Source organism: Bidens hawaiensis, unplaced genomic scaffold, assembly GCF_021521415.1.
Source record: "Bidens hawaiensis isolate Kalapana, Puna unplaced genomic scaffold, B.hawaiensis_p1.1 tig00009070_1, whole genome shotgun sequence".
NCBI classification, from domain to species: Eukaryota; Viridiplantae; Streptophyta; class Magnoliopsida; order Asterales; family Asteraceae; genus Bidens; species Bidens hawaiensis.
Genome location: NW_027491665.1, coordinates 31,928 through 140,872, shown reverse-complemented (window position 1 = coordinate 140,872; position 108,945 = coordinate 31,928). Strand labels below are relative to the sequence as shown.

The 108,945-nt window shown below is 36.3% G+C and overlaps 2 protein-coding genes and 3 pseudogenes across 3 annotated transcripts; 4 read left to right on the top strand and 1 right to left on the bottom strand.

Annotated features, from left to right (window-relative positions):
* Positions 1-16,509: 16,509 nt before the first annotated feature.
* LOC143531027 (uncharacterized) lies at positions 16,510-18,413 on the bottom strand (annotated as a pseudogene).
* A 12,127-nt stretch (positions 18,414-30,540) lies between these two features.
* Positions 30,541-32,152, top strand: LOC143530974 (palmitoyl-monogalactosyldiacylglycerol delta-7 desaturase, chloroplastic-like; annotated as a pseudogene). Its single transcript, XR_013134946.1, has 5 exons — positions 30,541-31,005; positions 31,083-31,219; positions 31,521-31,673; positions 31,776-31,882; positions 31,948-32,152. The product of XR_013134946.1 is annotated as a palmitoyl-monogalactosyldiacylglycerol delta-7 desaturase, chloroplastic-like (transcript).
* A 12,433-nt stretch (positions 32,153-44,585) lies between these two features.
* LOC143530975 (palmitoyl-monogalactosyldiacylglycerol delta-7 desaturase, chloroplastic-like) lies at positions 44,586-47,499 on the top strand. The gene is made up of 5 exons (XM_077026378.1): positions 44,586-44,879; positions 44,961-45,101; positions 46,188-46,328; positions 46,436-46,542; positions 47,277-47,499. The coding sequence occupies exons 1-5, from the start codon at positions 44,592-44,594 to the stop codon at positions 47,479-47,481; spliced, it is 882 nt and encodes a 293-aa protein (XP_076882493.1). The 5' UTR covers positions 44,586-44,591; the 3' UTR covers positions 47,482-47,499.
* A 4,774-nt stretch (positions 47,500-52,273) lies between these two features.
* Positions 52,274-53,524, top strand: LOC143531026 (palmitoyl-monogalactosyldiacylglycerol delta-7 desaturase, chloroplastic pseudogene; annotated as a pseudogene).
* Positions 53,525-68,493: 14,969 nt separating this feature from the next.
* LOC143530973 (dynamin-related protein 5A-like) lies at positions 68,494-72,278 on the top strand. The gene is made up of 8 exons (XM_077026377.1): positions 68,494-68,859; positions 69,808-69,999; positions 70,073-70,279; positions 70,357-70,785; positions 70,872-71,099; positions 71,178-71,373; positions 71,463-72,009; positions 72,092-72,278. Exons 1-8 carry the CDS (start codon positions 68,494-68,496, stop codon positions 72,276-72,278), a joined length of 2,352 nt encoding a protein of 783 aa, XP_076882492.1.
* The last annotated feature ends 36,667 nt before the right edge of the window (positions 72,279-108,945 follow it).

Genomic DNA, 108,945 nt, shown 5'->3' with positions numbered 1-108,945 from the left:
TGCTATGACTATCAGCCAATGTGATTTTCAAAAGATTGGGTTTTGCAATTTTAAAGGGATAGCGACACTACTTTTCAGTTTTATAAAAAATCTTATATCCACATTATATTATTTTTTAGCGGCCAACAGACAGAGAATTACCCAAGTAATTCATACAGATGACCTAATGGTAAAAGGCCATTGCTATATGGCCCAACCCAGTCGTACGAAGCTCTTAAGTGCTTCTAAGTTATCTCTAGTCTCGGGGAAAACCCGCCCATTCGGGCCCACTGGTGATAAATCCCTGACCCCTTAGGATTAACAAGGGATCCCAAAGATCCAGATCTTCCTTTATTGAGTCACTTATACCCTCCCAAAATGTTATTAGTGAGAATTAGGTTCTTCATTGAGAAACGCATATTTCCTACCACTACAATATATTGAAAATTACATTTAATGTACATTATTGATTTGTTGCAAAATATTTATATTTTGAATTTAATGTGCATCTTTTAGATTTATGTCAACAGAAAGTTTTTGTGTTTCAACTTTTGTTTTAATTACTTTATTGTGAATACGACATGTATATAATTATCGTATTTAATTTGTTAGTTGTTAAAAGGTAAAAAGGTAAGAAAATAAACGTGTTTGAAAATTCAATGAATATCCATCAAATACCGATAGTATTGGACCGGATATCAAACACACCTCAATAATCAAACATGGCATTTGAGAATAATCAAGCATGGGGTTTGAGAATAACATTATACATTGTTTTCAGAATTATTTAATGAATTGGTAAGTATTCTTAAAACTTTTGTACTATACTTATTTACATAATTTCTTTATATTTTATATTAGTTCACACTTTTACATGCACTATGATTTAGTGGTGAGCGAAACAGTTATTGGTATCGATTTGATATCGGTGCTAAGTTTTGAGTTTTTGATACCGGTATGTTACGGGTATTTTTCAAATTTTGCCTTTAATACCAGTACCAAACCGAAAATTTCGGTACCGTTACCAAAAATTTTAGAAAATCGGTATCAATACCGCTCATCCTTAATTTGACAGTGATGGGTAATCATTCCTACTATATATCAAAATGACAACATCCAAAGCAAGTAAGCTCATTCTTCATACAACAATATACTTTTTCCTGTCATCATCTGATTATCCATATCTTCTCATCGGATTACCTTATTAGTGATTCTCGTGTTAGAGAATGGTCAAACGGAGACCCCTAACAACGTTTGGCCCAAAGATTTAATTTGTGAAAGCACAATTGTTGGACCCAGATTACTAGTTGAATTTGTCTTTCTTCAATATATATTGAATCATACTATGATAGGCCTCCCTCCTCCTACATAACCGTTTCTGAAAACGACTTTGACTTTCGAGCCCATGACTGGTGCTTAGGCCTCATGCTTGTTTCTCATGTATGTTAATGCCGCATGGACAATTGGTTACAACATTTTTTTTTTTTGATGTCCCATATGAGCATATGAGGTAATTCGAGTCTTTTTTATCCGAACTCTTAGTTGATATCATATCTCGTTACATACTATTTGTGTTGTCCTTGACTCTCAATAATGCACATAACACTTTTTTTTTTCCCCTCATATATTAGAAGCAATGTTTTTAAAACCGGACCGGTTCGGCTGGTCCGACCGGTTGGACCGGGATTCGGTCACCCGACCGGTCCGGTTCGATACAGTTCACTCGCTTCTCAAAAAACCGGCCGGTCCGATGTTAAACCGGACCGGTTCAACCGGTTATTAAGGAAGTTTTATATATTTTTCATTTAACATTTTTATCCATACTTTTTGAGTTCGGCCGGTCCGACCGGTTGAACCGGTGAACCGGTAACTCGATCGGTTCAATGTCCGATCCGGTTATGAAAACATTGATTAGAAGTTAAGATTAAGGCTCTTACTTTTGTAAGTTAACCAACACCATTTTTGTGACACCCGGTAAATTTCTTAATCCTATAAACTAAGTAATCAACCTAATAATTAGGTGATTGTAAATATCGAGCGCGCCATGTTAGTCAGCGCGTGCATTTGTTATGTGCGCCCTGCGCGAGCGCGCCATGTTAGTCAGCGCGTGCATTTGTTATGTGCGCCCTGCGCGAGCGCGCCATGTTAGTCAGCGCGTGCATTTGTTATGTGCGCCCTGCGCGAGCGCGCCATGTTAGTCAGCGCGTGCAGTTGTTATGTGCAACCTGCGCGAGCGCACCATGTTAAGAACCAGCGTGAGCGTATGTTATATGCGCCATGCGTGAATGTTTTGGCTTTATGTTTTCATGTAACTTAACGTTATGTTGTCTATGGGTTGACCATCCCGCATAATGCTAAGGCGGGTGCATCCTACATCGTTTATGCGCGTGCGGAAGGAAACAAACCTCCCCGCATGGCGGGAACGTTGAGAACTAGTTTGTCTGAAGCTCCAAGATGGAATTGACTTCAACATGACTGATCACTATGTTGAAATACCAAGACCACCTGGAGAATCTACAAATGAAACTCAAATGTCCCTAACTGCGAGAAGGTTACGTATCTACCCGCAGCAAAGAAATGTCCTACACGCAGAAAGCTATGCGCACAAAGTTATACGCGCAGAACACTTAGTCTATTCTCCAGTTATAAGGAGATTACTCCCGCCCGAAAGGAAACAGTAGCGTGTTTCAGAAATTTTCCACTTTTTTACTGAACACTGACAAAAGTTCCTGAAAAAAAGCACACTGTAACATGAAAAGTCAACTGTCAGCCACCCTATTCTCACCAACCCCAGACCTGCATGTCCTGTCCAAATCAAATCAAGATCTTTTATCCACTCCTCCACTTTTAAGTAAACAATAAACAATAATAATTTCCATACTTTATCATCATTACACCTAGATATGAAAAGATTTCAATCCCCTAAAGCAAGGGATTGTGTTCCCTTGAGTTTGCCTATAAATTTGTAACCTAAATTATCACCCAAAACACACTTCAAAGAACTACAAACTTGCACTAATCCTCTCCCAAGCATCCGTTGTTTTCATTTCCGATCCTGTTACTAGGTAAGCCGAGAATATAACCCTGAGATCTACTTTCCAACCCTTATGTTCTCCCGTTTATTGATCTTAATACATATACTTCTTGTTATTTAATCGTATTCTAGACCTTCGATTCCGAGGCCAACACCAAGAAAACCCGAATCTCGATTAATCCCTTAACAAGAACCTCAGGTGAGTCTCACAGCCCCTATTCTCGCTGTTTTCACTGTTTTTAAACTGTTTTCGGGGCGAGGGACACGTACTTAAATTACGATTTATCATGTTATACTTACAAGTTATGCAAACGATTGTGTTTAAATTATGTTTCATGATGAGCAATGCAAACGGTTATCTATGGTTTACGATGTATGTGCGCCAGAATTCGAGTAAGTGATCACTTTACCATTGGAACTCTAAGGGTAGGGACTGCTGGTTTGATCCACCCACTCGTAGGGGTCGCACCTCTTTGCATGGACGAGTGCCTAGTATGGTCATGGGGCAGTACTATGGGTTTGAGCCCGCTCGTAGGGGTCGCGCCTCTTTGCATGGACGAGCGCCTTGTTTTCCGGCACAACGTCCGCGCGTAACCCGCGGGACGGAATTATTGATTAGCTCGTAGTGGCAGCGCCACTTTGCATGGACGAGCACATTTTCCTGAAACGTTCGCGCGTAACCCGCGGGACGGTATTACTTATTTTAGCTCGTAGTGGCAGCGCCACTTTGCATAGACGAGTACAGTTCCCAGAAATGTTCGCGCGTAAACCGCGGAACGATTTTATCAGAATATGTTGATAGAACTATGTTTTACCAAGCATGTGTTTTAATGATGCTACCAGAATTATGTTTCAGAATGATTATGATGCAATACGATTTATCAAGTTGCAAAAACTTGTGAACTCACTCAGTTTATACTGATTCAAATGTTTTTACGTGTCTTTCAGGAGATAATTAGGTAGCGCATGGAGTCACACTTAGAGCACCTCACGCTGAACATCTAAACTAGCTTTTTGGAAGATTTTAGTTCTATCCCTTCGATGCGCGTGGTTGTTCCCGCCGCGCAAGGGGATATGGCTTGGAAATCTTCAACAGTTTTATACTTGGATGTTTTTATGTAATTTTTAAACAATGTAATGTATTGTATTAAACATTTCATGCGCAATGAAAATCTTTGAATGTTTGCAATGGCCCGTGCTTAATTATCAATCCCCACCCGCGCGCGCCCGGCTGTTTCCGCCGCTCAGGGCCGGGTGTGACAGATTGGTATCAGAGCACTGGTTATAGCGAACTAGGAAAAGAAGTTTTAACCTAGACTATAACCGTTGGGGAATCGCATGAAATATTTTTCAAAGAGAATATTTTCAAAAGAAACTATACACACTTAGGAACACGGGTCACACTGTCTAGTAAATAATGATAACATTATGTGCTCAGAGTACATGCGCTAAGTTTGATATATTTCCATTCTCTTTTAAAGCGAGAATGCCTCCAACTAAAGCCAAAGGAATTACCATGACACCCGAGGAACTCGCGGAAATAATCGCGCAGGCGATTGCGACACATGAGGCCAGCAAGGCCGAATCAAGTCAGGGTCGTCAGAATGAGACCCCAGAACCCGAATCAGGAGCCTTGGACAAAGGATGCTCCTACAAGACATTCATGGCCTGTAGGCCTTGGCCATACAAGGGAACCGAAGGGGCCATTGGGCTCTACAACTGGATTGACAAGATGGAGACAGTTCTCTCCATTAGCAGATGTAGTGAGAACCAGAAGGTCCTTTACGCGACCTGCATGTTCCAAGAAGCAGCTTCGTCTTGGTGGAAGCTTCAAACGAAAACCTTGGGGCGAGAAGTTGCTCTCCACAAGACCTGGGAGGAACTGAAGGAAATGTTGATGAGAAAGTTCTGCTCTCGCGCAGAAATCCAGAGTCTGCAACAGGAATTCTGGAACCACACAATGGTAGGAACGGATATCGACGCCTACAACAACCGGTTCAATGAGCTTTGCCAGTTGGTGCCAGACATGGCAAACACGGAGGAAAAGAAGATCGAGAGGTATATTTTTGGGTTACCTCCTGTTGTTAGGGTTCCGCTCAACGCCGCAGCGCCTCCAACCTTTGATGAGGCGGTAGCGCGGGCCATCACCCTTACAAGGGATACGGTCCGTGCGGGTATGTTAACTACGCGCGGAACCGAGCAGCGAACCTCTGATCCCAAGAGGAAATGGAACTCTCACCACCGAGGGTCCGACTCCAAGCAGCCACCGTTCAAGAAGCAGGAAAGCGCAAGGGTTTACGCGATTCAGGCCGCGGAGCCACCACGAAAAGGATACAGCGGGCCTCGCCCATGGTGCAACAAATGCAAGTACCACCACGAGGGTGAATGCGCAAGAATCGAATGTGCCAAATGTGGCAGACCAGGGCACAAAACGATGAATTGCCGTGTCAGAGAAGCTGGAGCCAGTGACAACTGCTACGCATGCGGAAAGCCAGGGCATTTTAGTCGGGATTGCCCGCAAAAGGGGAACCAAGCTCGCGGGAGAGCTTTTGTGATCGGCGCAGGCGAAGCTAAAGAAGAGCCGAATGTGGTAACCGGTACGTTTTTGCTTAACGGACATTTTGCATCTGTCTTATTTGATACTGGCGCTGACCTAAGTTTTATATCTGCTGAGTTTAAAAACTCTCTAGGCTTAGCAACCAGTAGGCTAGACACGCCTTATACTATAGAACTAGCCAATGGTAGGCAGTTATGCGCGAACGAAAGAACTGAAGAATGTGTAATAGTCATGGGAGGTCACGGGTTCAATATTAACTTGTTACCAATAGACTTGGGAAGTTTTGACATTGTGGTAGGTATGGATTGGTTAGTCGAGAACCACGCGGAGGTTATTTGCCATGAGAAGCAGGTTCGGATCCCACTGTTGAACGGAGAAACCTTGGTAATTCAAGGGGAAAGAAGGGGAGTTGCGACGAAACTGATTTCGTGCCTAAAGGCGCGCAAGTGCCTAAGGAAAGGGTGCTACGCCTTCCTGGCGCATGTCGTAGAGAAGAAAGGAGATGAGCGAAGAATTGAAGACTTACCAGTAGTGCGCGAATTTCCAGAAGTTTTTCCTGAAGATTTGCCCGGATTGCCGCAGCCGCGACAAGTCGAATTTCGTATTGATTTAGTCCCAGGAGCTGCGCCAGTAGCTCGAGCGCCTTATCGACTAGCTCCATCTGAGATGCAAGAGCTATCCAATCAGTTACAGGAACTATTGGATAAGGGTTTCATACGCCCAAGCTTTTCACCTTGGGGAGCTCCAGTACTGTTTGTTAAGAAGAAGGATGGTTCGTTCAGAATGTGTATTGACTACAGGGAGCTGAACAAGCTGACAGTCAAGAATCGGTACCCCTTACCGAGGATTGACGACTTATTTGACCAGTTGCAGGGATCCAGTTATTATTCGAAGATAGATCTACGGTCAGGATACCACCAACTTAGGGTCCATGAGGAAGATGTACCGAAAACAGCCTTCCGAACTAGATACGGCCATTATGAGTTCTTAGTGATGCCTTTCGGGCTAACTAATGCGCCGGCTGTATTCATGGATCTGATGAACCGCGTGTGCAAACCATACTTGGACAAGTTTGTGATTGTGTTTATAGATGATATTCTGATTTACTCTCGGACCAAGGCCGAGCATGAGCAACACCTGAGATTGATTTTGGAATTGTTGAGGAAAGAAAAGTTGTATGCGAAGTTTTCCAAATGTGAGTTTTGGCTTAGAGAAGTTCATTTTCTCGGTCACGTTGTAAACGAGAAAGGAATACACGTTGATCCTTCTAAAGTCAAGGCCATCGAAAACTGGGAAGCGCCAAAAACCCCAACTGAGGTGAGGCAATTCCTAGGGCTAGCTGGCTACTATCGACGCTTCATTGAGAACTTCTCCAAAATAGCTCTACCTCTGACCACGCTAACTCAGAAAGACAAGAAGTTTGTTTGGGGCGAAAATCAGGAAACAGCATTTCAAATGTTGAAACAGAAGTTATGTAGTGCGCCAATTTTGTCTCTGCCCGAGGGGACGGATGACATCGTCGTTTACTGCGACGCTTCACATCAAGGACTCGGATGTGTCCTTATGCAGCGAGACAAAGTCATAGCGTATGCCTCGCGCCAACTCAAGACCAATGAAAAGAACTACACAACACATGATCTGGAACTTGGAGCGGTTGTCTTCGCGCTAAAGATTTGGCGCCATTACCTCTATGGTACAAAGTGTATAATCTTTACGGATCACAAGAGCCTTCAACATATACTTGATCAAAAGGATTTAAACATGAGGCAACGAAGATGGGTTGAATTGTTGAACGATTACGATTGTGAAATTAAGTACCACCCTGGAAGGGCGAATGTGGTAGCAGACGCGCTAAGTAGGAAGGAGCGAATAAAAACGCTACGAGTCAAGGCTCTAAGGTTGACCATTCACGCAGATCTCTCTATCCGCATCCGAGACGCTCAGCAAGAAGCCTTGAAACCAGAGTTTGTTAAAAACGAATGCCTTGGGGGTATGGTTAAGAATTTGGAACTGAAAGAGAACGGCAATCTATATTTCGCTAACCGCATATGGGTCCCTCTCAAGAGAGGATTGCGCGAACAGGTATTGAACGAAGCTCACAAGACGCGGTATTCCGTACATCCTGGCGCAGACAAGATGTACCAAGATGTTAAAACGCTGTATTGGTGGCCCAATCTTAAAGGCGCCATCGCGACGTATGTCAGTAAGTGCCTGACGTGTTCAAAGGTAAAGGCTGAATATCAGAAGCCGTCGGGGTTACTTCAGCAGCCAGAAATTCCCATGTGGAAGTGGGAACAAATCTCTATGGACTTCATCACCAAACTGCCAAGGACACCTGGGGGTTATGACACGATCTGGGTTATTGTAGATCGGCTAACTAAGTCAGCGCACTTCCTGCCGATCAAGGAAACCGATAAGATGGAAAAGTTAGCCAGATTGTATATTCGAGAAGTAGTTTCAAAACATGGAGTCCCAGTGTCCATCATTTCTGATAGAGATAGTCGGTTCACATCAAGGTTTTGGAGATCGTTACAAGGAGCTCTAGGTACTCGCCTTGATATGAGTACAGCTTATCATCCTCAAACGGATGGGCAAAGCGAGCGAACAATCCAGACATTGGAAGATATGCTACGCGCGTGCGCAATCGATTTCGAAGGTAGCTGGGATACTCATCTCCCATTGGTTGAATTTTCTTACAACAACAGCTATCACACAAGCATTAAGGCTGCGCCGTTCGAAGCTTTGTATGGGCGCAAGTGTAGATCCCCACTGTGCTGGGCTGAAGTGGGTGACAAGCAAATGACTGGTCCAGAATTGATCCAAGAAACAACAGACAAGATTTTTCAGATAAGGGATCGCCTTAAGACAGCGCGCGATAGACAGAAGAGCCACGCAGATGTGCGAAGGAAACCATTGGAATTTCAAGTAGGGGATAAAGTACTTTTGAAAGTCTCTCCATGGAAAGGAGTCCCCCGTTTCGGCAAGCGAGGAAAGTTGAATCCACGCTACATTGGACCATTTGAGATCCTGGAAAGGATCGGTCCGGTTGCTTATAAACTCCGTTTACCCGCCGAACTCAGTGGAGTTCATGATACGTTTCATGTGTCCAACCTCAAAAAGTGCCTATCTGACGAAACGTTGATTTTGCCGTTGGAAGAGATTCACATCGACAAACAGCTGCACTTCGTAGAACCTATAGCAGTAACCGATTGGAAAGAACAAAAGTTGCGCAGAAGCAGAATCAAGTTACTAAAGGTTCAATGGAACTCGAGGCGTGGGCCTGAATTCACTTGGGAAAAAGAAGACCAGATGCGCAGGAAATACCCACACCTCTTTCAGAACATGGCTTCTGCCAGCAACGTCTCCTAAATTTCGGGACGAAATTCGTTTAACGAGGGGAGAATGTGACACCCGGTAAATTTCTTAATCCTATAAACTAAGTAATCAACCTAATAATTAGGTGATTGTAAATATCGAGCGCGCCATGTTAGTCAGCGCGTGCATTTGTTATGTGCGCCCTGCGCGAGCGCGCCATGTTAGTCAGCGCGTGCATTTGTTATGTGCGCCCTGCGCGAGCGCGCCATGTTAGTCAGCGCGTGCATTTGTTATGTGCGCCCTGCGCGAGCGCGCCATGTTAGTCAGCGCGTGCAGTTGTTATGTGCAACCTGCGCGAGCGCACCATGTTAAGAACCAGCGTGAGCGTATGTTATATGCGCCATGCGTGAATGTTTTGGCTTTATGTTTTCATGTAACTTAACGTTATGTTGTCTATGGGTTGACCATCCCGCATAATGCTAAGGCGGGTGCATCCTACATCGTTTATGCGCGTGCGGAAGGAAACAAACCTCCCCGCATGGCGGGAACGTTGAGAACTAGTTTGTCTGAAGCTCCAAGATGGAATTGACTTCAACATGACTGATCACTATGTTGAAATACCAAGACCACCTGGAGAATCTACAAATGAAACTCAAATGTCCCTAACTGCGAGAAGGTTACGTATCTACCCGCAGCAAAGAAATGTCCTACACGCAGAAAGCTATGCGCACAAAGTTATACGCGCAGAACACTTAGTCTATTCTCCAGTTATAAGGAGATTACTCCCGCCCGAAAGGAAACAGTAGCGTGTTTCAGAGATTTTCCACTTTTTTACTGAACACTGACAAAAGTTCCTGAAAAAAAGCACACTGTAACATGAAAAGTCAACTGTCAGCCACCCTATTCTCACCAACCCCAGACCTGCATGTCCTGTCCAAATCAAATCAAGATCTTTTATCCACTCCTCCACTTTTAAGTAAACAATAAACAATAATAATTTCCATACTTTATCATCATTACACCTAGATATGAAAAGATTTCAATCCCCTAAAGCAAGGGATTGTGTTCCCTTGAGTTTGCCTATAAATTTGTAACCTAAATTATCACCCAAAACACACTTCAAAGAACTACAAACTTGCACTAATCCTCTCCCAAGCATCCGTTGTTTTCATTTCCGATCCTGTTACTAGGTAAGCCGAGAATATAACCCTGAGATCTACTTTCCAACCCTTATGTTCTCCCGTTTATTGATCTTAATACATATACTTCTTGTTATTTAATCGTATTCTAGACCTTCGATTCCGAGGCCAACACCAAGAAAACCCGAATCTCGATTAATCCCTTAACAAGAACCTCAGGTGAGTCTCACAGCCCCTATTCTCGCTGTTTTCACTGTTTTTAAACTGTTTTCGGGGCGAGGGACACGTACTTAAATTACGATTTATCATGTTATACTTACAAGTTATGCAAACGATTGTGTTTAAATTATGTTTCATGATGAGCAATGCAAACGGTTATCTATGGTTTACGATGTATGTGCGCCAGAATTCGAGTAAGTGATCACTTTACCATTGGAACTCTAAGGGTAGGGACTGCTGGTTTGATCCACCCACTCGTAGGGGTCGCACCTCTTTGCATGGACGAGTGCCTAGTATGGTCATGGGGCAGTACTATGGGTTTGAGCCCGCTCGTAGGGGTCGCGCCTCTTTGCATGGACGAGCGCCTTGTTTTCCGGCACAACGTCCGCGCGTAACCCGCGGGACGGAATTATTGATTAGCTCGTAGTGGCAGCGCCACTTTGCATGGACGAGCACATTTTCCTGAAACGTTCGCGCGTAACCCGCGGGACGGTATTACTTATTTTAGCTCGTAGTGGCAGCGCCACTTTGCATAGACGAGTACAGTTCCCAGAAATGTTCGCGCGTAAACCGCGGAACGATTTTATCAGAATATGTTGATAGAACTATGTTTTACCAAGCATGTGTTTTAATGATGCTACCAGAATTATGTTTCAGAATGATTATGATGCAATACGATTTATCAAGTTGCAAAAACTTGTGAACTCACTCAGTTTATACTGATTCAAATGTTTTTACGTGTCTTTCAGGAGATAATTAGGTAGCGCATGGAGTCACACTTAGAGCACCTCACGCTGAACATCTAAACTAGCTTTTTGGAAGATTTTAGTTCTATCCCTTCGATGCGCGTGGTTGTTCCCGCCGCGCAAGGGGATATGGCTTGGAAATCTTCAACAGTTTTATACTTGGATGTTTTTATGTAATTTTTAAACAATGTAATGTATTGTATTAAACATTTCATGCGCAATGAAAATCTTTGAATGTTTGCAATGGCCCGTGCTTAATTATCAATCCCCACCCGCGCGCGCCCGGCTGTTTCCGCCGCTCAGGGCCGGGTGTGACAATTTTTCATCAAAGGCCCATCTATGAAGTTAAAGGTTGGAAATTCCATGATTTAAAAAATAAAAATAAAACATTTATAGCTCAGAACACCCTATCAACAAAAAAATATAATTGATACTTTTTTAACAAATGGCTTTGATTTTATTCTTTATTATATCTTAAACTAGATGTTATCCCCCGTATTATGGGGGTTGTTTTACATTATTCGCTTTTAATATTTATATATGTATATTTGGATTTTAATTTTATTTACTGTAAGAAAGTTAATAATTAATATACTTGAGGTTTGATGATAAAATAGTTTCACAAATAAATTATCTATAATATATATAAACGAAAACCCTAAAATCCTACGTGTCGCGATGTGGTCGCTCCCCCCTTTTATGGATGCCACCAGATTACTTAATTTTTAAATGGAGACCTCTCATTGATTTAACCTAAAGTCATGGGTATGGGTCTTACCAAAACCAGATAGCTTTTAAACGGATTATAACATCTCATTAAATTAAAAATTAATCTTACCAATTATTTGATATAAAAATCCTATAAAATAGGGATATACTAAAATTTAATATCCAATTTAAAAAGAAAAAGATATTATTTATAATTAATAAACAATTTTATAATAAAAAACATAAGCATGTCATGGGTCACCAAATCCATATAGCTTTTAAACAGGTTATAATATATCATTTATATGAAATCCTTCATCATCAAACCCTAAGTATATTATTAACTTTCTTACAATAAAGAAAATTAAAATCCAAAAAATAAATATTAAAAAACAAAAAATGTAAAACAACCATTCTCTCAAGCCATCAGATTGCTTTATTTGTAAATGAAGGCTTCTCACGCATTTGACCCGAATTCACGGGTAAAGGTCTCACCAAACTCAGATAGCTCTTAAACGGGTTATAACATCTCATTATATTAAAAATTAGTCTCATAAAATATTTGATATGAAAATCCTATAAAATAGAGATATACTAAAAATTAATATCCTATTTTATTTAAAAAAAATATATTATTTGTAACTAAGAAACAATTTTATAATAAATAAAATAAACAGGTAATGGCTATCACCAAACCCAGATAGCTTTTAAACCGGATTATAACATATAATTTATTTGTGAAACCATTTTATCATCAAATCTCAAGTATATTAATTATTAACTTTCTAACAATAAATAAAATTAAAATTCAAATATATGTATATATATTAAAAACGAATAATGTAAAAAAACCCCACTAATATGGGGGATAAAATCTAGTATGTTATAATCCGGTTTAAAAGTTATCTGGGTTTGGTGATACCCATTACCCGTTTATTTTCTTTATTATAAAATTGTTTCTTAATTATAAATAATATCTTTTTTAAATAAAATAGGATATTAATTTTTAGTATATTCCTATTTTATAGGATTTTCATATCAAATATTTTATGAGATTAATTTTTAATATAATGAGATGTTATAACCCGTTTAAGAACTATCTGGGTTTGGTGAGACCTTTACCCATGAATTCAGATCAAATCGGTGAGAAACCTTTATTTACAAATAAAGCAATCTGACGGCTTGAGAGAATTGTTGTTTTACATTTTTCATTTTTAATATTTATTTTTTGGATTTTAATTTTCTTTATTGTAAGAAAGTTAATAATATACTTAGAGTTTGATGATGAAAGGGTTTCATAAATAAATGATATGTTATAACCCGTTTAAAAGCTATCTGGATTTTGTGACTCATGACCCGCTTATGTTTTGTATTATAAAATTGTTTATTAATTATAAATAATATCTATTTCTTTTTAAATTGGATATTAAATTTTAGTATATATCTATTTTATAGGATTTTCATATCAAATAATTGGTAAGATTAATTTTTAATTTAATGAGATGTTATAACCCATTTAAGAGCTATCTGGTTTTGGTAAGACTCATACCCATGAATTTGGGTTAAATCAATGAGAGACATCTATTTAAAAATCAAGCAATCTGGTGGCTTTCATAAAAGGGGAAGCGAGCACATCGCGACATGTAGGATTTTAAGGGTTTCGTTTATATATATTATAGATAGTTTATAACATATTTAAAATAAAACCAACCATCAAAATTAAATTTTGCAATTACTAATAGGAGAAAAGAAATAGAGCCAAAACTTGTTCTTTTAAGCAAATATAAATATGCATAGAGGCGTTGGCGCTTTTACTATATATTATATATTAAAGTTGAAGCTTGGTGCCGTAGCCCGCAAGTGAACTGATTGGTTCAATTGGCGACATCGGGTTATATATTTATTTTGTTTTTAAGATATTTGTTTATTTCTTATTTGTACTTTTAGATTTTGTTTTTGTTGTTTGTTTTTATATAAAACAATTTTCTTGAGCATTTTGTTTTTTATTTAGTGTTGGCACCATCGATTACGATCAAATTCGCGCAAATCTCCTCCGCAACTTATGGTTTCTTTTGCCACGTTTATTGTTTTGTTTTACATTTAGTGTCGACATTATTAATTTTGACCAAATTCGTGTCGTTTGCCATCGCAACTCGCAGTTTCTTTTTGATACGTTTTTTGTTTTGCATTTTGAAATATCTTAGGTGCTGAAGAATTTAGTTTTTGGTTTACTTTCAGAGTCATAAGACGATATCAAAAGAACTCGCGTTAGTTCATCACTCCAATGAGTGTTTTCTTTAAACAATTAATTTTTTGTATTTGATCACTAAAGCACTTGCTTTTGTGGGTTTTGTTCAAGAGCCGTAACCCGGTATCAATCGAATTAATATCGACTTGTAACTGCAGCTATACGAGTGTTAATACCACCAGCCTAGCGTAACACGCCGGCACGCCACGTAGTTTATTGTAAAACCAATTTTAGATAAAGAACCTTAAAAAATCCATAATACACGTGTAGGGGTGGGCGACTTATTGTTCTTTTTTCTTTTTCTTTTTAGGGGAAGCTTCATGTACAAAATTATTTTAACATGAGAATGTAGGAAACAATATCAATATATAAAAAATGAGAACGCATGAAACAATACCAACTACAATATCAATCTACATAACCAATGTTTTATAATAACATAGAAAAAACCCTAATAATAACAATAAAATAATAAAAATTAGTAACAAAACAATAACAACAAATACTTATAACATAATAAGAAAAACCTAATAATAACGACAAAATGTAAATCAACAAATAGTTATAATGTCTTGTAATCGGAAATCAGCATATGTGAACAAAAAATAACAGCAAACACTTACAAAAACAAACATAATAATAACAGCAAATTGGTTCTCACTGTTTTTGTGTTAAGAATGATTTGTATTTGATCCTGAAACTACATTATTACTCTACTTAAAATTAAGTTTAAGTATACATAATTATACTTTCAACAAATTGGATACGTGATTCCATGATGTTTGAAGTATTTTATTCAAAAATTAATTTTGTTTTCACTGTAGCCTTGTTTATATATCCAATTCTGTAGCCAATATTGCAGGGCGTGTAGGGATCACATTGTTGTATGATTGTATAAATAATTCATGTTGACGACTTGACGTTATCTTGAATCTTAGTACTCACACTTCAATTATTGGAGGCTACAAAACAATTAAACAAAATGTGATTTAAGATAATAAAATGTGTGCTATGAAAAATTTTGTAGATGCGCTAATCATGTACATTATTCTCGACCTCGTGCAATAACATTACACTCATACAAGTATAATTATATTATATACTTTAAAATTGCGAGTAATTAGATACATTAATTAGGTCTTTAGATGTGTACAAAGAATTTGTGGAATCATGTTTGGTATAATGAATAGTAGGTGCGCCTAAGAATCAATTATAAAACTGTTCTTGTTAGAGGAGAATGTGCACCAATGGGTATTAGAGTATTCTCAACGGCTTCTTCATCTCCATCTTCAAAATTTAACAAAAATCCACAATTTCTTACATTTATCCTTCATTTTCTAAAAACCTCCCCCAACCCATTCTTCATTTTTTTTATCTTAGAATGATTTCTTTATATTCGTTGAAACCAACCAAACGATTTACAATGAAGTGGCAGGTAAGCGGGCAACAAGTTGCGCCGCAACCCCCTTTTGGATAGCAAACCCAATCCTACTAAAAACAAAGTTTTGATTCTTATGAGCCGATAAATTGCTATGCATGACTTTTTGAACTCTGTTTAGAAGGTCCACGGCATTTAGAGCTAAGTAACCAAAAGTGTCAAAGGCAAAGGGAATAAACACGTGTTGATTCTCCAAATAAGCTTTCTCGTGTTTAACAACCTTACCCGAGGCCGCCTTTAATGCTGTCTGAGAGGCAACAAACCCATTGTCCTTTAGCCCAACAAGAGGGGAGACTCCTGTGAGATCCACACAAGCGTGTTTCCCCCAAACCCTACCCATCCAAAAACAAGAATATCTGCCGGTCGTAACGTAGATCTTCCTTCAAGAGGATCCGTAAGAAAGTTTACGGGAGCCTCCTTTTTAGCTGAAATTCCGGCCCGTTTAAGAACATCGCATAGAACATCCCTCACCAAATCATGTCTGTATTTAAACCCAGGTAACGAATTGCGTGCTCGCCAAAAGAATCCAAACAGACATTGTGGCAAACTGGTCATGGCTCATCTACCGGGAACAAAGGAATCATTAACCGATACTTAAGGATGGTCCGGTACTACTAACTATTATTTCTTTCTCCTTCCATTTATAATCTTAACTACTAACTATTTTGTCTTATTATCATTTTCATTTTAAATTGATTTCTAGTATATTTTCATAGAAGTTTAACTTTCTAATTATTATTTCCGGGTTAATCGGAATCGCTTATTTAGGTCGGGTTTACCCAACACATGAAATTCAATTCGTTTTGAAGGCTTTTGGTTTGTATATGAAATCTTGTATGCAATATTAAATTTAGAAGTCACATGCGGCATGTACATATTTAATTGAATACATTATAAATTACCCATATATCACAATGTTAACAAATTTGTATGTTGTGAATACATAACAAAGAAAAATAGCCTAAAATATGAAACTCACAAGATACAAAACATAAGTTTCATATCAAATAAACGTAACTATAATTATGTCAAATAACTAGCTAACAACATAATTATATCAATACTCTAACGAGCTAATTGCTTGCCAAAAGCCAAAACACAGTCATAAAATATAATGTGGCCTCGCTTATTGTTGAGAATAGAGTAGCCATTGATGTTCAATTAGATCTTCTTGAAGTTGATGATGTGCCGAGCTATCTCTAATATGAAGATGTCGCTCGATGAATTCCGTAAACTCAGTTGTGTGATCACGCGACAATTCGAGGAGATCATCAAGTTGATCATACTCGAAGTTAAGATTGTCACCATCATCACGCTCATATTCAATAATCATGTTATGTAAAATAACACACGCTTTCATTATAGTTGTTAGTTCACTCACTTTGAACATCCGGGAAGGTCCTCTAATTATTGCAAATCTTTGTTGAAGTACACACCGAATGCTCGCTCGACATCTTTTCTTGTCGATTCTTGTGCTTTTGCAAAATATTTATTTTTATTCCCTCTTGGTGATGGAATCGTCTTCACAAAAGTGCGCCACTTAGGATAAATACCACCCGCAAGGTAATATCCCATTGTATAATCGTGACCGTTGATTGTGTAATTGACTGAAGGAGCACGCCCTTGCACAAGTTCCGAGAAGTTGATGATGTGCCGAGCTATCTCTAATATGAAGATGGCGCTCGATGAATTCCGTAAACTTAGTTGTGTGATCACGCGACAATTCGGGGAGATCATCAAGTTGATCATACTCGAAGTTAAGATTGTCACCATCATCACGCTCATATTCAATAATCATGTTATGTAAAATAACACACGCTTTCATTATAGTTGTTAGTTCACTCACTTTGAACATCCGGGAAGGTCCTCTAATTATTGCAAATCTTTGTTGAAGTACACACCGAATGCTCGCTCGACATCTTTTCTTGCCGATTCTTGTGCTTTTGCAAAATATTTATTTTTATTCCCTCTTGGTGATGGAATCGTCTTCACAAAAGTGCGCCACTTAGGATAAATACCACCCGCAAGGTAATATCCCATTGTATAATCGTGACCGTTGATTGTGTAATTGACTGAAGGAGCACGCCCTTGCACAAGTTCCGAGAAAATAAATGACCTCTCTAAGACATTAATGTCATTATGTGAACCGGGCATACCAAAAAATGCATGCCATATCCAGAGATCATATGAAGCAACCGCCTTTAAAATAATAGTAGGCTCACGAATATGGCCAGAGTACATACCTTTCCAGGCCGAGGGGCAATTTTTCCACTTCCAATGCATGCAGTCGATGCTTCCAATCATCCCGGGGAATCCTCGTTGTTCACCAACAGCTAGTAATCGACTAATATCATCGGCGTTTGGTGACCGCAGAAATTCAGTTGAGAAAACACTTACTACTGTTTCACAAAATTTTTATAGGCTCTCCATTGCGGTGCTTTCACCAATGCATATATATTCATCCATAAAATCTCCAGCAACCCCATACGCCATCATTCTTAATGCTGTGGTTATCTTTTGTATAGCAGAGAACCCAAGTCTTCCGGCATTGTCTCTTTTTTGGACGAAGTACGGCTCATTAGACTCTACCTCATTTACAATACGGAGAAATAGAGGGCGCCTCATCCGAAATCTCCTTTGAAATAGATTTGAGGGATATATCGGATCTTTTGCAAAATAATCAAGAAATAGGCGTTCATGTCCTTGAACGCGATCACGTTGAATAAACTTACGACGTTGGCGATTATGACGATAACTTGATGACTGTCCATCGATATCCTCATTAAGTTCAACATCGCTCTCATCTTCAGAGGACAAGTATGTCAACAATTTGCGAAAGAATGTAGGAGCCATATGCTGCAAATGAAGTAGAGTATGTTAGCATATCAAAGATGAATTGCATTAAATTCACTAAGTCCTAATATTTTCTCAATTACCCACATGTCCATCAAATTCACTAAGTCCTAATATTTTCTCAATTACACCCTCTGCAATAAATCTATCTACTAACAAAAGATCTCCCAGCACCATCTTATGTTGGCTCATGTCCATCAAATTCACTAAGTCCTAATGGTTTTAAAAACTGGCCCGGAATAGACCTCCGGGCCAAACCGGAAACCTGCCTTTTCATCGTTTTAGTCACTATGCATTAAACTGTTCGATTTGAACCACTCGTTATGAAGTGAGCAAGTCTAGAAATAGGATTGAGAAAAGGTTTGAAGTTTTTCCTTAGTGATTTTAACCTTTTCTTTTGTAGTTTCTATAATTTTTAAAAAGTTAATATTTATTATGATGTAATCTCTGTCGAAAAATGGTTAACCCGTTGAGCACCAGGTATGTTTCTTATAACTGCGCGCACGTGTGTTTATCTTGATTACTGTTTTATAATCTAACATGTTTACTTTTACAAGTGGTCCTTCTGGTGATCTTTATATCCACCTTTATGTTAAAGAAGTTAAAGGGATCTAGAGAGATGGAGTTAATCTGCTTTCATGTTTCAGTTTGTTATCTTGATGCTATATTGGGGGCAGTGGCCAAAGTGAAGACAGCTGAAGGGTTGACTGGTTATGAATGGTTTTTTACTGGTTCTGTTCGGTTTGCTTTTGCCAGTCTAGAAATGGTTTCAGTTGAGAGGTTTACAAACCGGGCCTGAGCCTGCAGTTTCAATCGGGTTGAAACTGGTCTCAAAGAGTACTGATTCGGTTCTTTTTTTGCACCTCTTGCAACTTGCACATGTTTAATACATAATATTTTTTTATACAAAATCCAATTTATAAAACAGATAAAGATAATGCTTTTTTGTTATTACTATTATTAATTATTATTTAATATTATATAATCACTTTCCAAACACAAATCCAAATAAAAAGTTCAAAAATTATATTTGCATTCTTTAGTATCTCTGTAACATTAGAGGTGACTGGTCGGTTGACCCACTTACTTCTATTGTGACGCGTTAATGTCTATACGTTAATATCTTTTACTTTCTTATGCTGTTTTAGTATTTTATATTAATACAGAGAAATTTGTTCAAGAGGACGTGTAACTTGCAGCTATGCGAAAAGGAGAATCTGTGTGGGGTGCTTAGATATAACAACGACAATCATATATATACATAATAGGGGTGCTTTGATATAACAATGATGTTCAAACTGTGATGTGTTATGCATGATTTTATTAGCTACATATATGCGCTCTACATTAACAAAATGGATCTGTTATGCTTTTGCAGGTATATTTTCATGGAAGTTCCCATTCTTAACACAATCAGTTCAGTAATTTTCTAAATCTTTACACAATTTAACCTAATTTTCTATATCTTTACACAACTTAACCTAGTGAAATAGAAATTAAAAGATTACCTTGTGAAGAAACGATTAAAGTGAATCAAATTGAAGGGTTTTGCAGCGATGCGACTTCTTTGCACCTCGTGTGTGTTGCTGGTTCGCGGTGGTTAAGTGTGGCAGGTCCAGTACCAAACTCCGACAGTGGAGTAGGTTATTTTGGGAAGACTTGTGGTGGTGGAATCAAACAGAAGATGGTTTTATGATTAGCGTAGGATTGGAGGGTGAAGATGGTACTAGGAAATGGAGTGCCGTGTGAATGCTCTAAATTTGGAGACACTCTCATAACATTTCTCTAGAATTTAGAGAATCGATTGAAGTGATTATTCCGATCATTTCTCTTAATTTTAGAGATGAAGATGGATATGGGAAATGCTCTTATTCATTTACCGGTTAGGCCCGGCTTCGAAAATAAAAAAAAAATAAAAAAATTTTGAGCCGAAGGCGAAAAAATATTTTGGGTCTTTAAGTAAAAAAATTATTTTGTTAGATTTAAACAATTTAACTTTTAAATGGGTTTACTTGGTTATAATTTGGGTTGTGCAAAAACCTTTTATATAAAAATAAGCTAAAACATGTTTCAAATGAGACTAGAACCCACAACCTTTTGGTTAGGAGTCATACCCTTTTGCCACTAGACCAGGCTAATTGTTATGTAGTTGAGTTTAAAAAGTTAATCTATACATATCGTTTTTCATAAAAATACATTTAATTTAAAAAAAAAATTCGGGCCTAACGGGGTGTCGGGCCTGAGGCCGTCGACCACCCAGCCGCCTATAGGCCAGCCCTGTTACAGGTCAATCCCTCACCGTCATCTTATTTCTACCATCATATACTCACAAACCACAAAATCACCGACGCCACACACACAATCACCGGCGCCCCATTTTTGTGTTTTTTGTTTTTTATAATATGAAATAAATAAACAATTAAATGTAACAACACACAACGTTGAAATTGAAGAGAACTAATAATATGAGGCGGTGGTTGCATGAACGTGTGGCTGAAATTGAAGGAAACAATGAATAGTGTTTTCTGTGAGAGGAATAAGTTTTGGTTTTTAATATATATATATATAATTAAAATTAAAAATATAGCATATCTGAAAAATCAGAAAAATAAAATACGATAATTCAAACTAAAAAAATTAAAATACGAAAATTTAAACTAAATGATCTTTCGGCCAGCTATATTGCTCGATGATGATGTGTCGTGTCTTCCTTTTAGGAATGCTTGATGATGTTATCGTATCTTTCTCTTCGGCTTGCTCGATGATGTTGTCGTGTTTTTCTCTTCGGCTTGCTCGATAAGATATTTGCAAAAATTGTGTGCTATTATCATTAGAAAAAATGTCGATATCTAAATCGTTCGATGGTATGAATATTTCGTGATCATCGTTTGAGAAATTAGTCATTGAGCATTTGGGTGAATAAAAATTGTGAAGGTTTGAGTGAATAAAAATGATAGAATATTTAAGTGAATAAAATGGTGAAGAGTTAGTTGTATTTATATGTAGTAATAAAAATAATTAATTAATTACACATTTATGTTTTTAAAACATATATTCTTCATTTTGACTTGAATTGTAATTTGACAATCTACCCACATAAGACAGGGTATGTTTGATTTATGGTTTGGAACCATGCATGAAGCTTACTCTTTTATGTACCCTTTCCCCTTTTAAAACAATTTACAAAATGCTATATATTATTTCACATCTTATTTGTTTTGACAAATAAACCCTTTAAGGTGACACATAATCTAGAAAAATCAATTGACTAAGAATCAAAAACTTCTTTAAGAAATCATGTGGACAATTAACAATTCTCACCAAAACGATACGCCAATTATAATGCACAATAAATTAAATACGAATTACAAATCTATCTTCCTACTATATAGGGAAGTTAGCCGGTTAGGGATGATACTTTCGCATTAGATAAGAGAAAAAAAAGGTCGGGAAATATGACATGTCGACGGTTTAAAAGAAAGAAAGAAGACACGAAATGTAGAAATTAGTGATAGAATCCGCTATTGAAACATAAAAGCAAAGTAACCTAACCAGTGAAAATAAACCAACATGTGACATCCAACTACAATGATGTTACCGATATATTTGAAGTGATTAATTTGGGATTGAAACAAAAAAAGGGGTTGAATTTTGGGAGTTATGGGTGGGATTTGTGAAGTGAAGAGGAAAAGTGCAATATTTATCACAGGTATCTAGAAACTATTTTGTTTTATAAAAATGAGATAAAATCAATCATATTAGCATGGATTAACAATGATGAAATCAGGAATTTTTATTAGTAGGGAAAAAAACAGGTCAAAACAGATACGATTTGGTCGGGTAAAAAATAAAAATACCAAATAACATAAAAAGTACAACATTTAAAATAATTTATTTTAAATGCTGATAAAAATGTATTTGACTTGCGACCAACTAATAGTTTGTTAAAATCACGGAAGCTAAAAAATTGATTTAGCCTTTTTGTTCAAATGTTAAAAACTCAAATTGATTTAACTTAATGTTCAAATGGAATACAACAATACAAGTAAAAACAGGGGCTTTTAAGTTATAAATTACTAAACGGGTGCCCGCGCGATGCAACGGTGTTTGAACACGGGCCCTGTTAATCACGTAACAATTATGAGTGTTCATGGTTCAGTTTAAAACCTTGAACCCGTTTAAACCAGTCATCGATTTGGTTTCACGGCTGGGTTTTTTACATTCGAACTGCAGCAAACAGTTTGATTCGCATTTTATAATGGAAACTGACCATATGAAATCAGACCAGACTATAAACACTAAATGCATTTTATTTTTTTTTCTTATATAATATTAGATATGTTTGTTATATATAGTTAGATGCCTGCGCGATGCAGCGGAGTATGTACGCAAACATGACATCTAATGCGTAACCGGTGTTACTGTTCCAGTAAGTGCGTGACTTCCCAACAGTACATGCGCAACTTGGCGATAGTATGCTCGTAATGCGACATTGGAAGCTTAACCGGTGATAGAGAGCACGCCATAAAACAACCGTGCGCACGCAATCATGTGTTGATGCACACGCAACTCTACATTGAACGCGTCTTGACTCGCAACCTTGAGCGCGTCTTGACCCGCAACCTGTTCTGCCTAACATTGTTCTAACACAAAATTTGTTCTCACTTGATCCCTTTCGACCTGAACCCGTCTCGACCCAAACCAGATTAACCTTTTTTGATCGACCCATTCCAACCTTAACCTAAAAGACCCATGACCCGCATGGCCGAACCCGCCCAACCCGTTTGCCGGTCCTTAATGGTAATCATGTAACACATTAAAATTTTAAAATGAAAAAACTATAGCAATACCATACTCAAATGAAAGAGAATAAAATATTCGTTTTTATGGTATAATGTTTTTAAAAATATATTAATGTCTGGAAAAGTTATAAACGTTTAAACGCCGTAAGAGTAGTAGGTTTAAAATAAGGGGTATATATGTAACTATTTTATAAATTAACAAAATGTGATTAAAGTTAAAGTACCAAACTTGTAATTATTTTTAAATAAATTAAAACCAACTTTGCTAAAAGACCAAATTATCAAAAGACAAAATTGCCTATAAAATGTCTTAATTTTATGCATTAATGTTTGTAATTAAAACAACAAGTTTGATATCTCTTAAAATTTAAAAGGTCCCTAACTCATGCTTTATATACATAGTATATAGATATGTATATAAATAAAAGTGAGATTGAAAAAGGCCTGATCCAATCATTATAAGGGCAAAATCAGATGAATTAACATTAAACGGGCTTATATGAGGCCCATTGGCCCCAAACTTCCAAGTGGATCCGATGATTCCGATCCACCCATGTGGATAATGCCATTATGGTGTATTGGTGTTTTTACAATTCAAAGTATTACGATTTCACTTACATACTTCAATTCACTATATGGACTTGTATGTTTGCTTGCTTATTTGTTTACGTGCGTTGATTTCAATTTCAAGTGGTGGTGTCGATAAGTATGATCATACGTAGGGCTGTAAACGAACCGAACGAACACGAACAGGGCCTTGTTCATGTTCATTCGTTAAGTAAATAATGTGTTCACGAACGGTTCACGAACACTTACCGAACGAGATTTTATGTTCATGTTCGTTCATTAAGGAAATTAATGTGTTCACGAACGGTTCACGAACACTTACCGAACGAGATTTTATGTTCGTGTTAGTTCATTAAGGAAATTAATGTGTTCACGAACACAAATAAAATCGGCAAAGCCTAGAGATTGAGACCGACGTATTTATCAATGTGAATGATGAAAGCCTATAAACAAATCGAATGAACACGAACAAGGGCATGTTCGTGTTCATTCATTTAACTTTAAAAGAACACAGACACTTAATCGAACAAATATTTATGTTCATGTTCGTTTATTTAAAAATGGACATTTGTGTTGGTTTGTTTAAAATCTAAACTAACATAACTGAACAAAGATAAACGAACACGTATGAACAAACGTAAATGAACATAAATATAAACGAACGTAAATGAAAACACTTACATGAACACAAATTAACAAATATAAAACCTTTAAGCAGATGACCAATCCAGATAATATTTAATAATTTTCTATTAATATTAATACATAAATATACATAAATAAATAGACATAAACGAACGTTCATGAACATAAATGAACGAACAGAACATGCGTTCATGTTCGTTTGTTTAATTAAACGAACACAAATTTTTTGTTCATGTTCGTTCGTTTATTAAATAAACAAACATAAACGAACTTCCTGCCGAACGGTTCACGATAGTTCACCGAACGTTCGGTTCGTTTACAGGCCTAATCATACGCCTCCCTTTGCACTCAGTACCATTTTGTTTCGAGTGGAAAAGGGCCTCATTATCCGAGTACGTTGGCTGTTCCCAACTGAAAATGACCTTCGTTTATTCTTTAAACTCAGGACCTTGATTCAAGCGTAAAGAACCCTTATGTTCGCTTTTCACAAGTTTCATGGAATTGTATGATTTTTATGTATTATGTCAAACTGTGTGAGCTCACTAACTATTCATATACTTGATATTATATATATATATATATACACTACAAGTACAAACATTAGAGGATGATACTTGGAGAAGACACTAGACTTAGATTATTCAAACAAACAGACAAACTGTATAGTTGTATTATTACAATTATTTGTTACAAACTTGTGTATATGATGTTTTAATCAATTTATGATAATATTGTCACTTAATAGTGTCACATGTGTTTTGAGCAGTCTGTACGTCACACTAGGGCGTTTCTGCTTATGTCGGGATGTTACAATAAAGAATTTGTAGAAATCATGTTTGATATAATGAATAGTAGGGTGCGCCTAACAATCAATTATAAAACTGTTCTTGTCAGAGGGGAAGGCCACTCATGGGTATGACCCACCCATGCAACGGTCAATCCCGCACTTCCATCTCATTTCTACCCTCATATACCCACAACTCACAGAATCACCGGTGCCACCTGCCCACAAGTACACTGAAACAATTTGTGTTTTGCTTTTGATAATCTAATATAAATAAAACAATTAAATGTAACAAGAAATAACTTTGAAATTGAAGAAAAGTAATAATATGAGGCGATGGTTGAATGAACGTGTGGCTGAAATTAAAGGAAGTGATGAATATAGTGTTTTTTATGAGAGGAATAAGTTTTGGTTTTTATTATATATATATATATATATATATATATATATATAATTAAAATAAAAAATATAACATGTCGGCCAATTATATTGCTCGATGATGATGTTGTCGTTTCTTTCTCTTCAGCTTGTTCGATGAGATATTCGCAAAAATTGTATGCTACCATCATTAGAAAAAGTGTCGTTATCAGAATCGTTCGACGGTATGAATATCCCGAGATCATCGTTTGAGAAATTAGTCATTGAACGTTTGAGTAAATAAACATGGTGAAGGTTTGAGTGAATAAAAATGATGGAAGATTTAAGTGAAAAAATGATGAAGAGTTTGTTGTAATAATAATAATAATAATTAATTAATTACACATTTATGTTTTCAAAACATATATTCTTAGTGGTAAAGGTTTGCCTTGAGTTGTAATTTGACAATCTACCCACACGAGAGGGGGTGAGTTTGCTTTGTGGTTTGGAATCTATGAAACTTACCCTTGCATGTGTCTCTTTCACTCTTAAAACAATTATAAAATGTTATATATTATTTCACACCTTATTTATTAAAAAAAAATTAGGGTGACACATAATCTAGAAAATCAATTAACTAATAATCAAAAACTTCTTTAAGAAATCATGCAGACTATTAACAATTCTCACCAAAAAAATATGCCAATTATAATACACAATAAATTAAATACGAAATACAAATCCATCTTCCTATTATACAGGGAAGTTAGCCAGTTAGGGATGATACCTCCGCATCAGAGAAGAGAAAAAAAAGTTCGGGGAATATGACATGTCAATGGTATGGAAGAAAGAAAAAAGGCACGAAATGTAGAAATTAGTGATAGGATCCGCTGCTAAAACATAAAAGCAAAGTAGCCTAACTAGTGAAAATAAGCCATTCTGAAAACCGGAAAAATAAAATACGACAATTCAAACTAAAAAAAATAGAATACGAAAATTTAAACTAAATAATCATTCGGCCAATTATATTGCTCGATGATGATGTTGTCGTGTCTTTCTCTTTGGCTTGTTTGATGAGATATTTGCAAAAATTGTATGCTACTATCATTAGAAAAGTGTCGCTAGGTATGAATCTCCCGAGATCATCGTTTGAGAAATTAGTCATTGATCATTTTAGTAAATAAAAATGGTGAAGGTTTGAGCGAATAAAAATGATGAAAGATTTAAGTAAATAAAATGGTGAAGAGTTAGTGATATTTATATGCATAATAATAATAATAAATAATTACACATTTTTGTTTTCAAAACATATATTCTTCGTGGCAAAGGTTTGTCTTGAATTGTAATTTTGCAATCTACCCGCATGGGAGGAGGTGGGTTTCTTTGTGGTTTGAAACTCATGAAGCTTACTCTTGCATGTTTACCTTCCCCCTCTTAAAACAATTACAAAATGTTATATGTTATTTCACACCTTACTTGTTAAACAAAAAAATTTAGGGTCACTCATAAGCTAGAAAATCAATTAACTAATAATCAAAAACTTCTTAAAGAAATCATGCGGATTATTAACAATTCTCACCAAAATGATATGCCAATTATAATACACAATAAATTAAATACGAATTACAAATCTATCTTTCTACTATATAGGGAAGTTAGCCAGTTAGGGATGATACCTCCGTATTAGAGAAGAGAAAAAAAAGGTCGGGGAATATGATATGTCGATGGTTTGTGAAGAAACACTAATCGACCCCAGGGCAGATTACGGATAATCTGGGGGTTAAATAGATGTTTCCCACGAGGGGTTAGATCCGGCGAAGATGGTTCTTCTGATAACCTGCAAAACAGACACCGTGAGCTCGTCACTGAGAAGGGGGGGTACCTCCTTGTGACCACCCTCCGGCGTGAGAATCAGACTAGATTGCTCTTGAATATAAGTGTATATTAAGAGAATGACTAGAGCAGATATCAGGTAATATATCAAGATATGAGATATGAGATAAGATAATACCATTCCAAGGTGTTGGAGTATTTATAGCCGAAGGTAGGTTTCCAAGCAGGTACAGCCGGCTGAATAGTGTTCCTGTTCTGCCAACTGTGGGCTACGCACATGCCATGCTGGTGGTTGGTGGGTAGGCAGCGGCTGATAGTGACCAGGCCGGCTGTGTACTATTCCTGTTCCACCAACTGCAGGCTATGCACGTCCTCCGACAGGTTGGTGAGTAGGCAGCGGCTAATAGTGACATTCAGTACAAGAGCGTGCTGCTCGTCATACTGTTGTCAGTGAGCTGTCGTATCTTTGGTCAGATCTTTTGTCCATACCTCGCCAGGTACAGTACAAAAGATCCTCCAGTATCGTACGGACTGGCTCATTTGGGCGGGAGTTTTCCCGGCTTTGGGCGGGAGTATTCCCGGCTTTGCTCATTCCTTCTTCAGGTGACATTACTGAATTATTTTGAGAGTTTAGTGCCTTGTGCGTGTAGCCTTGCTGCGCGGGTAGCCTTCCCTGATGGCTTGTATCCGCAGCTGCGGGAACAGGCGGAGTACTTCACCATTGGGAGGCTTTTCCTGCTTGAACAGCTTGCGTACTGCGCATAAGGACGTCACGTCTCTGAGCATGGTGGGTCCTGCGGATCCAGTTGGTCTCTGCGCAGACGTCCCTTTTAAGTTAAGTCTTGCGGGTTCAACCGCGCAGACGTCCGTTAAGGAGTCTTGCGGGTTCAACTGCGCAGACGTCCCTTTTCAAGGTGAGTTGCGGATCCAACCGGGCTCTGCTGGGACCTACCTCTTCAGTTTGGAAGAAAAAAATAAGACACGAAATGTAGAAATTATTGATAGGATCCACTACTAAAATATAAAAGCAAAGTAACCTAACTAGTGAAAATAAACCAACCTGTGACATCCAACTGCAATGATGTTACTGATATATTTAAAGTGATTAATTTGGGATTGTAACAAGAAAAGGGGTTGAATTTTGGGAGTTATGGGTGGGATTTGTGAAGTGAAGAGGACAAGTGCAATTTTTGTCACTGGTATCAAGAAACTATTTTGTTTTATAAATATGAGATGGAATCAACCATATTAGCACTAATAATGACGAAATCAGGAATTTTTGTGAGTGGGGAAAAGAACAGGCAGGTCAAAACATGTACGTTTAGGTCGGGTAAAAATACCAAATAACATATAAAGTACAACACTAAAAATAATTTATTTTAAAAGCTGATAAAAATGTATTTGACTTGCGGACAACTAATTGTTTGTTAAGATCACAGAAGCTAAAATTGATTTAACCTTTATGTTCAAAGCGCAAATCGATTTAACTCAATACAAGTAAACTGAAAATGGAATACAACAATACAAGTAAAACAGGGGCTTTTAAGTTATAAATTATGAGGGAAGACTCATGTACAAAATGATTTTAACATGAGAACGTAGAAAACAATACCAATCTATCAAAAATGAGAACGTATAAAACAATACCAACTATAATGCTAATCTACATAAGCAATGCTTTATAATAACAAAGAAAAAACCCTAATAATAAAAATAAAAATAATCAAAATTAGCAACAAAATAATAAGAGCAAATACTTGTCAAAGAATAAGAAAAAACATAATAATGATAATAACAAAACATAAATCAAAACGTCTCATAATCATAAACCAGTAAATACGAACAAAAAAATAAAATAACACTTATAAAAACAAATATATTATGATAATAATAACAAATTGATTCTCAATGTTTTCATATTAAGAATAATTTGTATTTGATTCTGAAATATAAATTATAATAGTGAGATTGAAAAAGGCATGATCCAATCAATATAAGGGTAAAATGAGATGAATGAACATTAACCGGGCTTATTTGAGTATGGCCCATTGGCCCCTAACTTCCAACTTCCAAGTGGATCCGATCCACCCATGTGGAATTGTGGATTATGCTATTATGGTTATTTTATTTAATTTGTTTGTACATTATAAATTTATAATCAAAGAAATTCGATAATGGGTATCCATTGTATGGAAAACTAGCGAAAAGTAACCACTAACCAACCTCATTATAGTGGCCCATTTAGAAAAACTAGTGTTTATTTCACCTAAATTAGCGGCAAGTTAAAATGTTTGGTAGTCTCTTAATGATCATTAAGAGATTATTAAAAGATTACTTTTTAACCATTAAGAAGCTATGAATTATTAAGATGTAGCTTTCTAATAGTCATTAATAGACTATCAAACCCCTAAATATATTTAAAGGGATGTGATCAATACGTGTAACAAACTTATTTGACGATGATTAACAAAATAGCTTAACACCTTAACATGCACACAATTAATAGAAAGAAATGACCATATTCTTTAGCTCATAGGTTGTTAGATTGTCAAATGATGCTGAGACTCAAGATTCCGATAACAGAGATATCATTTAACAGATCACAAATGATTAATATCGTTTCACATTTTTTGAACGACAAATTAACAATTCATAAATACTCACATAAACCCTTGACTCGTAGAATATTTAGTAGACATCTTAACACCACACCATGCTCTTATATAGAAATTGATTAGTTATTAGTTGTAAGTCAAACATGCTTTTATTTTATTTTGTTGTCCTTTGTAACATTCACCTCAAACTTCAATAATAAGTTGTGATCTTAAAGACAGGGCCGGCTCAATGAATACGGAGGCCTAAATCGAAACAAAATTTTGTGGTTATTTCATCACAATTGTTAAATAAAAAAAATTGCTTATTACAAGTTTTGAACTCATAACCTATACTTTACCCATTATAATATATCTATATATAAAGTTTTTCTTAGACTTGGAGGCCTTAATTAAATATGAGCCTAAAACACTAATTTGTTTTCGCTATATCACGAGCGAACCGTCCTCATTCTGCCCAAAGATCAAATCTGCTTACCATGACCATTTGCAACAAAAAGAATAACATCTTATCACATGTGGTCTGCAACAAAAATATTTTTGGCTTATTATGATCTTTTGCATAAATATAATCTTACCCGTCAACTACAAATCGCCACAACCTTATCACCTTCGCCACATGGCTTTCTTTATCATTACGTGCTTAGCCACATTTACAGGATACCCTCATCTTTCTCGTCACAAAATCGTCCAAAAATCAAGCAATGGCATCCACAGCCCCATCTCTTACCGCCAAATTCCTACCAAAACTTCACCAACACCCAAAACTCCAACCGTCGAAGCGGCGGGTTTTAGTTTTACATACAAAAACCACCAACGTCCGCCAGAGAACACATGCAGTGCGAATTGTGAATACCGCCACAAAAAGAAATGGGAGAATAATGTTCTCAGACGTGGTGGTGACACGGCTAAGGGAGGTGTTTAAGGGTAGAAAATGGAATGCTGTGAATATAGCGACCGCGGGAGTGGCGGCGGCCATGCCCTTGCTGTGTGTTTTGGCTCCGTTTACGTTCAACTGGAGAGCTTTATGGGTGGCAGTTGGGTTGTATGTGGTGACTGGACTTCTTGGTATTACTCTCTCGTTTCATAGAAATCTGTCACATAAAAGTTTTAAGCTTCCCAAATGGCTTGAATATGCATTTGCATATTGTGGTGTTCAGGCTCTTCAGGTAATTAATATTAATATGTTATTTCCAATGTTTAAGGAATCATTTTTTGGTTATTTTAAACTGATAGGATATTTCAGGGGAACCCGATCGATTGGGTGAGTACGCATCGGTATCATCATCTGTATTGTGATTCGGAGAGAGATCCGCATAGCCCGCTTGAAGGATTCTGGTTTAGTCACATGAGTTGTTTGATACCGACACCATTACAGAAAGGGTAAGTGTAAAGCTATATGAGTCGTATGAGTGTTCCATATGATATGATGAAAATTTCATTCGGCCACATATAAAGTGTATACTAAGTTGTATAGTTTTTACTAAAACTTACTGATATGACACTAGGCCGGTATCGTGTCAAAAGTCACATGGACATGACATTTCTATCAGTCAATGGTTTGAAAAAGTCATATGAGTCATATAACCTCATATGATCTGTATGACGTGACATGCATGCTGGGTTGCATATTTGGGGGCGGTGTATGTAAGTCATTACGTAATGCATTACGTTTTTGTTGTAGTGCGGAGAACAAAGCAATGTTGGAGATTTGGAGCAACAACCATTTTATAGATATCTTCGAACAACTTACGTTGTACACCCGATTGCTCTTGCTCTTGCTCTTGCTCTTCTTCTATATGCAATCGGGGGACTACCCTTTATCGTATGGGGAATGGTACATTTTTTGTATGCTTTTACTTCGAATTTAAAATCATAACACCATAGAAGCTAGAAGAATGCATACATGTTTTTTCAATGTATGTTTGTTTAAAAGCAGGGAGTGAGGATAGTGTGGGTGTATCACATTACATGGTTTGTGAACTCAGCTTGTCATGTATGGGGACGCCAAGCGTGGGACACCGGTGATCTTTCTCGCAATAATTGGTAAGAATTTGTGGTATTGATCATGGGTGACTGTAAAAATAACCGACGAACGTTGAATTGAACAGGTGGGTGGGGATATTGGCATTTGGAGAAGGATGGCACAACAACCATCATGCATTCGAGTACTCGGCTAGACATGGGTTAGAGTGGTGGCAGATAGATATGACATGGTATATGATCCGTCTTCTTGAGATTATTGGGTTGGCTACTGATGTCAAGCTGCCAAACCCATCTCATATTCAAAGAATGGCTTTCTCTCCAAAGACTTGATATATATGGCCTTGATATTATACTGAAAACCGAAAATCATAAGACCTGCTAATTGAATTGCACATAAGAGTATAAACTATGATCAGAAGTAGTAGAAAGGAAAACATAGGCAGTTATGTTACATAACTGTCTCGTGTATCAAACAATGGCTCGGGTCCGGATGTGATATGCGAGTCGAGTCTTAAGATATTGTTGGTTCTGAAATGAACAACTTAACTTTAGTTTAAGATCTTGTAGTATAACTTTAGCGTCTTATTTTGGTTTTTAACCATTGAAATTATCAAAGTGTGCATGACCATTTGAAAGGAAATGTTGGAAGTGTCCAAATCTGCAAAGTGTGTGACATAGAAAAAGAAATAATTAAAAAAAAAAAAGTTAGCCTTTAACTTAGGCGCACCAAAACGTGAATTTTCTTTCAAGGTAGGTCGATGAAGGGTCGACAAGCCGGGGCCATTGCGGCTTTGGGATGATCGGCATGGCTACTCCCATCAAGGTCATTTTTATTCTGTTGTACTGAGATGGGCGGTATTCCTGTCAGCACCAAACCCATTCCGTCCACCCTAATGGGATGACTAAGGTGGTGTTGGTTTGATCTTAAGGTTTGGGATGGCATGGGCTCGAATCCCTTATGGTGCATTCCTTTTTTTTTTTTGGTTTCTTGCAACTTTGTTCGTTTGAGAACTTTAATCCTCTATGTTTAATAATTTTGTTAAATCGTTCATAAATTTAAAGTAAGTAATTAATAAGACTAATAGTTAATTTTGATTTTGATTTATATTATTACTATAATGAACCGAGCTAATACCAACTGAATTTCCACAATGCCTCAGCTGCAATGGTCGGGCTTAATCGATACCAACCAATTTCCGTCGCGTTCTCACTCCAATACCCGGGTTAAAAGCAACTAATTTTTGTTATTTTATTATTAGCAAACATTTTAAATTTGTTATTTTATTATTGTTGTTAAAAAATGTGACCCGCAGATAAATGTGAAACGAGACAAATAAATGTGAGAACTTTAGTATGTGAATTACCAAATATGAGGCGCTGAACTATTTAATATGACTAAACGAAAGAATATGTTATAATAATTATATGACTAAACGAAAGAATATGTTATAATAATTTTACAATATTAAGGTATAATGTTAACTATTGTGTATGAGATTAGGGTAAAATGTTAACTCTTGTATATTGTAAACTTATTGTCGGGTCATTGATTAAACCACTTGACTTTGGTATATGTATTACTTTAAAATCATGTGCAGTCAAAACTTTTTATATTGGAACGTTTTTGGGACATGTAATATCCTAGTCAGCAATAAAAAGTTTTACAAAAAATAGTGTAGTGGTAAAACATCCTATAACCTTTTTCAATCATTACATAATTATTACATTTTTAATATTTTAATATAAATATAAATTAAAAGAGAAAAATCTTGATTCGATAACTCTCCCCTTTCCAGCATTTTGTACAAAATGCCGGTCTCCAAAACGCCTGGAGGCGATGCTTTCTGACGTTTTAGACCAAAACACCACCTAAAACCCTACCACTGCAGATGGTTTTATATACTTATGGTTACACAACTATTCAGGAACTCAGCCACTCCGAAAGACTTAGGAAAGGGCTTGGGGGATAAAAAGGACATAGGGATTTCACAAACGTAATAATGATTTTTGGTACTTTATTTAACTCATGGTAATGTTTTGTTCAAATTAGTGACGTTTTGAATTTTGATTATTATATAAGTGATACTTCACCTTTAACATGAAGTCGATGTTATAGTTATGATCGGAGCTTCAGCTTAAGACTCTTTCCTTATGAAAATATAAGCCTAAAAAAAGACATGTGAGGTAATGAGTGACGTTGGGTTCGGATATAATCTATTGGAGAGCATAACCATTAACGGTTTCTCTCCAAGGAGTTCATACAAATCTAATATTTAAAATATGTAACTCTCGTTTATATTTAGATAGTTTGAATAGGCTTGATTGGTTTTTATTCTATCTTCATTATTCCATATTTGTAGCTTGTAACCGATTTCATTTTCTTGTATTTATAACTCACTATTATTAATAACAAAATCAAGTTGGTTTGATAAACTTATTATTATTCTAACTTAACATCATCATCGTCATTAAATGCTATTTGGATCCATGCTTTCAATGCCTGAAGTTCTCAAGCCGCCCATAAACTTGATTGAACTAAATTGATGGCATCGTCTTCTCCGCTACCGGCCAAATTATATTTAAAAATTTAAATGGTTAATTATATATAGATTAGTAACAGACCTTTAAAACTCTGAATTTCCAATTACTAGCCTAGTCTCCTGACTATTCTATAAGTTATCCAAATTTGACAAAAAGAACTAGCTTTAAAGTTGAATTATTAGCTTTCCTTTCACCATTATTTGTTAACTTCACTAGAACATTCACGTTGGAGCATCTATCTCTAACTCTACGCTTATCATACTTAATTACAAGCACACGCTTTATTGTTTTTCTTCCTTTACACTCACAGAAAACTATGAATGTTTGAATATAAGCCTCTAAATATATACAGGTGCACTTCAGTTTTCAATAAATTTTCATCTATTATGGAGATTAAGAATTTTCATCTATTATGGAGATTAAACATTCAGCTGTTGGACGCAGGAATAACCCTACCTCCCGGCCGCCCACCTCACCTCCCGTAACCCCGCCTCTCTTCCGCCCGCATCACCTCCGACAGTCTCCGCCAGTCTCTCTCCCGTAACCCTACCTCCCGGCCAGTTTCTCTCCCGTAACCCTTCCTCCCGCCCGCCGCCACTATTCCCTCTCACCGGAAATCCTCCCCTCCACCTCACCTCCCGGCCCACCACCCAGCCTCACCTCCCCTCCCCTCCACCTCACCTCCCGGCCCACCACCCAGTTTCTCTCCCGTAACCCTTCCTCCCGACCGCCGCCACTATTCCCTCTCACCGGAAATCCTCCCCTCCACAGTCGCCGCCCCGACCCTGCCTCACCTCTGTCACCACCACTATTCCCTCTCTCCGCCTCACCTCAGTCACCCCAGTCCCCCACCCTGCTGCTTTGACCACGACCCTTGGCGGCATGGATTCAGAAGAATGGGAACATCCACGTAATCGGAAAGGGAAACGGAATGGTCATCAGGCTCAAGGTAATAACAAGGTTTTATCGAAGTTTTTTGTCTCAAATCTTCCCCCAAAGTGTTCTTCGCAAGACTTAAAAGATGTTATGGGTAGCTTTGGTCGTTACGAAGGTTCCTATATTGCTAGGAAGCTGGATAAATGGGGCAAGAGGTTTGCTTTCGTATCGTTTTCCGAGGTGAAAGATGTCAAACGGTTGGAAGATGAGTTATCAGACGTATGGATCGGTTCGTATAAGTTGTTTATTGCGATTGCTCGGTTTGTGGATGGTGGGAATCTACATAGACCCGATTCTGGTAATAGGAGGAAGACGGCCTCGGTCCCTGTTTATAGGCATGCAAATCCTAGTGGTCAAACAAACCCTAGTTCCGAAGGATCCGATAGGAATGGGGTTCCCTATGCATCAGTTGGTAATGGGCGTTCCTTTGTTGATTCCTTGTTAAATCGGAACAAAGTAGATGAGATTAAGGTGGATGATTCGGTGGAACGGTTTTCTCATTGGAAGGGATGTGCTCTTACGGGGAGGGTGGTGAATCTTCACACGTTAACGTCTCTGAAAAAGTTGGTTCGGAAGCATGGTTGGAGATCATTAGAGATTAAGTATCTGGGAGGGCTTTCAGTGGTGTTGGTATTCTACGTTAGTGGGGATAGGGATGCCTTTCTGAATAACAAAGACAAATGGTCAGATTGGTTTGAGTTTTTAGAACCTTGGTCTGATAGAAATGGAGTGGAGGAGGGTCTTATCGCCTGGCTCCAAGTTCATGGGGTTCCGGCTCAGTTGGTGTTAGACGAGGTTTTCGATTTGATTGGAAGCAGATTTGGCAAGGTGGTTCAACCGGCTTCCTTATCAGGTGAAGAGAACAACTTATCGTATACTCTCATCGGTGTGTTGAGTAAACAGTGCAAACGGATTGTGGACCGGGTGGACATTAATTGGAGGGGAAAAATTTTTAAAGTGTGGGTGGATGAAGATGTAGGGGAATGGATACCGGAATGTGTAGTAGAGTTTGAAGAGGATGATGGTCCCGTTTTACCGGAGGAGGATAAGTGTGATGATAATATCGTGCAGGATGAGCCCCATAATGTGCATCGTGAAGAGGGCGAAGGTTCTCAAGCTAACGAGTTTTCTGTCAAGGAACATGCTGTTAATGGGTTGGATGGTTGTGAGAACGATAATTCTAACGTGATGGTCGGTGAATTTTCGAACTCCTATGATCTTTCTAATGAGGAGGCGGTTGAGAATGGTAACGTTGATAGCACTAACGTTTCTGTGTTGAAAGGCAAGGGACATAAGAAGTTCAGACGGAAGTCTTTATTTTCTAATCGAAGTGGGGGTAGTGGTTCTAGGGAGCGTCCTAAGAAGAGACCAAGGGAGGATAAAGATATGTTTGATCTTGATAGGTTTATCGGTATTATGCACGTGCCTTCGGATGTTACTAGGGGTATCGAGACAGGTGTTGAAGGAGAGTTCTTAACACCGGATCTTAACAAAGGGATGTCTACTAATACGGAGGTGGTTCGAGACATCGAGGGAGAGTCTGAGGAGGCCTCGATGATTGGTAGAGGTATAGATCCGGTGCAACATCAAGGTCCGATTGAGGTGGAGTTGGAGAAGACCATTGAGCTGAGTAAGGCGTTAGGCGTTGAGAATTTGCAAGATTTTGTTTCTAATGTTAGAGAGGTTCTTGTTTCCGAAGGCTATCAAGATGGTGTTCAATGAATGTTTTTTCTCTGAACATCCGTGGGTTAGGGAGTTCTAGCAAAGCCGATTGGATTCGAGGTCTTCGAGTCCATCACGAGATTAGTTTTATTGTCTTACAAGAGTCGCAATTTGTTTCCTTGGATTCTGTGGATGTGGGTCGGTTTTGGGGTTATGGTGAGTACTCTTTTGATTGGGTTCCTTCATCTGGAAGGTCGGGTGGGTTATTATCGATCTGGGATTCTCAAGTCTTTCGTATGGAAAGGGTGGTCAAGAATAATAATTGGCTTCTTGTTTCGGGCACTGTGAAAGGAAAGAGTAGCTCATATCATATTCTCAATGTTTATTCTCCTCAAAATCTAGTTACTAAAAGAGCTCTTTGGGGGGAAATTCGTGATTTGATCGAGGAGGGTAATGGGAGGTGGATTGTGGCAGGAGATTTTAACTCGGTTCGGTGTGCTGAGGATAGGCGGAATTCTTTGTTTAATGTGGGTGAGGCCAATGAGTTTAACGACTTCATTGATGATTCGAATCTTCACGAGTACTCCTTGAAAGGGAGGCGTTTTACTTTTGTCGCAGGAAATAAATTAAGCCGTATTGACAGAATCTTCGTTAATTGGGATTTTTTTATGGAATGGCCGTGTGCGGAGTATATTGCTCTCGAGAGGAATAAGCCGGATCATAGTCCGTTGGTTTTGAAAATTGGTTCTTCCAAGAACTATGGTCCCAAACCGTTTAGGTTTTTCAATTCATGGCTTGGTAGAGAGGATTTTGGGACGTTGGTTAAGAAGACGCTTGTTGATGGCTCGTTTCATGGTTCTCCGGACGCGAGATTGCTGTATAAATTTAAAGCTTTGCGTGCTGCTATTACTAGATGGGCAATCGATTGTAAAGCCAAAGAAAAGGAGGAAAGGGTTTTATTGGAGCAAGAGTTGCGGGACTTGGACCAAACCTTGGAGGTCCGGGATTTGTTGGAAGAAGAGACATGGTCTTTAAGCGAAATTAAAAGACGGCTAGGCGAGTTGGATAATCATTACTACCGGGATTTGAAGCAAAAGGCTCGTTGTAATTGGGCGATTCATGGAGACGAAAATTCTCGATTTTTTCACGGTTTTATTAATAAACGTAAAGTTTCAAATTATTTTCCGGGTTTGGAAGTGAATGGGGCGTGGGAAACAAACCCGGTTCTCATTAAAAAGGAAGTTTTGCGATTCTTTGCTGGTAAGTTTAAAGAATCTATTACACTCCGGCCTCGGTTGATTGGATATGGATTTTCGGTCTTGTCTTCGGTGGAGGCGGATTTTTTGATCAGTGATTTTTCCGTGCATGAGATCAAGAAGGCGGTTTTTGATTGCGGTGGTGACAAAGCTCCTGGGCCGGATGGTTTTAATTTTAAGTTCATTCGGTTTTTTTGGGAGTTGTTCGAGAAGGATTTTGTGGATATTCTTGATCATTTTCATAAGGTTAAAAGTTTTTGCTCGGGGGTTGGTTCGTCTTTTATCACCTTAATTCCTAAGGTAAACAATCCGTTTTCTTTGGGGGATTTTAGACCGATAAGTCTCATTGGTTGTATCTTAAAGACTGTGTCGAAGGTGTTAGTGAATCGACTCAAAACGGTTATGAATAAGATTGTCTCAGAGCATCAGTCGGCTTTCTTATCCGGGAGATATATTCTTGATGGCCCTTTGGTGGCTAGTGAGGTTATTGCTTGGGCTAAAAAGAGGGAAAGAAGAATTTTTATGTTCAAGATTGACTTCGAGAAAGCCTTTAATAATGTGAATTGGGAGTTCTTGTTGTCGGTTCTTTCTCAGATGGGTTTTCCTTCGGTCTGGTGCGATTGGATTAGTGGTATCTTGTTGGCGAGCAGATCGTCTGTTCTTGTTAATGGATCTCCTACTTTCGAATTTGGATGTCATAAAGGCATTCGTCAAGGTGACCCGCTATCGCCTTTTCTTTTTATTATTATGATGGAGGCTTTTTCAGGTATGTTGAAACAAGCCTGTGATATAGGTGCGTTTCATGGTATTACTCTTCCTAACGAAGGTCCTACTTTATCCCATCTTTTTTATGCGGATGATGCTATGATTATGGGAGAGTGGTCTTCTTTTAATTTTGATAACTTGAAACGTATTCTTCGCATATTTTACTTGTGTTCGGGGCTAAAGATTAATCTCCATAAATCAGTGTTATTTGGAGTAGGTGTAGAAGATGGTGAGATCGATATCCAAGCCGGTTTCATGGGTTGTAAGCCGGGTAGAATCCCGTTTACTTATCTTGGGATTATGGTTGGAGCTAACATGAATAGGGTGGTTAATTGGGAACCGGTTGTGTCCAAGTTCAAGAAGAGGCTTTCTAAATGGAAAGTTAATTCGTTATCTATTGCTGGTCGGTTAACCCTTATTAAATCGGTGCTGGATAGTCTTCCCACTTATTATTTTTCGCTTTTTAAGGCACCCAAGAAGGTTACCAATGATTTAGAAGCTTTGATGAGAAGGTTCTTATGGGGAGGTTCGGATGAAGTGAGGAAGATGTCTTGGGTGGCTTGGGAGGTAGTCACCAAACCTATAAAAGAAGGGGGTTTAGGTATCGCTCGTTTAGAGGTTAATAATCAAGCGCTGATTACTAAATGGCTTGGGAGATTTCTAAATGATCAGCACGCGATGTGGAGAAGAGTAGTGTTGTCTATTCACGGGACCTCGCGCTGTTGGGGGCTTGCTCCGGTTAATAATGGGGTTCCCGGGGTTTGGAAGAATTGTGTCATGTTCTGGAACAAATTTAAGGTTGATGGTGTGGGTTTTAATAGAGTGATCCGGGCCACAGTCGGGAATGGTCGCCAAGTTAGGTTTTGGACGGATTTGTGGTTGGGTTCGGCGCCGGTTATGGACAAGTATCCGTCCTTATATGCGGTAGAAAAACATAAAAATGTCTTGTTAGCTGATCGGTTGGTGGTCACTGGATCTTCTCGTCGCATTGTGTGGGATTGGCTTAGAGCTCCTTGCTCCCATCAGGAGGTGAGCGAGAAGCAGGAGTTGGAAGATCTCCTTCAAGGGGTGGTGATGGTTGACCGTGAAGATTCATGGTCTTGGGCGGTTGGTAGCTGCAAAGAGTTTGAGGTTTCGGCGATTAAAAGATGGATGGTGCGGTCCGTTGTGGACGCTGGGAGTTCCAGTTTCCAATGGAGCGATTGGGTCCCGAAAAAATGTAATATTTTTATGTAGAGGGCCGTTCTGGATAGCCTTCCAACCAAGCAGGCTTTAGCTAGACGTCATTTGTATTGTGATGATCATAGTTGCGCTTTATGTGAGAGTAATGAGGAATCGCTCGAGCACTTGTTAACCGGGTGTTCCATTTCTATGGCCGTTTGGAATGCGATTGGTTCATGGTGCAACATCCCTAGACTATTTGTGTTTTCATGTCAATGATTTGGTGGAAGTGCATAAGGTTTGTGGTGCGACGGGGAATAAAAGGTTGATTATTCATGGAATTGTCATCATTACTTGTTGGAGGATTTGGCGGGCTAGGAATGAAAAGATTTTTTCGGGCAAGAGCACTAACGTGGCAGAAATGGTTGCGGATATAAAATCTTTGGGTTTTCTTTGGTACAAAAATAGATCTAAGATAGGGGTGGTGGATTGGAAAAGTTGGTGTTTATTTGATGTAACGTGATTGTTGGTTTTGGTTTTTGGATTTCAGCGTCTTTCTCCGTCTTGGTGATAGTCGTTGGTTGTGTCTTTTTTTAATGAAAGTCAATTTTCAAAAAAAAAATCTATTATGGAGATTCAAATGTAGTGATGTTTTTGTTGTTTTTCTCTAATTTTCTTTTACATTATATAAAACTAGGATTTAGGACCCGTGTTTCGCGACGAGACCGCTAAATCAAAAAAAAAAAAAGACATGCGCAAAAACATAAAACCATAAACTCGTTGTTAGTCGACGCAAAGCTAGTCTGTATCAAGTTAATGCCAAAATAAACCCGTCAATGCCACAATATAACAAATTATCATATATATAACAAAAAAAAACTGGCACGTTACAGCCGCGAACCAATATAAATATGGTTCGTATCAGCAATACCAACACAAATTCGTAAGCATAAATTAGTAAACCAAAAAAAAAATATTTTAAAGGGGAGGTATCAACGTCGAAACGCGGATATAAAACCAAGTGTAAGGCCCCGTTACCGGTAGCCCTACTTTCGTGTTGGATTTACTCATAAACGCAGTTCTAAATATCAGAGTTAATTAAAACATTCGTGGAATATAAAAGCTTTCATAAAACATTTCATAACAAAACACGTCTTGTCTTAAAACATCATTTTGTCTTTCAAAATAAACGAAACATTAAACTTAAACGTCTTGGGTCTTCCGATGCCAGCCTCTTATTCAGTGCCACGTGTCTCCTCAAGCGAGCTGCCTCATCCTACTCACCTGCGTGCATACTAAAAGTCAGCTACGCTGAGTGAGTTCTAGTTAATCATACACTATACAATACACAAAAACTTATTTTCTTTCATTCATACTTTCATACTTTCTTTTGTATTAACTTACTTTCATATCTTATGTTATAAAGAGCATTACGCCCTACCTTCCTCGAGTATTATTAGGGCTCGGTACCCTCTTCCTCGAGTATTATTAGGGCTCGGTACCCTCTTCCTCGAGTATTATTAGGGCTCGGTACCCTCCTTCATCGAGTATTATTAGGGCTCGGTACCCTCCTTCCTCGAGTATTATTAGGGCTCGATACCCTTTTTCCTCAAATATTAGTAGGGTTCGGTTCCCTAGTTCTCGAATATTAGTAGGGTTCGATTCCCTCTTCGTTACCATACAACCTCCCTTTCCTTCTTTTGTTAACTTTATCACATTCATACACATAAGCATACATATCATACTTACCTTATACTTAGCGTTACAACCTGACAGTACGTGCAATATCCGAAGATCGTTCACGTACCGTCAAGCCATCATTCATACATATCACATCATTCACATAAGGCATACACTTATCTCTTAGGATAAGCGTATTAACAAACATATCGAGTATGCACACAGCCCCGAAAACATAACACATAAATGGGGCTAGAAACTCACCTAAACACGGTTACGTTCACCGTTAATCGTAATCCCTTTCTTCAGTTTGTGCACGGCTGACTGCATAACAAGTATACATATCAATTAACTATCACTACTCATATCATCTTTCTAGTCTTAATTACTACCCACAACGAACGGGGGTCCGGGGGCAGCGCCCCTGGCAGCGGGGTCTAGGGGCGGCAGCCCCTAGCAGGGTCCAAGGGGCAGAGCCCCTGGCTGGGGTCGAGCTGCCAGGTCAGCTTGGAAAAATTTTATTTACATTAACTGTCTTAACACATTTTTCATTAGGTTTTTAATTTATTTTCTAATAGAACTTGACTTTAGGCGAAGTTAAACCTTAGGCGAATTTAGCTTTAGGCGAAGTTGTCATCAGGCGAACTTAGCTTTAGGCGAAGTTGTCATCAGACGAACTTAGCTTTGCAGGCGAAGTTCATCAGGCGAACTTAGCTTGCAGGCGAAGTTGTGGCTGCAGCTACTGTTCGTTCTTAAATCCTTCGTTTCTTAACCAAATAACTCGATTTAGGTATCCACGGAATCGTCTGACCAGCGCCTACAAACTCCAACCATCAAATCGACCTAACATCGATGTTTAAAGGGTGCGATTTTGGCATATAGGTTACGAGTTCTTTTATCAATCGATTAACCCATCAAATCATAACCATTTTTAGTAAGTTTAGCTTTGTTGGATTCGTTTTTACCATACAAACACAGATCTATCATTTATATACTAATCCAAACCTAAACGAACAAGTTCTCGATATAAACGTACCGTAAATGAGTCGAACTACGAACACGAGCTGGTTTTGCTGCTTTGGTTCGTCACGACGGTCTAGCACCAACAAGCTCGGGTCCTCGTCTTTGGATCTTGGTTCGGGTCGTGTGTGTTTTGGAGTGTGTTAGAGAATAAGATGGAAATGAATGATGGTTTAGGGTTTAGGGGATATTTATATCCCTTAAAGCCCATGGACCTAAGGCCCATTCTCATTTAACCCGTCTCAATTAATCTAATTCCATGATCCATTCTTTACTCGATATTAATTAATTAATAACGCGAAATCACAAAACGTAACTTTCTTTATTCAACATTATAAATTTTAAGATGTTACACCAAGCGACGATGAGATATTTTTAAATCATGAAAAAAGTTTCTGTCATTTTAAAGACTAACTATAAAAGATATGAAAGCAAAGTTTAAAAGAAAATCGTTTTACCGACAAATAGAACATGTAAAGAGGACACTTGCCCAAGTTTAATATTTAAAAATATAGTTTGTTAAATATTTTAATTATTTGAAACAAAGAGTAAAAATGTAAAATAAAGGAAATAAACACCATATTTTTATCCAGGGAAAATTCCCAAAATAGGTATTTTTAAAAACAAGTTTTAAGTATCATTTGTAACGAATTCCAAAAAATAGTTATTTTAAACTAGTTGTGACGACTAGATTTTTGGTGACAACGAGTAGTTTATAAACTAGTCCCGACGACTATTTTAGGCTAAGAAAAATTCAGAGACGATTATTTTGACGCTCTAAACTTGTTGGGACGACTAATTTAGGTAAAAAAGAATAGTCTGGACGAGTTTTTATAAACTTTTTTTTGTTATTTTCTTAATATTATATTATTATATTTAATTTTACTCATAATTAGTTTTTCTTTTATAACTTTTAAAATATAAAGTTTTACTAAAATCAAAATATACCATTAAGACGTGCTTTTTATATCTACATGCCAACATAATATTTATTCAAAATCGAGCGGGTAAAAAAAACCTCAATATAAATTTGACTAAATTAGAATTATGAGTTTAAACTCATTTAAAATTATAATTATGCAACAATTATATATTACAAAAAGGAAATTCTGTAAAGCAATTGATATTATATTTTGAAATTAACAGTATATTACACGAATTAAATTGAATTTAATTGGATTTGAAATTTTGAAGTATGCTTTTGATTTAATAAAAAGATATTTATTAAGCTTGAGATGATATCAATGAGCCAATTATTCAATACACTTTGGTTAGACACGAAAACCGAATGTCACCATCGACGTCAATCCCTCCTTACCATTTCCGTAAATCTTGATGCTGCTGGCGACTTCCCAAATTTCCTAAAGCCGTCTAAAAACGTTCGGTTTCAATATAAATACGGGCATACTAAGTTAAAAAAATAACCTTATGACGACCCTCTAAATAAACAATTATGGTTTCGACACTTTTTTAGTGAGGTAATTCCAAAACATAGGTAGGTAACACTAAATAATAATAATAAAATTATGCCCATAGAAACTTTGCCACGTGGCTTTCTTCATAATAACGTGTACGTTGAAGTTTTGCAATTTTCCTCTTTATCACACAATCGGGTATAAAAGAGATTGTTTACATTGATAAGAATCACCATGGAATCAACAACAGTGCCACCTCTTACCACCAAAGTCATTCAAAATCCAAAAATATTGCGAAAACATGCATCGCTAGTTGCAAATAAGGGAAGAATTATGTTCTCAGACGTGGTGGTGACACGGCCAAGGAAGGTGTTTAGTGGTAGAAAATGGAATGCTGTGGACATAGTGATCGTGGTAGCCGTGGCGGCCATGCACTTGTTGTGTGTTTTGGCTCCGTTTACCTTCAACTGGAGAGCTTTATGGGTGGCAGTTGGATTGTATGTGATGACTGGACTTCTTGGTATTACTCTCTCGTTTCATAGAAATTTGTCACATAAAAGTTTTAAGCTTCCCAAATGGCTTGAATATGCATTTGCATATTGTGGTGCTCAAGCTCTTCAGGTAAATATTAAAATATATGTTATTTACTTACAATGTTCAAGAGATCAATTTTTGGTTATTTATAAACGATGAATTCTGTAGGGGAACCCGATCCAATGGGTGAGCACGCATCGGTATCATCATAAGTATACTGATTCTGAGAGAGATCCCCATAGCCCGATCGAAGGATTCTGGTATAGTCACATGAGTTGGTTGTTTGATGGGGAGATCATCATAAAAAAGGTAAGGACAAAAATGAGACGGTTGTCTGTTTAAATTGACATTTGACAAGTTGTACGGTACCTATAAGTTTTTTGTCATATCGTATTTTTCCATATGAGTTGGTTGTTTGATGTCACCATTATAAAAAGGAGAATTAAAACGTCTATTTTAAAGTTCGAGATTTCGTTTATGTACACATAAATCAAGAGTTCCAGAAATGTCCCCTTCAATCACGTGGCCATCGCCTCCGCTTTTCCTACTCGCCCAATGTGTTTGTTCTCTCCAATCAAATAATGCCAGCTGTCCTAAACAGGTCATCCCGATGAGTTTTGTTGAAAAAAAAAGTCATACCTTGAGTTATTGATAACAAATGGCCTACCTATTGGTCAACCTGTTGTCCCGCCTTAAAAGCATGTTGTTTACGACGTGTTTGAATGAGAAATGTCTAGAACTCTTAATTTGTTGGAACATAAATGGAATCTCTCTATATAAAAGGGACATTGTGGAAATTTTCCCTTATAAAAAGGGTAAGGTCCGTAAGGACAAAGTTATACGCACACTAGTGACATAGTATCCATATATATTTGGCATTTGATAAGCTATTTTAGAGCATTCCCAACCCATCCTCTAAAATTATGTGAGGAGGGTTTGTAAATTATAGGGTGTGGTTGTGAGTGTAAATTATAAGTTTGAGAGAGAAAGGGTAGTGATTTTTTGTAAATTTGGGAAAATGTAGTGATTTTTTTGTAAATTATAGAGTGGAGAGATAAAACTGTAATGAAAAAGGTATAAAAAATATTATTTAATTGAATAGGAGAGAGAAATGTAGTGTTTTTTAATGTAATTATATGATATATATGGATATAGGGATAGGGAACAGGATGAGAATGCTTTTATAACTTTTTCGTCATATCAAATATTTTCTATGTTATGATGAAATGCTCATACGGCCACCGCATAGGTGCTATATGAGCCTTTATATCGGATTTTATAGATCTTATAACTTTAATGAAATTGTCTGATGTGACAATGTGGTGTATATAATTTCCTTTAGCGAACTCCTAACATTAGACATTTAATTACCCACCTCACACGTTTTTGTTATAGTGTGGAGAACAAAGCAATGTCAGAGATTTGGAACAACAAACATTTTATAGATTTCTACGAACAACTTACGTTCTACACCCAATTGCCCTAGCCGTTTTTCTATATGCGCTTGGGGGACTACCCTTTATCGTATGGGGAATGGTAGGATACTTATATGCTTTAACTTCAAATTTAAAATCATAACACCATAGGAATTAGAGCAATATATGCAATATGTTCATTATTGTTAAATGTATGTTTGAAAACAGGGAGTAAGGATTGTGTGGGTGTATCACATTACATGGCTAGTGAACTCTGCTTGTCATATTTGGGGAAACCAAGCATGGGACACCGGTGATCTTTCTCGTAACAATTGGTAAGTATTTGTGGTTTTGTTCATAGATGACATTGTAGGAAACCGTTCATAAAATAAACTAAAAGTGAAAATTTTATTAATAATAATCCATATAGCATTACAAGAACAAGAACAAGAAAAGAAAATTACAATATAGAAACCAAATTACAAACATATTAGAAAGAAATAACAAAGCGAGAAACAAGGTGACTGAGGCACGCGTAAAACACGTTTCCCTTAAAACAGATTTTCGGGTCACCCAGGTGAACCCGTCTGTTTCCCAGGGTACAACAGCCTAAGCAGATTGTACTGCCGGAATTAGCCTAGCACCTGACGTTATACCTGAAACAAGAGTGCGTAAAGCAGAGAAATCTAGAAATTCCTTTGGAGTTGTGTGTGGTGTATTGTTCATAAGGTTTTTTCTTATGTTTATCAAAAACACAAACCTCTATCTATATAGTTTCCAAAGCCATGTAAAGAGTCTAGACTAATTCAATACATAATTGAATTTCTCATTCAATGTAATTGAATTGCGAACATTTAAATGGTTTTGTCATGTAGAAATCTTAAGAGTCTCTTCTAGATTATTCCTACACCATTTAAGTTTTACCACACAAACTTAAATATTTGATCTCTCATTTATCTACACTTTATTATTAAATAACAATTATATTAATGATATTAATGATAAATATAATTATATTTAATAATTTCCAACAGACATAATAGTAATCGATGAACATGTAATTGAATAGGTGGGTTGGGATATTGTCATTTGGAGAAGGATGGCACAACAACCATCACGCGTTTGGATACTCGGCTAGACATGGCTTACAATGGTGGCAAATAGATATGACATGGTATATGATCCGTCTTCTCGAGATTATTGGGTTGGCTTTTGATGTCAAGCTGCCAATACCATCTCATATTCAAAGAATGGCTTTCCCTCCCAAGACTTGATCTATGTGGCCCTGAAAAGTGAAAACCACGAGAAGACAAATTCAATTATACATAGGGTACACAAGATATTAGTAAATAATCAAAATCAATTGTCTTATCCGTCAAGCATATTGACTTGAATGTGTTATGCGAGTCTCAACAATTATGAAATAAACACCCTGTGATGACGTCAATAAGGCTTTTTATATATGTATATATATAAAATACAAGTTTGGTTTTAAACTTTGTGTTATAAACTAATCTTCTTCGTGTGACCTTTGTAAGGGAAAATACTTAGAATGTGAATGTCCAAATGCGCAAAGCGGCGAGGGCCTTATTTTAGGGGAAATGGTTAAAATCTTCTAATGTGCAAAGCTGTGTTACCGTCAGTGTTAAAGCCTAAAGGAACCAAAATAGTACGAAATTATTTCTAAAAGTAAAGGCAATGATTATTTCAAATATATGGACAAAGCCTCATGATTTTTTATACATGATCACGTGTTTGTTAATCTAAGTAGTCTCAATCTATCCCTTATCACTACACCAAAAAAACATTACATTTCTTTCTTTTGTAGTTCTGTTTAATTAAATAATATTTTTTTTATACTTTTATCATTACAGTTTTCTCTCTTCATCCTATAATTTACAAAAAAAAATTACTATATTTTTCCCAAATTTACAAAAAATAACTACATTTTCTCTCCCCACCCTATAATTTACGCTCACACCCACTTAAAATCCCACCCTATAATTTACAAACTTCCCTCACAAAAATTTAAGGAATAGGATGAGAATGCTCTAACTGAGATTTGCATGATTTTAATCTAAGAGCATTATTCCTAAGTCAAAATCCGTTCGCACCTAAAAATGCAAACATATTGATATTGAGTATCATGCTGTTTGAGAATTAGTCTCATGTGCCGTCTATGGGCCAAACTCGTTCCTTTCACACTATAAGTACTTAGCTGAAATCTTCACCAAATTTTCCCTCGACCTTTGTTCGATGTTTTCACACCAAGATTCGCGTTTAACCCCTACCTGTTCGCTTAAAGAAAGGGGGGGGGGGGGGGGTTGATAGCAGCTAAAAAGATTTCAAAATTCCAAAATACTTGACTCCGTCCTTAAATTGTTGGTAAAGTTAATTATGGAACATGTATTTTCTACTTGGCTTATGGCGAATCCTTGTGTTCAAAGTTGTATGGTTGTTAATGAAATCATTGTGAATGGCTTATGGCGATCCATATGTGTTAAAGTTGGATGGTTGATAATGAAATCATTGTGAAGTATTGTATATCATATGTGATGTGTTGGTGAAATAATGTGTGTTAAGTAAGTTATATCGTGTATTTTATGTGTTTATATGTCTTGGACACAATTACTTTGAGTGGTTTTACGTTTAAGGAGCTAAATTGGAACATATGAGATGGAATGGAAATGAAGATTTTATTGCATGGAATGATAGAGAATTTGAAGACGAAGACATGGCCAAAAACGGTGCGTAAAACGGAGCTATAACGAAAAAGTTATGGGCAAAACAGTGCGAGGGGGCTGTCACCGTAAAGCAGAGTCTGATGAACGTAGGCTATGGTCCCACCGTAGCTTACGATGGGGAGATCGTAGGCTACGGTGGCCGGGCGAAAAAACGCGATTTTTAGGTATTTTAAGCCAGGTTCAACCCTAGGCCGCCTATGCTTCTTACCACAACATAATTGGACAATTTTGGAGCCTCTTCCCATCATTCTAACACATCCTAATCATCATAATCATCCATGCTATCTTCCATTGAAGAATCAAGAGAGCTAATGAAGATGATTATGCAAGGCTAATCTGCTCGTGACCATCTCCAGGCGTAGGGTTAAGTTGTTTGTTGGATTGTCGGTACTTTAAACCTTAACTTTTGGATTTTGTTTGTGTGCTTGAAAGTGTTTTTTGGTAATCAATTGATTTTCAGTTTATCTGTTAATGATTTGTGGTCATCAACAATTAGGATTGAGTTTTAGTGTCATTGGCCTAGTTATCTTTAACCATATAACTAATGTTTCATCATTACCTAAGATTCACAATCAATTAAATTATTGTTTAGCCGTGTCAATCATTCGGATTAAGTTCTGACGATCAACATAGTCAAACATTTAGTCTTTTGGTTTAACTGATTCAAACAAAGATTATAATCCAATAGGTTTAATTATCTATCCAACTAACTTCAAAACCTGAAACCTGGAGATTGGTTACCTTTTCATAATTGTTTACAAATCAAATTAATAATGTTTTCGTTTAACAAATCTTATAAACTGCTTGACATTGTTTATCTGCCTAGTATAATTAGTTGTTAAGAATTAAACTTGATTAGCACTTTCCACTGGTTTCCTGTGGATTCGACACCCTACTTGTCCTTGCTAGTAAAGGTAATTTATAAATGTTTTTGATTGAACTTTCGACATCGATCAATATGCACAAGGTATCATTAAAACTTGAAATAGTGACACAAAATTTAAATGCAATAAAAAACGATTGCTACGAAACGACCTTTTTTTGTTGTGTATGATAATAAGATTTATCGTTAAGTATTGCATATTGTATAGTTGTTGTCGGCTAACTGAGTAAAACGCTTTTACTCAGGCGTACGTTTTGTTACACAACTATCCTGGAAGACTTAGAAGAGCGGTCGAGGTGTAAAAAGAACAAATTAGGGTTTTCATAGATACACTATTGATGTTTTTGTATTTTGTTTAACTCATTATCATGTTTTACTCAGTCAATGGAATGACGTTTCTAATTAACGCATTAATATAGTAGGGATCGGTGTGGCGGAGCCAGAAAATTTTTTCTATGGGTTCGAGATTTTTTGATGCTTGGAGTCAAAGTTTTCGGACCCAAATGGGTCGAGTTGGTCATTCAGTGAGATAAATAAAATACATTATCACTATAATAAATATACATAGTCAACATTCAGTAAAATACAAAGTTATATTTAATAAAAATATATTACATATTACAACTGTTCCCTACATATTTTTATGTTTTGAAAACGATTTATAACATCTTCAATCGTGATTTCAAAAAACAACTCAGTTTCAATATAAGAAATGCAAGCATCATATAAGGTGTCACCCATCTATGTAAAATCTAATAAAGATTCGTGGATTGAAGGCTTGAAGCAATCAAAGAAAGAATGGGCCGGCCGGCCGTTGTTGTCGTCTGGTTGAAGTCCGGTAGGTAAAGCGATGGTTGAAGCTTCAAGGCAAACTGGCGAAGGCAATGGTTGTTTTGGCCGATAGAGAAATAATTTATCAGCCGCTGAGGCGATAAGTGTTGTTTTTGTTCTTTTATTTAATTTGTACTTGGGGATTATGTCTAACTAAGAATGTTAATTATGTTGGATTTACTAGGCAATTCAATGAATAATTTGAATATTTTTTTATTATCTATACATGGGTTGTTATTGGTCCATTTAGCTTGTTAGCAATTTTAAAGTTTTTTATATTTTATAAAAAGTATATTCATTACTAAAATTTTTTATGTGTTTGAATACTTTTTTTAAAACGATACCGGGTTCGTTAGCTGAAAAAGAATGGGTTCGCTCGTTGGCTCGATACTATATGTTATATATAAAATAAAAAAAAGACCGGGTTCGACCGAACCCGGTTGCCACAATGTGGCTCCGCTAACTCGGCCAACAATCAAGTGGTAGTGGTTGTGGTGTCCGTTTTGTTAGGGCGTCGATGATGACAAGCCACAGATGGTAACAATTTAATGATAGATTCTAGTTCCTTTATACTTAAAAGTACCTTTCAAAACCCTTTCATTGATCAGTTATTACAAGTCCAATTCCTTAACAAATTTCATTTCCTTTTGAGAGAATCGTGCAAAAACCAATTCTTGAGAACATATAGAGTTGTTAAAGTTTAAGACAACAACTAGAATCTAACTTCTAACTATGCTATTAAAGCAACACAAGTTGTTTACATGACATTTAACTAGATATTCCACATCAAATACAAAGTAGATACCATGTCACTAATTCTTATTATATTACGACCATGACCCGTAAGGCTTTATAAAATTTTGAAAAATAAATTATTATGTGATACGGGTTTCTAACCCAAGACCTCATGTTTCAAAGCAAATGTGCTTACCAACTCTATTAATATGGAAATTGTGTTTGATTTCTTGAGTTAACATATATAAATGTGATTTCTATATAAAACTAAAATTATATTTAATTGTTTGCATTTGCATAATTCACAATATCACATTGCCTTCTCATATCTCTTTAATACAACCATTTAAAATTGTTCATTGTTTCTCTCCTTATTTTAGAATATAATATATTTTTATTTATTTTCTTTTAAAATAAAACCTTAGTCTTTGTAAATTTAGTTTTTAAATATGTGACAACATTTTGTTGTAAATATCATTTTTATCACACAATATTTAATATAACGATATCGGTATGAATGTTTTATTTTAAATAAATCAAATATCAAGATTTTGTTTTCAACTTAAAATTATAATAATAATAATAATCTAATGCCATAATGTATAAACCTCACAACCATAGAGAGTTTACCACGTGGATATCATCATAATTACGTGTTGAAGTTTTGCAGCTAGTATTTCCTCTTCATCGGGTATAAGATAGAATCGTCACATTGATAATAATCACATTAATAATTAGCATCACCAATGGCATCAATATCTCCACCTCTTACCGCCAAGTTCATTCCAAAACCAAAATTCTCACCGTCTCGCACAACAACTAGCACCCAAGAACACATGCATCGCGAATTGTGACGGTGGGAAGGGAAGAATTATGTTCTCATACGTGGTGGTGACACGGCCTAGGAAGGTGTTTAGTGGTACAAAATGGAATGCTGTGGGCATAGTGACCGCGGTAGCTGTGGCGGCCATGCACTTGTTGTGTGTTTTGGCTCCGTTTACGTTCAACTGGAGAGCTTTATGGGTGGCTGTAGGGTTGCATGTGGTGACCGGACTTCTTGGCATTACTCTCTCGTTTCATAGAAATCTGTCACATAAAAGTTTTAAGCTTCCCAAATGGCTTGAATATGCATTTGCATATTGTGGTCTTCATGCTCTTCAGGTAATTAATATTAATATTTTATTTCCAATATTCAGGAGGTCAATTTTTGGTTATTATAAACGATGAATTCTGTAGGGGAACCCGATCGAGTGGGTGAGCACACATCGGTGTCATCATAAGTATATTGATTCTGAGAGAGATCCCCATAGCCCGATCGGAGGATTCTGGTTTAGTCATATGAGTTGGATGTTTGATGCGGACACCTTTACAAAAAGGGTGAGGTCAAAGTTACATATACACCATTATTAACATAGCATTCATATATCATTGACATATCACAAGTCACAAAGTCCGTATGACTCTTCGTCAAATCATATTTTTCCTATGAACAGTGATGAAACGGGGGGAAGGGGTTGAAATTTGACTGATGTGATAGTGTGGCGTGTTAGAAGTCATATGTCCCATATGATGTGAAAGTATGTGCCATCCCGTATGTTGTAACATGAGTTTGCAAAAGTCATGAGTTGTATAGCGTCATACAGCCCACATGGACTAGCACACATGCTGACGTGCATATTTAAGGGTGTATATAATTTTGTTCACTAATTCGTTACATTACGCATATGATTACCCGCTTGATCACATGTTATTGTTACAGAGCAGAGAACATCTCAATGTCAGAGATTTGGAGCAACAACCATTTTATAGATTTCTTTGAACAACTTACTTTGTACACCCAATCGTTCTAGCCTTTTTCTATATGCAATTGGGGGACTACCCTTTATCGTATGGGGAATGGTAGTACGCTTGTATGCTTTAACTTCAGATTTAAAATTTCGTAACCAAAGATACGAGAACGATATATGCATGCTCGTTATTGTTCAATACCAATGTATGTTTGTTTGATAACAGGGAATGAGGACAGTGTGGATGTATCACATTACTTGGTTGGTGAACTCAGCTTGTCATATATGGGAACCCCAAGCATGGGACACCGGTGATCTTTCTCGTAATAATTGGTAAGAATTTGTGGTTTTGATCATAGATGACTATAAACGTAATCAATGAACATGGAACTGAACAGGTGGGTGGGGATACTAGCATTTGGAGAAGGACGACACTGTCGGAATTATGGACCGGTTCGGGTTAATCAATACGGCCAACCGGGTTATGACCCGTGAGAGTTACACCGTGAGGTAACGAGCCATTGACCCGCTTAAGTTAGTTAACCGGGTTAGATACTTTAACGAGATGAAATTACATGGAGCGGGCTTTGGAACAAGAAGTGGACTTGTTGGCCTATTAGGTTTATAACTAACTAAGTTGGTTAAACCTAATGATAGGTTGTATAAACACATGATGTTTTATTAACCCTAAGCCAATTAACAAGTCCTTATTCCTTCCTCCACCCAAGCCGCCGCCGGCCACCTGACCACTGCCGTTGCCCAGCCGTGACCGGCTGCTGCTCACCGCCGCTGCTGCTGTCACTGCTGCCGCCGCCGCTGTCCGCACACCACCACCGCTGCTGGGTTGCCGTCGTGCACCGCACCGTTGGTCGTTGGATCTCGTTGTGTCACCTAGCTCGGTTCGTTAGCCTACGGTGTCTCAACCGGTTAATTATTAACCGAGGTAAACTTAAATATGTCATTAGTTTAATTATATATTTAATGTTTTGACTCGTACTCGTATTGTCTGTAACCGGATCCTGTCGGGTTTAGTTTCGGTGCCGATTAATTATATCCATTTCTCTGCGTATAACTATAATTAATAAGATTAATTATTATTAACCACGTTTATTGAACCGGTTTTAATAAATAAAATTTTAACTAATTACCACTGAAACCCAACAGTGGTATCCGAGCCTTGGTTACAACATACGAGTCGAATCCGGTATTTCCATCGGTTCTACATCATAAACTTCAAGGTAGTTGACGTTTTTTGATCTAGATAAAATATTAGGGCAATTTTAGTTTGGTCAAAAATTTTATTTATTTTATTTGACCAAAATATTGCCCGACTTATTTTTCGTTGAATATGTAAATCTGGCCCGACCTTGTTTGTTTGGTTGAATGATTTTATTTTGGCCATATGGATGGTTCAAAAGTTGTATTTAGTTTTCGGTTTTATTTTATGGTTTTTGGCCACTTTGATGGTTCAAAATTGTAATAAATAGGGTTTAGTTTTTCATTACTTGTATTAGTGTAATTTTGTAATGAAGAAGACCCAAAGGAAACCGAGGAAGAGGACAAGCTCATGGAGTTCTTGAAGTAAGTGGGAGTTACCAAAGATGACGGGATGCACCAAAAGTCTATCCTTGTGGTTGTTTTGGTTGTGACCCCTTGACCCGATTGATCTTGCTAATAGGCTCTAGCAAAGTCAATCACTAATCTTGGCCATTTATGATTTACATATTCTGTTTGCTATTTTGGTTGCTTGCTTTATAATACCACCAACCTAATACCAAATATATTAAAATAAATTAACCAATCAAGTTTTGCAAAATTCAACTAAATTTAATTTTCCATAACAAATAACTTAATAGGTAAAACTATTAACTTAAAATTGGTTGGTATTATCACGACAAACTTAGTTTTAATAGGTTATACAAAACTAAGTGTCCTGAGAGATGAAAGGGTTCATCAAGTTGTCTCGATCAATAAAGTAAAACTGGACTTTTACTCTATTCGGTAATATTTAAAATTAATCCCAAATTAAATCAATAATCTATGCCATCCTACTATAAGTCACACTTGAGGCATACTGCGAAATTTCAAGTGTTTGGAGCTACAGCACCGCACTTGATTTCTAGCCTATCCCTTCAAGGTGAAAGGGTTTCGTTGACACATCCGGCTCTTTTTACAAGTGACTATACTAGGGCGACTATCACTTTACTCTCTTGTTACGTGCTACAGCTGTCTGGAGACTAAGGTGGGCATAGATGAGGCTAAACGTATCTACTTAGGCAAATGTTGTCTTAACAGGCCTCATAAACGAGAGTTGTGCTCTATTCACAATTGGCAATCGTTGTCTGTCTGCCTAACCACTTACTAATGTTGTGTGCTACAGCTGCCATTTGTAACTGGAAGCCAGATTCTCAAGTTCCTATTTACTAATGTTATTGGGTCATTAATAATAGGATTAAAACATCGAAAATACTAATAAAATTTACTTTTGCTTATTTTAAATAGATGTCTACTGATAATAACTCCTCATTCACTCTCAAGGCTATCATTGAGAAAGAAAAGTTGAATGGCACCAACTTTCTTAAGTGGCACCGCAACTTAGGACTTGTTCTCAAGATGGCAAAGAAGCACTATGTTCTCGATGGACCTGTTCCAACCAAGCCTGAAAACAATACTGCTGATGCCAAGAGGGTTCTTGACAAGCATATGGACGACTCGGCTGAAGTCGCCTGTATCATGCTAGCCACCATGTCTTACGAGCTTGCAAAAGGCTTGGAATATTTTGGTGCCTATGAGATGCTTGAGCAACTCAAGGGCATGTTCCAGAAACAAGCCCGTCAAGAACTCTATGACACCATGAAGCAGCTTATCAGCTGCCGAATGGAACAGGGATCACCTGTTAGTGCGCATGTCGTCAAGATGAAAGGGTACATCAAACAACTAAGGAAACTTGATTATCCCCTGTTAGATGAAATGGCAGCGGATTTCATCCTGAACTCTCTTCCCAGCTCTTACGACCAGTTCGTAATGAATTTCTATATGAATGGCTGGGTGAAGACAGTGCCGGAGCTTCATGGAATGCTCAAGACGACTGAGATGAATATTCCCGCTAAAATCAATCAAGTACTTATGGTTCGATCTGCTGGTGTTGTCAAGCCTAAACCCAAGAACTAGGGTCATAACGGTAAAGGTAAGAAGAAGGTTACTGTTGCTGCCAGGAATGCCACCAACACTAAGAAAGGTGTTGCAAAGGTACCACCGTCGCCTCCTGAGGAGCGCCAGTGCTACAAGTGCAACAAAATGGGACACTGGAAACGTAACTGTCCCGACTACCTTGCTGAGCTGAAAAGGCAGAGGACCAATGGTGAAAGCTCCTCTAAAGGAGCCTGAAAACTGGAAGAAACTGAAACAAGGCAGCATGGAACTCATCGTTGGTGATGGGAAGAGAGTCCCAGTTCTTGCAATTGGCACATATCGTTTTGCTTGTCCGTCTGGCCTTGTAGTTACTTTGGATAACTGTTTGTTTGCACCTGGTTTGACCAGAAACATTATTTCAGTTTCTTTACTATTTGAACAAGGATTTAAATACGTTTTTAATAGTAATGTTATTTCTGCCTACTTGAATGATATCTTTTATTTTGAGGCTAAACCTCGAAATGATATTTATGAGTTTGATGTTCAAATAAACAATAATGTATATAATCTTTCTAAACTTATCAGATCTGGCATCAATGATACATTTCTATGGCATTGCCGACTTGGCCACATAAGCAAAGCACGAGTTAAGAGACTCCAATCCGAAGGGATTCTTGAATCCACAGGACCAGACTCTTTTGATGACTGCGAATCCTGCTTAGCTGGCAAACTCGCCAAAGGCTCCTTCACTCATAAGAATGAACGAGTAAAGGATCTGCTTGGCATCATACATACTGATGTATGCGGTCCCTTCAGAACCATGTCTAGGAATCATGAAAGATATTTCGTTTCTTTTATTGACGATTACAGTCGATATGCCTATGTGTATCTCATGAAACACAAGCATGAAACCTTTGAAAAGTTTAAAGAGTTTCAAAACGAAACGGAAACCAACTCGGGAAAACCATCAAAATGCTTTGATTAGATCGAGGCGGAGAGTATCTCAGCTCAGAATTCATACATCATCTGAAAGAGCGTGGAATTGTTTCACAGCTCACTCCACCCGGCACACCCCAACACAATGGCGTGAGCGAGAGGAGAAATCGAACCTTGCTAAACATGGTCCGATCAATGATGTGTAGAACTAACTTGCCTCACTCCTTTTGGAGCTTTGCCCTTTTGACTGCCGCCCGCATTGTCAATCTGGCTCAAACTAAAAAGGTAAGCAAAACCCCATATGAGATACGGCATGGGCAAAAACCCAGTTTGTCTTTCCTTAGAGTATGGGGATGTAATGCTTATGTCACTAGTGATTCTGACAATAAGCTCGATCATCGCGGCGTAAAAGTTGTTTTCGTCGGATACTATAATGATGTAGTCTAAAATATACATATTATTATATATATTCCTTATACTTTTGGATCCTTTTGAGCCAAGTTTTTATTGAATATTATTATTAGTTGGTTCATATTTAGATTTTAACGTTTTTATGAGACAATGAGCTAAAATAGAATATTTTTATTGAACTTGAGATCAATGAGTAAAACTTCAAGAATATTTGTTTACCATGATTGTTATTTTTCTTAGAATTAATTTCATGTTATTCATCTTAAATTAATTACTTAAATAATAAACATAATATATTTAAAAATCAATTATGGGCCGTCCACTTCTTTACTTTGAACCAAATGTGTTTAAACTTGAATTTAATAAGATTTCTTTATAATATATGGATTGGTATTGCAGCCCAAACGAAGATGGGTTTTTAACAAGATTTGAAAGTAGGTCAAGTGGGCAGGAAACTTTGACTTGAAGAAAAGTCCACGGCCAAAGAAAGGGACATATAAAAACAAGAGTTTGGTTTTTTATAAAAGGGGTTTTCGACATTAGTTATATTTATTTTGGATAGAGGCTGCCGTGGGTTATAGTGAGACGCAAGATCGGAACAGAAGGAAGCCGAAAAAGAAAAAAAGAAAACCTTGGTTCAACCAAATAGCATACGGGTTCAATACCTACTCATCCAAGCATCTTTATTATTTGGTTTGAATTCATTATTTTTGTCATGAATTTATTACTTGAACCTATTTATTTTCTTTTGTTCGTTTGTATGGTTATAAGCTAAACCCATAGACCGCCTAGGTTATGATGAACCTACTTTAATGTTTTGTTTTGACTTGGGATTATTTATTGTTATGGTTTTTATGGTTTAGTAAAAGATTTACTTATATTAAATTGATGCGTATGAATGCTTATGATTGTTTGATGAGTTTTATTCCATAGCTTTCCTTGATCATTGTTTGTCATATGATAAGATTGCTATTAGGTCGATTACTTTGTGTTCTTGATTATTTTATGATTGATGTCATGATAAGATCATAGGAATAATATTGTCAAATAAACCTAAGTGTGCTGCTAACCTAAAATCTGTAAAGTGCTAGGTTATTGATAGATCTTTATTATTTAATCTTGCTAAATTTAGTTCTTCGTAAGGAGTCCGTTTAGGGTTGATTATTTATTATTGTCTATTAAGTCAATTAAATATTTTAAATTGCCTTTGATTTCCGCGCTGTAAGGTAGGATTTCGTATAAAGGAACTATATCATAGTTAATTAGGTGATCGTAAGGGAACTTGATTTTTAATACTGGTGTGCGTTAAAACTTGTTATAAACCCATAGGTGTCTCTTGAGAAGGGTCAGGGGTCCTGCTCGGGTTTTCTTTTAAGTGTCTATTTTACGATCCCAGTCCATAACTAAATATTTTCCCGGGTTAATTCATTACTGAAATTTAGGGGATTCTAGCCTAGGTAGTTTTCTCATCATCATCTTATTTTCACAACAAACTTTGTTTTCGTTTAAATTACTTATTTTCTTAATTAGTTTTTAATTATAGTATTAAATTAGTTTTTTTAATAAACCCCCCCCCCCCCCCCAAATAAATATAACTAATTAGTCGTGTTTTGTAGTCAAGTCTAATTAGCTAATAAACGTAATTTAGAGAGTCTCGTGGGTTCGATATCCGGACTTACTTAGCTTTACTAGAGTCGATCGGTTCACTTGCCGGTTAGTAGTTTAGTCGAGTTTTAGAGAGTCTAGAGTATTACTTAGTGTTTATTTTTAGTTAATTTAGTTAATAAATATTAAACTACTTCAAGCACATCATATAACCAAAGCGGATATTATTTCTTCCATCCTGATACAAATGTGATTTCTATCAAAAGGAATGGCCACTTTCTCGAGAAGGAAATTCTCGATCGAGGAACTGGAGATAATATTGTCGATCTTGAAGAAATTCAAGAAATAAAAACTACCACTAAGGAAGTTGGAACGTCTGATCAACAAGTTGTTGTTGCTGATACATCGGACATGAACACAAGCGTTCGTAGAAGTAATAGGACTCGCGTACCAAACTCTAAATACCTATGGCATCTAGATGGTCCCGAGGTCCTCTTAGTAGCCGAGTCAAGCGACGAACCTACTAATTACAAATCTGCTATCTTATATCCGGAATCTGAGAAATGGCAAGATGCCATAAACGCCGAGATGCAATTTATGCGTGACAATCAAGTCCGGAACTTGGTTGAGCTACCCCCCGAGTGTCGGGCAGTAGGGAGCAAGTGGATTTTCAAGAAGAAAACTGACATGCATGGAAATGTGCAGACTTATAAAGCACGGCTAGTCGCGAAAGGTTTTACTCAAACTCAGGGTATTGACTATGATGAAACCTTCTTGCCCGTTGCTATGACTAAGTCGATAAGGATATTACTTTCCATAGCCGCGTACTATGACTACGAGATATGGCAAATGCATGTCAAAACTGCTTTTCTTAATGGACATCTTTCTGAAGATGTCTATATGGTTCAGCCTGAAGGTTTTGTCGATCCTAAATATCCTAAAAGGGTGTGCAAACTGAATAAGTCTATTTATGAACTTAAACAGGCATCTCGCAGCTGGAATCTTCATTTTGATGAGAAAATCAAAGAGTTTGGTTTTATCAAAAATGAAGATGAGCCTTGTGTTTACAGAAAGGAAAGTGGGAGCACTATATCATTTCTCATCCTGTATGTGGATGACATACTAATCATTGGAAACAACATCCCTATGCTTAAGGAATTTAAGAACTGGTTGGGCTTTTGTTTCGCAATGAAAGATCTTGATGAAGCTGCTTATATTCTAGGAATTAAGATCTACCGAGATAGGTCTAAGTGGCTTCTAGGGCTGAGTCAAAGTACATACATAGATAAAGTAATGGCACGCTTCTCTATGGACAACTCCAAGAAAGGAGCTCTCCCTATGGCTAAAGGAACCGTGTTGAACAAATCACAGTCTCCGGCAACGAACATTGAAACTAAGCACATGCAAGCAATTCCATATGCTTCAGCGATTGGTTCTATCATGTATGCTATGTTATGTACTAGACCTGACGTCTCGTATTCACTGAGCATGACTAGTCGTTTTCAGCAGAACCCTGGCATTGCCCACTGGACTGCTGTAAAGAACATTCAAAGGTACCTGAAGGGACGAAAGACATGTTCTTGGTGTTTGGAGGAGTGGAAGAAGAACTCACTGTAAGGTGTTACACTGATGCTAGCTTCCAGAATGACGGAGATGTTTCTCGCTCATAATCTGCTTGGATGAAGAAATTCATAGCCCACCTCGATCTGGTTCCAAGTTTTTTGAAACCGATCGACGTAATATGTGATAACACAAGAGTCATTGCTCAAGCCAAAGAGCTCATATCTCAACACAGGGCCAAGCACATTCTAAGTAAGTTCCACTATATACAAGATATACTGGAACGAGGAGACATCATAATAAGCAAAGTAGACATTGATCAAAACCTAGCTGACCCGTTCACTAAACCGATGACTCAGGATAAGCATGATCATCATAGAGATGCTATCGGTCTTAGATTAGCTAGTAGTTTGTTTTGATTTAGTATTTGGATGTGTTAACATTTAAACAGTTATACTTTTGAGTTCTCTTTTGATTTAATGGTTAAATGCAAATGTTGAATAATATAACTGTGTTTGATTTTAATACGTTTAATCCATGAATATTGTATTCTAAATTATCCGTAGTCGGTCAGACTCGTGGAAACGACTCTGAATTAAGACTATTCTGACTTTGGACTCAAGGAGTTGACTTCCAAACTCACAGACCTCATTATGAATGACGTTGGATGTATGATGTGGTCTAAAATATACATACTATTAAATAAATATTTTCTACACTTTAAACTGTTTGAGTTAGTTTTATTGAATAATACTCCTAACTGGTTCACATTCAAATTATAATGGCTTTAAATGACTAAGAACTAGTTAGAAGTAAACTTGTGATACTATGATAATAAATTATATTCATAATATTCTTAAATATTACAAATGCATATGCCACTTTTAACTCACGTAAGTTATTTTTAGATGAAAATATTATTTTAATCAATTAATTCATTTGTTTATGTAGGAAATTGATGTGATGTATCTCCAGGTCTTCGAAATAATTTAGTTGGTCAAAAGACAATATGTTAAGCTTGAAATTTTGTGTGGTCCATGATTGATCACGTTTGTTGTCTGGTAGTTAATAAAAAAAAAAAGCATATGGCAATTTAAGTGAATTAAAAGAAAGCATTGGGCTTGGGCCGTAGACATCATTGAGGCGGTTGTGATAATTAAAAAAAGAGAGATGCCAAGGGTTATAAAAACTGTGAGGAGACACGGACAGAAAGTCGGACGCCAATCAAGAGGAGGGTTTCGACAAAAGGCCAGCCGCAAGGAAGAAGAGAAAAAAAGAAAGAAAGGAAGCCTTTGGTCCGAGCAGAGAGCGTTAGGGTTCAACAACCACTCATCCAAAAATTCTTATTATTCGGCTTGAATTTATTATTTTCGTCATGAATTCATTATTTGAACTTACTTATTTTCTTTTGTTCTTGAGTATGGTTGTTGGCTAAACCCCTAAACCACCTAGGTTTATGATGAACTTTTGTTGACGGTGGATTTTAGTTTGGACTTTGCTTTTGTTATTGTTTATGTTTAAGTAAAAGGTTTATCGTTATTTCTTCGATGCATATGTGTGTTTAGGATTGTTTGGTGAATTTTATTGTTTCACAGTTTCCTTGGTGATTGTTTGTCATATAATAGGATTCTGTTAGGTCATCTACTGTGTGTTTTTGACTAGTTTATGGTTGATTTGCAATAAAGCCATAGGAACAATATTAATAAATCAAATAGACCAAAGTGTGCTGCTAATCTAAATAGCTGAGAGATGATAGATTATATGATAAGTCTTGGTTGTTTAAGATTGCTAGATTTAGTTCTTCGTAAGGAGAACGTCTAGGTTTGATTTTTCAGCCTTGTTTATTTAGTCGAGTGAATGCATTAAACTACCTTTGATTTCCGCGCTGTAAGGTAGGATTTCATTTGGAGGTACTTGTCATAAAATAAGTTAGCGACCGTAAGGGAGTCTAATTAAACTGGTATTTTTAAGAACTTAAGAGAAATCCATAGGTGTCGTCTTGAGAAGGGTCAGGGGTCCTGTTCAGGTTTTCTTTAAGTGAAGATTTTATGATCTCAGTTCCATAACATGCATTTTCCAACTAATTGACAATTGATACATTAGGGATTCTAGTCTAGGTGGTTGCTCATCATCATCTGAATTAAGCCCAAGTTCTAAGTTTAGTCATCTTTAGTTTTTAATTAGTTTAAATTGGTTTAAAATTAGTTTATTAGTAAAACCCCCTCAAAATAATAATAAATAAATAGCCGTGTTTGTAGTTAAGTCTAATTTAGCTAGTTAACGTAATTAAAAGAGTCTCGTGGGTTCGATATCCGGACTTACTTAACTGTACTAGGGTCGACCGGTTCACTTGCTGGTTAGTAGTTTAGTTAAGTTTAAGAGTCTAGAATTTATTACTTAGTGTCTAGATTAGCGTGTTTTTATATAACTACTTTTAGCACATCAATGTAACTCGCATCAAATCATCTTCATGGATCTTAGTTATAAGATGTTTTGATATTGGCATACTCATTTAGTATCCTTAGACCTGAGATACATATTAGAACTTTCGTTTACTAAAGGCTATTCTTTGATCAGTGTCAACCGCTGTCGCGTAACTGCCAGCTATAAAGGCATTGGTTGGGAATAATCTGAAGTTCAGTGGGAGTTGTATGTAATAAAGATGGAATTCTGTACTCTTACATGATATGTAACAGTTAGACATCTTGGCGCCCTCGTTGATTCAAACTGGTAAAGTGTGAGACCTCACCCAAACTAACTGTGTGTTTGATTGGACCACGTTGACTCTTGATCGAGAAATATAATGATTGAACGCCATATGAAATTGAACATGATCCATGTCTCATTGTTCAATTGATGTCTTATACAGAAAGGATAGATGACAACAATTACCATAAATTCGTTATCTTGCAATAGTGTATTCCAAGATTATTTTGGTTAATGAATTTAAAATGATATAACCTGTTGGGGGCAGCTATGTGTAGCTAGAGCACCGCTGGTTGTAAGTATTGAGTAACTTAACCAGAAACCGTCCAAGTGGGAGACTGTTAGAATTATGAACCGGTTCAGGTTAATCAACACGGCCAACCGGGTTATGACCCGTGAGAGTTACACCGTGAGGTAACGAGCCATTGACCCGCTTAAGTTAGTTAACCGGGTTAGATACTTTAACGAGATGAAATTACATGGAGTGGGCTTTGGAACAAGAAGTGGACTTGTTGGCCTATTAGGTTTATAACTAACTAAGTTGGTTTAACCTAATGATAGGTTATATAAACACATGATGTTTTATTAACCCTAAGCCAATTAACAAGTCCTTATTCCTTCCTCCACCCAAGCCGCCGCCGGCCACCTGACCACCGCCGTTGCCCAGCCGTGACCGGCTGCTGCTCACCGCCGCCGCTGCTGTCACTGCTACCGCCGCTGCTGTCCGCACACCACCACCGCTGCTGGGTTGCCGTCGTGCACCGCACCGTTGGTTGTTGGATCTCGTTGTGTCACCTAGCTCGGTTCGCTAGCCTTCGGTGTCTCAACCGGTTAATTATTAACCGAGGTAAACTTAAATATGTCATTAGTTTAATTATATATTTAATGTTTTGACTCGTACTCGTATTGTCTGTAACCGGATCCTGTCGGGTTTAGTTTCGGTGCCGATTAATTATATCCATTCCGCAACGTATAACTATAATTAATAAGATTAATTATTATTAACCACGTTTATTGAACCAGTTTTAATAAATAAAATTTTAACTAATCACCACTGAAACCCAACAGGCACAACAACCATCATGCATTTGGGTATTCGGCTAGGCATGGGTTAGAATGGTGGCAGATAGATATGACATGGTATATGATACGTCTTCTTGAGATTATTGGGTTGGCTAGTGACGTCAAGCTGCCAAACCCATCTCATATTCAACGAATGTCATTCCCTCCTGAAACTTGATTTATGCGGCTTTGAAAAATGAATACCACGAGAGTGGCATAATTCATCTATACAATATCATCAATAGTAACTGTCTAGATAATCAAAAGTGTTATATGAGTCTCGACGGATGTTATGTCATCGTTCCCATATGAAAATGCTGTTCAAAATTAGGATTATAAGTTATAACCTAAATAACCATATACCGATGAAACTACACGTACAGATCAAGAACATCAATTAATTGTGTTACTAGCTCCACCTTTCACCGCCAAAGTAGTTTCAAAACCTTACCACCATAGAAGACACAAATATGTAATCTGTCAATGTGACATCAGTATCATATGTAACATGTGTGAACTTTACATACATCTCCTTTTATCTATTATATATCTCATATTCACATTTATTTAGTCATATGCTTGTTATAGTATCAGGGTTGAAACTATGTTATTGGTCCGGTGTTAGGTACTTAGGTGACACTGATATTTTTCACATGTTATATTTGTATCCAAACATTCGAGTGACATGGTATATCTTCTAACGAAGAGACATGTGAGAAAGTTACCATCACAATTATGACAAAGAAATTGAATCCGATGGCATTTAAATCAAATATAAAATCTTAATGAATAAGCGAATAATAAATTAATAAAACGACATATAAATTACATAATCTGACCTCGATCAATAAATCTAAATAAAAAAAATTATTATAAATTTAAAGTTGTATCACTATCTAGCATGAATTAAATCAGAGTGCTTATGTTATTATGGGGTGTATAATTAGAGTTAATGACCCAACCAGGTAAAAGGTTCTCGAACATGTGAAGATAGAAATATGGTGACAACTCAATGTTCCGGATCGGTTATCGAACACATCTCTTTAGGGGTATTCTACGGGCTTCAACCTTTTAAATCTTGACTCGAAACCCAACCTAAACTAGTTTTATACCCGTCAGGTGGACGGATAGTTTAATACCATAATAGCAAAACTAATTTTCTATAAATTCTAAACGGAAACACTAATGCCATCTAATGGCTTCAATAAGACATGATTTGCCAGCTTCTCAATTTCTTGATTAACCTTGTCCAGCACTAGCATCAAACACTTTTCTGTTGACACGCCCATAAAAGGTCCCATCAAGATATTCTTCTAAGAAACCTTAAATTTTCATATAAAACAATAGGGGTGTTAATAAGAGGTAAAAAATCAAAATTAAGTTGATCAACTAAAAGATGCAGGAAGAAAAGAGATATAAATGATATTAACCCATACCTTAAATAGAGGACCAAGAAGCCCACCATTATGAATTTTTGGTATGTAGCTACTCATTCATCATCAAAAGATTCAAATAACTGTAACATTTAACTCAGCTTTGGTATCCTGCAAATGCTCACAAACATGTAATGAAAAATAAACTAACTACTAAACTATAAATTAACCTCAACAATAACTTATGGGACTATTGCCTGCTTAATGCACACAAAAGCTACAGATTCAATGCTGAAAGTTCAACATTAAGCTTGAGATCTGTTGGTTCTTAGGATCATGAGACACTAATTCTTTTTTTGTTTTCTTTAAAATAAAAAAAACGCCATTTTTTCTTCATCAAATGTATACAAAAACCTATCAGAATTACACTTGCAGCTAGCTGCAGAAAAAAGACTCCAGTGAATATAAGAATTAGTGTGAATCAATCAGATAAGATACATATTTGATATAGCGGAATCCTTTGCTGCAAACAATGGCATCAGGGTCATCAACACATTCTTTCATCTATATAATCTTAAGCTTTTTGATCATGCATAACTAACCTTATAATTACTAATTACCTCAGGGATGTTTTTCTCATCAAAAAAAGTTGGTGATATACAAAATCAAAATGGGTTGAAATTGCCAAGTAGTCTACGACTGGTTGATCAGATCAGGGACTTTATCATCGCAGAGCTAGTTTACATACATGGAATAATGCACCATGAACCAAAAAGTTATCCAAAACAGTTTCTTAAAAAACGTGTGGTTCTGCATTCTATTGTAACTCATTAGAAAACAATATTGATATATAGGTCCGTTAAAAGTAGAGAAACTTAAGACTTCCAAGTTTGACTAAAGATCATACCAACCATGCCATCTCTCTTTTTCTCTTTACTATATAACAGATATTCTTTTATTTAAAGCCAATATCAATAAAAAATCAAAAGGACCATTACAAACCCAAAAGTGTAACTTGCAAAACTAATAAAACATAAATTGAGATTAAACATGGTATTAAACCTTGATAAGAGCCTCTTGTAAGTTTTTAGCCTGGTCGAGATTGCACTTCACCTGATCAAATATTTTTAATATTAAAATTGATTATATTAGACAACAGATCAAAACTTGGCATAAATAAACGATTTTTAATAACTAAACACGGTATTCCAATTGAATGGATTGCTTACTTGCAGAAGTTTTATCAAAGCTCTAGGAGGCAGTTTTTCGGATCCGCGATCTCTAATGATATAGTAAAGCAATCGGAATTGAATATCCTGACCAAATAACTTTAAACTTCCTTTGGTCACAAGAATGAATTAGAACCACCTCGTATCAGAATGATGAATATAAAAAGTTCCAACTATTGAGAAACCAAACACATAAATCAAGGAAAATGATTAACTTTATTAATCATTTAACGACAAAGCAGAGTGAGGTGGTTACACGCGACGTGGTAAGGAAAAAATGGGTCTTCAAAAACTGAAAATAACTTCTGCTTTTAGAAGGTATTTTTGGACTTTAAAGGGTCCAGATTGCATTTCAGAGTGATCTAACGGTTGTAATTGTTTCAAAAGTTGGTTACATACATGGGGAACAATATATTATATAATTTCTCATGGGTTTTATGGGTTCAGATAATTTGGGCGTGGGGTTTTTTCGAAGTTAGGTTAATCGAGTTTCGACTATCCTAGAAAAAAACCAAACAAATATAAAACACTTCAATGCTAAAATTAAAACAGTATATCCTTCTTTGTTCGTAACGTAAATGACCAAATAATAAACCAATATAACCTGATAAAAATTCAAAAGACGAGTAAAACAAACGCCAACCATAATCGTCTTCAATCATGCGTGATTTGGTTGTTTGATTGCAGTTGTTATTAGTCATAAACGGTAAACATAAATTAACAATAAACAATCGATCCATAATAGGTGCAATAACGATAGCGATTAGGGCCAAAATCTTATAACATTAGAGTCTAAGGCTTAACCTATTATTATACCTAAAAGTATATTTGGTTTTAAAATTAAACTTTTATTTAGAAGTTTCGGGTTGACCCGAAACCCATAAATCATACCCAAAAACCAACCTGAATTACTTCGGTTCAGATTCGGGTTAGGTTTTTCTCGGGTTCAGGTTTTTAGAGTCTGGTTCGGGTATGAATTTTCTCGGGTTGGGTTTAAGATAAAAATGACAGCCATACATCTCTTTATCGGTTCAGCTAGATAACCCTAAACCCGTTCGGCCCATTACGCGTCGATCCATAGCATGAACCGAGATGGTGTCCGACTCAATTTGGACTTCAAAAGCCCCAAACCCGTTCGATCCATTACACGTGAGCCAACTCTTAATAACAAAGAAGCTTGTTTGTTAAAACGGTTATATAACCACTTCCAGTTAGTCCACTAACAAACTCCATAACTAACTAACTAACTACCACCACCTCTTTCAAACTCTGAAAACCTAACTCGATCAACAATGGCGTCCTCCGGCGTGTTCATGAAGCCACCAACTGCATACTCAACCACCACCGATGCATTCTCTAATTCTTCTCCGGTACCACTAAACCACCACCACAACACCAGTACTCACTCCTCTTCTTTCTCCAAATCTCGGTTTGACGCCTACAACCGCCTTCAGTCAGCCGCCGTCGCATTTGGCGAAAAGCTTCCGATTCCTGAGATCGTCGCACTCGGAGGCCAATCTGATGGCAAAAGCTCGCTTCTCGAAGCACTGCTTGGATTCCAGTTCAATGTACGTGAGGTGGAGATGGGAACATGCAGGCCACTTATTCTCCAGATGGTTCATGATCCTACCGCTCTTGATCCTATATGCCGATTTCAGGTCAATTCATTATTATTTGAATTAATTGTATATAATCGTACTTAATTGAATTTATTGCTGCTTAGTTAGGGTTTGTAGTTTCTGAATATTGTTGGTCATGGAGAGAATGTGTAGTGTAATTAACTGATTATTGTTGAAATTTGGATATTATTCTGTTAGTGTTAGAGGAGTCTCAATTGGTTGATTCATGAGGCTTTGGTAATAATTTAATATGTTATTGTTGAATTTAACACGCTGATTTCAAGTCAATTCCACTATCAGATAATTTGAACTGTTATTCTGAATTTTTTGGCATACAGAGAATGTGTAATTAGGTCACTTCCTCATCTAAATAATCATACAGAAATACAGAGCTGAATTTATTTCTGCTTAGTTAGGGTTTATAGGTTCTGAATTGAATATTATTTTTTCATGGAGAGAATGTGCAGTTTAGTGTTACAAGTATAAGCCACGCTACATGATCAGAATCACCAGTTTTTGTCTGATTATTGCTCAATTCTGGATATTGTTCTCTTAGTGTTAAAAGAGTTTCAATTGGTTGATTCATGAGGCTTTGGTAAGAATTTAACATGTTAGTGTTCAATTTAGCATGCTGATTTCTATGGATATTATTCTGTTTTTATTCTAAATAATCATATAGAAATTGAATTTCATCACTCATTGCTGCCTAGTTAGGGTTTAGAGTTTCTGAAATTCTTTTTATCATAGAGAGAAGGTGTAATTAGGTCAGTTTCTGTTATGAATAATCATAAAATTGGACAAAATCCTGTTAGTGCTGGATGCGTTTCAAATGGTTAAATCATGAGGAATCGGAAACTGTGTGGAAACTAATGTTTTCCTCTTCAAATAAGAGTTTTAGTGGTTCTTTTGTGTGTGTGTGTGTGCGCGCGCGCATGCGTGCGTGTGTGCATATATGAATGATACTGAAGTTTGAAAGTAACATGTCAGGAGGAGGATTCTGAGGAATATGGAAGTCCCATTGTATCATCATCAGCAATTGCTGATACCATCAAATCAAGAACTGATGCAATGTTAAAGAAGACTAAAACTGCAGTCTCTTCTAAACCGATTGTAATGAGAGTTGAGTATGCCCATTGTCCCAATCTCACCATTATCGATACTCCAGGATTTGTTCTCAAGGTAATATATACAAACTCTGCTTTTGTTTTGAGAAAAGGGCCATGTTTATAATAATCTGAACCACATATGATAGGCTAAAAAGGGTGAACCAGAAAGCACACCAGAAGAAATTCTCTCAATGGTGATATCGTTAGCTAGTCCACCTAATCGCATCCTTTTATTCCTCCAACAAAGTAGTGTCGAGTGGTGCTCGTCTTTGTGGTTGGATGCCATTCGTGACATTGATCCAACCTTTCGTAGAACGTTAATTGTTGTCTCCAAGTTTGATAACCGGCTTAAGGTACATAAATAATTTAATCTAAAACTACTTGAAAAATAAAGCATTTAATGGTAGATTTCTTGGTTTTATTTCTGCAGGAATTTACTGAACGGTGGGAAGTTGATCGATACCTGAGTGCAAGTGGCTACCTTGGAGAGAACACACAGCCTTTCTTTGTGGCTCTACCAAAAGAAAGAACTGCAGTTTCAAATGATGAATTCAGGAAGCAAATATCTCAAGTGGATTCAGATGTTATACACCATCTGAAAGAAAATGTTAAAGGCGGATATGATGAAGAAAAATACAAATCCCACATAGGTTTTGGTCGTCTGAAAGATTATCTGGAATCTGAGCTTCACAGGAGGTATAAAGAAGCTACACCTGCAATATTAGCTTTGCTTGAACAACGTTGCAGTGAAGTCACTGCTCAGCTAAATATCTTGGACTCCAAAATACAAGCAACTTCTGATGTTGCTTACCTCAGAAGATCTTCAATGCTGTTTGCATCCTCCATCTGCAACCATGTGGTATGAATTCTTTATTCATCATTCTTAATTAAAGAGCAATTGATTAGTATTTGGATCTAATGAGATTGTTTTCTAAAATGCTACAGGGAGCATTGATAGATGGATCTGCAGATCCTGACCCTGAGCAATGGGGAAAAACAACAGACGAAGAGAAATCAGAAAGTGGTATGGGGAGCTGGCCTGGAGTAATCGCTGATATAAAACCACCAAATTCGACCTTACGCCTTTATGGTGGTGCTGCTTTTGAAAGAGTTATGCATGAATTTAGATGTGCTGCTTATTCAGTTGAATACCCTACTGTTTCAAGGGAGAAGGTAAAATCATATTATCATGAATGCACTTGAATAGTTGATTTATAACAAACAAGTTGAGCTAACTCATCTTTTTGACAGATGTCAAATATAACACTTGCACATGCTGGCAGAGGAGGTGGAAGGGGAATTGCAGAGGCTGCTGCAGAGATTGCCCGAGCTGCTGCTAAATCATGGCTTGCACCACTTCTTGATACTGCTTGTGAACGACTTGCTTTTGTGTTAAGTAACCTCTTTGATCTTGCCATGGAGAAAAATCAACACCTGCACTTTGAAGGTAAGAGCTTTAATTCTATTTCATGCATACTAGTATATATACATTTGAGCGATTAAAATCTAAAAGAAAATTTGTGGTTTGGTTTACAGATGGGAAGAAAACTGGGGATATGGATGGGTATGTCGGTTTTCATGCTGCATTAAGGCGTTCTTACAATTGTTTCATAAGAGATCTTGTAAAGCAGCGCAAGCAACTCGTTCGACAACACTTGGATTCGATAACAAGCCCGTATTCTCTGGTGTGCTATGAGACTGATCTCTTATATGGGCCAGGCCCAAACTCTAGTTCCGGTTACCGGACATCATGCCTTGATATTTCAGATCAAGAAAACATACCTCCAGTGGATATTAATCAGGAAACAACACCTGGGAGGGTATTAAAAGCAGCAGGAGAAGCTGATAAACTATCACCTGACCGAGCAAGGGAACAAGGAAACTTCATTGAAGGTGGAGCAAGAAAACGCCATCCAAGGGTACTAGGAGACAGCAAAATGTTGGGTAGTCAAAAGGGTTCACAACCAGGGTCAACCTACGACCAGATATGCTCATTAGCTGCACAGCATTTTGCACGGATTCGTGAAGTTTTGGTTGAACGGAGTGTGACTACAGCTTTGAATTCAGGATTCATAACCCCATGGTATATATGTTTGTTTCTAAAGTGAAACCAATTACTTATATCAATGTTGAAACTTATATATATTACGTTGTGTGTTTTTCAGTCAGGAAGGTCTAATGGTAGCACTGGGAGTGGACTTATTTGCTGTAAAAGATGAGAAATTCATGGATATGTTCGCTGCACCTGGAGCAATTGGTATTCTTCAGAGTGAGAGGGAGTCTCTTCTGAAGCGCCAGATGATATTGCATTCCTGTTTGACTGAGTTTAAGACGGTCGCAATGTCCCTGTGAGAAAATGCTTTCATCTCAAGAGCAAATGAATATTGAGTCTCCTATGTACAAGTTGGTTGATATTACATACATTATCAGTTGATTCTCCTGTGACGTGAGAAATTGCGTTCATCCAGTGAGCAAAAGAATAATAATACATGCATATCCTGATTGATTCTGCTGTTTGTGTTTCATATACAGTTTGTTTTCTGTTTGTGGATAAGTAGCTCTTGTTCTTTAGTTTAGTAAGCTACATGTTTTCAGCCTATGGGCCTGCTGATGAATATTACATACTGTGTATAGTATATACTTGTACTGGTTCGTGTAAAATTTGCTGTTTGGATGTGGAGAGGTGGCTCTTTGACTTTAGGTCAGTTCCAGGTTGGTGGGTTGGTTTAACTTGTTGAACTGACTGAGAATATGGGCTGCAACTTATGGGGCTAGATGTGCAAGGCTGCAACAATAATATTAGTTCTAACAAATTCTGTGCTGCAAGTCTGCAACCACCTTAATACAACTGTTGTAATAATCAAAGCTAAACCGAAGTTGCATTGAATTGAATAATGTTAATTAGAAAGATGTGCATATTTTCTTAGCCACGCCCGTTAACTTTAAAGTAATAATGATAATGAAAAAAAAAGTCTAGCATTCGGCTGCAAGAAACGAATTGGTTGGGGTGTGGGGAGCTTATGAAATAACTAGAGATTTCCCCGCAAAAGTTGCCCAGTAAATTCGGTTAGTAAAACTCAGGCGTTGCAGCGGCAAGTCATTGCAAACTCGATCGGTGCCAGCTACATTCCTTATGGTACCGAAACTAAACCTAAAAAATAACTTCGTCAACATGTTTCTTTTTAAAGTAGCGGCACTCATATAGCTTATTTTTTTTTTAATAAAAATTAACATATTTAAAACGATGTCGATTCGGTCACTAAAACCCGGGCGTTGCGGCAGCCATTCGAGGCATATTCAGTCGGTATAGGTTACGTTCTTACGTTACCATAATTAAACCCAACACGTAAATTCGTCAAAGTAACATATAGAAAGATTAAAATATTTAAAACGATGTTTATTCAATCGGTAAACCCTTGGCATTGGTAAAACCCGAGCGTCGTCGGTAAAACCAAGATTTGGTAAAACCTGTTCGTTGTTGTTAAAGCCCGGGTATTGGTAAAACCCAAGCGTTATGGAGACGAGTCGACTCGATTTCGGTCAGAATTAGTTATGTTCGTTACGGTATAAACAACATTGGTAAAACCCAAGTATTACGGTGACGAGTCAAAACATATTCAATCAATATAGGTTACGTTCGTTACGATATAAACAACAATTAAAAAACAAAAAAGCATATATCACGTATCTTGCAAAACAAAAAAAATATAAAAATCATAAACAATGTTGTGGCACCGACCTTTACATTTTAATCTTTAGTAATAATAATAATAATAATAATAATAATAATAATAATAATAATAATAATAATAATAATAATAACCAGGTAGAAAGTATCTGTGTTTAGCTTGTAATAAAGCAAACGAAACCCCACACTGTGGCAACACGCGAACTCATTTAGTATCAGGTTATAGTTCCGGAATTTAACAAAAAAAAGCAAATTCATCACCACCTAAACACAACAAATTAGCATATTTAAAAATATATACTCAAACGTTATGACGGTGTACCGACGCGAATTTGATAGGTATTGCAACATAAAAAACCTGCACACTGCAACGTCGATGTGAAGTCGGTCGATATCCGATTGTGCCACCAGAACAAAAAAAAAACATCATCACTCATCTACAGCATATTAACATATTTAAAACAACAAAAAATGTGCGTGTTGTAGCAGCGAACCAACACGAATTAAACAGTATCAACGGTAAAAAGAAGGTGTGTTTTGCGGCGTTGAACCAACACGAGTTCGAGCGCTATCGACATTACTACAATGCAAACATAGAATTCGGTCGTTATCAACAATACTAGTACTAAATCAAAATAAAATTTTAAAGAAAAAACAAATAGTGGGCCACATGGACCTATCAAAAGTCTCGCCTTTATTTAATTTTTCAGGGGTTCTGAAATGATATTATCACATTCACAATCCTTGGATGAATGGACTACCACTACAGAAACGTTGTTCCTACTTCGAAATCAAACCGTCGTACAACGATTATTTTGAAACAAAAAATTAAAATTAAAAAAAAATAAAATTATAACGATTTGGGCAGTGTTTTTATCGGGGGGGGGGGGAGATCCCCCAATTCCTTTACTGATGAGCGACACCAATATATGGGGCGGTGTTTGACACCGGCCCCAATAGCCACGTTAGCGCTTCTTCGGTAATCGGCAATTCGGCATCCACACTCAATAGTCTAAAAGTTGAAATGTTGAATCATTAATGGGCCATCAAAAATCTGATATAAGTTGGGGGGGAAAAAGTTGGGTATATTCTATAAAATAATAAGTAAAGTGAAGCCCAAATCGTTAGTAGGTAAAACATCGGGACAACCTTATACGGATAGTACCTTTACCGGTGTAATTGTTTTTTGAAATTGACAAGTCACAAATACAATTGTCATTTGTCAAGTTTTTTATTATCTGGACAACAAGTATGTGACTGATTTATGGATTCACTTAATTAGTAAATAAATGCACATGTTTCTATTAAATTGACGGTTAATTACTTATTAATACCAACTTTTTACAAGCTTGGCTTTCTGTCTCCTCAACTAAAAAGTTGTTATCATGAAAAGCTAGATTTTCGTATAGTCAATCACATCTTACAACATTGGCGAATCTTAGTGTGGGCAAGGCGGGCTGCGGCTCATCCGGTTTTTTCGTTCAGTAGTGTAATTTTTCTAAAAAATAAAAATAATTTACATGTATTGTAATCTGGCCAATCCAAATTATTGTTTAAAATCCTCTAGTCCACCCACATTATGTCTTCAAGATCAGTCGCTGTCTTACAACAAGCATCATGCGGATGGTATCTGATGCATGACCTCAAGAATTTCATAGAAAATAATGATACATATCCTCTTATTATCATGTGCACACGCTTATCGTGGTGTTACTTTGGAGGATAATAAAATGAGAAAATTCTCAAAATAAGTATTTATGAAAACAATTTCTAGTTTTAGGTATCATTTGTAAAAAATACTAGAAATAGATATTATAAACTAGTCGTGACGAGTAGTTTATAGAAACTAATTAGAACTTGGCACGTGTCCTTCAACTAACCGTCACGAGTACGTTCATTAATCATTTACTCATCGCGACTAAATATGTTTCATGCCTCGTAATCAACGCCCACGAGTAATTCATAAGTCATTTAGTTGCGACGAGTAGAATATAAGATTAAACCAGTCGCGACGAGTTAACTACTAATAAACTACTCGTGTAGGGAATGTAAACCGGGCAAACTGGTCGTCGCGACTAAAGGACTTATGAATTACTCGTGGGCGTTGATTACGAGGCATGAAACTTATTTAGTCGTGACGAGTAAATGATTAGTGAACGTGCTCGTTACGGTTAGTTTAAGGGCACGCGACAAATTTTAATTGGATCTACAAACTGCTCGTCACGACTAGTTTATAATACCTATTTCTAGAATTTTTTGTAAATGATATCTAAAACTAGAAATTTGTTTTCACAAATGTCTTAAGAATTTTCCCTAATAAAATTACAGCTAATATGTTTTGAGCATGCATGCCAACCGTCGTTTTGCTCCTGATTGATACACATGCATTTTTGGCCTTTTTTATAACAGAAGAAAAGAGATGATTATTACTGCCTTCTTTAGCAAGTTCAAAACTCATATATAAATTATAGCAAAAGGGAACTTGCACGGTGACAAACGTTGAACAATCCTTATATATACAAGGACACCGTTTTGGATAGGTGGAGGCTTATTTGCTGTAAATTCACAGCGATCGGAAGAGGGTCAGTGTCAGAATTTCCTGGGAGTCGGACAGAATTTTAACATGTATATATACCATTAAAAAAATTCGCAGGGGTCAGCCACTCGGTCAAACCCTGCACTAGGGGTGGGAATCTTAACCCAAACCATTTCAAATGGGTCAATTTAGGTTGTTTTAAAAATTAAATGGGTTGGTATGGATCAGATATTTTAACTAAATGGGTCAAAATAGGTCGTTTGAAATTTCATCTTGTTATTTTCGGGTCAAAATGGTTCGACATATTCAAAGAAATGGGTCGATATGGGTTAGTGTCCTAAGGAACTGTGGCAGGTTTCGGACCGGAACGGGTTTCCGCACGAGACATGTTTCGGCATGAAACGGGTTTCAAGCTAACACGAGTTTTCACACAGGAGGGGTCGTTTTTGTTCGGTTTCCATTTTTTAAGTTTCGTTTTGATCAATTTTTTTATTTCGATTGATTTGGTTCGGTTTTGGCTTTTTGTTTCATTTCCGTCGATTTTTTGGTTTCGGTTCGCTATCTAGTGTTTTTTTTTGGAACGGAGGAAACATTTTAGTTTTTTTTTTTACTTTTTTTGTTTTTTTTATTTTGAGTTATGACTTTTTTATTATTATTTTTGAATATTTTTTTGATGGGTTTTTGATCTTAATAGAAAACCCCTTAGAAAAAAATTAAAAAATAATAATAATAATAAAATCATAACTCAAAATATAAATAAAAAACAAAAAATCTAAAAAATACTAAAATGTTTCCGCCACTATTCTCGTTACATAAAAAAAACTTGAAACCATTCTGACTCGTTCCGATCCTAACATATTCTGACCCAACTAAAACAACCATTTTTTAGTTGACCCTTTCTGACCCTAACCAATTCTGACCCAAACCCGTGTTAACCCATGACTCATTTCGACCCTTGACCCGTTCGATAAAACCCAACCCATTTGCCACCTCTACCCTACACCTTTAGTGTAGCTCCGCCATTGCTTATTTGAGGAATTCAAGGGCCACATACAAAGCATGTATGCCTTCTCGTTTGAGCAATCATGTGGTAAAATAAGTTAAGTTTAATTATTTTATAACAAATACGAGTAATTCATTATTTAGGTTCTAGATTAACTTTAGCTCAATAAGATTTTTAGATAATTAGATATGATTTTTCTAATTAGTATGATAACTTTGTTTAATTGATTGTTATCACAAATTATTTTATATTCGTACTAACTTTTGAACCCGTGTATTACACGGGATTCTTCAAAGCGTAAATTAACGCAATGAATTATTTGAAACAAATAATTTCTTTGAGAATTTTAAAGATAAACCTAAGAACATAATTATATTAAAAATATATTACAAATACTTCTTTAAATACACTTCTTTATATACAACATTAGACATGGTCGTGATAACTTATTTAAATAACTTCGATTACATCCTGCTCCGATCACCACTCTTCCTAAACAAATTCTGACTTAAATCTTTTTGACCAAAATCAAATTGGCTTTTTAAAGCGTCCCTTTTCAACTCGAACCCATTTTGACTATGACCAAATTCATTTTTTTAGCTGACCCATTTTGACCAAACTCGTTCTCACACAAATCCACTCTAAAGAAACCCAGTATGAACCAAACTGGTTTTTGAGCCAAAAAATTGTTTTTTTAATTGGCCCGTTTTGACCTGGACTCATTTTCACTCGAACCAGTTTTGACCTCTTCAATTCATGTGTCATCGATTCATTCGGTATAAAATACACCAAAAGCTCATTCCTTTCATGCTATGAACATCCAAAATCCATTTACATAACATAATATGCAAACCTTAAGCCATAATATCACATATAACCTACTTAAACATGAAAAGTCACAATTATAGCATGTTAGGTAAAAAAAACTCTAATCCTCTATAATTGTTTTGTGGTAACAAACTTATCTCCAACCTATTAAGTGACAAAAATAATTTTTTTTCGTTTAACTTTCCCGTTAATATATATATATATATATATATATATATATATATATATATATATATATATAAACTAATTAAGGAAACTAAATACGACTAAACTTAGAACTTGAACTTAATTCAAATGATGACAAACAACCACCTAGGCTAGAATCTCCTAAGTTTCAGATATCAATTAACCAGGAAAATATTTAGTTATGGAACTGGGATCGTAAAATAGACGCTTAAGAGAAAACCCGAACAGTACCCCTGACCCTTCTCAAGAGACACCTATGGATTTCTAATAAGTTTGTCACGGTTTGTTATATTATTGATGCATGGTTGTTATATTATTAAAAATTTAATAGGATAGCTATTATGTTTATAATTTGATAAACCATACTTTTTCCTAAGTATTTTCTTAGGAGTGGTGTTTATTTTTTAAAAAATGGAGGTGGAGAGATGGCTAGAAAACAATTCAATTTACTGTTAGAAACTGGTATGTGAGATAAAGATTAGACCCGAATCGAGAAGTGCCGTGTTCCCTTGAGATGGACGTACGTATATCATATCTTCCACAATTCCTTTCTAAGCCTTGAATTTACGCTTGGTTTGTGATTCAATCATACAACAAGGTTTAGTTTGGACTCGCTAGAACGTCCTTGCATTCCCATTTACAGGCAATATTAGTTCCTCATCCGATATGAGACTACCGTTTTCAACATATTTCAGATTCAACATTTTATGAAGAATAAATGATGATATTAATGCAATTAAAAGGATAAGGTGAAGAGCTCGCGTTGGCTTGTCAAGTGGGCCAATGAATTATGGGCTAAACAAATTAAAAACAAAAGGTTTCGACCAAGAGGCTACCGGTGAGGATTGAGGTTACGCATAGAGGGGGGCCACCCCTATTGATTTTGAGGTTGGTTCACAAAAGGCGGACGCAAGGATTGAAAGTATAACACAAATTTTGGAAAAAAAAACCGTAAGCAGTTTTTGAAGGAGAAGAGCACGCTGGTTAAATTACAGATCGTTCGGGTTCAACATCTACTCCTCAAACATCATCATTATTCGGTTCAAAATTATTTATATTGTTTCATTGTTGAGTATGATTGTTGGCTAATGTCACACCTCAAATCTGGGTCTAGGATTGTGACCAATAGTTGGTACATGCTTTGAAAATATATCAGAGTTGCAGGTTATTAGCGGAAGTCTTTGTTTATAAAATAATAATTTAATGTGAAAATCTCTTGGAAAATAAATATCAAAGTATTTAGTTTACAAACCTTGTTTATTCCTGTTTTAATTATTTAAAACTCAGCCATCTCTATCTGCGAGCATCTAACTCTATAAATGACTCTTATGCCTTGTTATCTGTACTATGCTTGCTTTTCCTGTAATGTGGGGAAAAATACGTCAGCGATATGCTGGTGAATCGTTGACTCTAAAAACATTTAAATAACAATTATAATACAAATATAGATTGCTCAACATATCCCAGCAGATATATTGCTATACAGGGTATTTGTAACACTGCCCTACACACATACAAGTCTCCAAGCCACGTAGCCTATTCCGGAGGACAAGATACAAAAACATGATAATGAGTTTAAATTTCTTGTAGCTTAATCCTCGTGTTAAACTTGTAATTGATTCTTGCAGATCATTATATACCAAAAATCGAGCTTGACCGACATCGTTAATTAGGAAATTAGGATAAAAAATATACGAATTTGTCTTATAACGAATCCGTCATATACGTTTTCTTGAATAACAATCTTTAAATACTATTAAAGCAATACATTCTTCCACATGGTATTCTACTAGCTTGTCCACCTAGGCCTCCAACTCACCATATTTCCATTCTAAGAGTCTCTCTAATGATGTCACGTGTCATATTAACCATAAACCTAAAATACATAACCCACTCCATTTTCCATAACCCACAACCAATGCAACCAGACATTTTTCTCTCTAACCTCTTCACGAACATACTAACCCTAATTCCGCCGTTCATATTCAACTCTAATTCCGGCGGTAATATTCCGACTTCTATGTTATTCACCATCAATTTTTTAATCTACCATGTTATTCTTCACTTCCATATGTGGACAGGTCTCCAATCGTTTGGATTCCGTTCAATTCATCGTTTGTCAGATGAGATGTTATAAGGTTTTTTTTTCCTCAATTGATGATTCTTATAACAGATCTATTCTCCGAAGAATATAATAAAGGTAATTAACAATCCATTCTTGCGCATATTGGTTTAATAGTATAATAAGATCCGATGAATATATTCCGGCCACTTTGTTTTGTTATAATATCCGATGAATATATTCCGGCACTTTGTTATAAGCATATTTTTATGTTTAATAAGATCTTCCGGTGAATTTGTTATTTTTTTGTTTAGTGAATATTCATAATTGAATTTCCGTCCAAATTCTTAATTTTTTCCGGCCAATTTTTAATTGTTTTGTTTGTCCAATTCTAAAATTTTTCCGACCAGTTTTTTTATTGATTTGTTTGTTCAGTTCTAAAATTCTGTCTATTTTATGTTTTTTTTCGGTCCAATTTTTTATTTTTTTTTCTTTACTAAATATTAAGAAACATAATTTTCGTCCAATTTTTAATATTTTTCCGGCCAATTTTGAGTCAGTACTCATTAATGTTTTATTGGGTTATGATCTTTAATCTTTAATTTAATATTCCTGAAGTATTAATTATAAAATTACTAATTTTTTATTAACATTTACTAATTATAAATATACTAAATTTACTAAACTAAATATAATACTGATTTTTAAAATTAAAATACATATTAAATTATAACATTCACCTTCCACATATAATTTATTCAAGAATTTAATAAAGATATTAATGTATATAACCGATTCCATTATTAATCAACCTTTTGACTATAATTTGAAATTCAAATTCAAATTCAAATTATTACTGACTATATTTAAAGGTGTAAGGCCCCGTTCCCGGTTGCCCTACTTTAGCGTCGGATTTACTCATAAACACAGGTATACAAATCAGAGTTCATTAAAACTTTCACGGAAACGTTAACTGAAATCATTGGTTACAAGACATTAAATCTTTTCTTTAAAACCAACTGAAAACATCACATTTTAAACACCATTTCTTCCGTCTTCGGATGCCAGCCGTTCAATCCATGCCACGTGTCATCCTCATGCTAGTTCTTTAATTTGCTCACCTGCGTGCATACTAAAAGTCAGCTACGTTGAGTAAGTTCTAGTTAATCAAGCAACTTGTCATACAACCACTACAGGCATTTATATACGTTTCTGAAGGCACATAGTCCACTGTCTAACCTGTTACTGCTTAACCACTTAATTACCCCTACAGCTTAGCCACTTAATTATCCCTACGGCTTAGCCACTTAATTACTCCTACAGCTTAGCCACTTATGCCACTTTATGCCACTTTGCCACTTTAATAACGAATAATGTTTTTCCACTTTGCCACTTTAATAACGAATAACGTTATGCCACTTTGACACTCTTACTAGACCCCTATCCACTTCTATCACACTCTACTGCTACTTGTTTACAAAACACTTTATATCATTCTATCATTTACATAGTAAACAAGTCACATAATAGCAAACATACACACTAATAACCACTTGACAGTCACTAACCTTGGCGATGCGTGCAATATCCGAAGATCGTTCACGTACCGGCAAGTATTATATATTAGCTACTTGTATAGCATCTATAGCATACACTTACCACTTAAGGTAAGGGTATTCACACTTCACATTGAGTATGCACACAGCCCCGAAAACATAACAAGGAAATGGGGCTAGAAACTAACCTGAACTCTGTTTCTTCCTCCGATAGTTGTTAATCCCTTCTTTAACTGAGCTCGGCTGACTGTACAAGTTACACGTATCAATACTCATCTGATCTAATCTAACGGCCTTGTATTAGCTTACTTCTACTTAGCATTTTTATGGTTTTCCTTTATTTTAACCTTCTCTTAAGTCCTTACAAGGCATACCATCGCTTGTGTACACCTGTAAGTATACATATACGAGTCGCCATGTACCCGGGTCTTAATGTAAGCGAACTTGATTGTAAGCGAACTTAGATATATAAGCGAACTTACATATCAGGCGAACTTATATGCGGCGAAGTTACAATGGGCGAACTAGTAAACATGCGAACTTAGATGAGGCGAACTTAACAACTCGCGAGCTTAGATATAGGCGAAGTTACAGCAGCAGCTACGGGTTCTTTCTCAACCCCCATAATCATCTTCGTTTTAACGTGTAACTCCTTGATATGATATTAACCAACCCCGAGAACATTCCCATGATCGATATCGGGTAAAACTCGGCCTGGAAAAGCATAAAGTTTGGATCTTTAGGCTTAAAACGTTCAATACTAGATCTAAAGTTTATTTTAAGCGAGCCGTTCATAACCATGAGTTCGTTAAGTCCATTTTAATCTTCAAGTTTGCAACTTTACGATTTTTCTAGACCCGATCTATCATCCTACCAATTTTCACGTAAAACCGTACATGAAAATTAAACCTTTTTAACTAAAACGTACCTTTGGGGTTTTTGTTAGAAATCACTCGAGATGCTCAAAACCATATCAAACGAACTCCGATTTGAGTGATTCAAGTGGCCACGGAACCATATCGTCCCGATATACAAACCCATCAGCTCATCTTCGCCGGAACCCGCCGCTACAGTCGCCGAAATAGTGAAACAGTGGCCGGAAATCTTCATTTTGAGCTGCTACGGTTTTGCTGATAAAAAACGTACTTCCAGACCTCTGATCGAAGATCTAATCGGTGAGAATCTTCATTTAGGGGGTGTTTGGTAGAGGGATTTGATTGGGGAGAAATGGAATTAGAAATATTTCTTTTGTTTGTTTTCCACTTTTCATTTCTATTTCTCTTTCTATTTCTCTAAAACTAGAGAATTCCATTTCTCTTTAAAACAAAGAGAAATCCATTTCTCAGCAGCCTCCTCATAGCATGTCACCACCTCGTCTCCGGCCACCACCTCGTCTCCGACCACCACCTCGTCTCCGGCCGCCACCTCGTCTCCAAGTCTGCAACCGCCACCTCGTCTCCAAGTCTGCAACCACCACCCCGTCTCCGCCGTTCGCAGTGGTGAACACAGAGATGGTAACCGGTTGTAGGTTGCAGGTGGTACGGGTGAACGGAGATTAGGGTTTCAAGTGGTGGTTCGTGGTAGGTCAGGGTTTTCAGATGGTCGGGTGATTGTGGTCGCAGGTGGGTGACAGTGGTGGTGGAAATCGGCGGTGGTTGCAGGTGGCTTCTGATTATCATCATCATCATCGCCACCACAACCACCACCACAAAATCTCCAAAGAGGCAGTGATGACAGATCTGAGCCTCCTTTTTCTATATCTTATGTTCCAAAATTTTGAATCTTTTTAATTTCTTGTGTACTGTGGTTGAAGAAGGGGATTTGGTGGCGGCAGCCGGTGGTGGTGGGCTGTGGTTGAAGAAAGGGCTGTGGTAGTGGTGCTGGTGGTGTGGGGCTGTGGTGGTGGGGCTGGTGGTGGTGGTGGGGCTGTGGTGGGGGTTCTGTGGTGGTGGTGCTGGTGGTGGTGGGGCTGTGGTGGTGGGGCTGCGGTGGTGAGTGGTGTCAGGTTGGGTGGAGGTGGGGTTGGGTATGGTAGAGTTCTCTGTTTATTTTCTCGTGTACCAAACAAGAGAAATGATTCTCATTCTCCATACCAATTCTCTTTCTCTACAATTCCATTTCCATTTCTATTTTCTCTCCATTTCCATTCTCTGTACCAAATATACTGTGAACACTCAGTTAAAATTTGGGACCGATCCGACGGCTAGATCTCCGGGAATCTTTGTGTCATTGTGGGTGGTTTTCTCAAAAATGGGAATTGAGTTAAGTGTGTGTTTTGATGGTGGAGGCTATGGTGTAGAGATGTATGAAAATGGAAAGGATTAGGGTTTTAAGGGGTATTTATACTCCCTTAAGCCATGGACCTAAGGCCCATCTTTCCTTTTTGGTCCATAATTAACTCAATCTAATTAGCCTACTTATCCTTCCATCCTTATTATTTTATTAATTCTCTACTAACTCAAGTAAACTTTTCCATCATAAATAAATAATATATTAAATATTATTTTTAAAAATTTCGGGATGTTACAAAAGGTTTGACTAAATTAACTATAATTGAGGAAATAATTTATGTTTTTATATAATATTAAATAAAATTATATAACCGTATATAATCATAAAGTTTCTAAATTTTTATTAATATTTATTGAATTATAAATTTACTAAATTTACTAAATCATAATAGTGATTTTTAAAATTAAACAAAAAAGTATAATATTGATTTTCCAAATAATCTATTCTAGAAGTTTCTAAAAATATTAATCTACATTAAATTAATCCGTTATTATTCCAAAATTTTATAATTTATTAATAATAATAATAATAATAATTGACATTTTTATAAAAATTTGAAATTCAAATATATTTAAAGGTTTGACTATAATAACGATAGTTAATGAAACTATTATGTTTTTATTATTGTTATTGTTATTTAACTTCTAAATTAAGCAACGTATTATTATTAAATATTAGACGATTTTGATTAACCTTAATATTGAAATATTAAATTTATTATATAATAATAAATTCTAAATATACATTTTGAATATAATCAATCGTTTATTTTAGAAAAATAAAATAATAAAAAGAATGGTCTCTAGAAAGCTAGCCTTGGATTTCTAATTGTTTAAAACTGACCGGTTTGCCCATAACTGGTAAATGTATCGGACCACCTTTTCGTTTTCAAAATCAACATATTTTATTATTTATTATTTATCTCAAATAAACTAATTATGAATTTCTTACGATTATATTATTAATAGTCTCTAATTATCTAGATATTGTTATATGAGAAAAGATTGTTAGGGTGTTTATTCGTGATCTGAAATTATATAATATTACATAAAATTATATAATAGTATATAATCATAGATTTTAAATATACTTTGTTTTATAATCAATCTTTTATTTTTCACAATATAATATATTCTAGAAGTTTCTAAAAATGTTAATCTTTTATTTTACACTAATTTGAAATTCAAATATATTATAATGTTTGACTATAAAAACGATAATTAAGGAGAGATTTTAGTGTTTATATATTATTGTTATTATTATTTCATTTTTAAATTAAGCAACATATTATTGTCTTTGTTAACTGATTTTAATTAACCTTAAATATAGTAACCATTCTAAATATACATTTTCAATATAAATTCTTTAGATATTGTTGTTAGATTTAATACAAGTAGTAGATGGTCAACACCTCTTTACACTTTCTAATAACTATAATTTGGAAGTCATGATTTATTGGTTCCATATGACAACTTTAGTAATGTTTATATGTTACTAATTATTATACATGTTGTTTTGTGTGGTTTATATTTTATATAATCTGCTATTGTGTTGTAATAATTTTCAGGTGTGTTAGGAAAAGTGATTTTCTTTTGGTTGAACTTTTCAAGATGTTGATGATGGTTTAATAGCAAAGAACATTATGAGTTATTTTGTTTATGTGTAATGGTTGTTATGCTCAATTTAATTTCTTGTAATTTGAAAGTTTTAATATTAAGACAATGTAAATCTATTAATTTTTGGTTGGTATGGTGATGTGTTTAGTGACAATGTAATATGTTTGATTAAAATGATGTTTAAGTTGATTATGTTTAGTGACATGTTATTCCACCCCGCGTGTCACGCGGGCTATAACCTAGTTTAAACATGATAATAATGCAATTAAACAAGCAAATATCTTCTGCTTCCTCTCGCGATCTAAACCCCCAAAATCAATTAAACTAACGAGGTCTGCTGATGCCGTTTTTCATCGTGTTTAAGCCGCGATGGTGATATCATTGATCTTCATCAATACGACAGTTTATGAGGTAACTAAAGTATGCCTCAAGATCGTTATCAATCGTATATCGTTAACCCTAACTCTAATTTGGAAAACGAGCAACATATGAATTAATTGCATAAACTAGGGTTTGCGATTTTGGGGTTGTACGTTTCTGTAAATAACAAATTGCTTTCGTTTATTACTCAGTTGGTTTGATGGATCAGATGGTTTGGTGTGTGCTTTATGAGCTGGTAGTCACCGGTTCTAACACGGCCACCAGATTTTTAAGGATTTTTATGTTATCTTCTTTATTAGTTTTTGTTAGTTATCCTTTATTAATTTTAATAAATAATAAATTAAAACTAATTATTAAATAAACATTATTTTATCTAAAACCGTCACCATTAAGTTTATGTTTCTTGTCAACCTCATTAAAAGCTTTCGTTTATGTGCATATATATATATATATATATATATATATTATATTTAATAAACTTATTAAATAGATTTTTTCTTAAAAGATTTAAACAAAATATTGATTTATATATTACTACCTATTATAACTATATAATTATGCATTATTATTATGATTATCTACTTATTTATACATTGGTATTTTATTTATTCTGATAATTATAAGTATATTTTACATCAAATATAGTTATCTAAATTATTAGTTTATAAAATTTGTTTATATATTTTTCATATATAGTAATCAAGAGAAATTCTATAAATATTAAAAAACATGACTTTAATAAGTAAATGTGAAACAATAATATTAATCTTTGCAATAATAATTATTATAAAATTCCATCGATCAATTAATAAACACTCTAATCGCAAAACCTAACTCAAATCGCATCGAAATCTTAAATCATTAAATTGAGTTATACCTTTTATAGTTATTTTATATTGTATTATATTTAACTAGGAATCCTTGTCGGTGTATCCCGAAGGATTTATCTTTCTCACATCATCACTTGTTTTTCGTTCATCCGATCAGGTGAGTATTTCACTCCCCTCTTTTACTTATTTTAACCGTTTTGGGAACATATGCGTTCGTAAATATTTTTATATTATATAGTACTCAACCGCAACTGTTTATCCTTGTGTGTTTATCAGTTTGTCTAACTTGCTATTTGCTTACTTGCTTTATTTGAATTCTATTGCTTACTTCGGCAACCGATGTCGATTTTTATGGCAACGGTTTAGTCATTTCTTGGTAACCAATGTCCATTTATATGGATTGGTTGAGCCCTTTCTTTATGGTTTGCTTTCTTTATAGTTGTTCGATTGTTATGTGCTATGACTTATATGTATATATCCCGAGAACAGTTTGCACTTTTACTTATTATTATATAGTGTCTCAAATCTGGTGATTTACTCACTCAACATTTTGTTGACAAAACCTATTTTATTTTTAACGCATGTTCAGGTTATCGTGTGATGAGATCTTCAAGCTTGTATTTGAAGAAAACTTAGGTTGTATGTTAGAGAAGAAGACACAAGAATTAGAATATGAAATTTTGTTTTACTTTGTTTAAATTTTAATTCATGCACTTTGGTTACTTTGATGTATGGTTATTTAATTAGATTAAATAGATATTGTCACATTTAATATTGCATGATAGTAACCTTTGAAAAGATGTGAGCGATCAGTTATGCCCCGGCATTTCCGCCGTAGGTTTGGGTGTGACATACGCTGTTTATCTTTCGTTTATTTGGAAAATCATATTTAGACCCGTATAAGTCTTGGGCGCATAAGTTACTTCCAGCGCAAACGTGCATCTGGCGTATAAGTCGTTCCGAACGTGTAAGTTATTTCTAGTGTATAAATAGTTCTAGCGTATAAGTTATACATACAAGGCACACATTCATATATACACGCTATTAACATATACGTGATATACATACATGACGCTATATACATACACATTCTATACAAACCTATATGGCCTATTCATCTTATACGCTTCCCCATACTTGTAGTTGATCATTCATACCCGCCAAACATACATACACGCTACATATACATATACGCCGTATATGCTTATACGGCGTATATGATTATAAGACACGCATACATATACGGCGTATATACTTATACGCTGTATGTTCAGTTCATCTTTCATTTTCCGTGTTTTTAAGGTTTTTCTTCGATTGCGGCGTCTTCAGCTGTCGTTAACCACTATGGTTGGTTGGGGTTTGATCGTTTATGACCTAGGTAGCTTCGGGGTGTCCAGATCTGAGCTAAGGTGGCCCTTAAGCTCGTTTATGGTTGATTAAACACCCGAATAAAGCTAGATCTAGATTCAAACGGATTATTCGGCATCCTGGGATTGCGGTGTCGGGCTCTAATATGTTGGGTCAGCTGATATAAATGATTTCTTACCTTCATTTGGTCTTGGATCGTTAAAGAGAATAAAGTAGAGAGTGTTTGGCTTAAGTGTGTGTTTTTTATGATGTAGGCTATGGTGTAAAATGAATGGAGATGGAAAAGATTAGGGTTTTAGGGGAATTTATACTCCCTAAGCCCATAGACCTTAGGCTCGTCTTTCTTTTTAAGTCCATAATTATTTTCCATCTTTTAGCCTACTATCCTTCTATCTTTGTAATATTATTATTTTAACTCAAATTTATTCTTCCAACACAAATAATATATTTTATTATTATTTTAGAAATTCTGGGATGTTACAGTCTAATAGTACAAATTACCACCAACAACTAGTTAAACTAACAGCTAAGAAATGTTATATTCATTAATTTTAGCTGTTAGTGATCAATATATCGATAAAATAAGGTTTAGAATGGCTAACGCATACTCTATAATCCTACTCATAAACCACATCATTGTCAGTTGTCACCATAGGACTCGAACTCACAAATGACGCGTGTACCATTTTACACATATGGTTACCACTATAATCCTACTCATTAACCACATCATTGTCCGTTGTCACCATAGGACTCGAACTCACAAATGACGCGTGTACCATTTTACACATATGGTTACCACTAGATCTAAGGTCATGTGGTATTAACCAATTGTCAATATATATATATATATATATAGGATTGATTTCTTTTGAGAACCGATTTGAGTTTTAAGAACTCGAAAGAACTCAACATGACATTTTTTTTAATTTTTTTTTACACATGTGTAATACGTAAGTGTAAGTAATGTATAAAAAATTACAGTATTTTTTTACACACCGAATCGACTTATTACACATGTGTAACCAACATTTAGGCCCTGTTTGTTTTTGCCTCTTTCCTCTGAATAGAGGAAAACGTCTAATTCGGTCAGACATAATCAGACGTGGGGCTGTTTGTTTTTTTCTGGCATTAAGAGGTTCAGCGTCTTAATAACATCTGAACCAGTAAGAGCTTTTAGTGGGTCTGAAAACCTTTTAACCCAAAAAAAAACATACGTTTGTCTCCGGCCTCCATTAACTTCTAACCCGGAGACTAGGCTCCATCTCCGACGACTAGAGGTTCGTCTCTAGCCTCCACCTCTTAATGATTCAAATTTCAGACATTTGAACCACCTCTTAACATTCAGATGTGGTATTCAGATTCAGACTTAAATCTTTAAAAAATACAAACGGGGCTTTAAACTTGTGTAATCATCAAAAATATTTATTCTCTATCCTGATTCATTTTTTAATTAAATTAAATTTCAGCCACATATTTCATATCATTTAATTAAATGTGTAGTCCAAAATTAAGTTCTTAAAGTTCTTACAACTCATCAAGTTCTCAAAATATCTCTCCCCTATATATATATATATATATATAAAACTTCATTACATTAGATTGTTGATTGGCCATTCGTTTCAATTTAAACAAAAAATTATGAAAACTTTATAAATAACTAGTTTGAGGCCCGTGTACTACTATACAATATTAAATAAATAATTAATATACAAGAAAGAATAAACCCGTTAAACACTGTTAATATAGTCGTTGCACAATAGTCTTTAAAATATTTTGAAGTAAAAGATAATTATAAATATCAAATGTTTGAAAAAAATAGGAAGTAAATATTAAATTAACAAATTTTGGAGCATAAATTTTAAGAATGATAACTATTATTTTACTATTATAAATTTGTTAAAAATGATGAGATTAAATATAGGAGTGACAAGTGAAAAAACTTGTAGCATTTTATTAGAGTATAGATAGATAGGTAGAAGTGTGTATAAGATCCGAACAAATTCGAACAATGCAGAAGATATGAAATGTGTGAACTCTTGTATCCGTGATACCCGGATTCTTGGTTGTAATCTATTTTTACTAAGTACCAAACTTTTCTCTTTTTAATACCGATTTATAGCATGTGATACACGAAGTTATATAATGTGTATAATTTTTTTTACTTCTGAGAATACTAATTAATTTAAAGATGGTTGAAATAAAAGAATCATATAAATTACCAACGTGTTTTGTTTACTACATGGATCAAATATTAATCCTTTTATATATAACACAAACCGAACTACATCTGGATAATAGGTAAGCAGTTCATACTTCATAGAGAGAAGGGAAAAATAATAATAATAATAATAATAATAATAATAATAATAATAATAATAATAATAGCCTACGAGATAAAATGAAAAGATGAAGGGCCTGTGATGCGGGACTTTACTACCGGACCGAATGGACGGAGAGAGAGGTGCACAAATCAGGTTTTTAAAATAAACGAGTTTGGATGTGACCGGGAATTGGAAAACTGGGTATTGGTAATGCCCAGGTCGGGTTCGGGTATGGGTATTGTCTCTAAAAACCATACCCTATTTTAGCTTTTTTCGAACTTTTTCCGGGTATTTTTTTAGTACATATTGGATTTTTTATGGGGTTGCACTTTTTAGGCATTTTTCAGGTATAAATCGTGTATTTGAAAAACCCGGTTCCGGGTATGGAACCGGTTTTGATTTTCAGGTATTACCGGATACAAATCAGGTCCGGTTCCGAGTACGAGTTTTGATACTAAAATGCATACCTTATCCATACCCTACGAGTAAGGTCAGGTACAGGTTCGTGCGGTAGAAACTCTGGCATAAAAAACCCAATCTGATTATGGTTTGAAGTTTTTTGAGCAGGATCGGAATTAATTAAAGAAGGAAGTGTGACAGACGTGAGAACCTTTACATTTACTAAAAACCAAAATTTTTTTAAAAAATTTGTTTAATAACTTTTTAAAAACTCCTACAATTTGTTTCATTATTATCTCTATTCAATTAAATGATATTTCTTTGGGTATGTTTGGCAAAATTAACCGGTGGCTATTAGCCGAAAGCTGGAAGCTTAAAGTTGGAAGCTGGTAGCTTTTAGCTGTAGCTTTTTAAATACATTTAGGTGTTTGACAAAGTAGCATAAGCTTTTAATAAAACTAGTTTGGTGCCCGTGTGGTGCGGCGGAATGGGCGCACAACCTAACATCAACCGCATAATCAGTGTCGGTACATGATTCACATGATGACAGTGCATACATAACCCGGATATAGACGTGTAATTCATGGAAAGGCGGTAAGCGTGTAACTGATGGCGAAAATCAAGAAACAAATTTTAAATATACAGTAATTTCAAATAGATAATTTTTTAAACAAACTTATTTTGATATGAATCCATTGCTAAACAAGCATTGTTCTAATCTGAAACATGTTCTAACCTGACCCATTTCAACTCAAAAGCGTACCAACACGAACCGAACTAATTTAACCATTTTTGTATCGACTCGTTTTGGCTCTAATTTGGTCTTACACATGACTCGATGTCACCTGACTCGACTCCTAATTTGGTCTTACACATGACTCGAGTTCACCTGACTCGACTTGTTACCGATCATAACCGATAATCACGTAGTATGTTAATTTTTTAAAGTTAAAGAAATATAACAATATCATACTCAAATTAAAGAGAATAAAATGCTCGTTTTATGATGTAATTTGTTTAAAAAATAATTAACGTGTGAAAAAGTTAAGGCCCCTAAAAAAGTCGCGGGGTAGTTAGTTTTGAATAAGAGTTGATTGTGTACCTATTATATAAGTTAACAAAATTTCATTAAAGTTCAAGTACCAAACTTGTAAACTCAAATGTAAAAGCTTGTAGCTAAGTTTTTTTCAAACGCTAGTAATAGCAGCGTTCAAATATGGAGCTTTTTTTACCAATCTAAAAGTTTGAAACTACTTTAATCAAACAAGGTTTTTTATTAAATATGAGTTTTTTCTTAAATACTTAAAGCTAGAAGCTCCTAATAGCTCATTGTCAAACATATTCTTTCTCAATAGAAAAAAATAGATATGGGGGATGACTAGTGTCTAGTGATAAGCAAATTTGGTGGATTGGATGCTTTTTCAATAAATATATGGATGGGATGAGATGAAATAGGAGATGGAATGTAAATGCTCCGAATCAATAGGGTGCTACGGATGATAAGGTTCGGCGAATAAAAGGAGTTTTAAGTTTAAGGATTGAAGATTTATAGTTTGGAATTTTCTAGTTTGAGTTCGGTGTTCTTGATATAGTTTTATACTTTTTGATTTCATGATGAAATCGATTTATTAGACTTTGTGTATCATTCTTGACATGATTCTTGGTTAAAACTTTATATCACTCGGGTAGATATGAACTTTGGCATGTAGTTGACTATTTTGGTTTGACTATTAGTTTGGCTTCATGTTAATTTTAGTAAAACTTTTGTTCATAAATTATTGATTACTCATATTTTCTATAGTTAGTTTTAATCTTTGAATCAGTGGCGAAGATTGTTTAGGGCCCGGGTGGCCCCGGCCCCCCCCCCCCCCCTGTTTTTTTACGCAGTAGTGTAAATTTATCCGTTTTCGTCCGGAATTTTTTATATGTAATGTAAATTTAGCCGTTTTCGGCCAAAAATTTTTATACATAGTGCAAAATTTAGCCATTTTCGACCGAAATTTCTTATACGTAGTGAAAAATTTAACCTTTTTCGGACAAATTTTCTTATACATAGTGTAAAATTTAGCCGTTTTCGATAGAAATGTCTTATACGTAATGTAAAACTTAGCCGTTTTCGGCCGAAATTTTTTATAAGTAGTGTAAACTTAGCCTTTTTTGGCCGAAAATTTGAGCCCGGCCACATTCGTTTGTGAAATTTTGTATACATTTGATTCTGGCCCCCCGATGTCTTAGTCCAAGCTTCGCCACTGCTTTGAATTGTGTAGTTGATTGGTTTTAGTTGTAATTTGCAAGCTTTAATCAGTTTTATCATTCTTAGGTTAATTATTTCGTCTAAGTAATTTAGGAAAATTCATAACTTGTGGTAATTGATAATTTAAAAGATTAAAATATAATTTGTAAACATGTTCTCCATAAACACAGTTTTTATAAATACTTTGTTGTGTTAGCAATTGGTTGGTCATTGCTTGATAGCTTGTTGCCCCGAAGCTAGGGATCTGGTTGTTTAATCCATAAACTAGTGGTTTCTAAATCTTTTTTGTGTCAAAACCGGGTTTCATTCAATATGTTTTCCTTTTTCTTGTCTTTTCCATTTTCTAGTGATTTATTTTAGTTGACTGAGTTGGAACTTGATAGAGATTATTTACCCGCACAAGTGTAGATATATAAAGAAATAGAATGATCTCATAAATGAACGGTTTTTTAGTGGAAAATGTAATTCAAACATGGAAGCAACTAAAGATTATTTACATAAATAATTTTGTGAACCAAAGATTATTTACCCGTTAAGGTAATATACCTTAACCCGATTTTGTGAACCTATATCATAATTTAGCAACCGTTGTAATAATATAACTTGACATTAATACCTTAACAGGTAAATAATTTTAGGTTCAAAAAATTGTGACACACAGAACAAGTTGTACAGCTATTTACTTATATATTAGGTATAGACTCGTTTTAAACTCTCCCATTTGACTATACTTTAAAAATCAACGTATTTTAATAAATACAAAATGAAATACATATATATGTTAGATTATTTTACTCCAAAAATGGAATTAGTTATAGTTACATGATGTTACAACTCTATGCTACCAATGTCTAGTTATATTGTTAACATGGGTTGCTAAATTATGAATGCTAAAACAATGTGTAAATGTTTTTAACTCAACGTAAGACGAGAAGATACGGACATCAACTATATAAAGTCTTCTATGAATCATTAGTTTCACTTTTATCAAATTGAATCAAATCCGATTTCCTCTTTGGTCGTAGCAAGCTATCAGAAATTTCGAGAGTTTCTTAACTTTTAAAATTTTCAATTATTAAACCTTTATAATACACGGGTTTTTAACATGATATATAAATACACAAAAGTGGTTTAAACGGCAACAAATAAAAGTTTTTACGATCCATGTTAAAACTTATCTCCCAAAACATATGTAATTGACTATTCTAATTAACATAATAAAAAAAGTTGACTTATATAAAAGTATCACCCATAACCTAGTGGTTAATGGTATGTTGTTTACATTTTACCCCATCCAAAATGAGGTGAGATATTTGTAATTACAAGATTATAAAAATTTTGCTATTCAAAATAATATTTATAAAGTATCATTTTCCAAATAAGTCAAAAAATCTAACTATCTAACTATATTATTAAAAAAAATACATATTATACACTTATCATTAAACTAGACCCTCTACAATAGACTAAAGGAGGACATAAGAAGATATAGTTTTCATTGGGTAAAATATAAGGGGAAAATATAAGGGGTTGAATGGGAAACCTAGTGTTTGTTTAGCTTTTGAGTATATAGTGTAATCGGGAGTCTTGATAATCAGGTGTATATGCACTTTAGTATGTTGTATTTGACTAGTATCTTGCTAGTCTGTTCTTTTTTTGGTTTCTAATAAAAATTGGTCGTTCAAAAAAAAAAAAAAAAACTAGACCCTCTACAAAAGATGTCAAGTGTACAAGTTTCCAATTTTACAAATTTCACTTCATTATTTATTTTGGTTTAATTAAAATTGTTTCATTTTTACAGTTTTGTATCGGAATGATAATAATTAAAACTGTTCCATTTTTATAGTTTTGAACCGGAATGATAAAATGAAATATGTTGAGGATGAGAATCAAACTATTTATCTTGTTTTTAAAATGTTTATGGCTTACCAACTCAACTAAGATGAAATGATGTTAAGCTTCTCTTTCCTTCATAGGTCTATATTCACAACCTTCAATTTTGATAACTTTTAAAATACAAATTATTCTAACTAGAGGTGGCAAATGGGTTGGGTTGGGTCGAACGAGTCATGGGTCAAAACGAGTATGAGTCAAAATGAGTTTGGGTCAAAACGAGTCAATTAAAAAAAAGGTTGTTTTGGTTTGGGTCAAAATAGGTTAGGGTCAAACCGGGTTTTGAGGTTTTTTTTTTTGTGAACGAGAATAACGGCAGAAACATTTTAGTTTTTTTTAGATTTTTCGTTTTTTACTTATATTTTAGACAGAATTACAAATTTTGTCCTTTAAAATAAGACGAATTACGGTTCGTGTCCTTTTATAAGTTTCCTTGCAGGCGGTGTACTTTAAACTTTTTTTTCCTACAAGTTTTGTCCTTTACGCTAACTGGGTTAGAAAAAGTCAGTTAAGTATGACATGTGCCAGACATGTGATGGGCATAATTGTAATTTTAATAGGGGAATGTATTATATATATTTTCTTTTCTTTCTCTCTTCTTTCTCACTAAGCCACCACCATCACCATAAATTCCGGCCACCATAAATTCCGGCCACCTCGTTGCAGATTCCATTCAACCCGGTTTTCCGGTGGCCTTTCCGGCAGCCTGTTTTCCGGCCATTAATCTTTTCCGGCAAACGCTGCTGTTACTATATCATTATTAGAGTGTTGCTGCTATTGTTTTATACCATCTCAGCCACACCACAACCGCACCACCGTCGCCGCCGCCCAATTTCGGCGCTGCCGCCACCTGCTGTTGTCGTCCTTTCCGCAGCCGCCGCCGCTGATTCACACCTCCGCAGCTCCAGCCACTGTTGCTGCAGCTGCTGGAGCTTGTTTGTTGCTCCCGTTCGTTGCCGCCGTCGTGAGTTGCAACCAACACCAGAAGTATTTGAGCTCATTGATTGTGTCGTTCATCTAGCTCCGATTCGTTAGATCTCGGTGTTTTTCCCGGTTTTGATAATCGAGGTATAAATCTAATCTATAATCTATGGTTGTTTGATTTTTTCCGGTGGCCTTTCTCCAGATCTGGTTCGAGTTCTAACTGTGGCCGTCGGGGTTCGTTGAACAATCGGTTTCGATCTGGGTTTTGTTCAAGCCATTTAGGATTTCGGTCCCGTCGAAACCCGTCTACCCGAGCCTCTGCTACGGCCGTGCTTCCTTTAATATTTTGCAATTCAGTATTATTATCTGAATTATTTGTAGATCTCATAGCAGCAACACTCTAATAATGATATAGTAACAGCAGCGTTTGCCGGAAAAGATTAATGGCCGGAAAACAGGCTGCCGGAAAGGCCACCGGAAAACCGGGTTGAATGGAATCTGCAACGAGGTGGCCGGAATTTATGGTGATGGTGGTGGCTTAGTGAGAAAGAAGAGAGAAAGAAAAGAAAATATATATAATACATTCCCCTATTAAAATTACAATTATGCCCATCACATGTGTGGCACATGTCATACTTAACTGACTTTTTTTAACCCAGTTAGCGTAAAGGACAAAACTTGTAGGAAAAAAAAGTTTAAAGTACACCGCCTGCAAGGAAACTTAGAAAAGGACACGAACCGTAATTCGTCTTATTTTAAAGGACAAAATTTGTAATTCTGTCTATATTTTAAGTTATGATTTTTTTAATTAGTTTTTTTGAATTTTTGTTGAGGGATTTTCTATTAAGATCAAAAACCCTTAAAAATATTCAAAAATAATAAAAAAATTATAACTCAAATATAAATCATAAACTAAAAAAGTAAAAACACTAAAATGTTTCATGCGTTGTACTCGTTCCATAAAAAAAACAAAACCCATCTAGAATCGAACCGAAAGAATCGACGAAAAGGAAACAAAGAAACAAAAAGCCAAAACCGGACCACATCAATCGAAATCGGAAAAATCAATCAAAACGAAACTAAAAGAATTCATACCGAACAAAAACAAAACTGAAAAAACGAACAAAAACGAGTCCGGAATCGACTAGAAAGAAACAAAAGAAACCAAAACCCAACACGTCACGGGTGAAAACTCGTGTTGACTTGAAACCTGAACCGAACCCGTTCCGATCTGAAACCCGTTTCGTGCCGAAACCTGTCTTGTACGAAAACCCGTTCCAATCCGAAACCTGTCACATTTCCTTAGGACACTAACCCACATCGACCCATTTCTTTGAACCTGTCGACCCGTTTTGACCCGAAAATAAAAGATGGAATTTCAAATGACTCATTTTGACCCATTTATTTAAAACCTTTTACCCAAACCAACTCATTTAACTTTTAAAACAACTCAAATTGACTCATTTGAAAAAGTTTGGGTCAAGATTGCCACCCCTAATTCTAACACATCTATCTATTTGAGGAAATGTGCAATCACTCATCCATTAATATTCATTATGTAATACATTATAATTTATACAATTATAATGTTTATTATGTAATTCATATATATATATATATTTGACGTTTTCTATATTGGTTAACCGTGTGTTACACGGGACACTAATCCAATTACATATAATTATCTTAGATTATTTAATACCCCGTAAAATAAATTTTGAAGTTTTGAACATAAATCGGTACAAAGGGAAGTGCATAAATGCATATTTATTGCAATAAATATTGTACTGAATTATTTTAATAATATTTGCAAGTACAACCATTAATGCAGTACAGTACAACATTCAAAGCTGATGAAATTCATTGATGACCTATGTTGAAATGGATTGTCAAAAATTTAAGTTGTCTCATGGTAAATGTTTGTCAATGTGTTGTAACCCACCATAGTTTTACAACTTAGGAACACGGCCTAGCTTTTTTATTTTGGCTTATGCTTATATTTGAAACTAGCTTATAGCTTATTTTCTATGATTTGATAAGCTATTTTTAAGTATTTGGATTAGCTTATATTCTACAAGTTAATAATGTGTCTTAATAAGTTATTAAATCCACCATTCTTTAATTTGTTGCTTCAATAATTAATAATCCATTACCATTTGAGGGCAAATGAGTAACATACAACCTTAAACAAATAAGTTTCTTCAAATAAGCTAAAAAACCATCTTCACATAAGCTTCTCTAAATGAGCTTATATAAGCTCATAAGCATAAGCTTAAAAGGCTAAACCAAACACTAAATTAAGCTTATTTTGTAAAAAGAAGCTAAAAAAGCTATAAGCTTTGTTAAAAAAGCTAGGCCAAACACCCCTGTAGAGGTATGGTACTAAACCCGGTTTTACGACCCTAAATTTATTATGTTTGGCTTATTTTATTATATGGACTAATACAATGTTATTGGGCTGAGGGGGTTTTGTGGAGGTAACCCTAACTGGGCTAGGCCCATTAGGGTATCATGATGGTGGCCATGAGGCTCTCTATATAAGGAGGTCTCCACTTCCTTATTAGGGGGTCATGCTCAATAAGAGCCACCACCACTTTTTTGTGTCTGTAAACAAGAGATCTTTGAGATTTCTTAGCAGTCACCTCCACCCCCCGAAAAACCATTGCAGGTCTCAAGCAACCGGAGAAGAAGATCAAGGCGTGGTTCGTTTCATCTCGAAAATCCGTGGAAACATCGTCATGGATCAGGTCAGATTCATTTCGTGCTTCGACATTGGCGCCATCCGTGGGACGGCAACGAACTACCCTTCGATCTTCATCTCGGCTGTCAGATCTCTCCCAGGAAAAACCCAGATCTGGAAGTTTACAGAAAAAGGCTTCAAGGCTTGTTCTATTAAAGCTCAAAAAGATCCATAGATCTAAAAGAGGCTTCCAGATCTGTGCAAAAGGAAACTGCCTGACTCGAATGATCAAGTCTCCGGATCTGTGATGGTTTTAAATCTGCTCCGAGCTTCAGATCTATCTAGATCTGATCTACAGATCTAGATCTAGATTACAGACCTGGATTTTAGGTTTAAAATTGCAGATCTAACTCTTAAATTGCAGATCCAGAAATTACCAGACTTCCGCCGCCATGTACGCGCGCCCGCGGATTCTCTCCGCAGCCATGCATGTGCCGCCGCGGGAACCACCATGTGGGTTTCGCGCAAAAGACCTTCACCATGTGGGTTTTGCGCAAAAGACTGCCACCACGCATGCTCGCCAGCGGGTCTCCATTCCGCCAACATGCGTGAGCGCCCGTGGAAACCACCGCGGAAACCACCATGTGGGTTTTGCGCAATAGACCTCCGCCACGCATGCGCGCTCGCGAGTCACCACTCCATTGCCGTGCATGCGCGCATCAGGCCACGCGCCATACTTAAAGGTCGGGAATCCTCATAATATCCCATAGGGCTACGCGCCATACTTAAAGGTCGGGAATCCTCATAATATCCCATATGGCTACGCGCCATACTTAAAGGTCGGGAATCCTCATAATATCCCATATGGCTACGCGCCAAACTTAAAGGTCGGGAATCCTCATAATATCCCATGTGGCTACGCGCCAAACTTAAAGGTTGGGAATCCTCATAATATCCCATGTGGCTACGCGCCAAACTTAAAGGTTGGGAATCCTCATAATATCCCACGTGGCTACGCGCCAAACTTAAAGGTTGGGAATCCTCATAATATCCCACGTGGCTACGCGCCAAACTTAAAGGTTGGGAATCCTCATAATATCCCACGTGGCTACGCGCCAAACTTAAAGGTTGGGAATCCTCATAATATCTCATATGGCTACGCGCCATACTTAAAGGTTGGGAATCCTCATAAACCCATACGGCTTCGCGCCGAATACAAGACCGAACGCGGCTCCGCCCCGTTCAACATGCACACCACCATGATGCTTGAGCGCAGTCGCATATCATATGCTCATGCACCACATATGCTCACGCATCACATATGCTCACGCATATTACATATGCTTACGCATCACATGCTCTCACATATCACAGTCTACGCGCACGCGCACGCAACATCTGCGCGTGGCGCATAGCGCAAAGTCTACGCGCACGCGCATGCAACATCTGCGCATGGCGCATGACACAAAGCCAGAGCCTATGCGCACGCGCGTGCAATATCTGCGCGTGGCGCATAGCACAAAACCAAAAGCCTATGCGCACGCGCACACAACATCTGCGCATGGCGCATGACACAAAGTCTACGCGCACGCGCATGCAACATCTGCGCGTGGCGCGGGACATAAGGTAGCTCGTAAGTCGCCTCACGCGCAAGCTTTATTATTCTTATAGCTCGTAAGCCGCAACTCGCGCAAGCTCAATTATTATTATAGCTCGTAAGTCGCCTCACGCGCAAGCTTTATTATTCTTATAGCTCGTAAGCCGCAACTCGCGCAAGCTCAATTATTATTATAGCTCGTAAGTCGCCTTACGCGCAAGCTTTATTATTCTTATAGCTCGTAAGCCGCAACTCGCGCAAGCTTCATTATTATTACAGCTCGTAAGCCGCAACTCGCGCAAGCTTCATTATTATTACAGCTCGTAAGCCGCAACTCGCGCAAGCTTCATTATTATTACAGCTCGTAAGCCGCAACTCGCGCAAGCTCAATTATTATTATAGCTCGCAAGTCGCCTCACGCGCAAGCTTTATTATTCTTATAGCTCGTAAGCCGCAACGCGCGCAAGCTTCATTATTATTACAGCTCGTAAGCCGCAACTCGCGCAAGCTTCATTATTATTACAGCTCGTAAGCCGCAACTCGCGCAAGCTCCATTATTATTATAGCTCGTAAGTCGCCTCACGCGCAAGCTTTATTACTCTCATAGCTCGTAAGCCGCAACTCGCGCAAGCTTCATTATTATTATAGCTCGTAAGTCGCCTCACGCGCAAGCTTTTATTATTCTTATAGCTCATAGGTCGCCTCGCGCGCCAGCTTTATTACTCTTATAGCTCGTAAGTCGCCATGCGCGCAGGCTTTATTACTCTTATAGCTCGTAAGTCGCCATGCGCGCAGGCTTTATTACTCTTATAGCTCGTAAGTCGCCTCGCGCGCAGTTTTTATTATTCTTATAGATCCGTAAGTCGCCTCGCGCGCAGGCTTTATTATTCTCAGATCCGTAAGTCGCCTCGCGCGCAGGCTTTATTATTCTTATAACTCTCAAGCTGCCTCGCGCGCAAGTTATGTTACATTATTATCAAGATGCGCGCTCCATCTTTTATCAGGCCTCGCGCCACTATGATGCGTGCTATATCTTATTTATGCCAGGGCACCATCATTATCATAAGGACCGCAACATGTCACCATCATGGGGAAAACCTCCCAAAACTCAAAGACAATAAAGACAAGGCCGAAGGAAAGGGAAAAAACCGCCCCATGACCTAAGTCGCCTCATAAAGTCCAGCGCTCCACCTAGACGCTTGCGCGCCCAGGAGCAACGCTGGACTTGGGGGGCTTGTAGGGGTATGGTACTTAACCCGGTTTTACGACCCTAAATTTATTATGTTTGGCTTATTTTATTATATGGACTAATACAATGTTATTGGGCTGAGGGGGTTTTGTGGAGGTAACCCTAACTGGGCTAGGCCCATTAGGGTACCATGATGGCGGCCATGAGACTCTCTATATAAGGAGGTCTCCACCTCCTTATTAAGGGGTCATGCTCAATAAGAGCCACCACCACTTTTTTGTGTCTGTAAACAAGAGATCTTTTAGATTTCTTAGCAGTCATCTCCACACCCCCGAAAAACCATTGCAGGTCTCAAGCAGCCGAAGAAGAAGATCAAGACGTGGTTCGTTCATCTCGAAAATCCGTGGAAACATCGTCATGGATCAGGTCAGATTCATTTCGTGCTTCGACAATCATGTATTGTATTATATATGCTCCTTAATCCTTATTCATCATTCAGTCATCCGGCCACCGTTCGTCATATCACCTTCAATGGTTAATGCCTAGGCGCGAGAAATGCTTCAAGCTTCGTCCGGACACATGGGTCGTCATACGCCACGTAAACCTATAACATATAGATCACTAATATAATTATCTAAGTCCAAGCTAGCACTGACATGGTCGGTCATAAAAGCAGAAGATTGGAGATAAGGATTGAATCTCAGAAGTATGGCGCCCGATACCGGTTTGGTTTCAACATTAAATGTTGTTTAAATACATATATCTACAACCCTTTTTCCTTTTCTTTATACTTGTCTTTTAATTTCAATCTTTATAATTTAAGGAAATTGCACAAACGGTTCTTTTGGTCTAAATATTTGTGAGAGGTTTGCGAGTTTAGTTCCCTCCATTAAGGCATTAACAGATCACGTTACAATAGAGTCAGTTCCCGGATCCTGAGAATACCATCCAACGGGTTCGGGTTGGGTACGTAGAGTAAGACCTGTCTGCGCCTATAGGGGTGAACATAAACCGGGCAAGACCTGTAAGACAATTAGCTAGGTCGGTTCTTGGGACTTGAGAATACCATTAGCTAGGTCGTAGTGGGGTATGGGTCGGTTCTTGGGACTTGAGAATACCATTAGCTAGGTCATAGTTGGGTATGGGTCCGGATCGGGTATTGTGGGTAAGTCCCGTTTGCTCAATCCTGTTGGTAGTAATGGAATAGACGAGAAAATGGAATGTATAAAGAAATAAAATTGATCATTATTATTTCATTGTCATGACTGCTTAACATATGAGAATGATTAAATTCATTAGCTTATGTTGTTTCACTTTAGTAGGCATGCAAAGACACACGAATGAAATACAGATGACACAAACATCCCTATCTTAAAATAAAGAAAATTTACCAAAATAAAAAAATTGGTAATATGGAATGAGAATAAGAAAAACCAGAAGGGTGTGGATGAATTGTTTTGATGTGTTTAGAAGGAATAGACTTGTTGTGTAACTGATGATTCTATTTCGTTGATCAACTAAACAGCCTTTTCTTTTTCATTTCCTTACAAAATATTCACAATGGTTCACTCTATTTCGTCTATCAATTTTGCGTATCAAACATTACCTAAGTACGAGGGGTTCAAATCTTACAGTATGGAGGCTTGATGATTTTAAGAGTTGTTTTTTTAGAATAAACTATGTGTTTTTATTACAAAATATATATGAAATATAAAATAAAAAACATCGATTCTAATGACGCAAAAATCTCACATGATTTTATGGCTGGCCAAGAAAAGGACGGAAATTTAATGGGCTTAGTAATTGTCTTTCTGATGGACTTATCTTCCATTCCTATTCCTTCCGTTTTCCCAGGCATCCACGTTTACAAATAGTCATCGCCTCATTGCGGGGCTACGTCTAATGGTTAATGTCTTCTGAGGGCCGTATTTTGCTATATCATCATCGCCCTTTTTAATAAAAATATGTGTAATGGATAATACTTCTTAATGTCTCTTCAATCATTACCATTTCAAGATATGTATAGACCTAATGCCCAGGGGATGGTGTAGGGGCTTTGTCCGTTATAATTCTCCATTACATATGATCTTAGAAAAAACTATCTTGAGTTTGTAAAGTAAATGAGTCTAGCCGTGCTGTCTCGGTTGAAAATAAGCTGAGTTCGAGCTTAAAATCTCAGGTTTATTTAAAAATTCCAGCCAAGCTTTAGCCCTGGGCCCTGGATTGGCTCATCTCAACGAAGCTTGTAAAGAGCTAGAAATATTTAAATAGTAGACACAACAAATGTTAAAAAATATATGTTCCTATTTTTTTTCTGTCTTTGACTGCTATAAATTCATAGTTAAGTAGACCCTAACTTTTAGTAACAAAAAAAAAAAGTTAACTACACAAATGATCCATATAGTCTGAGCAAAATAACACTTTTGAGGTTTAATGTTTTAGGCATAACAAGTTTAGTTTGAGGTTTCAATTTTGTATTAGGTTTGGATGACTCAAACCTAAACTCATTATTTTTAAACATCAAAACCTCAAATGTGCTATTTTTCTCAAACTAAAAGGACCATTTATATAATTAATTCAATAAAAAAGTATTATTACTATTTATTGTGAACTAGTTTTTAACCCGGCGCGTTGCGCCGGACATGTTGGTAAATCTGAACGTTGGTAAGACAGAAGCATTACCGATCTTAAGTGTTGAGGCGGTAAGTTGACGTGAATTTGGTTAGTTTCTGTTACATGTGTTATTGTACGGAAACTAAAACAAAAAAAAGTTATAAAAATTGAGATGGAACATTGGGATAGCGTTGGTCGGTAAAACTCGAGCGTTGGTAAAACCCAAGCTTGTTGGTCCTTGGCGGTGAGTCTATGCAAATTTGGTTGGGTTTTTCACGTCCGTTATAAAACCGGACTAAAGAAAAAGAATTGTCATTCGGTCAGTTTCTTTACGGTACTATAACTAAAACAAAATGCGCTAAGTCTACGCAAATTATGTTAGTTTTTATCACATCCGTTACGGTATATTGATATTGGAACTAAACTAATAAAAAACAAACATAACAAAGACAATTAGAAATATAATTATCAAAGTTTAAAACAAAAAACAAACCAAAAAAGTAAAAATCTTGGTCCAATGAAATCTTGTTAAATAGACCATCATAGTTCAACGTCGCCAAACTTCTCTTTTATATATATTATATTAGTAAAGTAATTTGTGATGCATAATTGCAATTCCTTTTTTAGTAACTACCCCTATAGAGATTGAGACGCTCTTCACGAGAGACCATTGTCTTACAATACTAATAATAAAAGAAGATGTTGAAAGTTAGGTGTCAAGGCTACATGTCTTCTAATTTCTAATCTCTTATTTCATTCATTTTAGCTATCTATGGGTCATGGGTAAAAATCATTTTGTCAAGCGGGTTATAACATAGTGTGGATTTTATAACGTAGTGCCATTTTCATACATAAAGGTTGACCAACTACGCAACTTTAGCACATTTTTTAAATTTCTTGCAAATCCACACCCGACGTTTCCAAAACCATGCTATTTTAGTAATTTTCGTTAACCCGCTTGTTTTTCCTTTATGTCTACATTAAATTAATTCATAAGTATTTTGAGAATCACAATTAAAATAAAGGACATTTTTTTATTTTTATCGTTTGATAAATCCCGTGTAATACACGGGTTCAAAAGCTAGTTGAAACATATAGTTATTTAAATAATCTTTTCCAAGTATGTTATAGTCGACAACTTAAGATAGTCGTAATACTTAAGTACGATTCATCCTAAATTAATATCAAACATATAAAACTTTAATTAGTAGTTATGCAAGTAGAAGAAAGTTTTGCAGTGTTATTATGTTGCCAATGGTATCGGTGCATTCGGAAGAGAAGAAACCATGCGTTATCTATCTATATATTAAAGCAACACAATTTTTCTACTTATCATTCAATTAAACCTTTCACATAAGCTCCAAGTGTATAAGCTTCCATTTTTACAATTTTTCCTTCATGAATGATAAAATGAAAAATATGTTGTTGGTGAGAATTGAACTTAATACCTTACTTTTAAAATGTTTATGGCTTACTAACTCAACTAGGATTAATTGATGTTAGTCTTCTATTTTTCATAATTGATATAAATTCACAATCTTCCATTTTATTACTTTTAAAATACAAATACAAACTATTCTTACTAATCTATGGATTTTAGTAAATTATTTATATCTTATGAATCCATAAGATATGTTAATACGTATATTATTAAATTAAAATTTTTTATTTTATTTTTTAACAACACGTCTATCACACGAGCTCTATCCTAGTTCGATAATGAAGTAAGTCATCATTTAAGTCTATATGGGTATGTTAACTGGTTAGAGGTAATGAAATGAAGGGGGAATGGAATGGGAGAAGGAATAGAATGGACAACATAATGAAATGGATCATTACCATTTTTTTGGTCTTGTTTGGTTAACTTTTGGAATAAAATGAATTATTACTTTATATGTTGTTTGGTATAAAAAAAATTGTAGGAATAAAATAGAAATAATAAAAACACTCATATCTCAAAATATTTTTTACAAAAAAAAAAAAAAAAAACCCTACAATGGCAACGGTGGTAGCTCTAGTGACGAAAATGGTGGAGCTGGTGACGGTGGCGGTGTCGGCAAAGTTGGTGGCGGTGCCGATGGTAGTGGTGGTGGTGGTGGTGGTGTTGTTGAGAAAGTAAGGTAGCGTTTGGCATGCAGAAATAACAGAGGGAATGGAATGATTCATTGCGTGGGAATGAAAAAGTTGGTGTTTAGTTACTCAATGGAATGGAATCATTCATTACACATGGAATCCCATTCCATCAAAACCATTCCTTCCCACCCCCTTCTTTTTTTCATTCCATTCCTCCTTCACCCTACTTTCCCAACACCACCACCACCTAACAACCACCACCACAACTACCATCGGCACCACCACCACCACCACTGTCGCCGCCGCCTCCACCACCTTACCACCACCGTCGATGCCGCCACCATGCCGTAACATCCGCAATCATTATCAGCGCCGCTGCCTGACCATCACCGCCACCACCACTGTCGTTGCCTGACCACCACCACCGTACCATTGCCATCGCTACCAATGCTACCACCGCCACCCCTGCCGCCTGACCGCCACCACCATCGCCACCGCCACCAGCATCTTTGTCGTCGGAGCTACCACCGTCGCCATTGTCGGTTTTTTTTTTTTTGAGATAGGAGTTTTTTATTATTTCTATTCATTTCTACAATTTTTTCTGGGCATCAAAAAACATAAAGTAAAAATTCATTTTATTCCTATAGGTTAACCAAACAAGACAAAGAAATGTAACGATCCATTTCATTCCCTTATCTAATCCATTCATTTTCCCATTTCATTCCCCCTTCATTCCATTACCTCCAACCAAACATATCATAAGGTGAAGGAGGAATGAAATGAAAAAAAAGAAGGGGTGTGGGAAGTAATGGTTTTTATGGAATAAGATTCCATGTGTAATGGATGATTCTATTTCATTTAGCAACCAAACATCACTTTTTTCATTTCCATATAATAAATCATTTCATTTCTATTGTCATTTCTACATACTAAACGCTACACATGTTGGAAGAATTGATGTAACTTTTATTTTTCAGTTTATGTGTTATGGCTCTGGTATTTTGTTCGGTTGTTAAAAGTAAAACTTAATAAATGAATAATGAAAAGACAATATGTAGTATCACGACTACCAATGTATAGCATAATCAGTTTACCATACGAGGCCGGCAAGTGGCAAATGCCATTACTCCCTCTTAAAACTATGTATCTACACAAGCAGCTAGGAATAAATAGATTCAAATGTTTCTTTGAAACAACATTGTATCAACCGGTAACTTTCAGTGTTGTAAAGATTCTGATTAGAAATCGATTAATCGCTAGTCGTTATTTCATCGATTTGTCACCGATTAATCTTAATTTGTCTAAATTAGTCAAAATTGAGAACTTTATACACTAAGTTTGGAATATATATATATATGTATATACTAATATACATATAAATTCCAATCAGATTAATCACTGGTCCTTAGCCCACTGCTCGACTAGCGCCTAACGATTTTTACAACACTGCCGGTGATAGAGCTAGGGCTTTTTTTTCACTTGGTTTATTAAGTTTTGGTGTTAGAATAGCTATAATTCGGTTCTTAGATTTTGGCCGTAAGTATGGGGTCAGGCTAGACTCAAATGAAACTATTATACATACTCGAATCTTAACATCTAACATTTTAATATTTCACATTCTCACAAACATGCGATTGTCAAATAAATCATTAAAAATGAAAAAAAAAGTATAAAAAACAGATCTTAGATTTAGAAGCGGAAAGAAGCATAGATGACACAACTAGGAATGCATTGGTCTGTTCTTCAGAGTTACATTAACTTCTAAAAACTTGGTCACGCCACACAATTTTTTAGGTCTACAACTAAAATTTTAAAGCATATGAATATAATTTTTAAAAAACTTAGTTTTGTTATTCAAAACGGATAGCGGCATTGTAACGAGTTTTCCTTCCATTTTGATGTAATTAAGCACTGCTTTCTAGCGAATAAAGTTTTTATCGTAGTTTTTTAAGCATATACCAGATTTCGATAAAAATTAGAAGATAACAAATGAAAAACAAAATATAGCAAATATTACAGTTTCTCAAGAGAAAATCGGTAAAAAGACACCCACCTTCTTTCTTTTCATATCAAGTGCCCTTTGGGTTAGTTTCAAAAGTTCAAGCGGGACAATTGCAAAATTTTATAGAAACGTTCGGGATTTTAACTCATGTGTACACTAAATATACATAAAATTTTAAAGTGAGTGCTTGGCCCCTAGGTGACCATAGGTCGCGATGACGAATTGACGATTATGTAGCTCGGTCCCTGCTTTCAAGTGAGTTACGTATATAGCATGGATACAATGGTGCAAAACTCTCACATGAACGTGAGGCTAGCTACGAAAATAGGCGATGAAATTAAAATTACAACAACATTAAATTATGATGAAAATTTAATGGGCTTTCTTGTCTTTCACATGCCTACTCCTGTAAATTGCCAGCTCCTATCATGCTGCCGTCTATTTACGTTTATATATACAGTTAGGGGATAAAACTATAAAACGTATGTGATAATATTTTATTTTTTATATCTTTTTTTTTAAACGGTTAATTTCTTTTAATCTTATTTTTGTCTATGTGACTTAAACTCAAGCATCTCCTATCAAACTTAGTTGTCTAAAGGTTTTGCATTTACCAACATACCATCTTCTTCGGTTACTAATTATTGAGATACAAAGTTTTTAATTAAATCTACAAATTCAGTTTGTTGTAATAACCTGTTGGATAGGCAGGTGAAATAGTAAAT

What these genes read in the sequence shown, in the direction of transcription:
- LOC143530975 (XM_077026378.1), top strand. Translation starts at nt 44,592, where the DNA reads ATGTTCTCAGACGTGGTGGTGACACGGCCAAGGAAGGTGTTTAGTGGT. An exon ending in GTGGTGCTCAAGCTCTTCAG is followed by an intron (nt 44,880 to 44,960) that starts GTAAATATTAAA and finishes TGAATTCTGTAG; the next exon opens with GGGAACCCGATCCAATGGGT. An exon ending in GGGAGATCATCATAAAAAAG is followed by an intron (nt 45,102 to 46,187) that starts GTAAGGACAAAA and finishes TTTTTGTTATAG; the next exon opens with TGTGGAGAACAAAGCAATGT.
- LOC143530973 (XM_077026377.1), top strand. Translation starts at nt 68,494, where the DNA reads ATGGCGTCCTCCGGCGTGTTCATGAAGCCACCAACTGCATACTCAACC. An exon ending in AGTTTGATAACCGGCTTAAG is followed by an intron (nt 70,280 to 70,356) that starts GTACATAAATAA and finishes TTATTTCTGCAG; the next exon opens with GAATTTACTGAACGGTGGGA. An exon ending in TCAACACCTGCACTTTGAAG is followed by an intron (nt 71,374 to 71,462) that starts GTAAGAGCTTTA and finishes TTTGGTTTACAG; the next exon opens with ATGGGAAGAAAACTGGGGAT.